The sequence below is a fragment of the Mytilus edulis genome, chromosome 2 (genome assembly GCF_963676685.1).
Source record: "Mytilus edulis chromosome 2, xbMytEdul2.2, whole genome shotgun sequence".
Classification (NCBI taxonomy): Eukaryota; Metazoa; Mollusca; class Bivalvia; order Mytilida; family Mytilidae; genus Mytilus; species Mytilus edulis.
The window spans coordinates 94,915,213-95,039,749 of NC_092345.1; the positions used below are offsets into that span (position 1 = coordinate 94,915,213).

At 32.1% G+C, this 124,537-nt stretch overlaps 6 protein-coding genes across 8 annotated transcripts; 2 read left to right on the top strand and 4 right to left on the bottom strand.

Moving 5' to 3' along the window:
• Positions 1-2,598: 2,598 nt before the first annotated feature.
• On the bottom strand, positions 2,599-26,452 carry LOC139513523 (E3 ubiquitin-protein ligase ZSWIM2-like). Of its 2 annotated transcripts, XM_071302121.1 has the most exons (15): positions 26,321-26,452; positions 24,230-24,380; positions 23,800-23,917; positions 23,336-23,567; positions 22,393-22,632; positions 20,703-20,787; positions 16,763-16,890; positions 16,331-16,496; positions 15,785-15,903; positions 15,143-15,382; positions 14,644-14,783; positions 14,044-14,187; positions 8,704-8,816; positions 8,073-8,099; positions 2,599-6,987 (listed from the first exon to the last, which is right to left on the bottom strand). In XM_071302121.1, exons 2-15 carry the CDS (start codon positions 24,377-24,379, stop codon positions 6,790-6,792), a joined length of 2,100 nt encoding a protein of 699 aa, XP_071158222.1. In that variant the 5' UTR covers position 24,380; positions 26,321-26,452; the 3' UTR covers positions 2,599-6,789. The 2 variants fall into 2 exon arrangements, with proteins under 2 accessions (XP_071158222.1, XP_071158223.1); XM_071302122.1 differs by lacking the exon at positions 8,073-8,099 and having other exon boundaries at positions 6,254-6,987.
• Positions 26,453-32,927: 6,475 nt separating this feature from the next.
• On the bottom strand, positions 32,928-35,502 carry LOC139513524 (ADP-ribosylhydrolase ARH3-like). The gene has a single exon (XM_071302123.1). The coding sequence runs from the start codon at positions 35,395-35,397 to the stop codon at positions 34,315-34,317; it is 1,083 nt and encodes a 360-aa protein (XP_071158224.1). The 5' UTR covers positions 35,398-35,502; the 3' UTR covers positions 32,928-34,314.
• Positions 35,503-35,575: 73 nt separating this feature from the next.
• Positions 35,576-41,508, top strand: LOC139513525 (uncharacterized). The gene is made up of 6 exons (XM_071302124.1): positions 35,576-35,768; positions 36,535-36,605; positions 37,497-37,566; positions 38,687-38,959; positions 40,673-40,756; positions 41,201-41,508. Exons 1-6 carry the CDS (start codon positions 35,667-35,669, stop codon positions 41,363-41,365), a joined length of 765 nt encoding a protein of 254 aa, XP_071158225.1. The 5' UTR covers positions 35,576-35,666; the 3' UTR covers positions 41,366-41,508.
• Positions 41,509-48,977: 7,469 nt separating this feature from the next.
• On the bottom strand, positions 48,978-55,041 carry LOC139513526 (enkurin-like). The gene is made up of 4 exons (XM_071302125.1): positions 54,874-55,041; positions 51,636-51,781; positions 50,818-51,047; positions 48,978-49,736 (listed from the first exon to the last, which is right to left on the bottom strand). Exons 1-4 carry the CDS (start codon positions 54,948-54,950, stop codon positions 49,419-49,421), a joined length of 771 nt encoding a protein of 256 aa, XP_071158226.1. The 5' UTR covers positions 54,951-55,041; the 3' UTR covers positions 48,978-49,418.
• Positions 55,042-55,052: 11 nt separating this feature from the next.
• Positions 55,053-73,351, top strand: LOC139513527 (homologous-pairing protein 2 homolog). The gene is made up of 9 exons (XM_071302126.1): positions 55,053-55,166; positions 59,366-59,460; positions 62,490-62,579; positions 63,199-63,310; positions 63,760-63,830; positions 69,432-69,506; positions 70,588-70,641; positions 71,242-71,301; positions 73,127-73,351. The coding sequence occupies exons 1-9, from the start codon at positions 55,142-55,144 to the stop codon at positions 73,181-73,183; spliced, it is 639 nt and encodes a 212-aa protein (XP_071158227.1). The 5' UTR covers positions 55,053-55,141; the 3' UTR covers positions 73,184-73,351.
• Positions 73,352-81,474: 8,123 nt separating this feature from the next.
• On the bottom strand, positions 81,475-112,698 carry LOC139513528 (uncharacterized). 2 transcript variants are annotated; one of them, XM_071302129.1, is made up of 18 exons: positions 112,511-112,698; positions 98,219-98,248; positions 97,778-97,864; positions 97,441-97,530; positions 96,845-96,973; positions 96,450-96,539; positions 94,490-94,609; positions 93,662-93,763; positions 92,119-92,223; positions 91,796-91,891; positions 89,662-89,817; positions 89,227-89,307; positions 88,061-88,379; positions 87,516-87,710; positions 86,039-86,331; positions 83,911-84,416; positions 83,046-83,123; positions 81,475-81,952 (listed from the first exon to the last, which is right to left on the bottom strand). In XM_071302129.1, exons 3-18 carry the CDS (start codon positions 97,858-97,860, stop codon positions 81,636-81,638), a joined length of 2,760 nt encoding a protein of 919 aa, XP_071158230.1. In that variant the 5' UTR covers positions 97,861-97,864; positions 98,219-98,248; positions 112,511-112,698; the 3' UTR covers positions 81,475-81,635. The 2 variants fall into 2 exon arrangements, with proteins under 2 accessions (XP_071158230.1, XP_071158228.1); XM_071302127.1 differs by lacking the exon at positions 112,511-112,698 and adding an exon at positions 104,434-104,718.
• Between the last annotated feature and the right edge of the window lie 11,839 nt (positions 112,699-124,537).

Consider the following 124,537-nt stretch of genomic DNA (forward strand, 5'->3'; position numbering starts at 1 on the left):
ATCAATTGACCTTGATCACAACGTTAGGTAACTTTTCTATGTCGTTTTAAATTTCGTTTAGTTTCATGTCGATGTCAGTTTGATTCGACTAATAAGTTTTGGCGCCCCATAGTATCTCCCTCTCACAAAACTAGTATACTCTACGTTTTATATACTTATCTTTATTATACCCAACTACAGAATTTTTACTGCTGATAGTAAATAATTAGTCCAAAGTCATTAATTTACTTTGTTCAGGATATAGTTTTATTTGAAATAACCTGAGGCCTAGTATCAACGATTCATTAAAATATTTCCTCAAATAATCAAACTTGACACATTTTATAAAACGAGTATTCATCATGATTAGAAATCATGGTCTTTGTTGAATTTAGATCGATATGACTATTATGTGTCATGAACTTGAGTCTTACAGTAAATCTGCACGGTTGACATCCCTAGTTCTTATACATCTTTTCCTTTCAGTCCTATTAAAGGTTTCCCCAGAAAAACGTTTCTTATGATACAGACTGTCAGGTATTTATTGTGGAAATTATCATCATCATTCTGAAACAGATTTTAGTTTTAGTATCTAGTTCTTATCAAAAACAATTTAGCGTATTTAATAAACCAGGTTTTATCCATCATTTTCTACATCATTTGAAAATGCCTGTACTAAGTCAGGAATATGACAGGTGTTGTCCATTCGTATGGTGTGTTTTATCATTTGAGTTTGCCATTTGATTAAAGAATTTTTCGTTTTAAATTTTCCTCGGAGTTCAGTATTTTTGTGATTTTACTTTTTTTTTAAACATAATTAACTTACCGTACACACAGTTAAGAGACACTAACATGAATATAAATATTGCCATCATATTTCCAGAATCTTTATTAACATGCACAGTATCTAGACGTATAGAATATAACTTTTGTTGTTGATGGTATATATATATATATATATATAAATCAGTCTCCTTATGTCATCATCTTCGTCATAATTGAAAAAGAAGGGAATTCACCGCCACAGTATTACAGTAGAATTTACAGTATTTCTTAAAAAAAGGGAGATGTGGTAAAATTTCCCAAATAGACAAATCTCTACATTATATTTCAAATGACGTGGATTTAAACATACTATGCTCATCAACAAACATGACAAAGATAAAAACACATACAATAAAGTAAGTTATAAAAAGTCGCCACATGACCATTGAGTTCAAGGTCAGATGAACCATGCCAGACAGACACTGTTGGTAGACGTTTCGTCCCGCGGGTATCACCAGCCCAGTAGTTAGCACTTCGGTGTTGACATAAATATCAATTGTATGGTCATTTTAATAAATTTCCAGTTTTCAAAACTATGAATTTTTCGAAAACTCAGTATTTTCTTATCCCAGGAATAGATTATCTTAGCCGTATTTGGCACTACTTTTTGGAATTTTGGGTTCTCAATGCTCTTTAATTGTTTGGCTATATAACTATTTTGATCTGAGCGTCACTGATGAGTCTTATGTAGACGAAACGCGTGTCTAGCGTATTAAATTATATTCCTGGTACCTTTGATAACTATGTACAGGTTATCATCAATTTATCTATTAAATATGCTTGATATTTTGCTTAAATCACGGATTTGGCTATACCTTTTGGACCTTTTGGATTATAGCTCTTCATCTTTTATAAAAGCTTTGGATTTCAAATATTTTGGCCACGAGCATCACTGAAGAGACATGTATTGTTGAAATGCGCATCTGGTGCAGGAAAATTGGTACCATTAATGTCATTAAAGTAACTAAGAAACATGCTTTGGTTTCAGATATATGAGTCAAAAAATGCATTTTACCCTATCTACTAAGAAGATTTTTGTAAAAAGTTAACGACGACGGACGACAAAAACGACGACGACGGCCGCCAAGTGATGAGAGAAGCTCACTTGGCCTTTGGGTCAGGTGAGCTAAAAAGTAATATGTGTAATTTTTCATTTATAATTGGAAATATACAAAATCTTTATTTCTATTCCAAAATTTTAGGAAACCAAACATTTCTTACAAAGCACAAGGGAAAGGGGATGACCAGTCAATTTTTATGGGGCTTGGGAGGGAGAGGTGTAACACGATTTTGAAAATACATTTCTAGCCTGATAAGAGCTGAAATAATTAACTTTGCCAAAGACAAAACAACTAAGCATGTGTAGTAACAGATGGATATGAATAGTGGAAATCACTAATAAACTGATTGCACCTCTAAGACTATCGAATTGTCCTCCATGTTTAATTGAACAACCATATGAGTTATATTAAAGAAGAGAAAATATTAAACAAATCAAGTCAATGTTGCTTCCTCTGCCAAATAAAAGTGAAACTTTTTTAACTTTTTGATTCAAGCATCACTTATGATTCCTTTGTAGACAAAATGCAAGTCTGGCATACAAAATAATAGCTTGGTATCTTTGATAAGTTTTTTTTCATTTGAGGGGGGAAAGCTGGAAACTTCAGTGTCAAACACTGATTGATTGGCTGAAAGTCTGATGGATAAACAAGTTCATAGCCTAACAGACTGACGTAGTAGAATAATCTTTTCACCTTTCACCTTCATAGAAAGGGTACTCATAAAATACAAAACTCCATTCCAACAGTTTATTTAAAATGATATAAAAAAATAGAATAAATGAATTATAAATTTTCAAAATTATATCACCCATAACATCTGCTTGTGTTATGTACATAATACTTAATGATTAATACTGTGCTGAAATAAAATGGTATCACAGACATTATAATAAAGGCAACAAATTGAAAAAGTGGATAACAAATACTATAAATAAACAACAACATCTGGTTCAGCATGATATAACAACTATAAAAGACAAGTTTTTATTTGGTCTTTTTGGTCATTAGTTATGTTTAAGCCTTTGCTATGCTTTTTAAAAATCACTGCATATCAATATGTTCAAAGGAAAGGGTGTAATCAGACAATTTATTGGTCTCTTGATTTTAAAATATGTATCAAAATATCAAGTAAAATTTGTTCGCAAGACATTCAATCGACAGGTTTTTTTTCCAAATTGAACCAAATGAAGATTATTGGAAGACAATATTTCATTTCATTTTTCCTGCCCCAAATTTAATAAAATAATTTAAACAACAAAATAAAAGAAATTGTCATTAGTTTTAAAATCAGTATTATATGTCACACCTTATAGATTTTTAATGATGTTCTACAAAAAAAACAATACCCTGAAGTTTGAAAACACTTCAACTTGTCTGTTCAGGGAAGAAAATGATTTAAAGTGCTTCATAAGAATCAAAGATTGCCTTTGGCAGCTATTTCTTTTTATCTAATATGAACTAATCCAGGATTATTTGTAAGAGACCTACCATACATAGTGAAAACAAAATTTCCAGCAGTTTAAGAGGCGAAAATAAAATGGATTCTCGAAATAATTTAATATGATTTAATGCTACAGTATTTGCCTACCAAATGCATTACTTTTATAAGTATTTCATAGAAGATGATACTGTGAAAATTTTATGAACAACTACAAAGGCTATGAGATAGCAAAGGCTTACATAGCCCTATGGGTCAAGTAAGTTAATAATTATCAATGGATGGCATATCAAACAAGAATGTGTCCATAGTACACAGATGCCTCACTTGCACTATCATTTACTATGTTCAGTGGACTGTGAAATTTGTGTCAAAACTCTAATTTGGCATTAAAATTGGATAGATCATATCATAGAAAAAAATGTGGACTAAGTTTCAAATTAACTGAACTATAACTTCATCAAAAGCTACCTTGACAAAAAACTTTAACCTGAAGGGGGGACTGGCATTGTCTATGTTCAGTGGACCGTGATATTGGGGTCAAAACTCTAATTTGTCATTAAATTTGAAAGATCATATTATAGGGTACATTTGTAAGTTTCCAGTTGATTGGACTTCAACTTCATCAAAAACTACCTTGACCAAATCTTTAACCTGAAGTGGGACAGACGGATGGACTAACAAATAGACGAACAAACAGAAGCACAGACCATATAACATAATGCCCCTAATTGGAGCATAAAAAATGAACAAAGCAAAAATAAGCATTGCACACGTACATGAAAAGTAAAAATCAATTAAACATATAAATAGACAAATGACAGTCAACATGCATTTTCTTCACAAATGAAGTAGAGTTGCTTTTTAAACAACATTGCACACTTTCAAATCAACCAAAAGCTTTAAATCTATTGTTCTCCTATCACTCAAATCTTGACTCTAAAATTAGTTAATCCCAACCCATCTTTCACACTGCTAGTCATACAAAATCAAATTTGCTTTTAATAATCAATTTTGTATCTGTTTTTTTCACAAAGCAAACATAAAATGTATAGTATCCTAAATGTTAGACCATAAAAAATGTCCAGTTTAAACTAAACAAGCATTGACTGAATTCAAAACATAAGCCGATATATTTCAATTTAAGGAAGCTGCCAGGAGAAGAGCAGTCACAACTTTTTTATAAAAATAGGTATTCATTCAAAAACATACACAAACACATTTAGTCTTTCTGAAGCATTTTTAAAACCTGGTCTTTATTAATATTTTGATTTTGGTTTAATATAAAATCTTTAAGTCAGATTATTTATTATCATTGGCTTTTGAAAATTTCTCCTCTTTGTAAAGTTCTCTTCCAGTAGGTCTTGATGACTTTATGTACATGTTGACAAATAACAACAAGAGTGCACACGCTGAAATGTCTCGCCTTCTTTACTAATCATTGATATTATGTTGATAGTCCTAAGTATAAAGCTTTATTACAACTGTCTTATAAACTTAACATTAACCAAGATAACTAAACATTGACCAATGAACCATGAAAATGAGGTCAAGGTTAGATGAACCATGCCAGGCACACATGTACAGCTAACAATGCTTCCATACAACAAATATAGTTGACCTAATACTTATAGTTTAAGAAAAAAAGACCAAAACACAAAAACTTAACACTGAGCAATGAACCGTGAAAATGAAGTTGAGGTCAAATAAAACCTACGCGACTGACATATAGATCATAAAATATTTCCATACACCAAATATAGTTGACCTATGGCATATAGTATTAGATAAAAAGACCAAAACTCAAAAACTTAACTTTGACCACTCAACCATGTAAATGAGGTCAAGGTCAGATGACATCTGCCCGCTAGACATGTACACCTTACAATTATTCCATACAACAAATATAGTAGATCTATTGCATAAAGTATGAGAAAAACCCACCAAAACACAAAAACTTAACTATAACCACTGAACCATGAAAATGAGGTCAAGGTCAGATGACACCTGCCAGTTGGACATGTACACCTTACAGGCCTTCCATACACCGAATATACTAGCCCTATTGCTTATAGTATCTGAGATATGGACTTGACCACCAAAACTTAACCTTGTTCACTGATCCATGAAATGAGGTCGAGGTCAAGTGAAAACTGTCTGACGGGCATGAGGACCTTGCAAGGTACGCACATACCAAATATAATTATCCTATTACTTATAATAAGAGAGATTTCAACATTACAAAAAATCTGAACTTTTTTTTCAAGTGGTCACTGAACCATGAAAATGAAATCAAGGACATTTGACATGTGACTGACGGAAACTTCGTAACATGAGGCATCTATATACAAAGTATGAAGCATCCAGGTCTTCCACCTTCTAAAATATAAAGCTTTAAAAAAGTTAGCTAACACCGCCGCCGCCGCCGCCAGATTACTATCCCTATGTCGAGCTTTCTGCAACAAAAGTTGCAGGCTCGACAAAAACAACCTTCAATCATTTAGGTATTCTGTAGAAAAAGTATAACTGGTTGATCATGGATATGTCTAACTAGTGAAACCTTATAGCTAATTTAACAATTGATGACAGACATTGCAGGTTCGACAAAAATAATTGAGTTACAAAACCTGATTAACATGTATCTAATCCACATATTTACTTTGACCTTTTGACAAAAATATAAAAATTTCAAAAAAACTTGAACCACACACTTTATCGGAAAATTTTCATTGGATATATAGCATTTTGACAAACACTTTTTTTGATAAATGAGAACTTAATATTTCCTTATCAATAGAATGTGATTAAAACATCCAGCTAATTTTTACAGTTGTTTCCCTATAGTGTTATGTGCCACCTTAAACTCGACCACTGATGTCTCAAAATTTACACTTCCTATTGTATTTTTCCCCAGTAAATTCTATATTGTGACTACTGTCAGACACAAAAAGATGTATAAATTTTTAATCAGCATTATCACAATCTGTCAAATGCAGATTTTTTTACTTTAAAACGTTTTTTCAATTACTTCACTTAAGAAACACATGCTCATGTATTATCAGTATGAAATAAAATCAATACTGTCTTATTTAAGTGTCGACATTTAAACTTTTGAAATATTATATTTATAATTATTTCAAATCAATAGCAATAATTTCAACAAAATTGAAAAGAGTATACATCTAGAAATGATAACAAGTTCAATTTTAAAGTTCATATAATTTTTCAAATCTGAATTACCTTTAGTGTGATAATGGTTTTTTTAAACTCTAATATGAAAATTAAATGCATACAGCTGAATGAAGCAATGATGTTTACCCAAACAGGTATTTCATTTTCTTAAAAAAGATTTAACAAATATGATCAGTTTAAGCAAATATTTGTTTATATGCATAACAACTTGTTATTTGAGCACTTATCAAGATTGTCATTTAACTGCTTTATTGAAGGCTCTCTCTCCAAATCTGTCTTAATTGCTTTAAATTTCTATATCATATCTCTTAAAGTAATGTTGGCAAGAGCACTGCCATCTAAGCTGAATTCATTGCTGCGTACGCGTCTGACGTTCTGCCGACGACGATTGCTTCCGCCTAGTGCCCGCCTCATTGGACGTGGTGGCAAGTTGACCACTCTGTTCACTGCTGGCTGGTCTCTGGGATCGTTGCCCAGGTACAAATCCAAAAGCTGAAGTAGAAAAAGTTATACCAGATTTTTGAAAATATATATGTTGTAATAGATATTTAAATACTTTTATTGTAAAGTCCCATGCAGGAAATAACAGAAGTTATTTCAATACTGCAATTAAGCAAGGTGCTCATGCTATCTTATATATAACTAAACTGTTTGTTCATTCCTGAAATAACATTTTGAAATATAACTGCTTTAATATTCATAGATTATAACTTGGAATTTCAGATATCAGCCCTAGTATCAGATAGCGACTTCTATATGGGACCAAGGGATTTAGCCCAAGGTTAGGATATGAATTGAGGGAAGAAACAACACCAAGCATAAAATGTCTTGATACTAAAATAATTAAAATACAAACAAAAATTGGTAAATTACATAGAAATAAAATAAAACTGACTTCAGTTTAGGTCCTTTTGTTATAAAAAAAATACCGGTATGTATTTACTGAAACAAAATTAATATTGAAATTAGCAGTACAGCTCGGCTACATTTACTGGTAGTGCAAAAGTTCTACAGTAAATCACATGCATAGTTTTATCAGTAGCAGGAAAATGAAGGCTGGAACCAAAAGATAGCTGGTGAAACAAATTTGGATGATTATTGCATATGAATGAATTAGATACCCAAAATGATGTAAGAAAGTGTTCCAGTAAAAACTAAATAATCCCTAACTACATATAAGATTGCATTTGTTTGTCATGATTTGGTATTCTGTAATAATATACAAATCACTTTTATTTGAGATAAAATAGCAAGTTAGGCAGAAAACTCTAACTTTGTCAATATAAGTTAACACCTATTTCATTGTTTTTAGAAAAATACTAAATTTAATAACCACAAATATACAAGGAGCAACTTATCTAAGTAATTTCAGAAAAAGTCATCTAAATAAAAGTTCTCTTTGTTATTTGACATAAATAATTGTAAGAGAAATGCAAGTAGAAATTTCACATAAATAATTGTAAGAGAAATGCAAGTAGAAATTTGAAGAACAGTGTGAAATTAAAGAAAAGACTGCTGTTAGTTACAGACATTGTTACAATAGTGCAAGCATGCAGGAATTGAGTATTCTCTCATACCTCATCTTTTTTAGGAGACTGAAATTCCTGAAATCACATTTAATTAACATTCAGAATATTTTATTCAAAGGTGTATTTTTGAATATATAGATACATCTTTATGGTATTTTGATAACTACTTAGCAGTTTAACAATGTTTTTAGAATTTTTTTGCTTAGAGAAATATCTGCCTTTGCTAATGTGTTTTGTAAGTTTATTTGAATTATTAAAAGTTATTTATTTTTTGTTAAAATTGAAGTAATCTAAGTACATTATAAGTTAAATAAGTAAGAATTATATTTTTAAACAAAACACTTTGCTAACGCTTGTTATTAAGATATAGACAAATTCAATGAATTAGTCTCTCAAGCAATAGATGTAATTCCTAGTGTTTCAAATATTTCTGACCTTTATTCTTATGAAATTTTCGTTGACATATCACCATGTTTCTGTAAACTTTGTTCAAAACTTTATAAACTCAGAAATATTTAAAGCTTGACATACTGTATGGAAGCCTGTTGACATCTATGGTTTTTTTTGGTTTTTTTTTGTTGGGTTGCTGTCTTATATCTCCTTTAAGTCATGTCAATGTGTGGATTAGATGTTCAAGCAATACCCGCCTAGCTGAAACATTGCAAATAAAGTTATTTACCTGTAATCTGTCTGACAATGCTTCACTGTGATGTAGTGGTTCACTCTGAATACCACCCATAGAACCTGGTGTAGATATTTCACTCTCAGCCTGTGACCAGCGTCCATTATCATCTGTAATACAGTGTAGTTGTGAAGGAAGGAAGTCATGTGATGTAAGTATAGGAACACATGTGACATGCGACACTGCACACTGTCAGTCTGACAGGCTAACAAGAAATACAACAAAAATCGAAAATTTTGAATTCATTCTACCTCAACCCTAACCCTTAACTTAGACTTCATTTGTAAAACAGTCTGAATCCAACATTGATTTCATTCAAACATTGTAAAAAAGGTTTTATTTACTTAATTCTTCTTTTAATTATTCCTCCAACTTTTTTTCCAGATAACTGAAATAGCTGAATTCTGATTTAATATATCAAATTAAAAAAGTAACTCTATATTTTCTGCAATAATTAGGTCAACTAATGAGATTTTCTCAATTAAAACTATATACAATATATCAATTTTACAAAACAGTTTAACAATATATAAAACTCATTACTGAAATTTGAAGCAATGCTTTCTTTCTAAGTGTTTTCTGTCTACTGGAGATATAGTTCAAAAACAATTCATGGGCTACATATGAACGGCTTCATTCAGAAATGTAATTCAAACAGTTTTTTTCTTAAATATCTATATATATCTTTGTATTCAAAATGCTCTAAGGGATTTGATTCCTAGTGAGGTTTGTATGGGATTTTTTCTTTAAAACTTGCATTTTTTATAAGGCATTTAAAATGATATATGATTTTAAATTAGTATATATTTCTATTTACTGTAAATTCAGAAATTATTGAGAGTTTTTTATTATTGCGAAAATTGCAACAGGGTTGCAATCACAATAATTCTAACTGGCATTTTAAATATATGAATTAAGAAGGATTTTTCCCAAAATCGTAATAATTAAAATCACATTTAAGTGTAAATTGACAAAATCGCAATAATAAATGCACACAATAATTTCTGAATTTACAGTATCTATTTTTATATCTATATATTTAATAGATATATTTGCACTTTTCCCCTGTTTACACTCACCTACAGTAACAACAAACAAATGGGCATTCTTTTGAAATAAAACTTTGACTATCAAATTTCATGGATAAACATATGGTGACAATTTTTTTATCTAAGAATGACACATCACTTTTGTTTATTAAAACCTTGTTGTTTAAAAATAATGCCATACAATATATAACATATAAACATATTAAATGCCCTTATCTAGTGGACATCTAGTGAACAAAAGGCATTTACAAAAAAGAAATTTCTAGTAGGTTAATCATGTTAATAGATAATAAAAAGAGAGAAAATTCCAGCAATATGAAAGGTGTACATGTGTTAGTTAAACGGATAGTAGCTACAATTTTCATTTAAATTATTTTTTTAATCTATATGCCGGATTTTGTAAAAAAAATTTAATAAGTATCATTAAAACAATTACTGGTTACTTTTCATTTAGCATTTAGAAGCTTTTTAATGTTTAACACCTGAATTTATTTCTTGTCTATAGACAATAATTCAATGTTAAGCCAACCCTTATTCATATAACCTATTATGTTGACCTTAACTCTTCAGTTCCCAATGCGCAATCGCACATAATGGCAGTGTTCCTTGAAGGAAAAATTGTCGAACAGGGGAATGTTATCGCTGAAATGGTACGTCAATTTACAGTTTCTGTGAGAAAGAAACAAAAAAGAGGAGCAGACAAGTTATTGGAAATCAAAAATAAAAAACGGCGATGAGATTGGTCATTAAAATCACTCAAAACACCTGTGATGCAGGCAAAGCCAAACAGAAGTAGCCGACGGTTTGTGTAATGTTTACATTTCTTAAATATTGCAGATCACATGAAAATAAATTGCAACGTGTTCATTATTGTCAAAAATATGTTTATTAATTATGGCATGGTTTGGTCTTACAAATGTTATAACAAGTGTATAAGATCGCCACTGTTGGAGAATCTTGGGTTGGAATAATATGCCGTTTTTTGTTATATTTTTTATTTACATTATTTGTAAATGGCTTCAAATATGTATGTTTAATATAAAGTAATTATCAAATATGTAAGAAAACTAAAAGCACATGTTCATATTTATCTATATCTTGGTTAGCTCACTCGTTGTGAAGGCAAAGTTCGGGAAGTAAACCTGATGCATAATTAATGAGATGAATAGACACGCAACACGATATGAATTATCAATTATTAACACTTCTGTAGTTTATGAAAACATTCTAGTGACCTTATTGCTTATTTTTAGTACATATCTTTGATTTTAGCAGCTTTAAAAATTCATAATTTTGTCAAAATCCTAGCTACTTTTCCTTTAAATGAGCTTTTCTCTTATAATTTGATTAACGCAAGGCTTTAGGGGATTTAATTCAGAGTTTTTTTCATTTGCAGATTTTACAAGGTTAAGTGAGATCTAGAAAGGTTAAAGGTGGAAAAATGGCATTTTACTTAATATCTCATATCTTTTTGATGGACCAACCTATTATGATTTTTTTTTCAATTTATAATTTTTTTAAACAAATCGTATTTATCATCATCAGAATTAGTGGGATTGGTGTAGCACAACATTTTTTTTAAGTGTGAAGCGGAGCCATTGAAAGAACGGTTTCCATGGGACAAACCTATTTGAGTATTGTTTTGTAATTCCAAATTAGCATTACATGTAGATAAATGCATAACTTCCATCTGTAGGGTCTACATTTGGCAAGTTCAAAGTTCCAATATACTTCTCTTTTAATTAGTTCATCCTTTGTTATTTAAAATAAGAGGATATAAGAAACAAGAATATGTCCATGGAACACAGATTGGCACTATAATTTTCTATGTTCAGTGGACTGTGAAATTGGGATCAAACTCTAATTTGGCATTTAAACTAGAAAGATCATATCATAGGAAACATATGTACTAAGTTTCAAGTTAATTGGACTTCAACTTCATCAAAAACTACCTTGACCAAAAACTTTAACCTGAAGGAGGACAGACAGACGAACAGATACACAAACCGAAAAAAAATAATGCCCTTCTACTATCATAGTTGGGGCATAAAAAGATCATCTCATCAAATATATTTATTGTGAGCTATAATTTCTTCATCATTTGAACTCCTGTGGATATTTTTCTAACAGGCAATCATACCACATTTCCTTGTTTTTCTATTACATCTTTTTTTGGTAGTTTTTTATTCAAAAGAAAAGCAAAAGATTAATTACTCACTCAACTGATACTGATATTTGACATATACAAATTCTGAATCAAAACATGCTGTTGCTTAATTAATACACAATTTATCTCAGGCATATTTTGAAATTTTTTCAGGCAGGTGGAGTACAAAAAAAATTTCATCCAACAAAACTGATCAGAACAAAAGAATGACTAATAGAATTTAATCTATTGTTTTACTCTGTAAATTTTTTATCAAAATAAAATCCTAACTATTCTGTAAGATCTAGATTGAATTAGACATGTCTAAACGTAATTAGAGACCCTGTTGTTTATCTCAACTGTTTGGAACATTGTTTAAACAATAAATGGTCAAATTGGTCTCAAATTACTACATTGAGATTAAATGCAGTGTTAAAAATCAAATCAAAGATATTATGTCTGTTCAGTGAAGCATATAAGCATTCTATACATTTAGTAAATTTAGATCAATAAAAGTAACTAACAGTGTAAACATATACCTGTAGTTGTAAAATTTACAAAGACTTGTAGCAATGTAATGTCTACCCACTCACAGATCTTTTATTCCAATTAAAAACCTACCAGTGTTTCAGTGTTCTCCCCAGGCCGTTTTAGCGTCGCGCTACCGCGACGCTATATTTTTTCACCGTGATGCTATAATAATTCCCGCGACGCTATAATTATTCCCACGACGCTATAATTATTTTGAAGATGCTATTTACTTGTCCTCAATTTTGAACTTTCATCTATTATCGATTATGATCATAAAAATTATAACACCTTTAATTGTACATGTAATCCCTTTAAGTCGGACACTAAAGGCAATTAAGAGATTAAATAGCCAGGTTTTAATTGACCTCAGGGTGATAACTGTTTGGATGCGAATATCCCAAGCTGACACTTGTGACATGACTAATACCACGTGTCTGCTATCACCAATTTCGACATGGAAAAATGCAATCACAAAAACAATTGAAATCAAAACTTGTATTACGAAATTTCGAAGATTAAAACAATTTTTTTTTAAAGGTCGTTTATTTGTACAACTCTCCAAAAAATACTTTCTTTCTCTTCCGGTAATACGAGAGCTAGAATTTTGGTTTTGAGCTAAAATAAATTTTATACTTCTTTAAATAGTTATCATAATTGGCTTAAGTTTATGTTTAATTCATTTAATACATTAAAAGCGTCTTATTCATTCACAATCTCTTGTCAAACAATGTTTATTCTCGGGCTCATTTTCATAAATTTTTCTACGGCAGCATTGCATATTTTTGTGTAAACTACAGATCGGAACCGGACCAGATATGACAAAAATCCGCATTTTCACGATAATGACAACAGACGGACGGTAGACAGAAAAAATATACCAATAGAGAAAACTACGCATTAATAGACTATTTGTTAGATGACTTTGTTGAAAATACGTATCATTTTGTTGTAAAGATAAGAAACAACTTTGACTAATTCATTCAGTGCAATGAAACAATGAATTTCATTAACATGATAAAAAAAGTTTTTAAATTGATATTTTTTTTGCTACTTTTGCTACTTTATCTTTACATAATATAATATAAAAAAAATAGTTAATTTTGTGTACTAGATATTTAGTTTTGTATACAGGTTGCACTATAATGAACCATTCATTCATTTGACTTATTGTTGGGTAACTGAAAGCACATATTTATTTTTATTTGGCACAAGAGGAAAAAAATAATTCTGTAACTATAAATGAATAAAGAAAACATAAACTGAAACAACTGTTTTTGTTGTTATAGTTTAATTGTATTCTCAGTTATGAATTGAACAATATAAACTAAAACATATAAAGGAAAAAGAGCATCAACGCGACGCGACAATTTTTTTTTTTTTTACGCAAAATGTGATGCTATCCAAAATTTCTGGGGAGAACACTGGTGTTTGGTTTTTCAGCAGTCAGTATTTAATAAATAATTTACCTCCCTAAGATTAATGTCACTCAATAAGTTAAGTTGAGTTAAGTTAAGTGACAGATGTTATTTTACACACAGGCAGTTACAAAGATAACAAAAAACAAAGTCATTCAAATAAAAAAATATGTACTGACAACAGCAAAATACCAACCTGGTCGTCTGGTTTTAGATGGTCTTCTAACAATTTCTGACTGTGCTGAGATATTCCGACGCTCATTTGTAGTGTCTGTCATAGCACTATTTCTGGGAGTGATGCGTAATCCCTGTAAACTTCTCTGTGACTGTGATCTGGAATCTGGAGTTGATCGTATAGATGTTAGTTCTATTGAATTTGATCGACTCGGTATATCATTATCTAAAGGCAATTGAAGTCTTGGCAGTTTTTGAAAGAATTGCTTATTTTGTGAATCATTATAAACTCCCTTTTTAGAATGCGCATTAGCGTCTGAATCTATTCCAGGCACATTTTCAAGATCTGATTCAATTAATGTCGGTAAATCCCTACCAAAAGGTGAACGCATTTCATTGCAACTTCTTATAGAATTACGACTCCTTTGCGGTGTCGATTGTGAACTCCTATTTGAATCAGGTCGATTTTCTTCATTTAACATTGACAAATGACCAAATATTGAAGAATGTTTTAAGTTTTTATGCCCTATTGGCAATTCACTGATAGTTTCAGTCTGCTCAGAATTATCAGTCCCTGATTGGGCTATTATTCCGCCATTTTGAGAATCAGAATTCTGCTGACCTGAATGATAAGATCCTGGCTGGCTACCAAAACTGGACACATGATTTTGTAAAATCTGTCTCTGTGATTGTGTACGGTTCAATAACCGGTTGCCTGGGAGATGATTACTAGATGTTGCCTCTGGTTCATTTTCATTTGTTCTGTAACAAAAATGACCGTGGGGATTTTGTGGTCTTTTTATATTTGTTGTTGTGCCAGTGCAAATAAACAGAAGTGCAGCATTTGTTTATAATACACCAATCTACTACATTTTTTCTTTTGATAGTAATTATATATATATATACGTATATATATCTCATAATAAGACTTTTTTTAAAACCCAGTATAATAGAATATACATTTCTGTTCAAATTAAGCGTATACAATTTGTTATGTCAATTTAAAAAAAAAAATACTATTGAGACTGTTATAAAAGCATTGTAATTCAACAAAATACATCATAAAAGGTAGTATGTTGATTTTGTATTATTAAATGTGGAATAATGAATATAATATTTACCTGGGTCCAACAGAACGCCCATCTAATGTAAAATTAGCCCTGATTTGGCTGTTTACATCAGCAGAATTACTACCGTCAGAAAGTCTTTGAGGTTTGACCATTGGTCTACGAGCACCTTTGGAGCTATCTGCTTTGGGTTCATTCTTTCTGTCCTGACGTATGATACCAACTCCTGGCAGTATTAATGATAGATCTTCCTGATTGCTGGCCCCTTCTTCCTCTTTCTTAGTTCTGAGTGATCTGTACAAATTGTTAAACAATGATTTACATTCAAAATTTAATGATTTACAACATGAGTTACAATGAAGTATTGTTGCTACATGAGGCATCAGATATTATGTCCCTACTCAAAGCAGACATTGCTGCATATTTATACAATCGGCACAGCCAGACAGACTTCTCACTTCAGCAAGTGTTTTACTGCTAGATCAAAGTAAGTCTAGGTGACCATATTTCTATACTCTGCTTGACCTTGGGATGAATTGAAATTAAAGATTGAGTCGATCCAAAGAATCGAGTGCACAGCTTTTTTTATGTTTACATGTAGTCTCCTTATTAACAAGATTGTATTTCACATATTTTTGGTACCCATTTAATATCACGATCTTGTTATCATAACGACAAAGATAAGTGTGTACTTACTTCGTTTTTTTATCTTCAGCCTCGGCTTGAGCAGTAACTGGATCCCAAACCACCTGGCCATCAGCAGGACAAGTAGCATGAGAATGTAATAACCAGTTGTCGATACAATCCTTGTGAAACTGCAAAGTTAACATTGTATAAAATTAAGCAAAACTTTATTTCAGTATTTCAAATCAATTCTCCAGAACTTGGTCTTTCTTACAGGAAAAAGTTATATTATGGTAGTTTATTATCAAAATTAGATTCAAAGTCTGTTAGATTTTCTTCATTTCTCTTTGTATAGAAAACATGCGAAACATTTATAACTGAATCAAAGGCAATCAATAGAACATATCTTTATAAATATATGAAATTTTTAAGAGAGCCATTTATATTTTCAGAGAGATAATGACATTTCTTATATCAAACAAAAATCTAGTCAATCTTTATTGATTCTTATGACCCTGATTACAATAATAATCTTAAAATTTAACATCAGGTCAAGTCAAAAGGCTATCAGCAAGTGGTGTAAAAACAAACAAAATATGTATCTCAGAAATGATTTACCTTGTGCTTGCATCTAGGCAACTTTCTTATAAACTGGCCTACTTCATAACCACGAAGACAAATTCTACATTGCATCCCTGGCTGTAGTAAGTTAGAACTATCTCTCACTTTCTCCAAAGGAAAGGAATTTATTACTTCTTCAGGGATATCACTACCTATATTGTTACTGTAAAAAAAAAATAACATGTTTATTTTTAAAAAGAAAAACTTATACATGTTTGTACTTTCTTCATTTGCTGAATACTGCTACATATGTTCCTCATGACTAAATTGATTATGATTATATTGTTGTTTAAATCAAAAAGTTTAAAATGTTGTAAAATTTCTTGTAAATAGCTGAAACACAATTCACTACTAAATTACAGGCATTGTTTGTTTTAATATAAAATCTTAATTGTAAGTTTATGAAAATAAAAGATAATGATTTTGTACTTTTCAAGTTGCATCAGTAATTCAAAATCTTCTTCTGTGATATCCCTATTGACTAGCTGGTCTGCTACTGCCTGTGGTAGCATGGCTCCATAGGTTCTCTGTGCTGGTCTCCATCGCTGATTTCTTTTCTGTCAAAAATTAAACAAATCATTATAAACATATTATTTTCAGCACAATGCAATGTCTGTAATAACACAAACCCACTATAAACACAAGGTAGCAGTGATTATACAAACCATTACAACTGTACATGTATATCTGTAAACACAATGTAATCTCTGTGATTACACAAACCATTACAAATGTATATCTGTAAACACAATGTAATCTCTGTGATTACACAAAATATAACAAATGTATATCTGTAAACACAAAGTATTCTCAATGATTACACAAGAGTGCACACACTGAAATGTCTTGCCTTCTTTACTAATCATTGATATTATGTTGATAGTCCTAAATATAAAGCTTTATTACAACTGTCACATAAACTTAACATAAACCAAGAAAAACTAAACATTGGCCTTTGAACCATGAAAATGAGGTCAAGTTCAGATGAACCATGCCAGGCAGGCATGTACAGCTAACAATTCTTCCATACAACAAATAGTTGACCTATTGCTTATAGTTTAAGAAAAACAGACCAAAACACAAACACTTAACACTGAGCAATGAACCATGAAAATGAGGTCAAGGTCAAATTAAACCTGCGCAAATGACATATAGATCGTGAAATGTTTCCATACACTAAATATAGTTAATCTATTGCATATATAGTATTAGAAAAAAAGACCGAAACTCAAAAACTTAACTTTGACCACTGAACCATGAAAATGAGGTCAAGGTCAGATGACATCTGCCAGCTAGACATGTACACCTTACAATCATTCCATACACCAAATATAGTAGACCTATTGCATACAGTATAAGAATAAAGGGCTGCGCTTAGGCGCATGATACGCCCGTTGCTCTTTTAACTTGTCTTTTATGCTTTAAATGAATTTATATGATCAACTAGAAATAGTGTGAGCCCTGTCAAATACAAATAATAAATAAAAATGCACAAAAAAATTGGCACTATTAAGGCTACCTCAAATTTTTCTTAATTTTTCATCCATACATAAAATTTTGTGAAAGTGTTAGTTATAGTCCCAAAATTGGAAAAATCCCCCCTTTTTTAAGCATAAAAATTCATAACATGGAAATGTAAAATCTGAAATTTATAAAAATTGAAAGGGAGCTTACATTAATAGATATAAACAATTCACCAAAGTTTCATGGACATTGGTGAAAGCCTTTTTGGGTTATTGTCCTCAGTGTTAAAAATCACCCTTTTTTTATGAATAAAGCCCCATAAATCCAAAACTTAAAATCTGAAATTTATAAAAATTGAAAGGGAGCTTACATCAATAGATATAAACAATTCACCAAAGTTACATGGACATTGGTGAAAGCCTTATTGAGTAATTGTCCGAAGTGTTAAAAATCCCCCTTTATTTATGTATAAAGCCCCATAAATCCAAAACTTAAAATCTGAAATTAAAAAAAAACGAAAGGGAGCTTACATCAATAGATATAAACAATTCACCAAAGTTTCATGGACATTAGTGAAAGCCTTTTTGAGTTATTGTCCGAAGTGTTGAAAATCCCCCCTTTTTTATGAATAAAGCCCCATAAATCCAAAACTTAAAATCTGAAATAAAAAAAAAACGAAAGGGAGCTTACGTCAATAGATATAAACAATTCACTTAAGTTTCATGGAAATTGATGAAGGTGTTTTTGAGTTATTGTCCGAAGTGTGGACGACGGACGGACGGACAGACGGACGGACAACGGTATACCATAATACGTCCCGTCCCGGGCGTATAAAAACAGACCAAAACACAACAAGAGTGCACACGCTGAAATGTCTCGCCTTCTTTACTAATTATTGATATTATGTTGATAGTCCTAAGTATAAAACTTTATTAAAAACTGTCACATAAACTTAGCATTAACCAAGATAACTAAACAAAGACCAATGAACCATGAAAATGAGTTCAAGGTCAGATGAACCATGCCAGGCAGACATGTACAGCTAACAATGCTTCCATACAACAAATATAGTTGACCTATTACTTATAGTTTAAGAAAAATAGACCAAAACACAAAAACTTAACACTGAGCAATGAATCGTGAAAATGAGGTCGAGGTCAAATAAAACCTGCGGGATATATAGATCATAAAATATTTCCATACACCAAATATAGTTGACCTATGGCATATAGTATTAGATAAAAAGACCAAAACTCAAAAACTTAACTTTGACCACTCAACCATTAAAATGAGCTCAAGGTCAGATGACATCTGCCCGCTAGACATGTACATCTTACAATCATTCCATACAACAAATATAGTAGATCTATTGCATAAAGTATGAGAAAAACAGACCAAAACACAAAAACTTAACTATAACCACTGAACCATGAAAATGAGGTCAAGGTCAGATGACACCTGTCAGTTGGACATGTACACCTTACAGTCCTTCCATACACCGAATATACTAGACCTATTGCTTATAGTATCTGAGATATGGACTTGACCACCAAAATTTAACCTTGTTCACTGATCCATGAAATGAGGTCGAGGTCAAGTGAAAATTGTCTGACGGGCATGAGGACCTTGCAAGGTACGCATATACCAAATATAATTATCCTATTACTTATGATAAGAGAGAATTCAACATTACAAAAAATCTGAACTTTTTTTTCAAGTGGTCACTGAACCATGAAAATGAGGTCAAGGACATTTGACATGTGACTGACAGAAACTTCGTAACATGAGGCATCTATATACAAAGTATGAAGCATCCAGGTCTTCCACCCTCTAAAATATAAAGCTTTTAAAAAGTTAGCTAACGCCGCCGCCGTAGCCGCCGTCGCCGGATCACTAAAGTTGCAGGCTCGACAAAAACTAAACTATAACCACTGAACCATGAAAATGAGGTCAAGGTCAGATGACACCTGCCAGTAGGACATGTATACCTTACAGTCCTTCCATACACCGAATATACTAGACCTATTGCTTATAGTATCTCAGATATGGACTTGACCACCAAAACTTAACCTTGTTCACGGATCCATGAAATGAGGTCGAGGTCAAGTGAAAACTGTCTGACAGACATGAGGACCTAGCAAGGTACGCACATACCAAATATAGTTATCCTTTTACTTATAATAAGAGAGAATTTAACATTACAAAAAATCTTAACTTTTTTTTTCAAGTAGTCATTGAACCATGAAAATGAGGTCAAGGACATTGGACATGTGACTGATGGAAACTTCGTAACATGAGGCATCTATATACAAAGTATGAAGCATCCAAGTCTTTTACCCTCTAAAATGTAAGGCTTTTAAGAAGTTAGCTAACGCTGCCGCCGTAGCCGCTGTAGACGCTGGATCACTATCCCTATGTCTAGCTTTCTGCAACTAAAGTCGTAGGCTCGACAATAAAACCATAACAAAACTTTATACTGTTAACAAAATGTCATCTGCAATTTGCATAATTTGTTTTTGTTATTTTGTTGAATTACAAGACAAAACTCTTATTGGAGTTAACAACTAGAATGCCACAATATAAACCACCTACCTCCCTAAGATTACTGAAACAAAAGGTGTTTAAATTTAGCCAAACATTGAAATCGTTTCTTTTTTCTCATTGCATGTTGGGTTGTTGTCTCCTTGAGGTACTCTTCTCATATCTTTTAATATTCATGTTATTAAACTGACAGATTATAACTATGGTACATTGTGAAGTACATTAAATTTTCAATTTTAAGGGTCATCTATTCAACTTAACAAGTTTTAAAATGTTTTGTTTTATTCTCACTGGAGAAGCAGTTTAAGATTGGGTCAAGGTCATTGAGATCTTTTTTTTTCAGTTCCAATAAACTGTTACTTACATGTCTATAATCAAAAGGATGTTGTGTATGTATCTGTGTATTGAAGCATGTCTGACAAAGATTGTATTCAGTACATATACTACATCTGAAAAAAACATAAATGCAAATTTTCATTTGATAATAAAAGTAACACAAATGTCAAGTGAGAGCCATAATCTACATCCTGATATATTAAAAATGAGTGAATTCATGATAGTCCTGATATGACTGAACATGTGTTTTAAACTGTATGCATAACAACTTTAATATTAGTAAATCTAAGACACAAATTTTAAGTATTGAAACAATGCCATTCTTAAAATAATTGCATTTGTTTTTGTTGTAAGTGTCTGTATTTCATTAATTGTTTGATCGACTAAAACACTTTATCAAATACATTTTTAAATATATGTATATATTAATCAATTTAAATTCCATTATTTTTTTTAATAGTGAATCAATGAGATAATTATCTAGATACATCTCAGGGATCTCAATGGATGAAAATTGAACGATGGAGGAACTTTCACCATCACAAACCGTGTCTACGCCGTACAGTGTAGCGTGATCGAAAGTATTTCATCCCTCCATATACAGAAAGGTGAACATGCTAATTCATTGCTTATTTAAATTATATTTATTTGAGTTTTCATTATAGAAGTATCAATATTTTCATTAATTGATTGCTGTTTGTAACCATTCAAATGCCAAGCCTTCATGCTCCCCCCTTAGTGGAGAATGACCAAAAGCTGTCATGAAGATCCCCATGTAATTTTCTTGCTAATTTTGGTGATTGTTATGGGGGTTAAAAATCATGTGGAGCTTCTTTTTCACGGACACTGTTAAATTCAGAAATCATGAACCCCTAGCCGGTATGACTGATTTGCAGCAACAACAAAACGATTCATAATCGTATGGGTTATGTAAAAGGTTGAAGAAATATGTTAAGTAAACGTTAACAAATGAAAAGGTTTTAATGATTTTATCTAGCAAATGGATGCTACGCAACATGCATCTTTCGAGTCTGATAATAAACCGGAAATGCGGATGTATCAATTTGATTGTAACTACGAAATGAATTCAGAATTTTGATACGGTATTTCTTCACATTTAATATTTAAGTTTATACTTTTTAACTTTAAAGTAATTCTATATTTTCGTTACAGCAGTACTCTAATGATTTGCGATGAAATAATATTAAGGTGTTACGTCTTATTTTGTACTTCCTAAAAAAGGTGGATGCTGATTGCGTAAGTCAAAATAAAAGCACAAAGCACGTGTTTGACTTGTTTAACTGTTTTCTTTGTAACTGGATTATTAATTTATTTATTTCATCTAAAATTATCATAAGAATTTGCTGAAACTTATTTGAGTAATTCGATAAATGAATCGTCTATCTTCAGATAGTATTCTCCTGTCTGGTTTGTTGATCCACCTGTACAAGCTCGGGTACAAGTGATTAGAGATCTTAGTCCGGATATCCCTCAGGCGTTAAAACTGTATTGGATTATAATACAAAAAGCCTAAAGGCTATGCAATTACATGCATTTGATTATAATTGCTATTAAAAATGGCGTCGGGCTATTAATAATGATAACAGTTTTGAACGATGGCGAAAGACAATTTAACGATGGCGCAGGTCATTTGGCATCTTTAAACAGGCCATGGAGATCCCTGCATCTATATTTCTTCCTTGTAGATTACAACCTACCTGTAACATTTTCCCTCTATTGGTGATGCACGACAACTTTGACAACTAGTACCAAGATGTCTGTCCATGCGACCACCTTGTTGGACTCCCATGGCGTTACGACCTTCTTGCTTCAGTAATTCTAATGGACCAAAATCTTCACGACAAAATGGACACTTAATAATAGAATCTCCAGTGGTCTTCTGATGTTCTGCATATACCTTCATACATTTTATGTGTATACTGTTTCCACATCCAAACCTATGAAAATGTAGAAAATAAAATTTAGAGATAAACACAAGATTACTGCTTTTAAAATAGATATATTATAGTTAATAGAAATTTTCAAAATACAGAAAAAAAGACATTTAACTTTATATTTTAGAATTGTCATCTGCAAAATTTAAGATTGAACTATGATATAAAACCACAATCTAGGAATTGTATCAGAAGGAATAAACTGGGTTTCTCTATTCTGAAGTGTTTTAGAAACAAAATCATAGAAGATCAGAAATTTGACACCTGATTCACTTCATTTTGCATCATAGACCGATTATTAGACAAAAGGCATATTAAGGAAGTGTAATTTACACTATGTAGATTTGCATGCTGGGTGATGCATGTACAAATGTATAGCAGGAGATACTTACTCTGTAGACGGTAAGACCAGTGGTCTCCCTCTTTTTGAAGTAAATACTATTGGTTAGTTTCGTTTTCAAATTTAATTTGTATGTTCTTAATGGTTTGAACATCTGTAAAGTATAAAGCTACAGCTGCCTTAGCTTTCATTTATGTTTTAAAGAAGATGTTTCATATTAACCTCAACAAGTTTTCAGGCATAACAATTCCATGAATACCTTCATCATACAATGATACATGTATATTATATGATAGGAATTAAAAGGGTTATATACTAATAAGATTAGGCACATGTGTATGCTATATATATAATATCAGCACATACTTGCAGTATGTTACAGGAATATGTTTATTGAGAAGTTCATCTTGACAGATTGGACAACAATCATCATCAGTGATGTCTTTCTGTCTGATGGTAGGTCGGCTTTCAGTGGCTGTGGCGGCAGAGGTTCCTGATGTGGACCAACGTCTTACTGGTGGTTTAGGAGGCTGTTTATTGGCATGTCCATGTAGAACCTCATTTAGTTCTCTGTCTACAAGGCCCAGTTGCCATGATACTGGAAATGTATAACATTAATAAACATAATTGTTTTGCCTGGCATACATGTACAAATGCAGTATTAAACTTAGATTGACATGTTGCTACCAAAAACTTAGGTTCCAACTTCCAATAAATAAAATAAATGACCATACAGGAATTGATCAAAATATCAGTTTCTTATCTTTGATCTTTAATTTTCATTATTCTAAAGTAAAGTAATTCAATGAGATTTAAAAAAAAAGTCATACTTGGATTATTCTGAGTCACTCTAAATTTCTTTAAGATAAGCCAGCACAAATGTCTGCATAAATCTCTATCCTTCTGAAATTGAGTACAGGTGCATTTGTGGGGATCTCCCAAGTATGCCTAGAAAAAAACAATGCACAATTTGTATAGTTAGTTTAAAATTAGTAAAATGTACATATTAATAAATGTAGCAAATTAATGGTTTTACTTTAACATGTGCTTTGTATTGTTTGATTTTCTAATAAAATAGATTATTTTCGAGGACAGTATTTGAATTACCACTGATTTTAAGTGGAGTTATCTGAGTATTGAATTGTAAATTGTGAAAATAATAATATCTGAGTATTGAATTGTAATTTGTGAAAATAATAACATCTCCATGCCATCTCAGACTCAGTTAATATTCAGTTTACGATAAAAAAATACAAGCACCTTAACTGGTTTTGTTTCTCCCTCTTCCTTTAATAAGAATCCAGTAGGGCCTGTTTCTCTCAAGATGTAGATGGTTGCATTGAGGGCTTGACATTGTCTCCAGAATACCAATTCATTGCAAGTCTTCCTCCATGCCACACTCCTAGACATTCTATATAAATATAAGAATGTATGTTAATGCCACACTCCTAGACATTCTATATAAATATAAGAATATATGTTAATGCCACACTCCTAGACATTCTATATAATATAAGAATATATGTTAATTTATTCATTCATTGCAAGTCTTCCTCCAGGCCACGCCCCTAGACATTTTATATAAATATAAGAATATATGCTTTTGAACTTGAAATCAGTTTTGTCGTAATAAACATTTTGTATAAGTTTCATTGGATAGACTAGAGGGAAACCAATATCGAGACGTAAGTATAGAGGGATAAGGGTAAACTGTTATGCCCTATTGCGATACAACAGAGGCATAAAAACAACTTGAATAGGTGTACATGCATACAAACTTTGGTTTTGTAAACTTTAAGTTATAAAAACTAATTTGATTGATGCTTGACTTGCCAAATTGAACAAATTTTTGACAACAAGATAGATATCGGACACCATAGAGAAAAGGGGATTTCCTGTCTGACGACAAGTTGAAGTTTTGCAGTTCTGAGGTCAAATGTCGCAGATTCACAAAGGTTAAAGCATTCCCATACAGCGATACCTTTAACTTTAAAGTGGTTCTTTAATAATCTATGGCTTCTACTGACCCCATGAGTTTCTAGTTTAGGCACGGGTCCATTGTCAAGATTGAGGCCCCTCATATATTGTGCACAATAAAAAAGTGATTGTTGTTTTACAAGTCAAAATTTCAAGCCGCAGGGTCACTTGGGAATAGCGATAAGGTGTATTACACATCCTGATTTATCCATATTAGAACTGATTTTCCCATATCATTTAATACACCTTATCGCTAATCCCGGCTGACCCGGCCGCTTGAACTTTTTACGCTTACAACAATCACTTTTCCATTGTGGCGTCAGATATTTTGTTTTATGACGTCAAAATTTTACAGGAACCTGTGTGATATCCAGTAATGGCGGACAAATAGCGATAAGGTGTATAATAATTTGTATATTAAAAAATTATTATAGAAATTTATTACTTTAACCCTTTCACCGATTGCTGCCCAGACAAAAGCTACTCTGAGACGATGGCTTCCCTGGCTACTATTACTCAAGTGGGAGATCTTCATAATAAATGTCAATAAAAACTTGTTTGTAGTTATTTGTGTATTTATTTCATTCACTAACACCATGTTCACAGTCTTGTTCATGTTTTAATAATTTTTTCTTCTTAAAATATTCAAATTTTCAAATTTTCTGCATTTTCTAGGTGAAATTCTCAAAATTCTGCTCTCTGACCCCAAATCGTAATTTTTTTTACCCAAAACGGCAAAATTTTGAAAAATTTTATGAGGCTGTACAAATTCCTCACACTGAACGATGTCCATTCCAAGTGTTTTGTACTTAAAAACGACATTTTATGTCAAAAAAGTATACTAGTTTGGCTTCAATTCTTCCATATTCTTTCAAAAAAAAAGTTCCCTCATTTCAAATTCTCGTAAATTCCGTAAATTTTCTCTGATTTTGACACGGTTTTCAACAAACGGAAGCGCCATGTTTACACTTTCATCCGGGTATTCATCAAAGAAAGATAACTCATGTGTGCACTGTTTTGAGCGGAAAACATAAAAGAGGTATTCCAATCCCGGTAAAACGGGACTCATCGTCAGCCGTCTGAAGCGTGAATCCCGGTAAACCGGGACTCATCGGCGAAAGGGTTAAAAAAAAAATCATGTTAGGGTAAGTTTTAGGGTAAGGGCTAGTGTTAGGTTTAGGTATGGGTTAGGGTACAGTTTGGGGTTAAGAAAAGTTAAGTATAGCTCTTTATGGGTTAGGACCCCTAAACTCACAGGGGCTCTCCCACTAAACAAGCCCCTGTGCTAAACTCGAGTAAAAGAAGGCCAAAAACTTAATTAAGCTTTTTTCCAAGGAATAGTGAAAAAATCCCAGTACTGTAATTTAAACTTACATTCTATTCTATGTACTCGAATAGCTTATGAATCTACGTTTTGTTGGGTTGCTGGACGGGCAAATTCAAACCCTTTTTGTACCGTCATCCCTACGGACATACCAATATGATCGCCATATTGTTTACAGCCTCGAGTTGAAATAACTAAGAGGGAAATCGTACTCGACAGTCAATTGCTTACCGCAATCACTTACACTGAACCATATGTATAACAGCTAAATACCCAAAATAAAAATACTAAAATAAAAATATTTCACAGAGACATAACACCTTATTTCTAGATTGCACCACATTGTACTTTGTATTGCAACGTATCGCAATGCAGTTTCATTGCATCAATTGTGTCATATTACCAATATTCCAATAGAACAGAAAAGAACATATTTTATTTCCAATTAAGGGCCCACAAGGGGCATACAGAGCATACATGAATAAGGCAAAAGAATATTGATTTGCATAGATACATAGATACAAACAATTTTTTTACATACAGTTACAATACAATTACTAACTCATATTCACTTTAATAAATTTACCAACAGCATTAAGGACCTGATTGTCTTCACAGTTTAATAAATAAATAAATTTATGCTGATTATCAAGTATAGAAAAATTCGGAATTTTTTGGCAAACAAAGTCAAAGAGCATCTCTATCCGATTTAAAATTTTCACAGTTAGCTAAAAAATGGATTTCATCTTCAACACAGCCAGAGGAGCATTTTTTGCAAATTCTTTCATTTCGTGGAATATTTGAAAAACGACCAACTTCAATTTGAAGCTTAATTATGAGCAGAAATACGTAATTTGCATATAGATCTTCTAAAATCAAAGTTCTTAATTAAAGAAAGATCATTTTCATAACCAAAATTCTGCTTAAATTTCACATAATTAAACAGTTTTCCATCAGAAGCTTTATTTTGGCTAGCATACCAATTGCTAATATATTTAGTGTGAATTAATTTACTAGATATGTTCAAAAATTTATATTGTCCGAAATGTTTTACTTCTTGTTTAATTTCAAAAACTTCTAATACTTTTTTAACAAATGAGAACCAAGAAGTTATGTTGATCTCCAATTATTTTATTCATAGATTTTTCGCCTATATCTAAAAAAAATTTTTTTTAGCATTCTGGGACTTTTATGTTAATACAGTATGTCCAAGGCTTATTGCTTCTCTTATTTTCATGAAATTTTCTCTATGATAATTTTCGACATATTTGCCCAGGCTTCAGTGCTACTGATGGATATAATTTTTCATGGCCACTATCAAAAAATCTTATTGAAAAGGGTTAATTCATGTTTTTTTTGCATATAGCTTTAATCCTGATGTCACAGTAACTTGATGATCAAGGAATTCAACAAATTGTACAATACATTGATATCCCTATATATATCATACAGTATAGTAATAGTAACTGAATAAAGTAAATGCATGTCCTACTGATGAATAAAGCTGGAAAACAAAGATTTTAACAAAACTCTGCGGGAAAATGTATTTTTAAAACTCCAAATATTTCTGAGTTGTTACCATACTATTGTACTCTTCGTGCAAATATTTATAAATATCAACAATTGGAGAGCTCTAATAATTTTATATTGTTTTTGAAAAACTTTGTAGAAAGTGTTTTTAAACCCGATTGTCATTATCATACGTAATAAACGGATTTGGGTTTTTTGTCTACTTTATTTTACTGTGTGTAACACTTTTAACGGATTTACTAGTAGTCGAAAGAACTAATATTCCATATTAAATCAAATCAATATATCTATATTTAGTTTTCATCATTCTCATCTTGTAAATATTTTTCGTCGTTATAGCATATTAAATGTTTTTGGTAATGCAATGTACAGTCATTAAATAACACTGTTGAAAATGGGTAAACGTAACCTACTTATTGTACGTTCTATATTTATCTATTTAATGAAATTAAATTTTGGTTAAACAATTATTTCATTACACATGTATTTTCTTCCGTTGAAATCATTTATGATATCCAAAACCATATTAGAATGAACAAAAATGGACACAAAGGTAAAATTAGATTAAAATTTTGGAGAAAAAATAGATGGAAATTAGACTAAATCAAGTTAATGGAAAAAATACTACTCTCAGAATACTTACTGTTAATTAACATAGCCTCCGTAAATGTAATGTATGGAAACTAATAATATTTATTTCTATTGTTTTAAAGACTGTATTGGAAACCAAACCGGATATGCGTTGTTAGATTTGGTAGTGTCGAATTTCATCGAACTTGTTTAAAATAAAGCGTAGTCTTTCAGGCATATATGTTCTGCTTTGTACAAATTCAAAAGTAGAAAATAGATAATAATTTTATAAGTACGTGTGCATTACTCGTGAATTCATTCTTGTAGTGTTTTAAATAGGTTCGCTGTTACATGTATAATTATGTATTTACATGTACAGTAATTGCAGTTGAGGGAACCGGAAAAAAAGGTTGTTATTAATGCTTAAATAAAAAAAAAGCTTTCATTTATATGGTACTATTTCAATAAAAATTAAAAAAAAAACGAAAAAAAAACAGTAAAATAACAATTGTTGAAATCGTTTTCTTCTTTTTCTCTCAGGCTCCTAACAATCTTGATTCATGCCTGACAGGCAGATAGGAACAGACACTTGTCAGATGGTAAATCTGATGGTGTTTTTTTTTTTTTTAAATTAATACAAAGAAATTAATACAAAAAAAAACACAAAAAAAACCGCTTGGTTGCACGTCAACTTGAAATGTTTCAATATCATTCAGATAGTTACGATTTCCGAGAGTTCATCCACTTTGATTGGTTATGTTTATTGTATTGTGCCAGAAATATTGAAAGTGATCATACTTCAGTTCCAAAATATTTAACAACTGTATATCTGTATCTGTATTGGTACGTGTAAAATCCCATATATACTGTTTTTACACGGTGGAGAAGAGCGCCGTTGTTATGGGCGGTGTTATTGTAAAACGGTATTGAATGCCGATACAGAATCAGCATGCAATACCTTATATGGCAGCTGGTTCCACTTGATGATTGTTTCCAAAAATAATATTGAGTGTTTATATCGTAACTTATTACTGTCTGGCACTTTAAGCCCTTTTGTTTGGTTTATTACGTGCCGTTCAATTATATTGTTTGTTTCACAATTAGCTTTGGTTGTTCTTCTTGGTCTTGCTTGAGTGACAAAAATTTCGGTTCGCAAAGCCGGAACCAAACCCTCAACCACCTTGTATATCAGGATCAGACGGAGGCTGTGTCTTATTTCCTCTAGTGTCTCCATTTCTAGATATCTAGATATCAAGTATATATTTCGGATAAAAGGGATTTAAAAATAAAAATAAAACCAAGTTCACGAAATGATAACTTAAATCTACGAAACGTGTCGATGCTTGAGGCAGTCGTTTTGAGATTTAATTTGTCTGTAAATTATACTGTCATCTGCGAAAGGTCTGATTTTGCTATGTGTGATGTATTTTGGAAGGTCGTTTATGAAGATACGGCAAAGTATAGGTCCTTGCACTGTACCATGTGTGACTGGTTTATTGAAGATGACATGTTTTCTATACTGAGTGCCAATGAAAACGCAACACTTTAGTTTTTCCCAAAAATCTTATCATTTTTATTTTATTTATATTAGAACTTTGTATAGTTAGTTGAAAATGACTTTTAAGACAATTTTCGACAACTTTACGGTTGAGTGATTTTTGGAACAAATGCGAAGTAAGGGTTATTTTGAACGAACAAAAACCGAGTTCACCGCCTTTCAACATACGCACCATTTTCACGATTTTGTCATTTAAAGCTTGGCTAATGTCATGAATTTTCCCGCCCTTATTGTTAGGAAACTGCAATAAACATCTGAGTAAACTCCAGGACTTTCCGACAACCAGCGACATGCAGTTTTGGGCATGATCCAATGAAATCTTTCACAGCATACAATTACGAGAAGACTGAAGTTGTAGCCTCTACAATAACTCAAATCATCCACAAATTCAACCAAAATGGATCATTTAATGATAAGCCACATCCCGGGGTACAAAAAGCAAGAAACGCTCAGCAAGACCGATACATTTGGTCTTTCACATCTCCGATATCGACTATGATGGCTGTCCAAATGTCAAAGAGTTCAATGGTGGTCACGATAGAACCTTTGGCCAATTTCAGTTGAAAGCACCATTTGCGCAGAAATTGTCTAAGAGCACCACAGTCTTTCCTTAGGGACATCTAAACGGCCGTCTGGCGTAAATATCGAATTCTGTAGACCAAAAATCATTCATTATGTACAAAAAACGTCAATGGTGGTTACATAGACATTTGGCACCCGCGTTTGCTAAAAGTCATGCTGTTCGCCGGATTTTGGTCCGATCGACCAAATTTTGCATCAGATTTGACATGTTTTAGACGATGAAAACCACCTCCAATATCATAAAGTCAGCTTGAGTTTGCTTTGCGGGACAAGTGGAATAACATTCCTCGGGATCACATTAAACGTCCGGGATGATCAATTCCACGGCGATGTCGAGATTGCGCTGCACCACGGGGTTGTAACATTTTTTTGTTAGGACTGTTAGTTGATGACTCGACATTGGATGTTTCGTTTACCTATTGCGACCGAAAGATGACAATAAAACATTTTTGTTTGATATCGATCTATTGTTAAAATTGTTAATTTTCAAGAACAATTTATTTTGAGAGATTATCATTTCTTATATAAATTTTATTTTTGAAAAACAAAGTGTTGCGTTTTCATTGGCACTCAGTATATAAGTACTATTTGAGTTCTGTTTGAAAGAAAGGATTCGACCCAGTCATGATTTGATCTGATATGATAAAGTATTTCATTTTATATAGTAATCTTTTGTGTGGTACCTTGTCAAAAGCTTTGGCAAAATCAATGATTATGAGATCTGTTTGTATGTTCTTGTAATTATTTTGTGATAATTCATGAATTAGGGAGGTAACTTGAGACTCAAATCATTGTTTTGTCCTTAATCCAGTTTGTTATTCATACAGTGTGTTATTGGTTTCGAGATGTTGCATCATGCTGCTTGCAAAGATATTTTTAAGTAATTTGCAAGTTATGCTCGTCAAGGATAAAGGTCTGTAGTTACCTGGGTTATGTTTATCCCCTTTTTTTGAATACAGGTGGGACATTTGCGTGGTTCCAGTCAGATGGTTACATGGCTTTGATCTGTAATTAATGATCTGGTGAATATTAATGTGAGGATGTATTATGTCTTAATGTTTTGTTTGAGTATTTTGCCTGCGATGGTATCAGGACCAGTAGCTTTATTAGGTTTTTTTTTTTTTTTTTTTTTTTTTTTAAAGTTTATAAACACCATCCCTAGATATTGTTATGGTTGTCATTTTGGGATGAATACTAGGACCGGGCTTTATCTGGAATGTCAGTATTTGCTTCAGATGTAAAAGATGACTGAAATTGTTTGTTCAGTATGTTCGCTTTCTCATATGGATTTGCATGCAACGTACCTTCACTTCTTAGAGGAGCTACGCCGATATTTTCATTTTTCTGGCTTTCAATATAAGAATATAGCTTGTTTGGTGTAATTTTGAAGCATGGTAAGTCTGGTTCCTTTATTTCGATATCAAAGATAATATTTTTCTATGTATATATTGACAGTAAGAGTTTCTCATTTCTTTTTGGAGCTTTGTTTTAATTTCATAAGACCTTTAAGCGTCTGTCCCGAGTCAGAAGTCTATAAACCCATGTTTAGGTGATTGGTGAATTGTTTTGTTATAAATAAGGTTGTTGGTTTACTCAACTGACTAATTTCCCCTTTTTCATGCCAGATACATCCACTTCATTGAACTAAATTTTGTATATAATTGTCTCATTGGCAATCATACCACATCTCCTTATTTTGATATTTTATGCTTTGAAAATTTAAATGTTGAGCATTTCACGAATGATTTGGCTCGTTTCATCAGTTATGGTGCGTTATCGTGTTACACTGCTTTTTTGACAGGTCCTAAATCATATCTCAGATGGTTCCCAGGCAGTAAGATCTGACTGGGACTTATGTTCAAATAATTGGGTATAAGACAATTCGTCCTAAGACAAGTCGGCCAAAAGTAAACTCGGACCGTCTATACAGTGAACTCGGATTGCCTATAAAATCAGATCAGAGGCAGACAAACTTCAATGCCAAAATCTTTTAAAAGTAAAGTTATGACTTTATAATTGAGTGAATTTTTTTAGGTGGGGTGGGGTGGGGTAGAACTGATTGCCATAGATGGGGCACCGCTGAAATCATGCTTCAGTGATTCCCTAAATAATTAACTTATTTTTTTCCACAAAGAGGGGGGGGGGCAGAGCACACTGCCCCTCCCCCTAAATCCGCCTCTGATGGAAAATACAACTCTGACTGTGTATGGAGACAAGTTGGCCTGTAATAGACAATTTAATATCATAACCTTTTTTGTGTAGACATGCATCTGTCCATAGTTAGAGATCAGAATAATTAAATTAACATTCTGATTGGTAATCTTATTATGACTTTATGTTATATACATTGTACAATGAGACTGTGATTACTATAACTATTTGTTATGGTAATCTCAAAATGATATTTTGATCAACAATTTTTATTTTTTTTTATTTTATTCAAAATATAGAATCACCATGGATGAAGTAGAAATTAAATTTTACATGTAAATTAAACCAATTACTTTGGGCTCAATACTTCATTTGCAAATGCAGCAAGGTACAATGTATAAAGAGTAATGTTATGTGAAATTATAACATTTAATTATTTAAAGAGCACAAACACTATGTTTATACATGTATATATATTTTGTCTGAGTTGACATTATTTTGTTTTTGATTTTTGGAAGAAGAATTTATGTAAAGTTATATTCCCCAAATAACAGTAGAAAAACCCATAAAAAAAATAAAAATAATTTTAATCTACTAATGAACTAGAAATCGTAAACTTTTTATCTCCTAAGTAACTATATTTATTTTCCTGCATTTGCACCAAAATTGCTTTCATCCTTTCTTGTTTATCTCAACACTTTGAGTAAGATACTGTATATCAGTCTAGTAAAATATATGAAGGAGCATGTACAATAACAATTTTCTGTGAAAGTTGCACATGTATGACAAAATGTATGAAAAGAAACGTAACCTGATGATAGTGTTTCTCTGTTTACATTGACTTTAATGTCACAACTAAAATTCCTAACAACAGGACCAACATCAGAAACATTTCCATATTTTCTGTTCTTTTTAAAACAGATACAATGTACATAATAACTCATACAGACTTAGCCTAGTCCCCTTTCATGGATAACACCTGCCTCAAACGTATTTAATATATTGTAATCAAAACAAAATTGAAAAACATGCCAGTGTCTTTTAGAAATGAAAAAAGTACCCTTCTTATATGTATGATGTATGTGTAACAGTGTCTATACTGTTTAAAGATCTTTAAAGTATTTTATAGCATATTTCACAAGTTTCTATGACATTTGTGACAATTTTAAAGTTTCTATGACAATTGTGACAATTTGTAAAGTTTCTGTGACATTTGTGACAATTGTTAAATTTCTATAACATTTGTGAGAATTTGTGAAGTTTCCATGACATTTGTGACAATTTGTTAAATTTCGATGACATTTGTGACAATTTGTAAAGTTTCTATGACATTTGTGATAATTTGTTAAATTTCTATGACATTTGTGACAATTTGTAAAGTTTCTATGACATTTGTGATAATTTGTTAAATTTATATGACATTTGTGACAATTTGTTAAATTTCTATGACATTTGTGACAATATGTTAAATTTCTCTGAAATTTGTGACAATTTGTAAAGATTCTATGACATTTGTGACAGTTTCTTAAATTTCTTTGACATTTGTGACAATTTGTAAAGTTTCTTTGACATTTGTGACAATTTGTAATGTTTCTATGACATTTGTGATAAATTGTAAAGTTTCTATGACATTTATGACAATATGTAAAGTTTCTATGACATTTGTGACAGTTTGTAAAGTCCTTCAGCAAACTTTTTGGCATCCTCTACTCCTTCACAACATTTCTGCCATGATATTGGAATAGATTCAACTCCATAGCAAGCCCCTGCTATAGCACCTGCCATTGTTGCTACAGTATCTGAATCTCCCCCTAATGATATAGCATAGACAATGGTCTTTTCAAATGAATTTCTGTCCTTTAAATCTGCAAAGTCTTTCTGTGAACGGAGGAATGAATACACTGCTGCAGGAACAGATTCAAATGCTGAGATATCAGCTCCTAATTCAGTGTGTACTGTCAGTTGAGTTGGTTGTTCTTCTTGTTTTAAATACGTCTTGATTAATTCTAATTTTTCAACATATGTTTTTAGTTTTTGCTCTGACTTGTCTTCCTTTTGAGGTCCTTCTGATGATTTATTTGTCTCATTTGGTTCCTCTTCTACCATTTTCATCAGTGTTATAAGAGCATCTACCATTTCATCAGGTGAAAATGTGCTTGAACTGTTTAATGCCATGTCTACAGCATAACTCTGGAGAACAGCACCAAGAATTGCCTGGTTATTACTGTGTGTTATACTTGTAATTTGTGTAACTAGATCCTTTGACTTTTCTGGGTCATCATCTTTGAATGTAAATAATGCTGCTGGAGCTATTCTCATGGCACCACCATTTCCATAAGACCCTGAACCACCAAATTGTTTCTTTGCTGGTCCAAACACATCCTTATAATCTAATTCTTTCAGTTGTGAAAAAACATTGATTACATTTCCACCATAACCCCTGTCTGGTTCATCGAAGTAATTCTCAGAAAATCTTTCAGCCATGTCACTTGCATCAAATCCCTCATTGATCACTAAAGACTTCGCTACTGATCTTGCCATTGCAGTGTCATCTGTAAACTTGTATATTCTGTGATTATCTTCTTCTTTACTGACTGTTTCCAAATTTTCTATCGCTCCAATCACTTTGTTAGGGTTGATTGTTTTAGCCCACAAACTTTCAAAAATTGCTCCAATACAGTCACCAACAACAGCCCCTACAAGCGTTCCTTGAAATTTTGAGAGGGTGGTAGACATAATTATTCAGAATTTCCAGTATTATAACATTCCGTCTTGTTTTGTTTACCTAACTTCCGGATAAACAATATAGACGGTCCGAGGTGAATTCAAAGAAGGGGCGAGTTGTTTCTGTGTCGAGTCAATCTATATTTACCGGAACTAACTAGTTAGTCTGGTTCACGGTACGTCAAATAGTTTTTTGCCCTGACAAGCCAAACAAGTACCAGTATAATAGATATCTTTGCTATTTTTTTGTGGGTGCCTAAGTTTCGTAGCTTACTATCATAATGTCAGAGGCCTTAGAAGCACAGTTAGATATTCTACAAAATGAAAATGCTTTTTTGAAGAAATATTTCGCTTTACGACAGAAATGCGAACAAATACAACAGGTAAAACTAAAAGAAATAAAAAAAAATATCAAGAAAATCAAGAAATCAGATTTTTTTAAAGTCGTCTTTTACAGAATTTCCATCATTAGTATAAAATTATACCAACTATTGTGTTTGGTATTTTCTCAAAAAAGTCAATACTTAAGATAAACCAAAAAAATGATGATTGGCTTTCGTAGGCTACATATGTACATACTACATGATATACATGTGCAAATACCCCCTCCGGTTTTATAATTTAATGTTGATACCTCGAATGACTGAATAGCACTGTTAATATGAGGCAGGTATTACCTGTTAATGGGGACGAAGTTTGTATGAATTATTTTTTTTTAATTCAAACATGTTAATAAAAGAAACAGGGATTTAGTTGTGACTTTATTTAAGTTATGACGTCATATTCAATGTAAATAAAGAAACGCTGTCATCAGGTAATGTTTTTTTCATATCAAACAATTATTTAAAAATGAATTGGTATTGAGTTTCTTCCTTATATTTTAGTAAACTGATAAATATATAAATTATTCAGTCTCATGCCAACAAGACCGGAAAAGGAAGAAGATTTCTGCGCAGATGCGGGGATTTAAAAAAGTCTGAAAAAAAAGTTAACGATTTTGAGTTCTGATTAATAAATGTGTTTAGTTCCAATGCAAAGACTCTATAAATGAATCAATATTAAAGCCAAAATATACATGTACATTTTTACATACAAATACTTTCAAGTTAGACTGAAAAGAAATTAAGATAAATATTTCCTCTTTTCTAGGCAAATGAAAAAGTTGTCAATAGAATCCAGCATGTAAAGAAAATGATAAAGAGGTACAAACGTGAAAGGAGGTAGGTTGGACAAAAAGAAATGATTTATGTTCACAGTTTCACATGTTGTATTTGCCATAGATTTACCCTTGAATTGCTCATTTGGGTACTTGGGTTCCTCCACCAATAAAAATAGACTGTCACAAAATAGTATAAAAGTGTTGAAAGTGGCATTAAACATCAATTAATCAATCAATCAATGTTTTTCCATTTATGAAATTTGTATATTTTTTCAAGATTTAGTTGAGATATATATATATCTTTATTACCAAAGTCTATATAAACAAAGGTACACATTTGAATTACATCAACATCAATATACCCAGTGAAATTAATTTATGCAGCTTTTGAATAAGTAAAAAAATATATTTATACGTAACATACATTGTACACCTTGTATATAAAATTTTATAGTTTTGTTCTCATTCCTCATGTTCTTTGAAGACTCAAACAAACATGAAAACAAGCTTTGCTGCACAATTGTAGAGCTATGAATAACCAGTATAAGTAAAAACATTTAACTAGAAGATGTTTTTTCCATGAAATTTAATATATTAACATGAAATTATATAACAATATTCTATCATTTTGAATATAGCTAATTGCTGTAATTCAAGCAATCAACAAAAACAGCTTAACCAGCCAATCAAAACATGAACATTCACACTGACATGTATAATCACATATAGTAAACAAAATCATGTGTTAAGCAACATTAAATTAATTTATTTTTGTGCAATTTGAAAGTTATTTTGGCTAGAAGTTCTCAGTGTTTACAAATATACATACACATGTAGAAATGTAGGTCAGAAGTGTTCTCATTTATTGGTGTAGTGAGTTGTATAATGTTGAAGTTTTAATTATTTATATTAGTATGATAAAACATGTATGTACAAGTAATATATTTTGTAGGTATTTAGCCAACAGATTAGATGATTATGGAGATAATTATAGAGATGTACAAGTACCAGTTATGTGGGAGGTAGGAGAAATAAAGAAACATGTTTGAAATCTGTTTGAATTATTAACCATGAAAGAATACACTGAATACTCCCACAAACATTTCAATCAGTATTAAACATTAAAAGGTGTGGCATGATTTTCAATAAGACAACTCTCCACCAGAGGCAAAATGACATAGAAGGTAATCAACTATAAGTCAATGTACAGCCTTCAAAAATCTATACCACATAGCTAAATTATAGGCTTCTGACTTTTGACAGCCACATACAGAATTTTGACTGCCACTCCAACCATCCTCCTGTCTGGGACAGTGGTGAAACATTTGCACAAAATAAGAACAAAGTATCAAAATCAGTTTAAAAGGTCTTGTGCTCATCAAACAGTTCAAATGTCAAAAACAACTAACAAGTACATGAAAGACACAAAGAACAGATCTAACAGAAGTCACAGTTACTTAAAGCTACATCAAAGGCAATTACAAGAGAATCTAAGACTTAAATATCGTTTAGAGTACACATCAAACTTGCAATGATTTGAGTGTAAAGACGTCATTAAAACAGTCAGAGAAAACCAACATGATTGTCTGCCATGCAAAAATATAGGCATGAACAGATTGTAGGTCTGTAAATGTACATATGTGTGAAATTATAATTAGTTGGGTTTTAATTTAGGGCTATTCCATTAAAATGTATGTAGGAGGGTAGGAAGGGAATTTCTAAATATCCTTACAAACAAGAATTATTTTTAGATAATTTTGCATTTATAATGGTAATACATGCATAACAGAACCAGGACCCACGTTAAATAATTAAACTTCCTTTCCCACTTTCATTTTAATGGAATAGCCCTTATTGATTGTTAACAAAATCAATCTTGCCCAGAAACCTTTCATACAGCTGCAATTTTTGTAGTCATGTAATGGTATAGCAGTAGTTAGGTGATATTTACCATTATCCTTGTCCAGCATTTCAGTAGACAAAGTGTTATCTGTGGGACAGTAAATTTATATTAAGGAAAGTTTAGAATGCATAGTTATTGTTTCAACATACACTAATCTTGTTTAAAATCAGTTTCTGTAGTATTTTGCAAAAAAAAAAATATTGTGAATAACCTGATATTGATAATGTTTTCTTTGACAGGAGGACAAATTATTAGGTGCAACAGAGCCATGTTCCTCTTTTGAAGATGTAGAAAAGGAAATCTCATCCCCAATGAGCAGCACTGATAGAACAGTATCTGAGATCTTGTCTAATATCAATCCTCTACTAAAGGCTCATGGGATAGATCATATTACCCCTGGTTCAAAGGCAAAGAAATCAAAAGCAGACACTAATGCTCCAAAGAAGCCTGCCAATGCATTTTTGTTGTTCTGTACCCAACAGAGGTCGTCAGTTCAGGAAGAATATTACAAGGTATTCTTTATATATGGATAATTGAATACAAAGTATTTGATTAACAGAACACTAGAGATTCTAGGCAAACCATTTGGCACCTCTCGGTTTTCCCCCATACTTTTAAATGCAGATCGGGAGAAACCAAAAAAATTGAAGTTTTTAAAATTTCATAGTTATGATAAATCATGTTCATCTAATTTGAATATACATGATCATATATGAATTCCTTTTTATATGAAACCGTGTTTGTTCAAAATGAACCAGTTGAGTTTTCTCATTGCTAATGTATCCTCTAGTTGGTTCAAGATGTAGTCCAAAGTTTTAATTTGATTGAACTATCAAAGACTGCAGTTTTTAAAGGAATCAGAATTTTAAAACCAATAGTAATCCTAATTATAGCGGGCTGATTTTCCTTCTTTAAGCTGTGGAACCAAAACCACCAAAACATAAATTTAGACCAATTTTAAAGCAAATATAGAATAAGAAGATGTGGTATGAGTGCCAATGAAATAACTTACCATCCAAGTCACATTGTGAAAGAAGTAAACCATAATTGGTCAAAAGTGCCTTCAACACAGAGCTTTGGCTCACACCGATAAGCAAGCTATAAAGGTAACCAAAATAACTAGTGATAAACAATTCAAACAGGAAATCCAACCGTCTATATAAAAATTAGAAACACGTATCAACCACATCAACAAACAACAATCACTGAACAACAGGTTCTTGACTAAGGACAGGTGCAAATAAACACAGCATATTTATACATGTTTGATATCTGATCATAGCTTAAATAAAACTTGGTACGTCCAAGATTAAGTGTTTCTGAAATATTTCTTTACTATCATGACTATATGGTTTGCAGATTAATTGAAGTTTCAAGCAAAAATAAATGCCAACAAGCACATCTTCAATTTGTAAATAGTTTTTTATACATTTAACTGTTTGTGCATCAGTGACAAATACCAAGTTTACCTATTATTATTATACACAGCCTACCTCTAAATCATACTCAAGTGATGTGAAAACAAATGTGTTGGTGCAGCATCCTGTCAGATATGATAAGTGGTATTAATTACATTTAAATAAAGTCATCTTTTAAAGTTATTACTATTGCGAATTTTCTTTCACTTGGTATCACCACAAGATTGTGAATTGTGGTATTTTTTTCTTGTATTTTTGTTCTGATGAATAAACATGTATCTGCACAAAATCTGTACATACATCTTATTCTCATATTTAAACTGAGAGGTTTAGGTGAAACTGTAAATAGAAAAAAAAATAGTTTTGTCTTTAAATATTCCAGGGGAGAATAGGGAGCAAATCTGACTGCTTGATTCTCTAGCTACCGTTTTAGAACACATATTCAATAGTATGATGAACTGTGAAGTTCTATATGGCATGTATAGACAGCCTGCAATACTTAATTAACTTTCAATTCTGAGTTAAAGGCTGAAGATACAAAACAAATAAGAAGCTTAATTAAGCTTCCCCGATTGTAATAAATGATTGATTGATTGTTGGTTGCTAAGCATCCAGTGAAATTGCAATAAATTTAAGCTTGTGATAAAGGATGGGTGCAATTGTTTTTTTTGAAAATCAAAGACATGTATTTGGATGTTTTAGTATTAGAATTGAAACAGCTGGTTACTCCTTTATGTTATGATATGGACTGATAAAAAGTACATTTACTATCTTATAAACAAACAAAAACTTTTATTTGTATCACAGGATAAACATGAAGAAATCTCTAATCATGAAATGACAAAACGATTAGCACAGAAATGGAATGGCTTAACTCCAGAGCAGAAAAAGGTATTTAAATCTAAAATAGAATTTAGAATGGTAATGGGGAATGTGTCAAAGAGACAACAACCCTACCAAAGAGTGGAAAACAGCCGAAGGCCACCAATGGGTCTTCAATACAGCAACAAAATTATAGATATCGTTACTCCAAATAAAGGGAGAGACATAATTCAATTACATAACATATTACAAAAAATGTACCAAAAAAATGTACTAGTAACATTTGAGTGATATCTTACACTGTACAGATCAGACTTATCCCCAAAATTTTTTGTTATAAAGTTTTAAATGTGTAACTATTTTAAGATAAATTGCTTTCTAAACCTTGTGATCATCGTTTTGCTATAATTTAAATTTAAAAAATTGTATGGGTTTTATATACGTTATTTAGTTATTTACAAGGACATTCAGACAGTTTAGTGATTATAGTGATTTATGTCAAAATATTTTCAGGTGTATTATGACATGTATGAGCATGAGAAAGAACGATATGACAAAGAAGTCAAAGAATACCATGAAAGGGAATCTAAGAGTCAAGGAAACGTAACACAAGAAGTACAAAGTATGATGGGAAAAGAAGCTCAAAGTGCTGTAGATGCTTTAATGATGGATACTTAAGCAAACTACCAACAGTTTTAATTTATTAGAAAATTTGGAAAATTGACATCAGAAAGCAAATATTTCACCATATATTAATAGTTTCTAATTTTATGTGTTCATATTTGGCTGGCACCAAGTGCATCCATCCACAGTTTATTATCTTTAGGCATGATCTCTGCATATTTTGCTGATTGTTTGCTTTGAGCATAATTTTTTTTGTACCTACCAGGTCCATTCTTCCTTTATAGCTTGATTTTGACTTTTCTGATGATTATGATCTTTTTTTTGTAATATATATTTTTATTATTTTCATATCATTTTCAAATCTCATCTACAAATAAAGATGCACAAACAAATTATTCTGCTATAAATCCTAAACATATAGTTAACCATACTTGTTACAAATTATAAAATACAAAGTCAGTAACAGAATACAGAGTACATCTGCATTGAGCTCTATTTCTTAATAATATTATCAATGCTTGACCATTTTTCTTTTAATCTTCTTGCTTTACTGGTAGAGCACAAGTTCATAGAGACCATGTCAACCCTATAATAATAGTTTAGCCATTCAATTGCTTCAGCAACAGATGGGACTGTAAATCTAACTCTACATAAATAAACATATCTCTTCAATATCAGAATACATGTATTAAGAATATCTTTAAATAGATGATGTTTAACACCCAAGATTATACTTGATAAGGTTGGGAGAAAGCTTACATTACATACATCTTCTAACTTTTGAAAAAAATTAAGCCAGAATGTTTGAACATAACTACATTCAAAAAAGAGGTGTATGTATGTTTCTTTAGTTTCGGTACAAAAAGTGCACAGTTCTGTTTCACTATATTTACACTTCATAAGTAAAGTATTTGTTCCTAGAATTCTATGGAGTAATCTGTATTGAAATGCCCTTAATGTGGGATCTTCAGTTATAATTAAAGGAAGACTAAAAAAATAATTCCATTCTTCGACCACAATATCTATTCCCAATTTCATTTTCCATTTCTCTTGTATGCGTGATGGGGTTTCCTTTATTTTATCTAGAAAAAATTTATACAAATGTTTTGATACTTTATCAACTGTTTTAATGGCGGTAACAATTTTGTGACTGACAGTATTTAGTTTGATAAATACTTGAGAATGAATAACATTCTTCCATTCCTTTGGCAGTGCCAAGATTAGTCCATAGAAATCTAAGAAAGTTGTTTTTATATTATAATTTCTAATAAATTCATCATAATTGTAAAATTCTCCATTTTCCTTAATGAGATCATTTATGAAAAATACATTATTCTGTATCCAATTTTTATAAAAAGCTGTTTTTCCATCAATCATAATATTTTCATTTAAAAACAATGGTTGAGACAAGATATCACTTGGGGCTGTGGTCAGAGGCTCACACAATGAGGCCCATGATGAAATTACATTTTGCCAAAAAGGGTTAAATTCTTTTTTAATTTCATTGAGTGCTGATTTTGATAAACGCCACATATTTTCACCACCATTCATTTCAAGGTGATCTGCCAATAGAACCGTCCATGAGGAATAATTTGTGGGGTCTAAAACTTTTTTAACCCAGGATAACTTAAGTGATTTTATAAATGATTCAATATGTGGCATTTTTACACCACCATCCTCGTAATTTGAGATAAGTATATTTCTTTTAATTTTGTCCCCTTTACCATCCCACACAAATCTGTATAGCATAGATTGTATCTGCTTTAATATATCTGGGGATGGATCTGGTAAAACAGTAAAACATTGAATTAGAATTGGTAGGGCGAGAGTTTTCACAACTACAATTTTCCCATATATAGTAATATTTCTGAATGACCAGTCACTTAAAAGATTTTTTACTTTTTGAATTTTTTCTAAATAATTATCAACACATATATCAGCTTTTGACAAACAATATTGAATGCCTAGGAGTTTGAAATTTCCTGAATGGTTCCATATTATTGTTTTATTTGTGTTTAGCTCTTCACCACAGCCCCTTTTTGCCCCAATCCATATAACTTGGGTTTTTTCAAAATTAGCCTTCAAACCAGAGCATGAGTAAAACAAGTCTATCTTATTTAGAGCACTGTTGAGATTATGATCTTGTTTATTTTATAAAAATTTCTGAATGATACATATACATTTCTGAAGAAGTTATTGCTTGCTTGCAGTTGACATACCTTTGAGTTTCGAAGAACTGCAGACTTTGAAAATGCAATTACAATCTTTCTTTTTTTTTGTAAACATTTTTGATGAACACAGAGACTAAATTGCAGGTTATTGGTGATGTGATCTATGTTTTGGACAGGGAATATATTACATTTAAATCAGAAACAATTTTACAAGCCCCTGAGTTGTTTAAAAATGATACTCTGTTGGATTTATTTTGTACAGATATGTAATGCAATACTTATTCTCAATTGTCCTTTTTTTCATGCAAAAATACATAAGTATCATTTGGCGAATGAATTCAACATGATATAGCAAAAATTGTTGTTTTCTACAACATCAATAATACTCGTATATAATCTGTATTTATTTCAAAAAGTTGTTAGATTGAAAAGCCTTAGTTTCCTTATTCTAACACTAGAATTAGCTGTCAGGAAATTAGTTATGTAATGTTTGTTTTCGTATTTTTGTATTGAATAGTTTGGAATATATCAGGAATGTTAGTGTAATAAATAATTAATAATAATATATTTTCTCTTTTTCATTGACATGAATTTAAAGATATTTTGTAAATAACAAAGAGACAACAACTCTAAAACACAAACCAGACAATGCATTCAATTTTAGTTCAACAGTAGACATGATTGATTCATTGTTGGTTGATAAACGCCCAGAGGCAAATGTGTCATGCATATTCAGAACGACTAAAATATGAAGAATATCACCAAATAAACAGATTCTGGGGTTGAGCTTGGTACATCTAAGTATTTATAAAATGATACTCAAGTTAAGTTTGGTCTCACCTGACATCCTAAGGTGTGTTATTTCCATAGAAGGTAGCAACAAGGCTAAAAGTTTGTAACTTGGTCATTTTAATGATACCCTTATTATTTTGTATCAATTGATTGGATGACAGTTAGCGTAAAATTCTCTATCTCCTTGTCTGTAACTAAGGAAGCCGACATTTTGAATTGCTGAATGTATTGACATGTAATTTCTACAATAATTAGCAAAAAAACTCACATGTTGCACCTAAAAATCTTCTTTTTATCAAACTCTATTACATTCTGAAACGGCACAGAAGCCAGAAAACACCTGGTGTTCATGTTTGACGCTGGGAGCATACCTATGACGTCACCTAGTGTAGGGACCAAAGAAGATAACATCTTTTTGCAGAATTTTCTTTAATGAAGATTTTACACTGAAATAATGATTGAAATTTAATTATGAACTTGTTTTGCGTTAGAATAGAGATAACTGTATTGCATTTGAAGCTTTGCGGACGCCCATCGGTAGTTTTAATGTCGCAAATACCTGTTTACCTGTCTCTGCTCCCGTCGCCAGGTAAACTAAATTTGCGACTGTAAAACTACCGATGGATGTCCATAAAGCTTCCAATACAATACAGTTATCTCTTAAGAGGAAGGTCAGTTGTATGAGCATTTCCACATCTCATTTGCCATTGAGATAATCTGCCCCTTCCCCTCCAGTCATTGTCTGTGGACTTTGAAACTGTTAAAAAATTGTCAGTTGGTAAGCTTAAGGGAAAACAGCAACAGAGTAATTGCCCTTAAATGATGGTTATTGTTATTTTTTTTGTCATTTTGCTCTGGAAATTCTGGATAAAAATTTCACAAGCAAAAATGATCTCGAGACCAGATCTACAACCAAGTCAACATGAACAAAATCTATGATGTACTCCTTTAAAATGACTAATACATATATTAGTTTTTTAGAAGTTTTTATTAACCAAAACTAATGTAGAAAAAGAAAAATTATGAGAAGGATGACAAAATCTACAAATATATAAAAATAACCATCATTGTCAATGAAACAACTGTCCACCAGGAATTAAAAGAAAAGACTGTCTGTTTCAAATTCTTTGACAACAAAACAAAAGTTTAATATGAAGTTAAAGGTTTTTGTCCAGCCTGCGACTAATGTCACATAAGTGTCATACTTTATTTATAGATGCCTTATGCTGTGAAGTTTGCATGTCTTATATCTATTGCCCTTGACCTAATTTTAATTATTCAGTGAAAACTTGAATAAAAAAAAAATTGAAATGTTTATTTCTATTTTATGAGTTAAAGGATAAATATATTTGGTATAATTACCACGAAAGGTCCTCATGTCTGTCAGACAGTTTTCACTTTACTTCAACCTTATTTCATTGATCAGTGAACTAAGTAAAGTTTTCATGTTTTGGTCTGTTTATTTCTAATATTATATGCAATAGATCACCTACGATATATTTCATGTATTGAATTATTTTAGGATGTACATGTCAGTCTAACATGTTTTATTTTACCTTGACCTCATTTTCAATGTTCGTTGCTCAATGGTTAGGTTTTATACGCCCTTCTCAATTTTGACGCGACGTATTATGGTATACAAATGTTGTCTGTCCGGTGTAAACATGTCGCACTGTAACATGAGAACGACTTATCCAAATTTCATGAAACTTAATATAGTTGTTTCTTATGATGGTCAAACGATCTGTAACCTTTTTGGTGAAAATGAGATTAAAACTTTTTGAGTAACGGGACTTTGTAACTAAAAAGGTGTGGGTTTTTTTCACATGTCCATATGTCAGAAACTATCTATGTTATAATATAAAAATTCTCACACAAGACAATGGTCGTATGATCATGCGCTCAAGACGCAGCTTTGGTGAATGGAATGATTGTGTAGGTATCATCTGAACTTCACGGCTTCACCTCATATCATGGTTTATTTGTTAATTTTAATTTTTTATTCCCAATACATACTATAAGCAATGGTTCAACAAAATTTGATGCATTCAATTATTTTAAGGTGTATATGTCTGTCTGGCAGAGTTCAGCTTACCTTGACCTCATTTTCAGGGTTCATTGTTTAATGTTATGTTTTGCTTGTTGATTAAGTTTGTTTCTTTGATACTATAAGCAATAGGTAAACTATATTTGATGCATGCAATGATTTTGAGGTAACCACATCTGTCTAGAAGGGTTCATCTGACCTTGTGTACATGGTCAATATAAAGTGTTCATGCTTTAGACTGTTTCTGAAAGATTGTACGGTTAATGTGTATTTCTTGCTTAGTTATCAGATATTGATTTCATTTTCTTGGATCGTGTCTATGACATCTATGTGATACTTTTAAAAAGTAAAAACACAAAAATACCGAACTCCGAGGAAAATTCAAAAGGAAAATCCAAAATCAAAAGGCAAAATCAAAAGTCCAAACACATCAAACGAATGGATAACAACTGTCATATTCCTGACTTGGTACAGGCATTTTCTAATGTAGAAAATGGTGGATTGAACCTGGTTTTATAGCTAGCTAAACCTCTCACTTGTATGACAGTCGCATCAAATTAATATAAGTTATCTACGTTCATATCCGAAGATACCGATATTTTACCCCAGTACACTGTGAGGGGTAGCCGAAGGGTGTACAAGCTACTGAAGGGCGTTAAAATATCCATATCTACGGATATGAATGTAGATAACGAATTTATCCCCGGTCTTAGTCCGAATCGGGCAACTTTTATGGAAATTCAGGTACAAAGTGTAACGTGAAAACAACGTTTATTTCATTAACTAAAAATGTTTTATTGAAATTTGGAAATCTTACATATTTTTTTCAGGGTGTAGGGTACTACCTTTGATAGAACCCTACAGGTAGTCAGAAATAAGACGTTTTTAATACAGAGACAGAGAAACTGGATTGAGTCAAATTTGGATGTCAATGTTGTGAGAGTTACGTCATAGATGGTGTGACGTCAACGTGGGTCATTTGCATAGCTAGGTCAGTAGTACTATTCCTTGAAAATGTGGCAGTCAAGTGTTGCATTTAATGAAATGAGTGTAAATGATCGGCATAATAGGAAAAATCGTTAATGAATTAAATATTTAAATACAAACATCATGGATAATCTACAGAATTCAATATTTCACAACCAGCAATCATGGAACTAAGGAAAACTTGTGTGAAGTTCCCCGAGATAATGGTTAACAACGTCCAGGGATATGGGTTTTGTAACGATTGTGTTAACCAATCAAAATCTTAGATATATACTTAGCCGGGGATAAAACTTTATATTTAGGACTATCAACACACAAGAGTGCACACGCTGAAATGTCTTGCCTTCTTTACTAATCATTGATATTATGTTGATAGACCTAAATATAAAACCTTATTAAAACTGTCACATAAACTCAACATTAACCAAGAAAACAAAACATTGATCAATGAACCATGAAAATGAGGTCAAGGTCAGATGAACCATGCCAGGCAGACATGTACAGCTAACAATTCTTCCATACAACAAAATGGTTGACTTATTGCTGATAAATTAAGAAAAACAGACCAAAACACAAACACTTAACACTTAGCAATGGACCGTGAAAATGAGGTCAAGGTCAAATAAAACCTGTGTAACAGACATAAAGATCATAAAATATTTCCATACACCAAATATAATTGACCTAATGCATAAAGTATTAGAAAAATAGACCAAAACTCAAAAACTTAACTTTGACCACTGAACCATGAAAATGAGGTCAAGGTCAGATGACACCTGTCAGCTAGACATGTACACCTTACAATCATTCAATACACAAATATAGTAGACCAATTGCATATAATATAAGAAAAACAGACCAAAACACAAAAACTTAACTGTAACCACTGAATCATGAAAATGAGGTCAAGGTCAGATGACACCTGCCAGTTGGACATGTACACCTTACAGTCCTTCCATACACCGAATATACTAGACCTATTGCTTATAATTTCTGAGATATGGACTTGACCACCAAAACTTAACCTTGTTCACTGATCCATGAAATGAGGTTGAGGTCAAGTGAAAACTGTCTGACTGGCATGAGGACCTTGCAAGGTACGCACAAACCAAATACAGTTATCCAATTACTTATAAGAGAGAATTCAATATTACAAAAAAATCTTAACTTTTTTAGTCACTGAATGAAAATGAAAATGAAGTCAAGGACATTGGACATGTGACTGATGGAAAGTTCGTAACATGAGGCATCTATATACAAAGTATGCAGCATCCAGGTCTTCTCCCTTCTAAAATATGAAGCTTTTAAGAAGTTAGCTAACGCTGCCGTTGGATCACTATCCCTATATCGAGCTTTCTGCAACAAAAGTTGCAGGCTCGACAATAAAATCAATGGTTATTAAAGCAGGTGAAACGGCCCCAAAATGACTACCAGGTAGTGTAAAACAATTTAAACAGGAAAAACAACAGTCTAATCTATGTAAAAAACAAGAAATGAGAAACACTTATGAATCACATCAATAAACAACAACTACTCAACATCAGGTGCATGACAGGATACACCTACATGGGATTTTAGGGTTTTGAGAAAATGGAAAAGAAAAAAAACACCATGTCATCACTCTGATCTATAGTTTTTATGACATTAATTAAAGTTGATAAGTCTATGCTATATATTTCATAGTTTATTTCAATAATATAATATATCATTTGGTTAAATAGATAAACCCATCCCAATTTATCTATATAAACAAATGAAAATATATTTTTTTTACATAATCTGTACAGTATATATTACAGAACAAATTTCTTCATAGAGTTACTAAAAAGGATGGAATGACAATTTAAAAAGTGATAAAATAATTATATAAAATGGAAACTTGAAAATCCTAACAAATTGATTGTTTTCTTCTATATCTTATGTCTATCCTTGCATTTTTACTTTTGTAATGCTTATTTGTTGTATACATGCATATTGTCTGTTCTTCAGATTGACTTAATTGGTTTTAAATATTGTATAACTGATGTAAAACTTTTGAAGCACTGATATCTATCAACATTTAGGAAATTTTCTTATTATCTTTACATGATGTTTAGTTTATTAAGCATTGTTAGTTTCCGATGTATATAACATTGTGTCTTTCAATTGTTTCAATGTCTCTTTCTAGTTGTTTCATTTCAGCTTCCATTCTTTCTTTCCTGTTTTTCTTTGGAGCGGTATCAGTAACAACTGACAGGCCCTGGTACTGGTCATGAATTTCCTCCCAGTTTGTTTTAAGACCTTGTAAAATTGCCTGTCGTTCGTCTCCTGATAGAGATCGCATTGCTCCTCGTCTGAAATGTTCTGCTATATATGCATCATATTCTTCCTGAGCTCTTTTCATCTCATCCTTCCTCTTTTCTAAATATTTTGGTGTTTCACCATAATCCTGCAATCAAGTAAAATATGTTGTGTAAATATTTAACAGAACAATTACTTCTAAATTTCTCCAAAGATCTACATAACAAGGAATTTTAAAATATCTAGTACATGTATATAAGTGTCAACAATTTACATCACCAGATTAAATTTAAACAAGAGGCTGTCACAACGACAGCAAACCGGATTTATTAACATTTATTTGTGTCCTGGAAATATCACAAGAACCATTACTGATGAATGGTGAAAGTGAAAATCGTGACCTCTATTTTGTCATCAGTAACAACATATAAAAATTTTAAAAGCTTTGGATGAATAGTTCGTGAGAAAATGCACGGACACGACTGGAAACACCATTTTTCAATCTTTCAAGAACCATAACTCCTGAACGGTAAAAGTCAAAATCGTCATTATTGAATTTGACCTCTATTTTGTCATCAGTAACAACATATTAAAATTTGTGAAGCTTTGGTAGAACAGTTCATGTGTAAATGCACGGACACGACTGGAAACTCCATTTTTCAATCTTTCAAGAACCATAACTCCTGAACGGTAACAGTCAAAATCGTCATTATTAAACTTGACCTCCATTTTGTCATCAGTAACAACAAATTAAAATTTGGGAAGCTTTGGTAGAACAGTTCATGCGTAAATGCACGGGCACGACTGGAAACTCCATTTTTCAATCTTTCAAGAACCATAACTCCTGAACGGTAAAAGTCAAAATCACCATTATTGAACTTGACCTTCATTTAGTTGTTAGTAACAACATATTAAACTTTTAAAAGCTTTGGTTGAATGGTTCATGAGTTAATGCACGGACAACATTTGATTGCCGCCTGCCCGTCGTACATCTCCAATTCAATAACCGACATTTTTGTCACAAAAATCAGGTTAAAAATTGTCACAGAACCTACTTGAAGAATTAAGTTTTCTTCAATATTTAATGTCTTTTTTTAGTCAAAGTAACTATCATCAGTTTTAAAAGAATCAAATTTGATTACTTAAAAAAAATATTTACTGTTATAGATATAAAAAGGTTTAGCACACAATGTGTGAACAAACAATGAGTTTCAGGTGATAAATGTTACCTTTCTATGAACATAAACTGGTTCCAGTCCTGATGGCTCCAGCAAGTTTTTGTGTCCTCCCCTTGTGTCAACATATACTTTTTGTGGCATTCTAGGTACAGATGTGATGTTTTGGACAGCATTATTAGTGATGAAATTCTTTGATGTTTTGAGACCCATTAAAGGTTGCTCTTTAGTTGTAGGTACAGGTGGTCTTTTTCTTTCCTCGTCTGGATATTTAAAAGTTCTCCCTGTAAACAAAATGGGAAACACATAAACTAAGACAAAGTAATATAAATGGACAGAATTTTTTTGTAGAACAGTTTTTCATACATGTACACATTTGAAATACAAGAACTTCAACTGAATCTGATTATATAAAGAATTGAATATTTATAAAAAAAATTTATGAAATAGATCAGATCTATAAATATACTGATTAACTCAAAAATTGAAGTTTTCATGGGTTTTTATTTCTTTAAGAAAAAAATTTGGACATTAAAACAAGACGTATTACCATTTATATTGAAATGGAAATGTTCACAGTAATTTAAATCACATTTTATTTATAAATAAAATTCTTCTGAGGTATTTTCCAAAATTTAAGGTTTACAAATTTAACTACTACATTGAGTGATCTTGATTTGAGACCTTGTAGAAACTTAGTCTTTCATTATGATAGACATTAAAATGAAGCACACTTTCAAAATTTTATAATTTTTTGGGGGAAGTAATTAACATTTAATTATGCTTTCTTGTAAGTTTTTAGTCCCATGTTCCACAACTGATATAAAATGTTATAACCAAATGGTCACCTGACTAAAGAAACAATAACTTACTGTCTGGAAGGACAGGTTCTTTTTCATGTTTCTTCATAAAACTTTCTGGTTGTCTAACAGGAACTTTGGCTTGGCCCATTGTCTTGTGATCATCTTTAAGTTTGACATAATCACCCTTTGCATCATCTCTGAACTTTGAAACATGTCTTTAAAAAAAATAATACAAGAATTATTAAAATATTTGTATACATCCATAAATTAGAAATGATATTTTTTTCAATTATTATAAAAAGTGAAAGATTTTCCTTTATGTTTTTCATGTTATTGCTGCATACATACATTTGTACATGTATCTTTCATTTTCTTAATTCTTTCAAAAGGCTCATGCATGCATATGCAGTTGTTTGGTTTAAAGTCATATGAAACTTCAGATTAAGCTAAGTTTTACTATTACTTTTTAAAGTAAACTTTCTTGAAACAGAAAATCCTTTGCATTATCAAATAATGACCTGTAGTTGTTAATTTCTCTTGCGGAGAGTTGTCGGATTGGCAATAATACAAAAATGTACCTCATCTTCCTCTTTTTAAATTTATATCCTATCTGTTTATTATTCATGGTTTTGTACACAAATCAGACTTAGTTTTCATGTTTGATTTACATTTGCCATTTTGTGGCCTTTTTAGCTGACAAGGTTTTGATCAATGTTGATGGACGTACAGTCATGACCTGTAGTTGTTAATGAAGGCAGAACAGTTTCTGGTTTTTTTTTCCTTAATACTTTGACTGGGACTCTTTTAAGAATGGGGGCTAAACTAGTCAACAAGGTAGTTTTCATTTATCTTGGTTAAAAAATTTTGAAACAGTCTTCTTCTTCTTCTTCTTTACTAAAGAAGAAGAAGAAGAAGACTGTTTCATGACATTTTATTTATGATGGTCTAGAAAAGAAAACAATCGTTATGAAGAAATCTATTCAAAAGGTTGGCATGAAAGTAACCCTTCAATGTAATGACTACACCTTCTACAAGGGATCAATTTCTAGTGATAAAATGTTTTGTTTTGTTGTAAAAACCACTCTTATTTAGGGGGTGGGGGCTGGAAAAAAGGAAAATTTTAAAAGAAAAATACATTTGTGTTACTTGGCGAAAAAAATAATAAAGTGGCGAAAAATATATTGTTTCGGTGAAACAGGTGGCGAAAAAAATAATTGACCCAGGGGAAAGAAACCCTGTCTTTAGGTACAGAAAGGTTCAAAGCCATCAACATTTTTTCAAACAAGATTACTTTCGGGCGAATTGTGATGATGACATTACAAAGTATAATATTGTCATTCTTTTATAATTAAATTAAGGATCCTGATGAATTATATGTTATAAGTATTAAAGTATTCAAAAAATATAAGATCAGGGCCGTAACTACATTGAGGCAAATGAGGCAAATGCCTCATGTTGGAAATTTTCAAAAAAAAAAAAAAAAACTGAAACAGGATTGTCTTCATATCAACCTGAATTATTTTCACGAAGTGTCTTGCAAGTCTCTCTGTTGTCTCCCGGGCATGTTTTTCGAGATCCATGTTTCTATTTTACTTTTAGTTTTCAGAGTTGATAGTCTATTGTTTGCACTTCTGTGTCCCGGGTTTGTCTTTTGTTCATTTATTGTCCTACTTTATAACTATAGTCTGCAGAGTGTTGATTTTCATTCGTAAACTGTGGTTTTGCCATGTTGCATGTCCACCGATGTCCAGACATTGTACGAGAAACTATTTTAAGAATATACGATGCTACTGGACATAAAAAAAATGTCGTTTCTGCATGGAGAATTGAACTTGATATCAAAGAATACAAAACTGGCTCTTTTTTGTATATGAAAATAGATAGCTGACATGGTTTAAATTAAAGTAAGACCACAAATTTCCCGGTATCAAATCATCTTTAAAAAAAGTCAATTTATTGCTATATGACCTTTTACATTGAAGGATTAAACTTGCATGAAGTTGTGTTTAGACTCTTAAACAGAAAAAAAGAATATGGAGTAAACGTGCACAGGACCTTATCTCACACGAAGTCAATGCATAGAAAAAATACAAATGATCAATGGCCAAAGTTTTTTCCCCTATTCTTCATCTTGATAGATGAGGGAGGGTCTTCAACAATAAAAGAATCATTAATACCATAAAACAAGGTCAAGATGGTCCTTAGTGTCGACATTAGCAGTACTAGTACTTAAAATATAATACTGCACTGTCACTCTATTTCAATCTAGCCATAAAAAAATCACCAAAGTCTGAATTAAGCACAATACAAGACAAGACAAGAACAGACAGACATAATGATTATGAGAATTTCGTTTTTTGCTTTATTCTACATATCGGTCTACTTTTAATGTTGTCCCGTAAAACCTAAAAGTCTTAAATTACAATGAGTTTTTGCTTTGAGACAAGAATATTGTCAAAAGAAATAGCTTAAAATTAATTGCGTTTCAATGTAAGTAAGAGTCCGGGAAACGCTCAGAATGCACGATCTTGCGTTATTTTTCTCAGAGCTTCTGGGGGCCTTGAGCGGCCCGGAGACCCCACGCAAATTTTTTTTCACCTGGCTACGCTCGGCGAATATATTTTGCCTCAATATTATAAGAGGCTAGTTACGGCCCTGAAGATGTTTGGAATTAATCTATTACAATGTAGCTTGATTAGTTATCTGTTCTTTGTCTTTTTGGAGTTTTAAAGTAATTTGAATGAGAGACAATTATATCCCAGCACTTTCTTCAGAGATACTGTTAAAGCAGGGCTGCCAAGTCTCACACAGTTAGCGTGAAACTCACACATGTTCATGCTTTTTGGGAGGCATTTTCCTTTGATCTATTGTTTTTTCTCTTTGATCTTCTCAATTTTGGCCAAATTTCACGCATTTGCTTCATGAAAAGTTGGCAGAACTGTTAAAGATAATGTTCTTGTGGCATCTTTTCTGTAGTCAAGTGTGAATTTCAAATATAAATATAAGATGTGGTATGATTGTCAATGAGAAAACTCTCCACCAGAGACTAAACGTCATAAAAGTTTACAAATTTATAAGTTACTGTTTAACCATCAACAATGAGCAAAACCAATAGTGCACAGTCTGCTGTAAAAACTAAAAGGGGTCCAGTTTATGATAAAATATAAAGAGACAATTACTTAAAATGCAAAAGACCAAGCAAAATATCCTATGTTGATATTAAATACTAACGTTCTTGACTTCAGTTCTAATATTTCTTTCTATTATTAATTTATTTGCAAGACAATCTCAATTATTTGATCATTACCTTGGTGCTTTCTCTCTTTTTATCTCTGCTTCAGGGATCAACCCATAAATTGTTGGTTCATCGTCTCTTGTATACATCTTTATATCTCTGATGTTGTCCTATGCACTGTACAAACAAGAAGAAAATTTCAGATAAATAAACTAAGGCCGTTTCCAGGAAGTACGTCATCAAAGGCCGATAACTCCAATTATAATATTATGTCCCCTGAAAATTATTTCCCGCCAATACTTCAAACGTAAACATTGACCAGATTAGTCTGTATTTTAACATGAGTAAATCAAAAGAAGCACAAGGTTGTTGATAACAAAATAACAATAATATGTTCATTTATTTATGTAGGAACAAACTTTACCTGTAAAACCGGTTTTAAAATGACAACACAAGAAAGAAATGCACGAAACAATGTCAATGAAAATAAATATTTATTATTTTATGACTAACCAAAACATGCGAAAGATTTATTTAAATGAAACCAAGTACAAATCCTTGACAAAACAAATGTTTTCAGAATGTCAATTTATTATGAAACTTTCAAAAAAATATGTAGCAATACACATTCTCGATTACCAAATTATTGAACACAAAACCAACAATATGGGTGCAAAAGTGTTTTTGGACAACATACACCCAATTCATAGCAATTTGTATTATATGTCTCTGCTGCCTCTAACTTCTGAGATTAACCCTTGCAAGCCATGCTGAAATAATAGGCTGGGGAGGGGGACCATTTGATAATTTTGAAAAAGGGTTTGGGGTGGAAATGAATATATGGCCTTGTAAGAGCTGAAAATGAATAACCTTGCAAGCTTTAATAGGGGATGACTATTTAATAATAAAGACAAAATGGACTAATTTGAAAGTATCCTTGGACCACTTATAACTTGGATGTGAAATGAAAAGACAAAAATAAATCTGTTTTATATTTTACATGTAAATATTATTTTGTTGGCCAATTAAGTGTCTTGAGTTTACCTTTCAGGTTGGTGCTTTTTAAATTTATCTTTTTGATAATCTTGTTGTTTTTTTAACACCTACAAATGTACATGACATATGTCATTATGTAAAAAGGTTAATAAAACATTACATTTAGATATTTTACTCCAAACACATGATACAACCATCAAAGTCTTGACACATAATTATGTCAATATAAATTAAATTAACCTTTTATTGTCAATGAATTAGAGATATGCCTAATTTATCTAATGCATTATGAATCATATTGACAAGTGGTAACAGCTATATACATGTATGTAAAAATTATCAAAAACACACAAAAAAACAGACCAATACAAAAAATCAAAGAAGATGTTATTAATAAGTACTCTAGTCACCAAAATGGACTTTGCCCAATTTATTTAAACACATGCAGAATTATAAGCAGCGTACTCAACTGATCCAAGTGGTTTAAGAATTATATTTGTATTCTCCTGTTTGGATTCCTATGATAATCCCAAATGAAATAAATTTCCTTTGCAAAAGAAAAATACTTTTGGGGACTTTTATATAATCAAAAAGAAACTACAAAATTTTATACATTGTACAAATGTTGTACATCTAGAGTTTTAAAAAAAAATTAATGAAATCAAAAAGAAAAGATACTGTTTCTTTCCAATGTACAAATGTATTGCATGTATTGAAAGGATTTAAAACTAAAAATGTGAAAAACGGTATGTTTTAAACTGCAAATGTATGATATTTTTCAGGGAGATTCCTAATTCATGATCTGTAACATCAATCTAGAACAAAAGAGTCTTGTTCTAGAGTAAATGATATTTAATCCCATGCCTGGCATGTTTGTACATGTCATATTTAACTTGCTTTATTTATGATTAATTAATGTATTTTTTATAAAGGACTTACAAATTGAATTAGATATCAAATGAGATTTTTGTCGAGCCTGCAACTTTTGTTGCAGAAAGCTCGACATAGGGATAGTGATCCGGCGGCGGCAACGGCGGCGGCTACGGCGGCGGCTACGGCGGCGGCGTTAGCTAACTTCTTAAAAGGTTTATAATTTAGAAGGTGAAAGACCTGGATGCTTCATACTTTGTATATAGATGCCTCATGATACGAAGTTTCCGTCAGTCACATGTCCAATGTCCTTGACCTCATTTTCATGGTTCAGTGACCACTTGAAAAAAAAGTTCAGAATTTTTGTAATGTTGAATTCTCTCTTATTATAAGTAATAGGGTAACTATATTTGGTATGTGCGTACCTTGCAAGGTCCTCATGCCCGTCAGACAGTTTTCACTTGACCTCGACCTCATTTCATGGATCAGTGAACAAGGTTAAGTTTTGGTGGTCAAGTCCATATCTCAGATACTATAAGCAATAAGGCTAGTATATTTGGTGTATGGAAGGACTGGAAGGTGTACATGTCCAACTGGCAGGTGTCATCTGACCTTGACCTCATTTTCATGGTTCAGTGGTTATAGTTAAGTTTTTGTGTTTTGGTCGGTTTTTCTCATACTTTATGCAATAGGTCTACTATATTTGTTGTATGGAATGATTGTAAGGTGTACATGTCTAGCGGGCAGTTGTCATCTGAACTTGACCCCATTTTCATGGTTCAGTGGTCAAAGTTAAGTTTTTAAGTTTTGGTCTTTTTATCTAATATTATATGCCAAAGGTCAACTATATTTGGTGTATGGAAATATATTATGATCTATATGTCAGTCCCGCAGGTTTATTTGACCATGACCTCAATTGCACGGTTCATTGCACAATGTTAAGTTTTTGTGTTTTGGTCTATTTTTCTTACTAAAACTATAAGTAATAGGTCAACTATATTTGTTGTATGGAAGCTTTGTTAGCTGTACATGTCTGCCTGGCATGGTTTATCTGACCTTGACCTTATTTTCATGGTTCATTGGTCTTTGTTTAGCTATCTTGGTTAATGTTAAGTTTATGTGACAGTTGTAATAAAGCTTTATACTTAGGACTATCAACATAATTTCAATGATTAGTAAAGAAGGCGAGACATTTCAGTGTGTGCACTCTTGTTACAAACATGAATAATTGTAATTGAAGGAGTATTAGTTATTTGTAGAATACATTTATGTCACTACTTAAACTGAAATGAATTTTTGTTCATTTGATGTCACCAGTCTTCCCAGTGTTAATGGTGTAATTTATGAACTATAGAATTATACATGACGGCACAATTTTATTGTATGGTATAATTAGACTAAAAGAAAGAAAAAAACATTTGAAGAAAGAAAATGATTGATTTTCAAAACATTCAGAAATATGTATACTTCTCTATAAAAACAAGAATTTGTGGTATGGTTGTCAATGAGACAAGCTTAGATCCATCAAAGTTCAAATGAATGAATGAGGTGAATGTAAGCAATTACAGGCAATCCTACAGCCATCCACCATTTGTGTCCACCATGAGAAAAGCTCATACCGTATGATTGATTATAAAAGGCACAAATGTGTAAAATATAAAACAATTCAGTTGAGAAAATTACTGGCCTAATTTATAACAAAAGATTTTATGAAAAACCAATAAGACAGAAATGAACCAACAACAAACAACCACTGAACTACAGGCTCAGGTATCTATACTGTTAATGCCCCTTTAAAACCAAAGAAAAATATATGTGTGGTAAAAGTTACTGTTCAGATTCTAGACTAAACCCCAACTCTTAAAATATTTTTTTGCATTTAAAAAAGATTAAAAAATAATAACTGTCATTCTGAGGTAGAGTTGTCCATGTGATGAGAAAGTTACTTGTTAAAAGAATAGATGAGAATTACTAGTACTGTCATGTATAGAATGATGGTTGTATGTTCTTGACATTTTGGTTATTTTAATTAAGTGATGTCATTCCAGTGACATTTAAGAAACTACGGGCTTCAGAATGCTGGTATTGCTCATGTTATTATGCCTTGTTGCCTTTTGTATTTCTTTTTTTCCCTGGTGGCAGACTGTTTGGTATTTAACCATGATTCTTTATCAGCACTACCAATAGTATTGACCAACACATGAATTGTTATGTATGGATTTCTCTTATTTCATGATCATTTATAGTACCCAGTACCTCATCTGAAATTATTCAACTTTTGTACTAAAATTAAACTCCATGTGGTGAACCAACGCCTGTGTGAATCATTTCGTTAGAGTCCCTGAAGTGAATACCTTGGTATGCAGGGTTGTCAAATTATGCAAATAAATTCAACATTAAAATAATACCCAAAATTGACAACACTTCGAATGGTCTGCACTTTTGTACTAAAAGATATAATTAGCAGAAATCATTCAGACTATCTGTTTTTTTTAAATTTTTAAATTTTTTTTTTATAATGACAAAACTGAAATTTTCACTGTATACAGTATATGTCATGTATGTATCCTCAAAGCAACTATCAGTAGTACAAGTGACCTAAACTTCAACACGTTGAACGCTGTCACTATAAAGTAGAAGTAGAAGTGAACTAGTTTGAATACAATCTAATGAAAATAAGTATGTTTTGTATTTACAGCTTCCAAGGCAGTGTTTGATTACTTGAATAAACAGAACAGACCTTACAGTGCCATTGATATTTGTAATAATTTACATAAAGAACATGGTAAAACAGTAAGTTCGATACAGTTTGTGGGTAACTGGGCTTGTAAGACTAATAGCTGGAAGCAATTAATATCATATGATACAGTAGATTACTCTGTATATATATCTGAGTTTGTTTGTTTTAGTCTCTGCGAATAAGAAGTAAAGACTGTCAAATTTTATGTTATATTAAATCATGTATATAGATATAGGAAGATGTGGTGTGAGTGCCAATGAGACAACTCTCCATCCAAATAACAATATATAAAAGTAAACCATTATAAGTCAATGTACGGCCTCCAACACGGAGCCTTGGCTCACACCGAAAAAAAAGCTATAAAGGGCTCCAAAATTACTAGTGTAAAACCATTCAAACTGGAAAACCAACGTTCTAATCTATAAAAAAAAAAAACGAGAAACGAGAAACACGTATAAATTACATTAACAAATGACAACTACTGTACATCAGATTCCTGACTTAGGACAGGTGCAAACATTTGCAGCGGGATTAAACATTTTAATGGTACCAAACCTTCTCCCTTTTTCTGAAACAATAGCATAACATCACAACATAGAAAACCACACGATAAAATATCAATTGGAAGGCTTAACTCAATCAAAAACCGTAAATTAACACACTAGCACAAAGTGGGAGCTGGCTATATTAATGCATTTAATTTATCCCTCTATTTGTCAACTACTCTTTTCAGTCAGATTTTTCTCTCAGCTTCTACTTACTTGAATGATTAATTATTTGGTAAGCATCTTGATAGAACTTTATCATTTATAATCTGATCTGTCAGAAATCTAATGTCCTGTTTGCCCATACTTTTGATTTTTTTCTGTGTTTTTGAAGTTTTAATTTTTTCATCATATACATATCAAATACATTTATTCATTACTGAATAATTTAATTTTGGATGTAACACGTCTTCTAATTGGCTGACGTCATTTTGTTTATCAGCTCAGTCATAATTTTGTTATGTGATCGTGACATCATCAACGTTTTTCATGATTTACTCCAGTTTAAAATGGAATTAAGAATTAAATTATAAGAAATGACTAATATTTGTTCTGCCTATTCCGAATAGGCTACATGGGTTATTCAGTGTGCACCACATTTTTATGTTATTTCTTCACAAACAGAAAAAATATTACAGTCATTTCTTAAATATAATGATCGACCCAAGGGTCCGGAAACGGTCATATATGCCAGTCTTGACCTAAACTGAAAGTAGTTTGTCCTAAATGAGTAATTGGGATTTAGGACAAATTTTATTTTTTTACAGAAATAATTTCGGTCATTCAATGTCATTTCGTTGAGATCGAGTTTCTAACATTGTCTAAATCGCCATTTTGAACTTATTTTTTGTTGTTATCCTTTTCCTGTAATAAAACTGCCACTCCAGTAAAGTGTTATAATCCTGAGGGCCCTCCTAATAACTATAGTAATGCCTCAGGGAAATATTGGCTAATGATCGCTAATATCTTTACCTGTGTTTTTAATTAAATTTTTTATTGATCACGAGCTCAGAACTAATATTTTAAAGAAATTAAAAGTTCATAACAACTGTCTGCATTATTTAATTACTTTTCTCAGCTTAGACAATTGCCAATTCTGATTTAAAATTAAATTAATTTACGTAGAACAAAATATTGTTTCACTACAAACACACGTGCTTTGTTTACTAATACGCATGCTTGAAATTCTCTTCCGCAAATTAGACACTAAATCGTAAATTAAAAATGATTTCATGCTCAATTAAACAAGTCCAACTATTACAATTAATATTCAAACACTAGTAAAGGTAAAACAGTTCAAAAGCTGACGATTTCCTGTGAATTTGATAAACAAAACTAATCCCGGAAATGAGTCCGGAATTGGTCGTTTTACTATTGTCGTAAAACATCCGGTTATAATTTTGTTTTTAAAATTGAAAGAAACGTAAGCGAAGTTTGAGAAATTTATCGTTTTGAGTCATTAAAATCATTTCATTTTTAAACTGGTGCCTTCCTTTTATTGCTCAAGATCGATTTTAAGGAACATGGTAGGGAAATTTCTGAAGTAAATGCGATGCAACAGTTAAACAAGTTCGTTGATGCTACGAGTATGACTGTATGAGCATACACACAATCTTTGTTTAAAAAGGGCACCAACTTTTAAGTTATCCCAAAATGACCGAAATTAGGTGAAAAAATTTCCGGATCCTTGGATCGACCCCATATTTGATAATCAGCTCAACTGAGTTGTAACATGTTAGAACTTTTTGTATCTGTCAGACAGCTACTACCTGTTTTTGAGTTGGGGTTTGCTTAGCATGATAATATATGCATTCTTCTCATTGTCTTAAGGTAGCAATACACAGTTAGAAGTTTAGTTTCGCATTATGGCCCCTGTGAATTTTTTAAATATGAAAGTTTTTGTACAATAAAATTGATTTTTAGATAATTGAAGAATAATATAGCCTTCTTAGTGGGTTTATATGAACATTAAGATTGTTTTTAACATGTTTTATAGGCCATTTATATGACTGACAGTCCGTATTTTCCTATCCGTACCGTTCATAGGTCCATACATTATTGTGGTGTCTATCAACAAAGATTTTGGGCTCGATCTTTTCAATTCAATTTTATGGAAAAACGAGCAGATAAGCATATGATTTTTTTGGGACCACTTGATAGATATAAACCTATGGATTCAGGAAAGGTATCACTGTAATTGATTGAAATTTTCCTTTAGACCAAATTTTGGAGACTTTTGTGACATGTTCACCCCCCTTTTTTGCTATATTTTGTATCTAAGAAATGCAGATTGTTGCCATGGTTACACCCAAGAGGGATTATATTTCACCCTTATGACCATTAGAAATCAAATCTATGAAAGATTCTCTTTCTATAAGTATATACATGCATAACACACATATAAAGCCTTCTTTGTTAGACAGGAGGGGAAAGAGGGTGTTTAAAAGTTTTGAGTGTCAATTTTAAGTTTTTTTCCTAACTGTGTATTGCTACCTAAAGTTTAAAACATTTTACATAATAGACCACTCCTTTTTCAGGCCATAGTTAAAGCGTGTGAAGTTCTGACAGAAGATGGTAAAATTAAGGAAAAAATCAATGGAAAACAGAAATGTTATTTTGCAGACCAGGTGAGGTTATCAAAGCTTTGTCAAAAACTGTCTGAAAAAATCAGTAAAAATGTATACACAAAGATTGGATGTTGAAAGTTTTAACTTATTAGATGATAAAAAAAATATGACCAAATCATGCTGTATCAGCATGAAGCACAAAAACAATTAACAAAAAAACAAAACTTTAAGACAGAAAGTGCAGATCTAAGAATATTCACAGTCACTGGTAGCTAAAGGTCAGTGTATGACCTTTGACAATGATCAAAACTATAAGACAGTCCCCACATTACAAAATGAGAAACAATTGAAAGGAGAAAACCATGTCATGTACAATATGAAATAACTCAGGTTTTCACTTTCTGAAATATCAAGCAGTACACTTCCAACAGACCTAAAGATGTCATTAACAATCGAAGAAAAGTATGACCTTTATATGCAATGCCATAAACAAGATTTCCAAATTGTTTATATGGGTTGCAAAAGTTGTATTGGTTATAGAACTGTAAAACAATCATTCATATTTTTCTGTGCAGATAAGGTTAAGACATTAAAAAAATATTACCTATCACTTAAGAGGAGTTAAATAATTTTATGGTTGACATTTTCACATTTTGATTTTGTGATCTTTGTGACATAGTCACAGTTTCCAGATGTGGATGACAATGAGATAAAAGAAATGGATGTTGAAATTGTCAAATTATCTGAACTTGTACAGAGTAAACAAGAAGAAAACAAGAAACTTGAGACAGGTAAGAACAATGGATTTATTCATAAAGATTTAAAGCTAGGAATATTCATAAAGATTTAAAGCTAGGAATCAATTTTATCAAAAAAGCACAATTAAAAGAAGTGTTAAAACAATTTTGATGCTCACATGTAACAGAAAACATCAGTAAACTAACATTTCATACATGAAGCAACCCAGTTATAATTTGTTATTTGTAAAATGTAAAAATTTTATTTTTGAAAAATCCAATAATCAGATTAATCTGAAATGCAGTACCAATATTTTGTGAAACAGGGACTTTTAAAATATTAAAATTAAATATTTTAGGGTGGGGAGAATGAGCTTGATCACTAAAAGTTTTTTCATTTTGTTACCATTTAAAGATAACATGGATAAGTTGCTAGAGTAAGCAATACATTGTACACTCAATACACTTTTGAATATATGATAAAATGTTCATCTACTTGACAGAGCTAAGAAGTTTGAATAGTTCTATTTCTACAGAAGATGCAGAGAAAGAAGTAAATTCCCTTAATGAAGATGTAAGATATTTGTACTTAAGTAGATCAATATTAGTTATGTTTTAAGCTTGCAAAGAAAACATTTGCAATATAAAAAAAAGATAAGAGTTTGAAAACTGCATGCAGACAAAAGTTTGTCCATAAGGGAAAACAGTGTAGAACACCATATGAGTGGTGTTGGGTGTTGGCTAAGTTTGACATGGGATGGTGGCTTTGATGCAAAGATAAAACAGTTTTCTATATATTTTTATGCAGTTAAGCTGCATTATGCGAGCACCCTAGATTTGTGTTCTACCCAATAAATCCTGAAATACTTGCCATTGTTATTATCTAGCTTGTTACTATATTATATATAACTAATTGAACACTTTTTTAATACTTTTTATTCTGGATTACAAAATAAATGACCAGAAAAACCTTAAATGATCGTCGATTTATCCAAAAGTTTTAAAGTTACACATAGGAAGTAGTGCTTATTAAAAATCCTTGTGTAGTTCATTATGACTTGTGCTTTTAGCTAAGATGTCAAAGAACAATTGTATGAAATATTTAATCGCCGAAAATCTCTGAAGACAAGCAGTTTAGATTTCCCAAATGACAAAAGTCGTAGGAATATTGTTTGTCATCAATACGTAGTACAACTACGTCAGTAGTCTATTATATAATTCAACTGTTCATGCTGTTGGCGGCAATTTCAAATTAGAAAAAGAAATTTTTGTAGCTTTTCAATTTGGAGGCAGGTGTGCAAATTAGCGGTGGTCCGAGACCTTCCACTTTTGCAAGCGGAATTTTGACTAGGATAGTTGGTTTCTAGCTACGCCCGACGTAGTCGCCTTACATTTGAAAGAAAATAAGAAATTACTTTGCAAACCTTTTCACCATGTTCACCAAAGTCTCCAATTAAACGAGCTAAAAACATAATTTTATTATTATTATTCATGACGGCGATGTTCATTTTGATCAACCGCTAGCTTTATACAGAAAATCGCCGACAAATATTGTATAAATTCGAGTAAAATCATATCTGATTGACAAAAACAACATTGTAAACACATAACAATGGCGGCCGTGAAGACAAAATTTTACAAAATCGGATCCGATTCCGGAAGCGGATAAGGGTAATTCCGGGTTTGACGATCATTTACAAAATAAATCCAAGCAGGTGAAAAAATACATCTATGCATGGTAAATGAATATAAACACTAGTATTGTAAACCAAAAGATATATGTAAAAGAAAGAAAAAGCAGAAAAATATTTTATTCAGAAACTAAAAATTACTTTTTGATAAATTTTAATTTAAAAATCCAATACAACGTGACAGCTAGGAACAGTATATCTAACAATATACATGTTCATGGTCACAGTCTAAATTTTCTTTATAAATGATGAATGATGATAATGCATGTGAGATGCTTTTAAAGTGTAAACATATTACTGCAATTTCGAGGGGTTATTTGTTTTTTCTCAATTTTGAAGGGTCAATTAAAGTAGCCGAAAGTTTCATTCTTTATTTTCACAAATAATGCAACTATATTATATATACCTTAATGTAAGTAAATCATATGATATATAGGTGGCATTCTTTGGGCCACTCTACCCCCTCCTGTTTGACAACTTGGAAACGGTCGAGCTCCCCACCCCTAAACCATATGAGGGGCAGATCCAGGATTTTAGGTTAGGAGGCGCGCAAACTTAAATTTTGGCCGAGCAGAGCGAGGCTAAAACAAAATTGAGGTAGAATTATCGGAATTCTTTATTAAGCTGAGAACAACCCATGCTTTGCAAATTTAAGGGGGGTGCAAGCCCACAACCCCCCCCCCCCGTCTGAATCCGCCCCTGAATATATTCAAGTACATGTATAGGACAATATAATAAATAAAAAATGAAATATAGGGGGAGTCCCTGGAGTTACCCCACCCCTTCCTGTTTGAGAACTTGGAAACGGTCGAGATCCACACCCCTTAACCATATATATTCATGTTTGTGACAATATGAAAAATCAAATGAAAGATAGGAAGAGTCGCTAGGGGTCACCCCTACCCTCCAGTTTTAGAATTTAAAAATGGTCAAGATCCCCATCCCTAAACCATATATATTCATGTATGGGACAATATAACAAATTAGATGAAAGATAGGGGGAGTCCCTGAGGTCACTGTTCACCCTCCTGTTTGAGAACTTGGAAATGGTCAAGATCCTTACCCCTAAACCATATATACTCATGTATGGGACAATATAACAAATCAAATGAAATATAAGGGAAGTCCCTGTGGTCATCCCAACCCTCCTGTTTGAGAACTTGGAAACGGTCGAGATCCCCACACGAAAACAATATATATTCATGTATGGATCAATATAACTAATTAAATGAAATATAGGGGGAGTCCCTTGGGTCTCCCTACCCTTCCTGTTTGAGAACTTGGAAACCAATGAGATCCCCACTCCTAAACCATATATATTCATGTATGGGACAATATAACAAATAAAATGAAATGTAGGGGAAGTCCCTAGGGTCACCCTACCCCCAGTGGCGGATCCAAAAATTTTCATAAGTGGGGCCAACTGTCTCAACTAAGAGGGGCCCGCTCCAGTGATTCCCTATATGGCTCAATATCTTTAATTGTTTTTACATAGGCGGTAATGGTAACGTTTTTTTCTGTAGCTCAGTCTATATCGTAAACTTGGATATGTATGATAGCTCGTTTCGAAGCTGTGACATTTTCACATATGTGGTTAAATTTTCGGGGTACGAAGTGAGATTACTTTTTCCGTAAATTAGCAAACCCCGAACATCCTTTTGTGATGCGGCTCCTTGTGGTAAAATATCCCCTTTTTAACACAATAAGTTCTTTGAAAATTTAATACTTTGAACACATTCAATAGCTCCATAGTTTTTACACATTTATTCTATGTTCCTCTACTTTCCTAATCACCACAAATAATTAAGTTCAGTCATTTGTTAAAAATAGAAACATGTCCAATATCACTACACAGAGATTTTTTCTTTACACGTGACTTTTGAGTTCCTCATTTCGAGGCACATTAGGGATGTTGTCCCATATAAGCAACCAATTTTTTTCCCAAAAAGGGGGGGCCGGGCCCCCTGCCCCCTAAATCCTCTGCCTACCCCTACCTGTTTGAGAACTTGAAAACCGTTGAGATCCCCACCCCATAGTTATATATATTCATATGTATGGGACAAAATAACAAATCATTTACATTTACTATGGGCAAGTCAGTCAGACCTCATCAGTTTGATCTCTGTTGTAGTGAACATTTGTCTGATTCGTGTCTCATAACTTTTGTACTATAGAACACAAACTCAGTTTTCTTTCCAGGGAAACCAGTCCATTCATACTATTACATGTTCATACTACGTCACATTGAACTTCTAGCAGTCAAATAAAACTAAGGTTAACTACCAAGTAGAACAACTGCAATCATTGGGAACTTGTACCACTGCAGACTCACCATAAAAAATATACATTGATATATGCATTGCTTTTGAAACCTTGATAACATATAAATTATTTGCCTTAATAAATAAATCATTAGATAAACATGAATGTACAGTAGACTCCACCTAATCGGATATCGGTTAATCGAATATATCGGCTATTGTAATATTATTTCAAAACACCGAACCATTCCCTATACATTTCATTCAAAATACATCGGATAATCAAATATCGGTTATTAGAATATATCGGCTAATTGGATAGGAATATTCATGGAAAATGTGTGAAAACCATGTACAATCGAATATTTTGAAATAATTTCATATTTTTTTTGACAGGAAATGAAGCCGGAAGTTACGCCATTACGAAGTTTAAGAAAACTTCAGTACAGAAATGTTTCATTTTATTAATAAAAACGATCTTTCATAGTCAAAATAAAACATATTTTTTCTTATTGTCTTGTTTATTTTATGAATTTGATATTATATTCTGCCCAAGATGTGTTTGTTATGTGTTTATCCAAATGTGATCGTTGTCATTTACTTCACAAACAATGACACGACAAAATGATAAACTGTGCGTGATGTTCATCAATGTTTATCAAATATGAATGAAATGTACCTCTTTCTCAACAATTTATTAAAATATATATAGAAGTCCCGTGTAAAAACAAGGAATCGTGTGTCAATAGCATGTCCCAGGTGAAATAGAATTATGTAACTTGTACACACGTACGCCATTTTCCTAATTTACATAATATTCAGCCTTTTATTTTGAACCACGACAGATAAGATAGAAAAGCAAAATTAATTTTACAATTTTATAATCATAAACATAGTTGTATTACTTGAAATTGGAAATGGATTTCATAAATAAAAAAATGTAGAAAATTAGATCCGAGTACGATTACAGGTAGAAGTTTATAGTCGGCATGAATTCGTAGCTATTAATAGAATTTACCTGTGGCCTACTTCCGAGAATTCATAGCTATTTTTAGCTTTTACCTGTTTTAACACACAAATGAAACAAATCACGCAAAAACAACAAGTCACATTATTTAAATGGTACATATTTTATTCAGATAATCAACACATAATTAATAATTAATAATCAATAGACTGACAGATAAACAAAATACATTATTATCAACTGATTGATCTGTTACTCAATCAACCGAATTATCCGAACTTGTACCTGAAAAAACAATGAGATTAGTTACAAATTTCCATTAATAAAGCAGCTATAATAGCTATTGGTAACTTAGGGTTGTGTCTGTCAATTTTGAAAAAAAACTTGGAGGAATATACGTTCATCGGCTAATTGAATATATCGGACAATCGGATATTTTTAGCTGACATTTTGGGTATCCGATTGGCCGGAGTCTACTGTACTATATATGAATGTTTAATGTTGAGGCAACATTGCCACAGTTTTCATAATTACGGTTGCCTTGGTTTTTGGTTAACTGCCTTCAGCGCTTACAGCGCTTTGATTTTAGATTTGTTATAGAACCCAACCCTTTATTTCATGAAGTTAATAACCAAATATCAATCTTCCGGAATTAAAAGCAGACATACTCAATTTTCTTTTTCTTCAAACACTTCTCATATTTTTATTGAAATGAATTCATGTTATATTATAAGAGATTTTGTAAGTTTCCCAGTTAAAATTTCTCTTCTTTATTGGCTTTAAAGTTACTTTTGCCTTGAAATGGAATGTGTTGTATGAAAGGTCAGTTTCAAAATATCATAAGAATAAGGCATTTATTAGAAATCAGATAATCACATCAGAGTTAAGGCCATGTAAGATAAGTTTTGTTTTTCTCAGAAAATGACCTAAAAAGTGGTGAGGGTGGAATGAAATTTATTTTATGTATTTATTATTTTGTTAATATTCACAGTATTTTTTATATGCAATGTTAGTATTTATATCATAGGACGATACAGTTTCACAGAGGCAGATTTAGGGGGCCCAGGGGACTGGAACTTCCCCTTTTCTGGGAAAAATTTGGTTGATTATATAGTGATTCACTGAAGCATGACCAGAGCCGCCCCCTCTTAAGCAGTCAGTGGGCCCCTACTTATGAAAATTCCTGGATCCCCTACTGTTTCAATCCGCTTAAATAAATGACAAATATAGAAATTGTGTCGTTGTATTTATTGCAGTGTAGAAAGTGTAAAGAAAAGTTATCTAGCCTCAAAGGAGGAGCTGTACAGATATCTCCTGCAGAAAAAGACAGGGTAATACATAATAAGATTATTCAAATCATCAGAATTATTAAAAAACAAATTGGCACCAACCACCATAAAGAGTGCAAATACAGACAGGGTAATACATAAAAAGATTATTCAAATCATCAGAATTATTAAAAAAAACAAATTGGCACCAACCACCATAAAGAGTGCAAATATAGACAGGGTAATACATAATAAGATTGTTCAAATCATCAGAATTATTAAAAAACAAATTGGCACCAACCACCATAAAGAGTGCAAATACAGACAGGGTAATACATAATAAGATTATTCAAATCATCAGAATTATTAAACAAACAAATTGACACCAACCACCATAAAGAGTGCAAATATAGACAGGGTAATACATAATAAGATTGTTCAAATCATCAGAATTATTAAAAAACAAATTGGCACCAACCACCATAAAGAGTGCAAATACAGACAGGGTAAAACATAATAAGATTATTCAAATCATCAGAATTATTAAAAAACAAATTGGCACCAACCACCATAAAGAGTGCAAATATAGACAGGGTAATACATAATAAGATTATTCAAATCATCAGAATTATTAAAAAACAAATTGGCACCAACCACCATAAAGAGTGCAACTACAGACAGGGTAATACATAATAAGATTATTCAAATCATCAGAATTATTAAAAAACAAATTGGCACCAACCATCATAAAGAGTGCAAATACAGACAGGGTAATACATAATAAGATTATTCAAATCATCAGAATTATTAAAAAACAAATTGGCACCAACCATCATAAAGAGTGCAAATACAATGAAACCAACAGGATTCATTGCTGAACTTGACACTAAATATTGCCATGTTATAACTCATAGTATGAAGTTTGGTCGAGTTCATATGACCTTGACCTTATTTTCTTGGTTTGTTGATTCATTGGTCATTTTAAGCTTTCATCATGTATCCTCCAAAATAAACCAATAATAAAGACAACAACACATTACATATATTATACAAAAGTTTAACAAGCAATGCCAATAAAACAGCACCATAGAACTTTTAATTTCTGATGTATATATTGAATGAAAAAAATCTTTTTACATTGTAGATATATAAAATGAGAGAGAAGTTTGTTAAAGAATGGAGGAAGAGGAAAAGACTGGTAAAATTACTTTATTTGTGCCAAAAAATTACAGTAAAATATTGTTCCTATTGTAAATCTTTTTATAGAGTAAATTTTTGTCATTTGATCACATACATTTGCAATCACCCATTAACCTGTACAAAATTTTTCTTTCATGATAATATGCAAACAATCCTTTACCTTAGCACTGATCCACTGACTAGAATGATCCAATTGCGATTATAGAATTTGGAATATTTGAAATTGTTTTTGTTAACCTTGGATATTCTCTATTGTTCACTGCCTTGTCTTTAAGATAGTGAAAAAAAATTCTAAGCAATTTATGAACATTAACAAATTAGAGTATGTAGTTTCTTCATCCTAGTCCTGACCCAACGCCTTATAAAATGAATATAACTTTTAATAAATTTAGTGTACTTGAACACTTTAACTTTGTAACTTGGAATTTTGAAAACAAAATAACTTTTAATGATTTAGCGTACTAGAACACTTTAACTTTCTAATTTGTAATTTTTACAACAAAATAACTTTTAATAAATTTAGCTTACTCAAACACTTTTACTTTGTAACTTGGAATATGGACAACTTTGTTTTTATAATCTTGACTTTCTTTTACAGACAAATGATGTATTAGGTGCAATCCTGGAAGGATATCCCAAAACAAAGAAACAGTTATATGTAAGTATTAAATACCTGAAAAAAGGGGGGCAATAGATATAAACAACAATCTGCCAAAAACTGCAAAGAAAACAACAGATTGACCTATGCATATCCTACCAAAAACTAGGGGTGAACTCATGTTCTTAGGAAGTGTACACAATATTTACTCCACTAGTGGCACCACTTTTGATGATTTCATGAACCAATAGGAAATAATAGTGGCTAAGACAAGTGGAATATATTTGTGTTTATGTTCAATAACTGTCAACCAATCATGTGTGTGTCTCTAAAACTTTAGAAGAGATCACTGAACATACTGAAAAATTCATCGGCATGATTTTTTTGATTAATTATTTCCCATGAATTCTGCAACCTTCTACTAAAAATCTTGATAGGAATATTGTATCAAATTGGTCATACATATACCACTTGTTGCTACAAAATTGAATTGAAGAGTTGTATTTACTTGTATTTTTACAACTGTTTTATAGTAACTAGTCCTCATGTCATTTTTATAACAGGAAAAGTTTGTCTGTGATATGGAAACGTCAAGGAAAAAAGTCTTAATCTTGATTTTTTTTATACGCCCGTCAAAATTTTGACGGGACGTATTATGGTATACAAATGTCCGGTGTCCGTCCGTCTGTCCGGCCTAAACATGTTGCACCGTATTTTGAGAACGACTTATCTAAATTTCATGAAACTTAATATAGTTGTTTTTTATGATGGTCAAATGATCTGTATACTTTTTGGTGAAAATAAGATTTAAAACTTTTTAAGTTACGGCACTTTGTAACTAAAACAGGGGTGTGTTTTATTTTCACATGTCGCACCGTATCTCAAAAACGATTCTTGATTATTGCTTAAAACTTTACACACTTTTTAGTTATATTAATCTTAATATCTGTATACCTTTTGGTGATGATTCAAAATTTCATTTTTGAGCTATTGAGTATTTTGTAAAAAAAAAGGGGGAGGGTTTTTTTACATGTCGCACCGTATCTCAAAAACGATTTATGATTATTGCTTAAAACTTTACACACTTTTTTGTTATATTAATCTAAAGATCTGTATACTTTTTGGTGATGATTCAAAATTTTATTATTGAGTTATTGAGTATTTTGTAAAAAAAAGGGAGAGGGGGTTTTCACATGTCGTGCCGTATCACAAAAACGATTTATGATTATTGTTTAAAACTTTACACACTTCTTTGTTATATTAATCTAAAGATCTGTATACTTTTTGGTGATGACTCAAAATTTTATTTTTGAGTTATTGAGTATTTTGTAAAAAAGGGGAGGATTTGTTTTACATGTCGCGCCATATCTCAAAAACCATTTATGATTATTGCTTGAAACTACACACTTCTTTCTTATATTAATCTTAAGATCTGTATACTTTTCGGTTTGATTCAAAATTTTATTTTAGTGATATTTGTAAAAAAAAAACTGTGTGGGGGGGGGGGTTTCACATGTCACGCCCTGCCTCAAAAACAATAAATTTATTGCTTAAAACTTTCTCAGAAACTATTTATGATTATTGCATAAAACTTCCACACAAGACGTCAGGCGTATCATGCGCTCATGGCGCAGCTGTTTATTATTTGTGAATTATTGTCAAATCTACATTTGATGTCTGTTTACCAGCCTGTAACCTGAATTCATGACTGAAAAAATATGACTTTTTTGAAAGCGATGTTATAGATCTTGCATGCTGCAGTAAAAAAATATATATTACAATTGTGACAACCTTAAAATTATATAACTTTTATGTATATGTTAGCAAATGGTAGAATCCTAAAATTAAAGATATATGTTATGCTTAATTTTTAAAACTTTTTTAGGAGGATGTTGGAATAGAGACGGATGAAGATTTACATGTGACAGTGCCAGAAATTTGATATTATTTGAACTTCTTTTATTGTTAAATTATTAAAAAAGATTCCTTGACAGAATTGAGTGCAAAGGAGCAGGTATTGCAAGACCTCTATATAGCCCTACATATTTAGTACCATTATTTCAGAAGGATGCATGAACATGTGAGAAAATGAAATGTAAAAAATTGAAAAGATTTTTTTTATAAAACATGAACATTTACATCATAAACCTAGGCCAAATAGAGATTTTGATGCAGATTGACAAAATCTGACTTTTCAAACCACAAATAAGCAAAGAAAAGAATTTGGAGTAGAATTTAATTGATTGATTGTTGGGTTTAACAACACTTTTAGCACTCTTGGCTTTTCCATTGCTACCAGTTTTATTTGTTTTTATTTAATCGACGATGTTTCAAACTGCCTGCCTTATTGGACCCTGTCAATGTTTTGATTATTATATATTGTGTCGAAGGCCATTCAATTATAATTTAAAAATTAAGGTTTAAGACTGCTTCAAGGTTACTCCTTTCATAGATTTAAAAACAACTAGGGTATTGCAAATAAATAGCAAAGCAAGTAGGTGTTTTTGTCTCGCCTTGACGGAGGCAAAAAGCAAATAGGTATGCTGTTTTCAGCGACAGTTTTTTTATTAGGACTAGTTTATGGTGAACCACAAGTGGTAGGTCAATCATATTTGGTATGCAGTTGTATAAGCATTGGCATAGCTCATTAACATGGAGAATATTTGGTCCCACCCCCTCAGTCATAGTCTATCAACTTAGAATCTTTTGCTTACTTTACATGTATTTGTTTGTGATGAGATCAGTTTAAGATGAACTGCTAATGTTAAGTGAATGATATTTGGTATGCAATTTATTGGCAATCGCAAGGATCATTTCCATAGAGATTATATACCCCCCCAATCATGGTTCATTGTCTTTGAAACTTTTACATAGTCTACAAGTTAATGGTTGTGTTTAGATTTGCTTAATGCCCGCGTCACACTGTCCCTATTTTTATATACGATGGACACCCGAATGCGAAAATTGTAAGTTCGTACGAAGTTGGTCCCGATCTCGTTAAAATACCAAAAAGTGACCGAAGCAAGTACGATGAATAACGAAGTCTATACGATGGTGCCGAAATTATATACGATAGCAAAAGATGAACATACGAAGGTTAACCGAAGACGGGTATTTAAGCTTCATATCTCAGCCGAAGCCTACACAATGGATCACGAAGGCTACACGATGGATAACTATGATGGTGCGATGGCCATACGATGTCTAAAAGACGTCGTGTACAGCTTACGATGCATTTAAATTATATGCCGAAGGCATCACACGTTTTAAATTGTTTGATCAATATTGAAAATAGATTATATTGTACATTTAATTTCTGGTTTAATCATAAGACGGTGGACCGTGGGCTTGAAGGGTAAAACTTGACTCTGAGTCTCTGCATGTAATGCCACCAAAATCAGAGAGGAAGAGGTAGAGGGAGGGGTATGAGTCTAGCAGGAAAGTACAAGACCAAAAGAAAAATAGAATAAAGAAGTGGAAAGTTCGGAATCGGATACCCATAGCACAGAGAAAAAGAGACAAAGAACATAGGTAGTCTGAATAATCACCCATAATTATGCCCATGTTTACTGATCTACCTTAAAGGTAAGGTAATGGGTTCGTTGATCCCTTTTATGTACTTTTATTACTTACTTTTATGGCAACACGACATGATTCCAAGGTCTTTACGAAGTCGTGTTGCCATCGTAAGACCTTCGGGTAGCTTCGTGATTCATTCGTGTAGACATCTTAATGTCAAAACTGCCCGATGGAAACGATGGAAACACGAATGCAATACGATGTTCAAAGATGCATTCCCGGTGACATTACGATGGTGAGGATGGTGATCCGAACTCAATACGAACCCTCAACATCGGACGCACCTTCGGGGATTTTTTAACATGTTAAAAAAATTAGAACCCTTCCCGAAGTTGTACCCGAAGGCTAGAAAAAGTGGACGATGGCTCTACGATGGCTCTACGATGGTTAAAGATGGCACTACGAATAGCCCGATCTGGATACGATCAGTCCCGATTTTGAAAATTTTCATAATCGTGTTGCCATCGGCGTAAAAATCGGGACAGTGTGACGCGGGCATATAAATGAAATGACTTATAAGAAGTCAACCGTATTTGGTATGCAGTTGTATTAGCTTTTACACATTTATATGGCGATTGTTTAGCCATATACCTCAGTCATGGTTCATGAAAAATACAATGATTATTTCTACAGTATATTATGTAATTTCTTTTGTAAATCAAATTTTCCATGGATGAATATGGCATACAATTTTAATTACCCTTATATACTTCATCTTACTTGCAGCACTTTAGAAAGGAGTAGGTCTGGTAAGGACCGATTTTGGCCTCAAATTTCAGGTTCATCTAACCAAAGATTTTGGACACTTTTTAAACACTTAAGTGTCTTTTTTAAATAAATCAATTAGTTTATATGAAAGATTTTTACTTATTAAGTCATTAAAAACGCTCCGATTAAAGCTTAAATATGAAAAATCTATCAAATATGCCATAAAACGTCAATTTTCAGATGGTTTCTGTCAAAAATGAAAGTGGCCGCATCCGTGTTCATCCTCAACCTTTATATATGTTATGTACTATCATCAAATACAACTAACATTTCAATATTATGAATGAACACGAATGCAGTCACTTACATTTTAAGACGGACACCGTCTAAAATTTAACTAAAATGCTAAAATTGTGAAGATTTCAGTAATTTAGCATGACCTTATGATGCTAGTACCTTGTATTGTAAAAAACAGCCCATATTTATGAAGCAGAATCATTCTACTTTCCAGCAAATAGCTAAAAGATTACATTTTCAAAATTTTGTAAAACTGCTATATTTTGGGGCCAAAACGGGGTCTTACTGAAATAAGGAAATGTATGATTTCCAATGAGACAACTATCAACCAAAGTTCTTTGTTTTCTTGTTAACTTTGTGTTCTGTCTGCTTTTGAAAGATTGGAACATCAAAATATGAATTGGAGTATTAAGAGTTGTTGCATCATCTTTCGGTTTTACTTAGTTTATTTATAATTTCTTTGGTCATTGTGTCCTGTGGAAAATTCAGAAACATTGGATTACTATTTTGGAGTTATTGCCCCTTAAAAGTAAGGTTTTAGTTAATTTCCCTAATAAGTTTAAAGGCGAGCAGTTAGAACAAATCAATCATGTGGATTTAGTCAGCAGGGCAATGTCTTTCTCCAAATTCACTGTAATTCCTTCAACACATTTTGGAGTTGCTGACCCTGAAATGTCAATTGTTTGTCACGCCTGTGACGAGTGGCAGATTGAAAAAACATAGATTACAATCCAAACTATTTGTATTAAGCTCATATTTGAGTGTAGAAGCCATGGATGCTTTAGACCTTGTATATAGATTCCTGTGTTACAAAACATATGTTCGTTGTCCTTGACCTCATTTTTGTCAAGCCTGCGAATTTAGTTGCAGAAAGCTCGACAGGGATTATGATCCGGTGGCGGCGTCGGCATTAGCTAACTTCTTAAAAGCTTTATATTTTAGAAGGTGGAAGTCCTGGATGCTTCATACTTTGTATATGGATGCCTCATGTTACGAAGTTTCCGTCAGTCACATGTCCAATGTACTTGACCTCTTTTTCATGGTTCAGTGATTACTTGGTAAAAAAGATTTTTTGTAATGTTAAATTCTCTCTTATTATAAGTAATAGGATTACTATATTTGGTATGTGCGTACCTTGCAAGGTCCTCGTACCTGTCAGACAGTTTTAACTTGACCTCGACCTCATTTCATGGGTCAGTAAACAAGGTTAAGTTTTGGTGGTCAAGTCCCATATCTCAGATACTATAAGCAATAGGTCTAGTCTATTCGGTGTATGGAAGGTCTAACCTTGACCTCATTTTCATGGTTCAGTGGTTAAGAATTTGTGTTTTGGTCTGTTTTTCTTATACTGTATGCAATAGGTCTACTATATTTGGTGTATGGAATGATTGTAAGGTGTACGTGTCTAGCTGGCAGGTGTCATCTGAGATTGGCCTCATTTTCATGGTTCATTGCTCAGTGTTAAGTTTTTGTGTTTTGGTATGTTTTTTTTAAACTAATCATTTTAAGACATTTTGATATGAGCGTCACTGATGAGTCTTATGTAGACGAAACGCGCGTCTGGCGTACTAAATTATAATCCTGGTACCTTTGATAACTATTAAGTTTATGTGACAGTTGTAATAAAGCTTTATATTTAGGACTATCAACATAATATATAGGGTTAGTAAAGAAGGCGAGACATTTCAGCGTGTGCACTCTTGTGAATAAAAGGATTAGTTTTTTGTTAAGCATTCTTACTAAATAAGAGTATTAAGATAACTATATTTGGTAAATAGGTTCCTTGCAAGGCCTAGATGTTCTTCCCACATTGACCTGATTTCATTGATCAGAAGTCTTAAGTTGAAGTTGCATGATTGAGTCTGTTTCTTCGATATATAAGACATGAGGTGAAATATGTGTGGTGTATGGATGATGGTATGGTGTACATGTAAGTTTGACAAGTTTAGTCTCGAATTGACCTAGTTTTCATGATACTTTAGTCTGAAAAGTTTTTGAGTTTTGGTTTGTATTGTAGATACATCAACCAAATCAACAAATAACATATTTGCGTATGGTATGATTATAAAGTGTACATATATGTATGTGGGTATCTTCTATCCTTGGCCTTATGTTTATGTTTCATTGATGATTGTTAGGTTTATGTAGTTTGATAAATAAAGGCAACAGTAGTATACCGCTGTTCGAAATTCATAAATCGATATAGAAAAAAACAAATCCGGGTTACAAACTAAAACTGAAGGAAACGTATCAAATATAAGAGAACTACGACACAACATTTAAATGTAACACACACAGAAACGAACTATAATAAACTCATCATAGATATCAGGACTTAATTTTGTATATACGCCAGACGCGCCAATTGTCTGCAAAAGACTCATCAGTGACGCTCGTGTCCAAAAAGTTAAAAAGGCCAAATAAACTACGAAGTTGAAGAGCATTGAGGACCAAAAACTAAGGATTTTCTTATCCCAGGCATACATAAATATTTTGATTTGAGCGTCACTGATGAGTCGTATGTAGACGAAACTATCAAGTTTATGTGACAGTGACTATCAACATAATATCTAGGATTAGTAAAGAAGGCGAGACATTTCAGCGTGTGCACTCTTGTGAATAAAATGTTTAGATTTTTGTCGATCATTCTTACTAAATTTGAGTATTAAGATAAGAGTATAAATAATATAACAATGGCCATTTTCCTGACTTGGTACAGGCATTTTAAGAATAGAATGGTGGGTTGAACCTGGTTTTGTGGCATGCCAAACCTCCAACTTTAATGACAATGTTAATTATAACATTAAAATGACAGAACTACAATATAAATAAATGAGAGAAACAAACGAATAATAGCCAACAAAAGGTACCAAGCGCACCACGTCCACACAAGACAAACCAGCGACGCTCAGATGAAAAAAGTTTGAAAGCCAAAAAAAGAAAAAAAGTTGAAGATTACCGAAGACCAAAAGTTCAAAAAAGTTGTGACCAATACGGCCAGAGTTATCCGCCTGAGACAAGAACATTTTTATTATTTAGAATATTTCATACTTTTGCATCAGTAAATTTGATAAAATCACTATATAATAGATATACATGATTAAACTGAAGTGGTGACTAGCTACAGAATAAAAACGGACATTACAAAAATACACAGCCGTGTTAGCCAAAGCCAGTGCAACGCACAAAATACAAAGTGATGTCACATTTGAATTTCTAAAACGATTTCCCCAAATTAAGAAAGAATTTGGATAAAATTTAAGATTAGATTTGTATGACTTATCTAACATATATTAATAACAGTGAAAATTACAATACTAATTTATATCAAATAAGCTTTGTCATACTGTAAGCAATATTTCAACTATTATTGGTGTATGGAATGATTGAAATATACATGGATAGTCAATGGTTAGTTATCCTACTTCTGTCTTTCCTATATATCAAAAGCAACAGGTCATATATATTTGGTGCATGGCATGATTGTAATGTGCATATTTATGTTTGACTTGTATTACATGACATTGACCTCGTTTTCATGGTTCATTTGTCATGTTAAGGTTTTATGGTTTGGTCTGTTTCTTGGATACCAGAAGCAATAGAAATGTATCTAAAAAAAATGGAAAACTGGAATCATCTCTGGTGAAGTTTAGTTATCAACCGAACCTCATTGTCAAATTCCGGATGCATGTCAAGATATAAAAGTTGGGCGAAAGATACCAGAGGGACAGTCAAACTCATAGATCGAAAATAAACTAAAAACGAAAAAGACAAACAGACAAATAAAAGTACACAAGAAACAACATGGCAAACAAGTGAAACTGCGAGCTACTGCTCACAGATGATACCCCCGCCGCAAGTGGATAATATTAATAGTGTAAAAATATGCAAGTGTTTGGTAAACAGGAAGTTGTCAAGTGATGAATCTGAAAACGCATCAAACGGTATAGCTGACTTATATAAATCCTGAAACCAAATTTCAGAAATCCTTGCATTGTAGTTCCTGAGAAAAATGTGACGAACATTTTCAACTTGGCTATCATGTGTACAATCATACAAGTGTTCGGTAAACAGGAAGTTGTCCAGTGACCAATCTGAAAATGCATCACACGGTATAGCTGACTTAGATAAACCCTGAAACCAAATTTCAGAAATCCTTGTATTGTAGTTCCTGAGAAAAATGCGACGAAAAATATTCATGGGACGGACGGACTGACTGACGGACTGACGGAAGGACAGACAGAGGTAAAACATTATACCCCCCCTTTTTTTTTAAAGCGGGGGTATAACTATCGACTAAGCAACACAAACACAACCAAAAGCTTTGGGTGATCTCAAATGCTCCGGAAGAGTAAGCAGATCCTGCTCAACATGTGGCACCCGTAAATAGTCTAATTCGGTAGGTCACATTCGTGAAAAGGAAACGGAATTATAATTACGTCATAAAGGACATTTCGAATATCATCTGTGAAATGTATATTCCATAACGGTAAACTAACTGGTGATGGCGTCCTTAAAATATACGAAGGGGTGATTTCAACTGCACCATCTGGAACTCTTGGTTTAATAGCTTCCTTGTGAGGAGAAACCCTCTATCAAGGGAATCATGATAGGTAATACAAGCCCGGAAATATCGTATTAACTGGGAGATATATACTCCTCGTGTTGATACAAAGACATAGAAAGTTCACAATTGAGAAGCTGGAGTCATCTCTTTTGTCGTAAGGTTTGTTTTCAATCGACCCTCATTGGTAATTTCTAGCTGTAAAGAGATGAGCCAGACTTAACTGTATCTGCTGTATCTTTTATCTCTTGTTCGCTGGTATAGATGCGTTCACCATATTCACAAGATTTTGTATTATTTAGTGAGAACACATCTATAAAGTGGAAAGTAAAGTTAAAGGAAATTGCTAACTTCTTTTCCTTCTTCCGACGAAATTCATGTATGAAGTCAGTCTCATAAGAATAAAGGAAAAGTTGGCAAGAAGAGGGGCACACTTGGTTCCCATGAGAATACCGATAGTTTGTTAAAATTCACGTCCCCCAAACATAAACAATATGTTGTCAATGAAGAAATCAACCATCTTGTTATTTCAGTTTCAAAAATTATTTGTTTGAATTCGAGTTTGTTGTCAATCAAGATCGTTTTAATAATTGACTATGCCCCATTGATGGGACATATTCTTGTAGAAACAACCAGGTCTGGATTCCCACTTCTGGTTGTTTTAAATTTGTTTATTCTAGTTCTCAAACAATTCCTACACTTCTTTCGATATTTTTCCAAACTGTTCGAGACCTTAACGTTAGCATAGACGCAATCTATGAAACCCTTGTCTTTTCATTTAAGCTCCTGACGTTTTTTGTTTTCACGTTGTAAAAAGAATGGATAAATCCTCTTGGAAATTGTGACCTATCTAGTGGTTCATTTAAATCGTGATAGCGAGTTTAATGTTTCTTAACTTATACTGCAGAGACTGGGTTCTTTTGACAGTATTGCTTAAATTATTTTCTTGTCTGAATTTAATTTGTATAACAGTGCAACATTTATCGGAAGTTTTTAAAATTTAAACTGTAAGACACAGTTGAACAAAAATGCTTGAAATACTTTGTTGCCTTTCACCAATATTGATAGAGTTGACAATTAATAAATTTGTTTAACAAAGTCATTTATTAAAAAAAGATGGCGATGTATCTTACGAGCTCACAATATAACAATTGCTTCTTTAACTATATTTGTGCAGAAATAAACATCAAAATACATAATTTTAAACAAAATGCTTATGTCAAATGCAAAATGTGTACCAATGGTCTTAACGGTGGAAATCTTCTCTTGTCAGACCTCGTTGTCTGCTTCTTACTTGACCTATTATATTTGCACAATCACTTCTTCCGCATGTGCGCAGTGATGATATCAGAAAATCTACCATAGTTGCACGTCCTGTTTTCCCACGCCATTCACAAAGTGTCTGAAAGTTTGTTCTGACGATATCGCCGTCCATCTGATCTTTGAATTTGTCTATTAAATCCTCACTGACACCTAGCTGATGAGATAATTTTCTGACGTCACGTTCAGAAAGCTCTCTTGAAAGCTCCATCAGACTGTTGTGTGCAAGAACACATTTAGCAGCTGAAACAAATAAATTGAGAATATACTAATACATAGCATAATATTTATAGAATAAACATGAATATTTACGTAATGTGTGTAGCATGTTCGCCTCCGAATATTGTTGTTTTAATTTTTTAAAACTTTGTTCTTATCACTATCTCTAGTTATGGAATACTACATAAGCTGTCAGTCTCCCAAAAAGAGTGTTTAGTGTAGTATAACCATTAATGATCAAAGACAAAGTGAGATAATATGACATATATCTTTTAACTACTATTCAGCTACCATCTTTATGTTGTTTGTTCCCCCCCCCCCCCCCCCCCCCAAAAAAAAAAATGATATCTTTATTGCACTTTTCATTGCTGTTTTGACAAACATCTTTATGTTACGAAAACATGAGTGCTGATTGTATTAAACTATTATCGACTTCATCATCACTTATCCACATATGTATTGTTCCAAATATTCAAATAAGGATTTGTTGATATAAATGTTAACAACTACAGATTACAATTAGAAGAAAAAGCCACCACTGGGTCGATGCCACTCCTGGTGGACGTTTCGTCCTCGAGGGTATCACCAGCCCAGTAGTCAACACTTCGGTGTTGACATGCATATCAATAATGTGGTCATTTTTATAAATTTCCTATTTACAAAACTTTGAATTATAATTATAATTAGAGACATATTTTAAACAATACTATTGTCATTTCGGTGACTTTTATAGCTAACTATGCGGTTTGGGTTTTCATCATTTTTGACGGCCGTACTGTGACCTATAGTTTTAATTTCTGTGTCTTTTTGGTCTCTTGTGGAGAGTTGTCTCATTGGCAATCATCCACATCTTTTTTTTTATATTAGTGAATGTAGATGGTACCACTTCTAGAGATTTTGTGTAAAGCCTCTATACGAATCTGAAAAAAAGCATTGACTTGTTTAATGCCAAAGTATCAACAGGATGTAGAACTATCAGTGTCTTTTACTTTATGACAATAACCAGTAAAGACAATTTTCTAAGATATTTCTCCAACATTAGATTGAAAACCTTCAAGAATAAACATATAACAATCTTAACCTAAATGTATTCAAATCATATAATGTTTTTTTTTACCCTCTTCCTTTAGTTTCAATTCATCCCTTGCATTGTTGTTTTCATTTAGTTTTATCATGGGTCTTGATGCAATATCATCTGTAAAAAATGAAAAGATGTAAATAAATAGTAAGTCAAAACTAAGTAAAAAATTAACACATTAATGGTGATAGACACCGATTTTCACTTAATATTGCACTGGATTTTTCAAAATAAATAAAGCATGAGCCCTTACTTCAGTATATAGTTTTTATCGCTTTGATCTTTTTCCTACTGAAATTGGTTCCAGTTATAAAACCTGTGCAAAACTGAGCTATTTAGAGATTCATAAAATTCAGAATGGAAATGGGGAATGTGTCAAAGAGACAATAACCCGACAACAGCCGAAGGCCACCTATGAATCTTCAAAGCAGCGAGAAACTCTCGCACCCTTAAGCGTCCTTCAGCTGGCCCCTGAACAAATATGTTTACTAGTTTAGTGATAATAGACGTCATACTAAACTCCGAATTATACACAATATTAAAAATTAGCAGCATGGTTAAGGACTGTAAGTTCTTTACATTTTACGCACTTTAAGGGTTGTCTGATTGAAATTTGTAGTTCCAGTTTTTTCCAGTGAAGTACGCTTTAACGATGGAGTGTATGATCGTTTTATGAAGCATCAACACAAAAAGGACTACATTAGTCCAAAACGAGATAAGTAATTCCAGGACCAATTTTAAACAAATAAACAAATATGGACGGACAGGGATAAGATTATTATAGCAGAGTTTATTAATCTGTATAAAGTAAATTTGTCAAAACGAGAAATCATTAACAATAAATAATTTATTTGGTAGCATCTCCGTTGAATAGTTGTCCGTTGAAATGTCTAAATGTACCTACCAGAAGACAATTCAGAGAGGTCTCTTACTGGTATTGCAACAACGTGTATTGGTGTATCCGATCCGTCTTCGCTCAGTTTGAATGTTGCGAATGGCTCCTTCTCCTGGTCACGCTTGACTTCAATTGGAATCGTAACGTGGTTATCAGCACCTTTTAAATATGTCATTTTAAAATTTTGACCGTTCCCATTAGAAAGTGTCAATTTAATTTGACCCTCAATTGCAAGGTCAAATGTCTGATTTTGTTTTACAGCCAAATCTTTAGATCTGCTGTTTTTTACTTCTATAAATCCCATTTGCAATTTCATTTCAATATCTTCTTTAAGCATATTCTTTTCTACGAAGTCCAACCAAAACATTGCACCGCCCTTCGACATATCACGTGACGAATCGTCGATGTATGTCATAAGATTACACATTTGCACTTTTCCAGACATAACTAAGAATTCTTTTTTTAAAGAATCTCTCATGTTTAGGAATATTTTCTTTACTCTGGCTACTGCAATACTGAAACAAATTGAAATGCATTGAATGTGGGACCAATGATTAAATATTTTAACTAGAAATTAAGATTTTACTATCATCAGTGATGCTAAAGAACATATGACAGGTTTGATTAATATTCCAGAAAATATGACTAGAAAACAAATGTGTATACGTATTTGTTTTCATTAACTGAAATGAGGGTTCAAAAGCAAAAATTAAAATCTTTGTAGGTACAAAAATAAGGATATTCCTACTAGTCTAGCTTATAAAAACTTTGTAATTTCGAGGATAATCCTAGTTCATGGTTTAGGTTAACGCAATGTTTCTTATCTGTTCTGAACCGACTGAACAAAGAAATGAGATTTCTGCTTTAGGATATTTATGACAATTTGTTTTGATTTGCAAGTGTTTTACGTTTTTGTTTTTTCGTAAAATTGAAAATAAATTGCGCCTATTTATTTTTTAAACTCGACTTTTGGTCATGTTAATTTACCGGATAGAAATAAGGAGGTTATAAATAATCTGATCTCTCAACCAATAATAATCATAATCTAAACCTTTAATATCACCTATACCAAGTTAAATAAAATAAAACACGAAAAACCAAACGACGCAGAATACAGTAGTGCAGACGTGCCTATTCCATGTGCAGTAATATGCTTTTATAATACCAAACCTTGCCTTTACAAAAACAGAAAAAACAAGACTTGAATACTTAACACAATGTGAATAAAATACTGATCATATCTTCACACTTAGCTCACAAAGAAAACAGACAGATGTCAGAAAATCCATCATTGTAAGCAAAGCATGGACACATGATTTGTATTTCAATCAGATTTTAATTACCAACAAGTTGATCGCTCCCTAAAACAAATATGAAATGAGAGGTTACATAAGTTTTTAATCTAAAAATGAGACTTTTTCGTAGCCACGTTTCCATATACATTAATGGATTGTGGTAGTAAGTCACGCGATCAAAAAATTGATGACACTGCTACGATCAAATAACTCCTGATGGTGAACAAATATTCTGGGAAAGGATAATTTTAGTCGGGTCTCTCTCTTCATAACCTATAACTGTGCTTAAAGCTTGTTTCTTGGGTTCAGGAATATACCATACTTAGTCAGTGAAATCATCATAATGAGAACAAATACTAGCATATGTTATCAATTGAATTGAGAGGATTAAACGTCAAGTCTTAGACAGATGGTATATTTACCTTTCGCATTCAAGAACGGCATGCCAACAATGGGAAAATTGAAATAATCGCTTTTCTATTGCACTCTTCTTAATTCAAAATTTGAAATTATAAAAGAAAAAGAAGGAAATTTTATTGTAGTAACATGGCGCGCATTTTTTCATTATATTGGAAAACAATTATTGAATTCATGAACAATATGTAACATAATTGTAAGATCAACGCTTCCAGTCCCAAACTATAAATAAGAGCTATTTAACAGTCCAGGTTCATTACCGAATACATATTATTATCCGGTAGGTAATATGCAATTGAAATTAAATCTTTACCAAATAATATACATCTTAAGTTTGTACATGTATTTTGTCTCCAAAAGACTGAATATAACCATTTTCCATTATGATTTCTTATTTTTTTGACAAGATACTATTTCATTCTCACCTCCAAAGTCCTTTACATTCTACTTTAAAGTTCGTTCCATCTTTTGTGATACGACATTGTGATTTATCCAGGACTTGTACTTGTGTGTCGTTGTATCGAATAACGACAAGCTGGCTGTCTTTCTCTGTGTTAGGGTTGTCTTCCATACGAACAGTGACTACCATGTTCTTTTTCACTTCTACTTCTTCGTCGGTTCTGATTTCAACAGCATCAGATAAGCAGATTATACCCATTATAGAATCCAAACATTTCTCCCTATATGATGTCACTTCCTTTGAGTCATGTTGAACAACCTAATTCAAATATCGTAAGAATTAACACTACATATACAGATGCTCTTTTACAGAGGCTATTATACTGATGAGAACAAATATGTAAGAAACATATGATATCTTTTTAGTTTTTTATCTTTTGGTACAATTTTACAAAATATAAAACTATATTAAATATATATTTATATATGTAGGAGTCGGAGGTATGATGGGGACGCTGAAATGAGATGGTCCTTTCGCCGTAAATAAGAATTGTTTATTGGTTAGTAAATTTGCATATACATTGTATTATTGTCCATGGAATATTGATGGTCTTTCGGTATCGCTGATTTGTTTGTGTATGATTGAACTAAAATAATCGTTAAAAAATAAGCATCCTACAATAAACCTGTTTACCATGTGATAATTGTATAGTGTTTGATAATCCTCTTTAGGCACCCAGCTAATAGTATAGTTTCATCTATACCTTCTATGTATATCTCTTTAAACGGAGCTTGCACATTTGAAATATGAAAATGTACGACAGGATTCAGTTTCATAGTATATGAGAGATTGTTCTTCTGCATATTCGATGATTTACTTCAGAATTGAAGGCTTCTTTTTGTAACTTTATTGGGTTGTAAAAGCGTTGACCGAAGTTCATTTTGTATCAAGCGCGGAAGTGCTTCATTCTAAAAATGTGCCCACGGTCAACGCTTTTACCCTATGAAGTTACAAAAAGAAGCATTCAATACTTATAATTACATTTTTTACCAAGGATCATGAAAACACGATTTTTATCAAGTTTTTATTTAATTTACCTGTGCACTTTATTATGGGACCTCGTGTCATCATGAATGATAAAATTCATTGTTTAATGAAGTTGATTAAGGAATAACGCGAGATTGCAGTTAGCCAATCAGAATAACGTACTATAATGAAACATACATATAATGTAATTATTTAAATGAAAACCCCCAAATTGACTTTTTTTTACATGTGAACATGAAAAGACATAAAAAAAAACCACATAGTTTATGTAGTCCATTTAAATTCAGTGTCACCACCAACATCGGGACCTCGGTTGTATTTAAAATGCACTTCAGCGTCAAACCATCGCATTTCAGCATGACCATCGCGGTTCAGTCATTAATATATGAAGACGACTCAAGTAAAACAATTGTCTACAATAATATTGAAACATTTATCATATCATTTTCACTTACTTTAATATGGGCCTTTACGGGTGAATCGACGATGTCTGGAAGGAATTTGACTTGAATTTCTTCATTATCTGCATTAGTATATGTAGATCCCTGAGGCAGAATTTCATGTGACTCTGATGGATTGTCAATGTAAGCTATAAATGCGTCCATACTAGATACTTTGAATGATAAATGAGTCTTAGCCTCTGAAACTTCCTGAAAGAAAAAAAAAACCAATGTGTTATTAATTTATGTTAACGATTTCCCCAAAACAGAGGTCTGGCGTTTTCTTTCTTTCTGTTATACTGTTTTTAATGTTCTATATCCTGGTAGATATTATGTTTTAATCTGATTCTGATGAAAAGACTGTCGTTGAGATCTATAAAAAAATGTATACATTTAAGGTCCAAATAGGGAACCTCGTGTTTAGCTGATTTTTGTTGATGAATGTTAAATCAGAGACATATAATACAATTGTGTTTATATAACATGGCATTATATGTCTCTGGTTTATAGAATTCGTTTCATTCACAATTTCAAATTAACAAATAAGACAAAATGTGTACCTGTTGGACATTATCCATATCGTTCCAACTGCCACCATTGTTGACCTTAACCTGAATTTGTCTCTCTGCAGAATTAGCAACAGGAAGAACGATAAAATCTATTTCGACATCGGTGCTTGTTTTAAGTGGTCCGTTACGAACAATATAAATATCAGAAACAAGTGTCTGATCTTCCGTCAAAGGGAGATCTTTTATCCAATCATTTCTATCTTTCATATCACATGATCCCACTGTACAGTCAGCGATTTCCCGATATTGCTCTGGTCTATAGAAAAGTGAGACATCACTTCCATTTGGATCTTCCTGACAAATGCTCACCCTGAACAAAAGGATATACTTATCACACAAAGTCATATACTTTATATTTTACATAAGGCAATACGTTACAGCTAATTTTGAGAGGTCTTAGATGTTAAGATTCAAGAAAAAGTTGTCTGATCTGTAATTTTACTGTTTGTATCCTATTTCCGATTTTTAATTTCCACTTAGTGATGATTCGGGTTGTGTGTGATGCATGCATATCAATAGACACATACTATATCTACACATCCGGTCTCGCTCCTTTTGGTTTTATTTTACCCTCTTTTTTATCTAGATTTGTATCTAGCGATTTTTGAGATTTGAACATCAGTTTTCTACTGTTATCTTTAAGGTCCTTTCAATGCTAATGAAGCCGTGGTTATTGGTTGCTTTCAGTGTGCATGTTTTGACACTTAAAATCAGCAACCATGAAACAACCGTTGTATTCATCACTTGAAACAAGCATTTATTTTATAAAATGGATGATTAAACCTGGCTAGCATAGCATTTCAATTGTTCAACAGTTGAGCGACCCGAAAACAGATGTTATTATTAATTGTGAAAACGAAAGGGATACAACAGCCAAAGTTGTGTACACATGCATTATAGATATAAAAACTACTACATACAATAATAAAAAAAAAATGTCAAGAAATGCAAAAAAAAATGTATGCATGGTTCTATCTTTCACACTTCAAACAATCATTTTTCAACCAATATGCTAGCTATATAATTCATTTGAAAAACATCGTATCATGAGGTAAATAGTTATATTATTATAAAATTTTACATATATATAACAAAGTTAATCTGAACAATCGTGTACAGATACATTATTTGATTTTATATTCAAGAAAAATACTTACTTTCCACTTCCAAGAAATTCTTTTGTAAAAATCTCATACTCTTTTTCTAGTGTTTTTAGAAGATCTTCTATAGATGGTTGGCTATTTAAAATACAATAAATATCAAAATTATTTAAAAAATAGAAATGCTGTGTACTCTTGCTTCAAACTAAATATGTGTTTGCATCGCACAAACATATTATAAGGAAGTCTGTTATTGGAAAGATATCGTTGCATACCTATTTAAATGTTGCTTAAGTTTGAATAAAATGTTTATTTCAGTTATATGGAAAAAGAATAATGTTGTCACTCATGGTAAATAGCAATTGACTTTTGACAGTTATTGAAACGTTTTATAACACTCAAAAATAAAACTTGTGAATCGAAACATAAGTAGTAGCCCTATGAGCAAATGGATGTCTCTCAAACCACTTAGATTGTCTGTAGCATGCTTACCTTGGTTCAACTTTTTCTTCATCAGTTTTTTCTACACTTTGATCTTCTTTAGCTTTGTTCTTGTCTTTGCTTTTGCTTGTTTGTTTGTTTTTATTATCGTTCTCCTCTTTATTCTGGGAATCCTCCTCCTGTTTGCTGTCAATGTCATCTGAAGGTCTAAATAAACAAAGATAAAATTTACTTTACTGATAAGAAGCATTTAATACATGTTGTACTATATTTAAACATGATCTGTACACATTGTACTTTATGTTATACATTCTTCTGTATACATTGCATTTTATGTAAATATATGAGATGTACATATTGTACTTTGTGTTAAACATACCTCATGTACATGATGTACTTTATGTAAATATATGATATGTTCCCTTGTCACCATCTTACGGTGTTTATATATCTCAACTTGTACGATTCGCTCGTGTATGTAACAACGTATTAGATTTTAACGAGAGAAATTTCTACATTTGAAAATGCCTGTACCAAGTCAGGAATATGACAGTTCTTGTCCATTCGTTTTTGATGCGTTTTGTTATATGATTTTGCCATGTGATTATGGACTTTCCGAATTGATTTTCCTCTGAGTTCAGTATTTTTGTGATTTTACTTTTTATGTATTACTGAAAAATTATTACACCAGGGTTTTCGATATCACAAACTAGTTAAAAATTTACTAAATTTTATCATCGGTACAAGGACATCATTCGTAAATATAACTCAACAATCAGACTTCTTTTACGTTTAGGTATTTCACATCCAATCTTTAATGGTAATATTCTTTACAAAGCACAAAAATGTCATTATTCACCTCAAAAGCTAACAAAACCTGTAAACAGACTTATTAAGAAGGGATATAGTTACGATACTGTTGACAGGTCATCAAAGATTGCATATTTTGGCTTTAATATTGATTCACTTATAGGGTCTGTGCATCGGAATTAAACACATATGATGAAGACATAATCTTTCAATCAGTTTAATTGAGGACTTGGGCTGGTATGTCCGTAACTGCTAGTGGTCTGTTGTCCTTTTGTTTATTTCCTTTTGTTACCTCTAATGACATCGGACTCAGACTTCTCTTGAACTGAATTTTACTGCGCGTATTGTTATGTGTTTACTTTTCTACATTGGCTAGAGGTATAGGAGAAGGTTGAGATCTAAAAAAAAAAGTTTAACCCCACCACATTTTTGCGCATGTCCCAAGTCAGGAGCCTCTGGCCTTTGTTAGTCTTGTATGATTTTTAATTTTAGTTTCTTGTGTATAATTTGGAGTTAAGTATGACGTCCATTATCACTGAACTAGTATGTATATTTGTTTAGGGCCAGTTGAAGGACGCCTCCGAGTGCGGGAGTTTCTCGCTGCATTGAAGACCTATTGGTGACCTTCTGTTGTTGTCTGTTATATGGTCGGGTTGTTGTTTCTTTGAAACATTCCCCATTTCCATTCTCAATTTTACATTGTACTAAATGTTAAACATATAATCTGTATACATTGAATTTTATATTAACATAACTATACCAAAAAGACTGTATCTGCATCGTATAACATGAGTTAATATATGTACCTGACATATACTAAATATCTTTACTTCCGATAATTTTTTTAGATGGGTTTGAAATTTATTTTCTTCAGATAAATTCACAAAATACTTTAGATAAAACACACATTTCTTGAAAGCGAACCTGATGACAATTATTTCAAGGGGGTCAGGGGAAATTGGTGAGACCTTGTTTCATTCATTTTCGTGAACAAAGTTATTTATACGTTCATCTCTTTGTATCCAATATTTTTGTCCATTTATATCAGCAAACTTTAGAAAAATAATAACACAGCCTTATAAAAAAACCGCTTTTGAGAAAACCCTCGGGGTTGCAGTCAATTTTTGATATATAAAAAAAGGTCCAACAGAAAACCATGGTAAAAAACATAAAGGAATTTTATAACACTAATTAGTAAGACATAATTGCACCTTCATATAAGAGTAAACAGATAAATATGTTCCTGTTATTGTCATGAATGGTTATAAGTTTGGATTGGTTTTAAAGTTCAAATATATACTTTTAAGTACAGAATACAATGTGGTTATTATCCATACTCTACTTATTATATGATATGTATATTATTTCTATTTACTCCAGTTTATGTTGTTTCAGTAGTTGTCGTAGTAAAGGAAACAGGGATTCCAATGATTTGGAATATTTCTTCAGATCATCCTCCACGTCCTCTGAACTGAAAATACATACAAAAGTTTTAAATAAAACAAAAATCTAAAAACGAAGATTACCAAGTAGTTGTATATCAGTTAGTTTATTAATGTCAACTTAATAGCGAACTTTATAACCATAAATTAAAAAAAAAAAAAAAAAATTTGCTGTTAACTTCATTTGAGGAAAACATTTTGTTTAAAATCTGTAGTTAGATTTAAAATGATAAATAGGCTATACATGTGTACTTACTTTCCAACAAGAATTGGCTTCAATACATTCACCGAGATGTAATTGAGTCCATACAAAGACCATGTGATCATATTTAAAATAGCATCCTCTGCGGAATGATCTTCTCTGAAAATATATGAAATAGATAATATGAATATATACACAATGATCCGAAGATATTTAACGCACTGTGTTATGCTCTTCGTTTTTGATTTGGCCTTCCTAACTGCTTTGCTTAGAAGGTCAATGTTGACTCTGATGTAGGCGAAACGCACGTCTGGCGTAACAAATCATAAACATGGCATCTTTAGAAGTTTTACTTTATTACGAAAACATATTTCTCGTCAATGCTTGAGACACGCGACTCTTTACTAAAAAAAATATATGATCTAGATAAATTATAAAAGATATACTGAAATGTTCATGACTTAGTATTTTCGCTTGTTAGATATTTGTGATAATAACCGATCAGATTGGAAGTCGTAAAATATCAATATATGAAGAACAATAAATCAATGCTCTTCAACTTCGTACTTTATTTTGCCTTTTTATGTTTTTTTTTAATCTAGCGTCACTGATGAGTGTTTTGTAGACGAAAAGCGCGTCTGGCCAATATACAAAATATAACCCTGGTATCTTTGATGTGTTTACATAACATATAACGTAACGGCAGCAAAATCCGGCAGTGCTGTGGTCATTTTTTTTTATTTTTGTTCTTCATTTGTGCTTATGTGCTTTGTCTATATGTCATTTTGTTTTTCTTTGATAACATTTTTTTTATAGTGATTGAATTATGACACAATTAATGTTGACTTCTGTATCTCTATGTTTGACTAGTATTATGCCTGTTTGTTTCGATCACGCATTGTTTTCAATATGATGGAATTTAAGCGACTGGTATAGAAGTGAAAGGTTTAGCTAGCTGCAAAACCAGGTTTAATCCACCAGTCTCTACACACAAATGTCTCTATCATATCATAAAATGACAGTTGTTTGCCATTTGTGTTATGTATTTAAGTTTTTGATTTTACCATTTGATAAAGGACTTTATTTTGAATAAGCATTGGAGTTCGGTATTTTTCTTATTTTACTTTTGTTCACTTGAATTCGATTTAAAATGACATTTCAGATCCAGCAATAATTTTCGAGTGCAGTGAAATCATTATCATACATTTACATCAGAGGCGGATTAGAGAGGTTGAGGGCTGCATTTATGGTTTATGCATAGCCGTTTTACAAGTCCCAATTCAAACATTGATTTGTTTCCCCTTTTCAAATCTTGAATCCGCATTTGTGTTTCTCCACCACTGGTTTCGGTTACGTAGCTTGTGCTAAGTCAGTCTTCTAGGGTACTTTTCATCAAGAAGCCTGTTATCGGAATATTTGCCCTCAGAGTATTTGCCTTTTCTTATATCATTCTTTTTTGGGTGCGTGGTAGAATACCCCAGGTTTATTTTCAGTATTTTCTCTTGGTTCAATAAGTTATTTTAACCTTGTATGTCAGTCTTTTACTTTAGTTTGTGTTACAATGAGTTCAATGTCTGAATGCCTTCTATCAACTTACTCCATACAGGACGCACACTTCACAATTTTTACTAATGAATCACAGGCACTTGTTAGATGTTCAATCACTGTAAATACTGTGCTTTTCGTACTGTCTTTAATGCTGATTAAATACAAAAATAAATAATATTTAATTACACACATGGACCAATGAGAATTATAAAATATTTTATTCAAGTTAGGTAAGTCTTAAAGTTCTTGAACCCAAGATTTTCGTGTGCCATCAACTTCTGCTAGTCAGATTATTCGATCACTAATCTAGTTTGCAAATTTCAATATCGATAAGTTTGGATTGCTTCTTTAAATAAAGACGAAATAAGTTACACGTTAATCACTATTGCATAATGCTGAAATGTCAACTTTATCATTCAAAATCATATTATGTAATAATCTTTACATTTTCATCCAAATGCCAGTGAAACTACAGGTTATAGGAATGAGAAATTAATTTGAATGCCATTAAGTGTTTAAATTTGCTATAACTATATTTCAATAAGATCTTATAAAATATGTGTACCAACTTGAACTAGAGAAAACTGTGAACGTCATATATTGTAAACACCAAATTTTGCAGAAAAAAATGTTTCTCTTTGCAGTGTGGTCGTTATTTCAAAAGTGAGGAATTTGTCTCATTTGTAATCATAACGATACGAATTTATGCTGTTCTCCGGAAGATTATTTGTGGCATAGGTATATTTACTGCTGATAAAGCACTTTTATAGTTTACGGAAAGATAAGATGTTTAAAAACATTGTGAATACATTAAAATTCAGAGATCGAAACTGCATCGAAAAAAAGACTTCTCACTAACTTCGTTTTTAAAACGTACTTATCTGGAATAGGATGTTGAACAAGATCACAGCTGAGGACAACTTGTTTAACACAGGACGTAGAACAAACTGTCAGTGATTTAGCCAGATCATCATGGTCATCTGTGGAGTTCCAATTACTATAAATGAACCAGAAGAAACAGTTCACTTTATTTCATTAAAAATTATTTTTATTTTTCACATTCGTGCACGCTTTTCCCCGTCTTTAAGTTTAGTCAAATTAAAACGTCAATTGATTTGTATGAGGATTTCGGATCCTATTTGTTATCATTTTACATACATGTATGTTAATTGTTGTTCGTTTTGGTAAAGAAAAATGATTATTGATATGTTCAGCAGAATAATCAATTAAAACAGAAAAATTCTAACATGCATAATGATAAAAAAGGATATTCATCTCTTTATAGGCATAAATTGGACACAATTTAAGAAGTTAATAGCATAAATTGTTCTTCAGAATAAGGATGTTCTTATCACAAGCAGAAAACCCTAGCCGTATTTGGCACAACCGTTTTCAACTTTTGATCCCAAGTGCTGTACAACATTGTACTTTTTTTAATACGAACTTTTATATCTGGGCGTCACTGGTAAGTCTTGTGTGGACGAGGCGCGTTTTTGGCGTATTGAATTTTAAACCTGGTGCCTTTTGTTATCTATTATTCATGTGTTTCTTTGCATAATACGTTCTCCTATTTATTTGTATTGTAGTCCTGTAATATTATGTTGTCATTTTAATGTTATATTTAACATTGCCATTTAAGTGCGAGGTTTGGCAAAACCAGGTTCATTCCACCATTTTTTCCTTTAAAAATGTCCTGTACCAAGTCAGGAATATGATCATTGTTATATTATAGTTCGTTTCTGTGTGTGTTACATTTTAACTTTGTGTTTCCGTTATGTCGTTTGTTTTCTCTTATTTTTTTAGTGTGAATTCACATTACTATAAGACGTGTCATGGTACTTATCTATCCCAAATTCATGTATTTGGTTTTGAGATTATATTTGTTATTCGCATAGGATTTTGTCTAATGCTTAGTCCGTTTCTGTGTGTGTTACATTTTACATGTGTTAATGTTGTGTCGTTGTTCTCCTCTTATATTAAATGCGTTTCCCTCAGTTTTAGTTTGTTATCCCGATTTTGTTTTTGTCCATGGATTTATGAGTTTTGAACAGCGGTATACTACTGTTGCCTTTATTTATGGATCTTTCCTATACATCCTGTTGGTAATAAAGTATGTCATACTTATGTTCCTTTACTTCATTCGGACAATTGTTTTCACAATACTGTCAATTAATTATTTATAAACCCATTACAAATTCCTCATGAAATATACATATTTAAAGACTTGTCAATCAGCTAATTTGTTGTGTCCCGGCAACGGTCCACATAAAAAAGGTTCTGAGAAGATGTCAATCGTTTATTATTTATAATGCACAATCAATGGATGTAATACTCGTTAATTCTCATGATTGCCATTATAACAAAATATCAACTTATCTACTTATTCTTAAATGAAGTTGGTGAAAAGAACTATTTTATCGTATGTTTTTCTTTGTTGTGATGTTATGCTATTGTTTCAGAAAAAGGGAGAAGGTTTGGATCCATTAAAACGTTTAATCCCGCTGCAAATGTTTGCACCTGTCCTAAGTCAGGAATCTGATGTACAGTAGTTGTCGTTTGTTTATGTAATATATACGTGTTTCTCGTTTCTCGTTTTGTTTATATAGATTAGACCGTTGGTTTTCCCGTTTGAATGGTTTTACACTAGTAATTTTGGGGCCCTTTATAGCTTGTTGTTCGGTGTGAGCTAAGGCTCCGTGTTGAAGGCCGTACTTTAACCTATAATGGTTTACTTTTTAAATTGTTATTTGTATGGAGAGTTGTCTCATTGGCACTCACACCACATCTTCCTATATCTATATATAGAGTATATATATAAACTATAAAACTTAACTTACTCTATCAGTAGGGCCACCATCAAATCTGCAGAAATAAGTGAGCAACTTCCCCAAAGCTCTAATAGTGCTGGTATGTCTTTTTCATAAAACCTTGAAGAATATTGAAATAAAGAATGTAAAAAATTTCCTAATGACTAACCCTAATGACATATTTTACAGAGTCGAATTGTAATTTTACATAAGTTTAAATTCAAATCTTCAATAATTTCTTCATTTTTTCCAACTTGTGAAAAAGGTGTTGTTACTTTTTGATAAACTTAGACAGAATAAAAACCAAAACTAATTCAACAAGAATTTGGTTCTGCAAACAGCAACTTGTATTGTGATCATCTATAAGAAAATAAATAAAACTAAGCCGTTTACACATCATATAATATGCGACCTATATAGCATACCTTTGCGATAATTCCTCGTCGCTAAATATTTCGGATTCTACTTCACCATAAGCCAGTCGGATCGTATACAGCAATCTTGAAAATTCGTCATAGACAAGTCCGAACTTGAATGCATCGTCTTGTTCAAGTCTGAAGAGAAAATTATAAAACTATTTTAAAAATAAAAGAAAACCGAGATAAGACAACACTTGTTTATATATTGTTTTCAGAAGAAAAGTACAGACCACAATTTTTGGCAAGTCATATGTACAATCTGTAGCCAAAAACCATGATGTTCACCCTTAACTATCATGACAACAACTTACTCATACTAACAAAAAGCACTATATCTTTCCTTTCCTTTTTAACCATGGTGTTGTCATTTTATGTAAGACTTATGAGTTTGAATGTGCCTCTTGTATCTTTCGCCTATCTTTTGCCTAGATCTATAATATCAAGCTATAACCTATTTGATAAAAACTCAAAGGAAAATTCAAAGGGGAAAGTTCCTAATCAAATGGCAAAATTAAATGATAAAACACATCAAACGAATGGACAACAATTTCCATTATGAAATCATTTTTTTCCAACATTGACAACAACTAATTCAAACATACTTCGTAAGATAACACTGTTTCCCTTTTAACTTCATACATATTCTAATGGCAGTTGTTATTGTTGAATCTTCGACTCGCCTCCATTTGTCTCTGAAATATAAATGTTTTTTTTCTTTCTCAGATGCACTAAGTTGTACATTTCTAAACGAAATAAAGTGGTTGAGGGTCACAATACAAATGGTAAGTAAGTTATTATCAACAATCATTTAAAATAAACAAATTTCTGGAGTACTTAATTGAAAATTCTATAATTAATTGGCATCTTATCTTGTGTCACCAAATGAGAGAGAGAGACGGAAAGAAAGAAAGGCAAAGGAAAAAAGAGAAATGTACGTACTGTATATTTGATATATCGCTAACATTCATCCAACATTTCTTTATGTCCTCTGACATGTGAATCAGAACATCATTCTCATCCATTTGTCTGTAACAATAAAATATTAAAGGTAGTAACATATAGCATACAGACAATATAGCACATGAGTACTGTAAACACCGGGGAAAAACCAAGCGACATAGTAACATTGATTTCTCATGTAAAATAGATCATTCAAACCAAACAATAGTTATCAAAGGTACCAGGATTATAATTTAGTACGCCAGACGCGCGTTACAAATCACTATAACGTCTACATTAACTCATGCCTTGAAAAGGAAAGAATGAAACTTAAACTCTAATTTTTAAGTCAAATCTAATTTTCCATTGTTGTCCTAATTTGTGAATAATGAAGTTGTTGAGATTTGAACTCTTCTGCGACATAATAAATGATAGGCTTACCCTTTTGCCTGTCTTGTCCTTGTCTGTTTTCTGAAATGATGATAGCAAACCTTGTAGCATACATATATTCCAAAAAGTCAATAACTTGGATCAATACATGTGGAATAATTGTTTTACATAATACAATTTTATTATGTATACTTTGTAAATAGATAAAATCTAAGAGACGAAGTTTTTAACACAACATGATATGAAACGATTTTTAAAATTAGTATTACAAAAGCAAATAGAATTTAAACCAAGACAAATATTTGGTGAGTTCTGCAAATTAATAGTATGCGAAATGACAGTTATTATTTACAATAAATAAAGACCCCTATACATATACTGTTTGTTTAAACTATTATGTCAGAATGTCTTATCTAGATGTATAAAATTAAGAAATAACTTACACATTATAGTTAATATTTAATTTTCTCTAAGTCAACAATGAATGGATAAGTAATTATTTTTGCACTTTTCTTCTAAATAAATATGGTATAGAAAATTGATTACAAGAAAACTGTTTACTATTGAGATAAAATACCAGAATATAAAAAAAATGAGATGAATTGCCAAAAACACAGAAGAAAATTTACATTTTTCAACTTGTACAAGAAATAAAAACACAGACGAGTGTGTTTAATGTACATTGTACGAGATTATATATAGAATCACCAATCATTACTTTCAAACTTCGATAATGTTTGCTGTTACTAGAATAATATGTATCGCCAAATAATATTAGAATACAATAACTTAAATTAATCTTAATTTATGCAAGTTTGATTACAATATTATGATGGTGGAACGATATAAAAATACGAAGCTGTGCTATATATATTTAGTTTTCTCCAATGAGACGATTTTTTTTTAGGATTTTTTTTATATACTTTTTACTATTTTTCTATCATCAAATGATTTGTCTTAATTATATTGCCTCCGAATTAAGGAACCAACATATTTTTTTTAGAAAAGGGTGTACCCTTAAACAATATACTGTAGTAATACATAATAAAGATAACTGGACTTTAAACTATTCAATAGACAACACCACCCACCAACAATTGACTATTTATGCATGTTTACACTACTACGCTAGTCTAACCGCGGTGATCTCTTCATTTATGAAACATACAACGATCATGTCATAATTCATCTCCAAATAGGCGAAACCGTTTGAACTGCAACGGTTATTGAAATATAATGCAATAGAATAGGTGCTGTAGATGTAAAGTGAAATTAAAGTCACCTCTACTAAATTTTATTAAGCATGAGAGAGATAGACAAAAACATCGCATAGATATTGACGGTAAATAAACAAGTTCAGAGTTTCAGTATTTGTTTTGTTTGAATAAACAATATTTCAAACCAATAGATATATACAACTGTACCATTAAGTACTTATGAAAACATAATATAAACTCGACAAATCTAAAGCTTCTTAGTAGAAATTAAAAGAAAAGTTACCAAATAGATTTTACTAAAACTAGATCTGGCTCCTATGCTTACGACTCTCTTATTCTATTTTCAAGTTCTCTTTGTTTTTATTCTTTTACACCAGCTTGGTTACGTGAAGTAACGGTTTCTATGTAGCACTTCACAGTGCTGATGTGATGTATGGACCTTTTTAAAATCACAAAGTATAAACAAAAACACCGAACAAGAAAGTGAAGTCCATATATATTTAGGCATCAAAAGTATACCGATGTTCAAAACTCATAAAATATGACAAAATTAAACGTTAGACTATATAAACCTACATAACTTATGGAAACAACTGACATATTTCTGACTTGGTACCTGCAGTTTACAATGAAAATGATGGGCTAAACCTAAACATCCTAATAATTAAAAACTAAAAAATAATTAAAATCTTACGTGAATATATTGCTATATATCTTATTATGCATTAACTTTGAAGTATACATTTTGGTTGAAAAGTAAATAATATGGTAAATAACGAAGACTGCAGCAAAATATTTGTAAACGAAAGATGACACCACAGTAAATCTTTCAGAAAACTGTCATAGAAATGGCCAAATTATGTACAAATTCACGTTTTAATACAATTCTCCTACATATATGATGTCACAAATACATCACTAATGACAGAATTGGTGAAAATTTCTTTCAACTGAAACAATTGGGCATACTAACATATGATTTCAAGACAGTTGCATAATATTATATTATCACAATTATTTTTTTTCAGAAATAAAGGCCAAAATTATGAGTGTGTACAAGCTATGACAATTGAGCATACTTTCATTATATTGACAACGGTTTTTGTGAAAGTAGAAGGATTCGAAAAATAGATTAAGGTGTGAAAATGTAAATAAACTCATCATAGATACCAGGATTGAAATTTTGTATTTGCACCAGACGCGCGTTTCGTCTCCAAAAGACTCATCAGTGATGCTCAAATAATAAAAAAAGGTTATGAAGGCCAAATAAATTTTTTCAATAAAATATCACGTAAAATAAGAATAGGCCATGGAGCACTTTTTACATAAAACATCGGTTAAGGGGTACCGAATAGTACAATTCTTAACATGACACATGATTTTAGTCCTATTCAGGAGAGTCTGTGCTTCCCCAACTTCAGTTTAATGTGTAGTGCTTTGTGGACTATTTTATATATGTATGAAGGCTGGATAAATGAGTAAGCCTAACGTTTATTTTCAGCATGGTACTGCTTTGCAAGAAAAGTGAACATTTTTTAATGTATAGCATCTACGACAAAAAACAATGAATAAAACATCAGGAAACTAACACTAAAAACATGTCATAGTATGTAAATTGGCAAGTATAAAACAAGTTCATCAGTCGAAGCATAATTCCAATATATTCTATGTTTTGTAATGATAAAGAATTACCACACAACAATAACTCACAGGCTTTGGTTATAAAATAAAGATGTTATCTAATGTATAAACAGTTGGAAACTATTGAAGTCTTACAAGAAAATCAATGTCAAACTTAATATAAATATTGAGGTAAACATCCATCATATGTCTTGTTAATAAAATTGGCCTATAGAAATTGCTCAAGTTAAACTCCCTGTATCGTTAAGAACGGATGAGAGGTGTTGTTATTAAGAAGAAAAAAAACTTAAATCGATTTTGAGATTACTAAATAATAACTTTTACGATATAGGCAAAAGAATTAAATGACATAGATACAATAGTAATACAGTTTATCGAGAAATTTGCTTGTGATGAACTGGTATAGAAGTAAAAATTCGCAATATATCTCTAGTAGTTATAATAGAAAATGCAATACAATAGCTGTCCTTATCTACCAGAGGAAACATTCATGTAAAGTTTCATAATTGATCATATTTTTAACCGTTTTTTTAAAACTAAAGACCTAGATTTTGGTAATGCTCTTTCTTTTTTATGTTTTTAAAAGACCTATATTTCACTGATTTTGTCAGAAAGATAAGATAACATGCTTGACGAGTCAGGAGACATCTGTATTGAGAAATAAATGTTTTCTCAAATCATAAAGAAAAAAGGAAGAAAAGAATAGACTAAAGTTTAAAAATTAGATAACATGTTATATTTGTTATTCTCGTGGGATTTTGTCTATGTGTGTTACATTTTAGTGTTATGTCGTTGTTCTCCTCTTATATTTAATGTGTTTCCCTCGGTTTTAGTTTGTTATCCCGATTTTGTTTTTTGTCCATGGATTTATGAGTTTTGAACAGCGGTATACTACTGTTGCCTTTATTGCTCAAATAACTCCCGAAAGATTTTTTCTATATTTCATATTTAAAACGATCAAACACCAACATTACAGTGACTATTTCATGACATCTGTAAATGTTCCCTGAGATGAAAAACGACTTAAGGCATCGCCAAGAATATCATCGACATTTCAGTTTAATCTGTAGGCAGCCACTTTTGAGTTGCTGTTTGGTTTCTTACGTGAAACGCTGTATTCAGCTTGCCACAGGCAAATATCTCGACAAACCAAATGCCGGTTGTGATATAGAGATAAAGGTAATGTTATTGAGTGCTATGAAGTAGGTTACGACACTGCGGATAATATGGTCTCAAATAGGAATTATTTCACTTTATATTATACAGAAAGAGACCCCCTTAAGGAATCAATGTATTCATTCTTTGAACAATTGAATAAACGTAAGGATGTAACCGTGCAAGCATGTCGATGCTAGGTATTTCAATAGCTTGTTGTTGAGATTACATAATGTTGAATTAAATTATACTTGATACCATTAAAGTAAATATTTTCACATCAATAGTTTTGTCAAAATGATAGCATATTTTATGTAAAGTTCAATTTCCTTAATGACGAGGATCGGATTTCTTTGTTTTGAAAAACTCATCGGATACAGATGAACATAGACTGCATGTCTTCATAGTACCCCTCTTTTTTTTAGTTTAAGAATTTAAATATCTTAATCATTTATAAACAATCTTAAATGGTCACACTAGCAGCTCAACGGGTTAGATTTAAAAATAATAAGATATTTTTATTTGAGAATTTTATTTTTGTGAAAATAGAGGATTGTGTAACCAGTGTGTTCATCAGAATGAAAACTAGCATTGCCATCCGTAATTTGGTCCGTTAAGGGTAGCAGTTTCGATATTGTTGAGGAAGTGCTTGTTGTACTTTATGGAACTATTGCTGAAAAATTTCTCTCTGAACTTAATCATGCAATAATTAATAAAATATTCAGACAGAAGTACTTGTTCAAATAGCTCTATTGAATGTGATACAAGTATTTATGTGCAAATTTTGTATTCTTTAATTTTAATTGCATTGATTATGTATAAATAACAATTACATTGATCTTCACCTAAAGTATTGTCTGTCGGCATGGTAAATTAGGAGCATAGATTTAAAATCAATAGTTACATCCAATCACGTTTTATTTGAGGATGCGACAGTTAAAATATTTTCATAAGATTAAAAACCGGAGTAAAAACAGTCCAGAGTTTACTTGCTTGCTCCTCTTTTGAAAAATTATCCGCTAAAAATGCAACATAATCATTCAGCCCTGCAATTGGTGATTCTGCATTGACAAGATTTCTAAAGGATATTTGACGTAACAACTGGCGAACGCAAGGCCAGAAGAGAATATCGTGCTCTTTTACTAACGTTGAAGGGCCATAACATATGAGCCTGCTGTACTTGCTACCGGTATTTGAAAGCGTACACAAGTAAATGAACATACAAATCAATATTTCAGATTGAACAAAACTTGGAGCAAGAGGCATTCGATATGACAAGTAATTTGAAAAAACAACAACATTTATTTCCATATTTAAGTTTTCAATAATGGTAATTTTCTGGTATGATTATGTAAAGGACAGCCTACACGCAGACACTACTAATTGTAATCACAAGAAGGCATCACCTCTTGAACATAAAATTATATGGTAGTTAATTTAGTTTTTAATTGCTTGTTTCTAGCAAAACGACCAGTGACAAATATTTCATGCTTATTCAAATTGTAAATACAATAAATGGAAAAAACAAGCGAGCCAACACTTTACAACTTCGTACTCTTCAGAAATTTTTGGCAATGATTCTTTGAAATGCAAAGAGTGTTGCTACCAGCGAACACAGTGGAACGGACATACGTGATTACGTATTCATACAATCCGAAAAGTAAATCAGACGCCCCCAATATGTGTTATTGTATGACTGGGGTAGACCAGGATTATATCATTTTTTTTATAACCCGTCAACCCTTGGGTACCTGTTAAATACTGTGGCATTATGTTGATCTAAATAGATTTCTAGTTGATAGTGGTGATAAAGTATAAAACCATACAAACGTGGATCAACACATATGGCTGATTTCATATCTGTAAGGATAAAAATGGTAACATTGGTGTAACACTAGCAATATGTGCGATACTGAGTAACCTGTCTCCCACCAAATATGTTTGGTGGATAGTTGGCATATTCCAATCATACCACATCTTCTTACTTTTTTTTTAAAAAATCTGATAATTAACGGTCTATGAGAACATGATTTATGTATTAGTTATGGCATGTATGGCAGTGAATTATCTTTCAGTAAATGCCAGTCCTTTTATGTCGGTACTTTTATTTAAAAAAGATAATTTTAGGACCTATTCTTGCAGTTGCTTCTAATTTTGAAAAAGTTTAAAGTTTAAGAAAACGTTTTGTTAAAAAAAAAAGATTTTGTTATCAAATATAAAAATTATAGAAAACGTAAATATAGTATGTATTACCTGTAATATTTTGTACTTTTCGTTTTCCCCATTTTCGGTGCAAATCATAAATTTCCAATACAGAATAATTAAACAATGATCACCTAAGCTACGTTAATTAAAATCAATAACACTATTGTGCATTAAATTCACATTCAGTTCATTATAGGCATTTATAAACACATTTCAATACACAAATTCAGTTTCAAAACCATTGGAGCCTGACTGTATCGAGGTGGTATCCAGTATGCAAGACACTCTATTAAAACTCATGCAAAATCAATTTTAGTGTTTTGACTACATATTGAACGTTACAGATAGATTAAATGTGTATTGGGTGTAATAAACTTCACTCTGATCGTTGAATTATTAAAAGTCAATAATAATATTATTACCCTTATCATTTCAAATTTCTATTTGACACCTATACTAATATTTGGTGATTATAACTTTAAAATGATTTAATCTGTCAGTTTTCGCAAACTATTTGTAAACATATTTCAGCATATTGTGTGGTACTGTAAACCTCCTTTATTTTTTAAATTTATTTCTGCAATATAGGATTATATTAATAAAATTATATGTTTATGACCAAGATTTTGAGTTTATGAGATGTGAATGGTGGTGTAATCCTTTTTGTGAATGGGTTTGTTATAACATAGACAGCTGGTTTTCTCGTATGATTTTTTTCTGATTTTTCAAGTCGGGGGGCTTTTATAGACGAATGTACACTATATAAAGTTCATTTTAGCTCTGATATATATAGTTTTCGCAATGCCATTCATACCACATCTCTTCCTTTCATATTCTGTAAAGCAACGTCATTACTGTTCAGGATACATACTAAGAAATATGTGATACCGTCCGGATGAACAATCTTTTTCTAACTCAACTTTAAATTAGTAATCCTCTTTCCACGATACTTACAAGGATATTGTTACATAAAAAAACATGAAAAATATACTAGATTTTACGCTTTTTGATTTAGTGTATAAGTATTTAAATCGGTTCCTCTGAATAGTGAAGTCATGGTATTTGTTTAAGGTTAAAATCGATGAAGGTATTAAATTAGATTTCCTCGTTAACTACTTTACAATTTAAATGGGTTAAATTTGGACGATTTTAAATCATAAGCTAACTTTACATTATTTTCCAATTATCATTCGATGTACTGTAACTAGTTTAAGCATATTATTGTTGATTATTACTTCGTCTGGTAATAGTTTTATGGTAAACATCCGTTTGCTTATTACCAGTCTGAGCCAATACACCAAGATTTATCTGTACATTGCACAAGATTGCGTCTATCTGTGCTATTTATGATGTGATTGAATGAAATCTTCTTTCAAGTACAGACCGATATTAGAGTAAAGGATAGTAGGATTTGATATCAGTAGGTTTAATATTTTGAGCTTGTTTTCATTAGATGTAGACAGTCTGGATGTAGGGTTTAACACTGTATTATTTTTTTTATTGTACATATTGACCTTTCCATAAATTAATATTAACAAATCGTGGTATTAGTATTGTGAACAATACAAATAATTTTCCAGAAATCAATTCAAAGAATAATTAACAGGGAAAAAACTTTGCTGATCATTCACTTTTCCTTATGATCATCTGACTTTAGCTCGCCAATAGGATTTTTTCTAAATATACATTAGTCAAGCACGAAGTCCAATATCACCGTGTAGAACGCATCATGCAGGGTGTAGGCTATGTTTGACACGGGTGGCAATTTTGAAGCAAAAAAAAAACTATCAAAGTAAGTTCAAGTATCAAAATTTCTTTTTTTAGAATTCTTAGTACCATAAATTGTATTGCACGGAAGAAACTGAAACCTAGTCTATTTCCTGCAAGCAACTTTCTAAGCAGTCGTTTTGAGTGCTCTGTTTTCTCAAACACCTCTCCCTAGTTTTCCGTGTTGCAGATTTTGAGGCTTCATATGCAAATTTCTGGAGAAAAAACTACTTTAGACGACTTCTCCGTATCATTTATATATAATTGAATTCATATCTTGGAATTTAACTATATGCCAGCTTCTTGCTTAAAATAAGTTGGTTTTAATACTAGTTTTTCATCAAAATATAAAGTGTCGCTCGGGGTGTAAGATTTTGCGTCTCAAGGGGTAGAGGCTTATGATAAAAAAAAGAAAAGATTTGCATCTAAATCGGTCTTTATCTAATACTTTTTAATTAAAAGACATCTACTATATCATGATAACACATTACAAACCAAAGGTACTTCATTTTGCCTGTTTTTAGTCTTATAAAACATGTGCTTTTGATTTCATAAAAAGTAAAAAATGACTCAAAATATTTTGTTTTAAAGCTGTTTTTTTCCTTTTCAGTTACTAGTTATAACCATTATCAGAAAAGGTCATGGCTGTTGCTGAATGCACGTAACATGGAGGAAAATCACAGAGCAAACCTCCATATAAAACTTTCTTGAAGCCACCAACATCAAACTCCATCAAAGTTCATCACCAGGTTCCTCTCAATAGCACTCGTACACACCGCATAAAACACTCACTCCCAAATGAATTCGATTTCTCTATCCAATAACACACTCACCGGAATCTTTATCAACAAATGATAATACAGCTTCAAAGATACCTGACGATATTCTTAACGATTTCAAAACAGCGATTCAAAATCTTAAAAAAATAAATTCTGGATGCTGATTTTTTTTTCAAATGGTATATAATAATATCTTTTGGCTTCAAACTGCAAATCAATTCCTAAGTATTGGATATCGGCCATTCTGCGCGCACGAAAATTTTTGTTATGTGTCCAAAACGTTTTGGTCCACCCACAAACTATAAAAAAAAAAATACCGTGAAAAAGTTTGTAGCCAGTTTTCCAAAACCTCTTTGTTATTTCCCCGATACCACATTTCCGATGTTATTCTTTTTGACATAATAGTTATCAAAGTTACTAGGATTATAATTTAGTACGCCAGACGCGCGTTTTGTCTACATAAGACTCATCAGTGACGCTCATATCAAAATATTTATAAAGCCAAACAAGTACAAAGTTGAAGAGCATTGAGGATCCAAAATTCCAAAAAGTTGTGCCAAATACTGCTAAGGTAATCTATGCCTGGGATAAGAATAAATCTGACCGTCTCCAGGAAAGGAAGAAAAGAAATATTGTCTTAAGGAAATTTATTTTCTTTTGGCAATTGGATAAAAGATAAAAAATCAACCGCCAGATTAAGTTTTTTAAGATTTTGTATCACTGTTTCGAAATCGTTAAGAATACAAGTGTCATCGGGTCCAGGTGTCTTTGAAGCTGCATTGTCATTTGATGATAAAGATGCCGGTGAGTGTTTCATTGGAGAGAGAAATCGAAATCATTTTGGAGTGAGTGTTTTTGCGGCGTGTACGAGTGCTATTGAGAGGAACATGGTGATGAACTTTGATGGAGTTTGACTGTTGGTTGCTTCAAGGAAATCTTATATTGAGTTCTGCTCTGTGATTTTCCTCCATGTTTCGTGCATTGAGCCACAGTCATGACTTTTCTGACCATCATAATAACTAGTAACTGAAAAGGAAAAGAAATTTTCGCTTTGAAACAAAATATTTTGAGTCATTTTTTACTTTTTATGAAACAAAAAGCAGATGTATTATAAGACTAAAAAACAGGCAAAATGAAGTACCTTTAGTTTGTAATGTGTTATCATGATATAGTAGATGTGTTTGAATTAAAAAGTATCAGATAAAAACAGATTTATATGCAAATCTTTTCCTTTTTTATCATAAACCTCTACCCCTTGAGACGCAAAATCTGACTCCCCGAGCGACACTTTATATTTTGATGAAAAACTAGAATTAAAATCAATTAATTTTAAGTAAGAAGCTGGTATTTAGTTTAATTTTAAAATAGGAATTCAATTCTATATGAATGATACGGGGGAGTCGTCTAAAGTAGGCTTTTTTCTCCAGAAATTTGCATATGAAGCCTCAAAATCTGCAACACGGAAAACTAGGGAGATGTGTTTGAGAAAACAGAGCACTCAAAACGACTGCTTAAAAAGTTGCTTGCAGGAAATAGATTATGTTTTAGTTTCTTCCGTGCAATACATTATATGGTACTAAGAATTCTAAAAAAAGAAATTTTGATACTTCAACCTTACTTTGATAGTTTTTTCTTCGCTTCGAAATTGCCTCCCCGTGTCAAACATAGCCGACACCCCGTATGTTGCGTTCTACAAGGTGAATTTGGTTAGTTGAAATAATACAATAAGAAAGTTCAGGATTCACTAAAAAGAAAATGAATATAAAACGCAATCTGGTTAGGGTAAGATTCAATTTAAATGTTGGATAATGTTAAATCATTCAAAAGAGTATAATTTATTACATAGATTGTGATCTCAATACCCACGAAGGCGTTTCATATATATATTTTACTGATCTTAAATTCAATTTAAAAATTTACAGTTCATTAAACAGAAGGAAATCGAAATATTACGTCAACGAACTAACATCTTATATAACACCTGTATAATAGTTCAAGAAACAATAGTCTTGCGAGGTTGTTCAAATTTTAAATATTTAATGACTCAGTTTGTCACTGGGAGTAGTATTTGTCATTCAATATAAGTCCCCATTGATTTTTTTGTGACTTGTTCATTGCTAAATAAACTAATCATAGATACCAGGATTCAAAGAGTGTTCGCCAGAAACGCGTTTTGTCTACAAAAGACTCGAATCATCAGTGTTGCTCGAACCAAAAAAAGTTTAAAAGGCCACTTAAACGGTACGAAGTTAAAAAACAATTGGGACCCAAAATTCCGATAGCTATTGACAAAAACAGATATGGTAGTATATTTTTGAGGTAGATCGTCCTTGGTATTTAAAAAAAATCAAGTCTTGTTATAACAGTTCACCATATCAATGATTATTATTCATAACACGGGATCGCTGATTACTATGATGGTGATATTCTCGGCAAGGAAACCAGGGGCGTAGCTAGAAAGAAACGAAGTGCAAGCAACTACCGTCGAGCGGAGCGAGGCGAAAAAATTTTGGGACCCTTTTATTGAGGAAAATGTTTTTTTTCGGTTTTCGGTCAAAGGACAGTTGATAGAGGAGCTTCATGTAGATAGGACTTATAAACAATTTATGAATGTAAAACTATTTATAAAGCTTCTGAATAGAGTAAATCATGGTTAATTGAAAACATAAACTACACATTTTTCTGATACAGAATTTACTCGAAATTGTCAAAAATCTGCTCTTCGGGTCTAGGCAGAAACGAACTTCTCTATTTATTTGTCGGCAATATTCACACTATTCCGATGAATATGCAGTTATGCTAGCGATGATAACCTGTCATTGTTCATTGGTGATCGTACATTTGATTTCAACAGACGTAGTACATAGATCTCCACGGTAGCACTCGCGAGATGTTATAAATCAGTGTACGTGTTCGCCTTTGAGCGACCTCCCAATTGAATTCGTCAAAATTACATACCAGGTCAGTTTCCGTATGTCTCTGACAATGTTGAGATTTGTTCGTTTGTTATATTTCCTAAAACAGGAGGAAGAAGATACGACACAGAGAAGCGATTTTCTAATAATACCAGACGCGACTCCACTCTCCAGTTCCATTATCATAGGCATTCGATTTTCATATGGTCTATAAACGCAAAATATAATGAAACTTTCCAATACTGTTTTGGCGTGTTTGCAGGATGAGTGGCTCTGGTAGTCCGTCGAACACATCGCCATGGCATAATTTCAACGATATCGAAGGGTTCTGATAAATCTCATGCCGATTTATACATCTCATTCCAAACAGATAAACCGTACTCTGTAAACTGTGCTCCGAAACTACATGTGTTAGACTGAGTATAACTAATTCATATCTTGTAAAAGATACAAGTTACACTGTCCGATTTTGTCATGTAGCAGCATGATCTTCAATAAAACTTCTATTCTGAAACCAAATGCCGTTATTTAATGACATTTCATAAATTAAAAAAGTGACAACATATGTGTTTCCTTTAAAATTTAATTTGTAATTTTTTAATTTTGCAATATTTTTTTTTGCATGCCGAACCGATGTGCACGCAACTGCGTGTTGGCGTATAGGGAGCTACGCGCCTGGAAACCACCACTAGCAAGTGCATCGCCTGAACTAGTGGTTTTGAATAAACTCACTATAGACACCAGAATAAAATGTTATACGGCAGATGTGCGTCTCGTCTCTAAAAGATTATTCAGTGAGGATCGAATCAAATAAGTTTAAAAGGCCTAATAAAGAACAAAGTTGAAGAGCATTGAGGACCACTTATTCTGAATGCTTTTTCCAAATACAGCTGAGGTAGTCTTTTCCTTGGGTAGAAAGTCCTGAGTATTTCGAAATAATCATATAGTTTGTAAACAGTTAATTTATGATCAATTGTAATTTATGTCAACACAGACGTGTTGACTTCTGATATGGTTATATTGTCGGGTAGAAAATTTCCACATGCAGTATCGTTGATCCAGTGGTCGTAAGAAAACTCATCATAGGGATACCAGGATTTACCATTTGTACTCAGAACGCGCCTTTCGTCTACAAAGGACAATCAGTAAGGATCGAATCGAACAAGTTTAAAGTCCAAAGAGGGTGGTAAAGGGTTATTTTCGTGCAACGTGATCGCCGTTTTTTATTTCACGTTCAACGTGTTTTTACTTTTTTATTTGACGTACAGTCGTGCAAGACGGGTGCCTCGTTCAACGTGTTCTGCTTATTTAATTTTACGTGCATCGTGATTTTCAAAGTCTTATTTTGCGTGCTTGGTATTTTTCAAATAAAATTCAAACACTTGGCAGGGATCGTCAAGAAATACTTTTTTAAAAGCCGTAAACCAATTATATAATAAATGTGTATACTAAATCGGGAATATCAAGTAAAACAAAGAGTTAATATATACAAGAAGGTCACAAAAGGTTCAAATAAAAGTATTTATTTTTCGTGCAACGTTCATTACAGAAATTATTTCACGTTCAACGTGAAATTATGTCTTATTTCACGTTTTTTTTCGTGCAAGCACCCCCCCCCCCCCTTTACCACCCTCTCCAAATAAGGTACGATGTTGAAGAGCATTGACGACTTCAAACTGAAAATCTAAATCCTTAGTATTTCGAAAAAATAAAAGTTTTGTTAACAGTGAATTTGTAATTATGACCATATCAATGATAATCTTCTATGTCGGAAGTGCTAACTACTGGGCATGTGATAACCTTTGAGAGGATATCTCCACCAGTAGTGGCACCGACCCAGTGGTTGTAAATAAACTCATCATAGATACAAGACATATACCATGGGCGAAAATAAAAGTACACTCCTCGTTAATAATGTTTCTTGGGGTCTGTTTCTCAGTGATTTAACGTGAAATGGATTAAAATCAGTTACGTCGGGAAAAAATTAATAAAAATGAATATTAAAACATAAAAGTTAGGGTATCAACGCTAGATTATCAATATTATTTATATTTCCCAATAACGAATTAGAAAGAACAAAATCAAACCTGGTCTCTGTAAAAATTTCTAAACAGACTAATAGGCTGCTTATTCACTCTTCAGTTCTAGAAAGAAATCAAGGGCAATAATACATGTATGTCAACCAATTGAAATGTACACTTTCAATGGCAGTCCAAAATTTCGGACGTTTATCACTGTCGACCAAGTTTGCTGAGCTGACAGCCTATAAGCCGCTAATGCCAGAAGATGTGTTTTCAAGATAGATCGACTTGTGAAACAGAAGAAGGGATCACATATTATAACATTTCACGTAGTTTAATCTACATTGAGTGCATTTGCTTTCTGCGTCCTATATAAACAGTATTAACCATGTACTCCGTTGTATTCCCTTGTACTGGAATTGATTTGATTTTTTCAAACACAATCAGTTCTTGATGACTTCAATCCATCGCCAATGATACTTTCATTATATCCATTTAACTATATACGTGTATAAGATTGGAATATATTTGAAAAAAGATTATGTTGTTATTCTGATATTTGGTAATAATATTAAGATTTCATATTATTTTATACCACTGTATACACATGAAATAAAACAAAATAGTAAAAACATCCACTCACCTTCTGGTAACTAAGAACTTTCTCCAAATAGATGAAAACGTCAGAGAAAAACTAAGACCATGGATTAAGCTTTCGGTTATAAAATAATGTTTTGATTTTTTGCCGTTAAGTGACGAGCGATTAAAATTATTAAATGGATTTGAAGGTTTCGCTTTAGTATTTAAATGTGTATTCCATTTCTTTTCTTTAAACCTTTTGTTTGCACATAGACTAATTTTAAAGAAGGTCACAGATTTTAATGCTTGTTAAATATATAGTTCAAGCATGAAAATGAAGTTTAAAAAGTTGTCAAACAAATTATTTTAGTTTATGTATACAACAAGGTGACCGTTTATGATTTTTTTCTCTCCAAGATTTGGATAGAACCAGAAGTTCTGATTAGAACATATTAGGCGAGTGTAATATTTGAAAAAGACGTCTAGTTAAGGACTTTAATGCACCCACCTAACACACGGCTAATTTTTTTTTTTAAATGAAAGAATAATGATTAAACTTTGATTTTTGCCCGGTCGTCACAAAATCGTACGGTGCAGTTTTTGTAAAATTGACGTTTATTTCAGAAATTAGTTGAAAATTATAAAATTACGACATGTTTTTCAAGCAAAGGAAATTAGTCGTATCTCTTCTTTTAGACAGAATAATTAAGTGAATTAGATTCTTAAAATAATGAAAAACAATATTTACAACTGTAAGTACGCATGTTTTTGCATTCCTTCTAAATATTTGACATTTTGTACGAAAATTTTCATAATCCCGACCTTTTCGGATCTACAATTAAATTGTTATTAAATGTTTTTGCACTCTATCCGTTTTAGATCACACCAAATTACTCATCAGTTATCGTTTTTTCATTCAAGATCAAGACTTTATCTCAACATTTCTTAAAATCACAAATTTCTGTAATTTTATGATGTTGGGTAAAATCACTATAATTTCCGGAATCCCTTATCTATTTCGTTATCGTTTTTTACTGAATATATTAGTCGATTTCCGTGTACTTAATAGTGCTTTTAGAGTACGATAAATCATATTTAAACGGTTCTATTTCTAACTTTAACTTCAGTGTAGCTTAAATAGATATAAATTCGTCCGAAATAAAGATCAAATCAAAGTAAAACATAGTTTTTGAGTTCTGTAGAATTCACCCGTTTCTAAATAAGGAATCGTATCGGGAAATTGTAGAAAATCTTCCGAGTCGTGTCAAATTTTCACAGTCCAGTTCACAATGAAACCCTTCCTTTGCTAAAAAGCAAAAAAAAAAACTATACATTAATTGACACAGATGCATAGTCTGTCATATATTTACTACATAGAAACTATGTAGTTAAACACTTAAATGAAGATACAGTTGTATTGCCGCAGTGGGAAAACGAAAAGATGAAGTTTACAGAAGACTGGTCGATGAATATGAAAAACATGAAAACATCCCTTTGAAAATACAAAATATCATAAGAGTTGCTATAAATATTTCAAAAGTAAGCACAACCTATCATCTTCTGTTTTGTCTGTACAAAGACTTTGTACTACATGTACCAATTCTGCCGACCAGTTGATCTTCTCATATATCAACGAGGACAGTAGATCTACAACTCATTCTGATTTGTCTGTTTGTATATTTTGCAAATGAATAAAGCCTATAAGCAAGTTACACAACTTCATAAGGTATCCTCTGAGGAGCAAACTCAAGCTGTATTGAGTGTTACTACATATATCTCCTACAATGATCTGATTTACAAAATAACTCATGATACTTTTACTATTATTTTTTTATACCACCGAGCTTGCATCGCTAAATATTTGCTACACAATTTGAAATCAGAAATTAAAGAGCTATTTAGTTCTGAACATAAAACAGCTTTTACTAACATTTCGACGATTAAAGATGACGTGCCTATACACAAGGAAGTATTCTGGTTAACAATTTTTTAATTACTTGATCAGTTAACCGGGTTTAATTTCTGCCCGAGGATCGCCGGCGAGAAAACTACACAACATATTATCAGCTTCAACAAAAACTAAAAAACATGGTCAATTTATAGCTACATGTATACAGTTTCAACAAGGCGAAGGTGCATCCAATATTGTATACAGTAGCTCTATAATTTTGTCTTATGCCGTAATGACGGAAAATTACCCGTTTAAAATGACTGTGATATTCGGTCTGTGAAATTTAAAGATCTGAGCAGTGACTGCGAAACTGGTTGCAAGCACTTAGTGCAGCTACTTTACGGAAGCAGATATAGGGTAAAGTTGTAATCCAATCAGATGAATATCCATTGTCTAAAAACATTTCACTGGATTATTCAATTGAAATTATGCCACTTGCTTTAAAAACAGTTCTGTGTTGTCTTTTGGATGATGGCACATCTGCGGCAGTTAATAAAGCGTACGATATTCCTATTGACAAAGTTCTTAGATGTATGGCTTTAGTAGAATGTATATTATCTATAAATATTTTTTTAACTCTTTTTCATTTAGGTTTATCACTACAAATGCACCGTATTTATGGACACACCTTTGTTAACTATTAACAAGTTTGACTGATCAGGAGATTCGAAACAATGAAAATGGGGCATACATTCTACATGGCATTATTTTTTTTCTGGGGGTTAAAATTTTATCCAAGACAATGTCTACCTAACTACAGAAACAATAAAAGATCTCCGTATGACTTTGGATGGCTAAAAGGCAACATCGGTCCGGTATGATGTCATCCAACTTTCTACAAGATTTGATCTGTTCACGCATTGGTATAGGTATAGGGGGAGGGTTGAGATGTCCAAAAACATGTTTAACCCCGCCGCAATTTTGCGCATGTCCCGAGTCAGGAGCATCGTGCCTTTCTTAGTTTTGTATGATTTTTTATTTTAACTTCTTGAGTATATTTCGAAGCTTAGTATGACGTCCATTCTCATTTCAAAGTAGTACATTTTTGTTTAGGGGCCAGCTGAAGAACGCCTCCGGGTTTGGGAGTTTCTTGCTGCATTGACGACCCATTGGTGGTTTATGGCCGTTGCCTGCTTTTTAGCGGGTTGGTGACTCTTTGACAAATCCCTCATGTCCATTCCAAATTTTTAATTCAATCTGTATATAGTAGATCTTGTGTCCGCTTTGAGCAAAACCTCTGCTGTACTGATAAATGCCCATGCCAAGGAAGTTGTCTTTGTATGGATATGTTGACCGATAAGAATGATGAGATTACAAGTTAAAATGAAGCTATAATATTCCGATATCGCAATATTCCGACACCTAAATGGTCCAACATCCCATTGGTCCGACGTTTCGATCACGGGATTTTAACATTAGAAAGCCAAATATAAGGTTCAATATTAGGATAGCCTTGTCCTCCGTTTGAAGCGGTGAAACAAGATTAAAAAAAAAATAATACTTAGTGCCAAAGTAGCCGAACGTCATCACTAGCGTAATTTAAAAAGAGTACAAACTACTTTGTCAAGTGTTGTTTGATTAATTATATATCTCAAGATACACGGCGGCCGACTGAAGTAAAATCAAACACATTTTAACGTACAATGAGTGATCATATTTTCCTTGTGATGTTTTAAATTAAAATTGTCAATTTGTTGATATAAATATACCAGTAGCACTTTACTCATTTTAGTTATGTTTGTTAGTACTCTTATCATATCTGATTTAGTGATGTATGAGTTGTTAATGTCTGTGTCATTTTGGTCTTTTGTGGATATTTGTCTCATTGGCAATCATACCACATCTTCTTTTTTATATATCAACATATTGCACTACAATAATAAAAGAAAATATGCCCTATGGTTGTCTGATCTTGAAGCGGTTGGCAGGTTTTCAAACTAACAGGAGACCATACGCTTCCTCAATTTTAATAAACAGCTCATCGTGGAACTTTTCTAAACATTTAAAAATACGTCATATGGTATATTTTCCCCTTGCTTCAAATATTTTGTTTCGGATTATTTATATCAAATTTGCAGATATATATGTTTGTAAATACGTGCAATCAAATGATATGGAGGTATTATATGATTTAGATAATGCAAGGGCGACTACAGATACATTTGTGTGACTTAAAGGTTGATTTTCAAAGACTCCGAGAGAAAACGTTATGTATCATGCGTTACCGTTAAAATCAACTAAAATTAATTTATTTATGATAGAAATATATTTTCCCAACAGTAATACAGCATTCCTATAAAATTGTTTCGTTTTTGCATTTGTTTTGACTCGATTGGAAATCTGAGACACAGTTTTGGAGGTCAAACTGTGTTGTGTGCAAGAATCTATAAAACATTTTGGGATGCTATGAATTACAAAGAAGCTAAATTCATTCAAGTATGGACATCACAATATAGCAACTAATTACAAAACAATTAATTATGTAATAATTATGTCATAATGAAATTATCACAATTTGAAAGATTAATCATTCTTCTTTCTTTTGGTACCTCATTTATAAAATTTGAAGAAGGATGAGGGGAATTACATCAGTTTAAAGATGTCTGATTGGGGATGAAAAATCTTTGTATTGTGCTACCTTAAATATGTTTCGCAGTTCAGTAAGAAATCAAATTAAACATCTACTTGGATATTATCATAGATAAATAAAAAAGCAAATCTTTATATAAAAATATTAATCTCATCTTTGTTCTACATTATATCTACATGAACACATACACATTTTTTTTAATTATGCAATAGTATTACCGCCCCCCCCTTTTCCCTCCAAAAAAAAAGAAAGAAAAGAAGTAAAATCACAAAAATACTGAACTCCAAGGAAAATTCAAAACGGAAAGTTCTTAATAAAATGGCAAAATCAAATGATAAAACACATCAAACGAATGCACAAAAACTGTCATTTATTTTTATTTTGACAGTTTTTTAACCTTCGTTTATATTTGAGAAACGGGCAAAATTATCCATCCCGTGATAATTTTGTAGATGTATAATTATCTACTATATTTAATTTTAAAATTCACACTGAATCATAGAAAAATGGGTTTAATGTCTGTGTCATTTTGTCTCATTGGCAATCATACCACATCTTCCTTTTTTTTTTTTTTTTTTTTATATTAAACTGACCCAGATTCAAGATTCCGATGAGAGGAGAAATTATATTGCATCCATGCTCAACATCACATCAATAAAAATCGAAATGCTGATGTTTTGTTTTATTTCTTCACATTTTGTAGACTTTTTGTAACGTTTCTGTACATTTCACTAGTTGTTTTAAGGATGTACTTAGGTGAGGTAAGGTGAAAATTAATAAATCAAGAATTTAAATTTGATACTATAAGCAGGTAGAGCATTCATTAAGGATAACAATAAGCTAAAAATATTGATAGGTCATGGCCCTCCTTTTCGAGATATTTGAGATTTAAAATATGGCGGGAAAAGGCTGACTCGGACTTTAACCTTATATTTGCATTGGTATTACTAGGTCTCAAAACAAAAGGAAAGAAAATTAAGAATCTTCTAAAATTTTGGTAAATGACCTTTCATGAGCTATAAAGATTTATATGAAAAAATAAATGGGTGTTATGGGGCAAAATATTTTGCATTGTATTATATTGAAAAAAACCAAGGAGTCCGAACATTTGACACAATTCCAAAACCTCACCTAAGTACATCCTTAACACACACTTAATCGGTTGGTATGATTAGAATGAAATTCAAAACAGTGTGGCTGTGGCCATTGATTGACACATTAAATTCATCCATTGACTGGGACAATTTACGTGAACGTTTGTCTGTAACGACCACTGTTCACGACGTACCTACGATAGACATTTAAACTGTGGGGTCACCAAAGGTTTCTTAACGCCTTAATAAAAAAATTCGAAAAAATAATCAGGAATAACCTTTATGTTTTGATTTATATAATTGATATAAAATAAAACATCGTGTTATTTCTGATTATTTTTTTCGAATTACTTTATTAAGGTGTTGAGAACCTTTGGTGACCCCATAGTTTAAGTGTCTTTAAAAAGTACATAGTGAGCAGTGGTCGTTACATACAAACGTTCACCTAAAATGTCCGAGTCAATGGACTGAATACTCATCACATTTAAGAAAACTCACCAAAAAATAGAATATTTTTTCACGAGTCAAGATGTCTAGAAAAGAAAAGCAATCGATATGTTGTTTGAGCGACCTTCAAAAATGATAAATTCAGAGCTCTTCAAAATTGAAGATAAAAATTTAGAAAAGAAAGATTTAGAATATGTGCGTCAGTCAATGTATATAGAGAGAAGAAAACTGCATCCGGCTCAACTTAAAAATCAAGCAGAATTTCACAGAACATTTGATGTTGGTGTTGTTACATACAAAGATGATGACTATAAATGTATTGTGTAACGATCCAGAAAGCGAGCTAATTTTATTAGGATGCGAGGTTCATTTAAAATTTCTGTGTAAAATATCAGAGGAATTTTTGCTGATGGTACCTATAAATGTTTTCCAAAATATTTCAAACAATTTTATACTATACATGGCTTTAAGAATGGACATAATATTCCCTTAGTACTTTTTCTCTTACCGTCAAATTCAGAAGCTTGTTACAAGAAAATGTTTTCCTGACTTGGTGAAAGTTGCAAGAACTGCCGGTCCCAAGCCCCGATACAGAAATAGGGAAGTCAATCATTTAGTTGTCAGTATATATAAATAAAAATAAATAAAATTGGCGCAATAAGTTGATTATTTTATTGGTGCAAATGATACCTATAGTTTAGAAAATTAGGTGGCGTAAAAGAAGTATTGGCGCAATTAAGTTGTGGCGCAAATGAGTTACTTTTTGGCGCAAAAAGATATTGCCCTTTTTTTTCTCTATCTTATTGTGTGTTTATTTCTCAATTCGTTCGCTTATACCGGTGTCAATGAAAAGTAAAATCACAAAAATAATGAACGACGAAGTAAATTCAAAACGTAAAGTCCCTAATCAAATGGAAAAATCAAATGATAAAACACATCAAACGAATGGACAACATCTGTCATATTCCTGACTTGGTACAGGCATTTGAAAATGTTGAAAATGGTGGACTGAAACCGGTTTTATAGCGCTAAACCTCTCACTTTTATGACAGTCGCATCAAATTCCATTATATTTACAACGATGCGTGAAAAAAACAGGCATACTAGGTAAAATTGTCAAAATAGGGTTACAGCAGTCATCACCGTGTCACAATCTCAATCAGAACAAAAACTAATAAATATTTAACAAAGAAGCATAGTGACGTCTTGGATTTCAATGAACGTAATATATGAATAACCAATAAATCATAATCAGTTATGAAGTTAAAAGTCAAGATATACCAAATATTATTCAAAACCTTGTTAATTTTATTTGGTATTTACAAAAACTTGGTCCTGAAATTTGACAGTACTTTAGGAATATTATTACAAAAAAGGATATCAAATTATAATTCTAGAGTAGTTTTGTGCATAATGCAGATATATTATATTAAAAGATACGATCCGTGTAAAATAAATGGTCTTTTGACTTAATTTATTTTCAACATCGTCTTTAGAGATTTGAATTCTGTCTTTATCAGTTTTCAATGGTTTAATACACTACTACGTTTTAAACATGTATATTCTATCAATGTTTTAACACTTCTGGTCCTGTATCCTGTCAATACAGTATTTTGATACTGTACAATGTTACGCTTTTCTGTACCAAGTCAGGAATATGACAGTTGTTATTCATTCGTTTCATGTGTTTGAGCTTTTGATTTAGCCATTTGATTAGGACTTATATCTAGAAATTGACTATGCGGGTCGGTTGAAAACAAAACTTTACGACAATAGAGATGATTTCAGCTTCCAAATTGTGACCTTTTCATTCTAAACCTAATGGTGAAGTTGAAATTATCACTTCGGAAATTTTACGGACGCCATCACGAGTTGGTTGACCGTTAAGGAATATCCGTTATACAAATGATATCGGATATGTTTCTTATGTCGTAACTACAATCCCGTTTCCTTTTCACGAATGTGACCTACCGACTTATACTATTTACCGGCTTTGTAATAACATGAGCAACATGACTGGTGCCACATGAGGAGCAGGATCTGCTTACCCTTCCGAATAACTTGAAATTACCCCAGTTTTTGGTGGGGTTAATGTTGCTGTTGCACCCTATTTCCCTATTGTGTCTGTTTTGTTGGTTGGTTAAAACATTTTCCCTTTTTTGAATATTGGCCATTAGTTTGTTGCTTTCCATAATGTTGGTACTAATCCTGTGTCGTAAATAAAGGCAACAGTAGTATACCGCTGTTCAAAAGTAATAAATCGATAGAAAGAAAACAAATCGGGGACGGAGGTTACAAACTAAAACTGAGGGAAACACATCAACTATAAGAGGAAAACTACAGAACACTGAAGTGCAACAAAATCAAACGACAATGCAACATACATAGAAACGAACTATAAGATAACAACTGCCATATTCCTGACTTAGTACAGGACATTTTAAGAAAAATGGTGGGATGAACATGGTTGTATGGCTAGTAAGACCTTATAAAGAGCATTTGTACACAAAGGCTGTTTCGTCTACCATTCCTTTTTATAACGTGTTATATTATTCTTTTGTTTGTCTTTTTAAATATAACTTTTACTGTGTAGTCTGTTTTTGGTAGTATCCATTTGACGTGGCTCTGTACTTATGCATCCCGTCATTGCGTTATTGATAATTTTTGAATATTTTTGTATTGTTATATTTCATTTTTGCTAATATGCTAAGTCTATATGCCTTTTTGTGTTTTTTTTTTGCATATGCCGTGGCTCTGTACTTATACATCCCGTCATTGTCGTATTGTGTCAATGTTTGGTTCCATATTTGTTTGTTTAATAGTGATTAAGATAATAACACAATCTTTGACTGCTGTACCCCTATTTTTGACACTTTTACCTATTGTGTCTGTCTATTTTGTATACACATCGCTGTCAATGCGACTGTCACACAAGTGAGTGGTTTAGCTAGCTATAAAACCATTTTTACTTAAGATAATGCCTGTACCAAATCAGGAATATGACATTAATTTTGTTGTCTATTCGTTTGATGTGTTTGTTCTTTTTAAAAAATATTCATTTGATTAGGAACTTTCCGATTTGAATTTTTCTCTCGGAGTTTAGTATTTTGGTGATTTTTACTTTTTTGTATTTCTTCTAGTGTGTTGGAATCATCAGGTGGTGTGTTTTTTTACCAGCCCATGTTACAACTTGTCTGGAATTCTGTCTCATTGAGGTATTTTTTTTACCTGAAAATGCTTGTTGGTCTTGTGCAATTAGAATGTTAGCTTTGTCAGTTGTATAACAAGATGGAATTTGTTATCGTTTATTAGCCTGCCTGAGCCGGTGTAATTCATACAATAAAATCCACAAGTATGTATACAAAATATAAGGTGTCAAGGTTTCTATTAATTTGACCATTATAGTCTTAAATCAAAAGATACAGGGATGAATATCTATTAAGTTGTCTCTAATTGACATGTTTTGACATGCTTTGACCAACCTGGAGATTGATGGTCAAAGAATGCACGTATGTCCATTGTTTTAACTAATTGCTACATGTCACCATTTGGTCTGAATGTAAACATGTTATATATATATATAACCTAGAGGTCAATTGAACAACCTTTTACAAGGTCATGTTTTTCTTAATAGATATTCCCCTGAATTTTATTCAATTTAATAAAACATTTTTAAGAATATATAATCCTAAATATAAATATAAATATATATAATATATATTTATATATACATTTTAAGCCATCATATTGTCACATTCCTCCCTTTCTTAAGAAATATAATTTTATATTTTAGTTAAAATCGGTGACAATATGAATGCTCGCAATTTCCCTAAAAACAACAAAAAGTATTCATAAACAAAATCATTTCAAAAGTTCAACAACATCTAAATGTTCAGCAATGTATAGTTCATACAATTCTTGTGTGAATAACTAAGTTTGTAACATCAAATATCGGAACTTCTTATTTCCAGAAAAAGGCGCAACCATTAACTGCGGACCGTCTTCATAACCCCGACTCCAGTGAACTGCTCCTCTGATCGTCGTTGTCAACTCCAACAATCCCTTTGTTTATCTGCAACGCCAATTCCCATCATTTAGAAGTACTGCAATTACTCCGACCTGCATGTGATCCACCATCCATCGTCGAAAATCCAACTTGCATGTGATCCACCATTCATCGTCGAAGATCCAACTTGCATGTGATCCACCATCCATCGGCGAAAATCCAACCTGCATGTGATCCACCATCCATCGGCGAAAATCCAACCTGCATGTGATCCACCATCCATCGGCGAAAATCCAACTTGCATATGATCCACCATCTGTCGTTGATTTACTCCTAACTGACCTAGCTTACCTACTCTGTTAATTCAGAGTCCCTGACTAGGTTGCTCAGTTATCACCGGCTGAAACATTACAGGCAAATCTACCTGTGATGCTGTAGAACGATTCCCTTTACCAATATAAGTTATGTGATCGTATAGTTTTATGTACATCTAATCGTCTGCGTTGTGTCCAATGATCAAAGCCAATATCCAATACTGGATAATGGTTCTTAGTGGCTGGTTCTTGTAATGGTGCAGAAGCTATTTTAACATCTCTGGAGGCAGTACCATCGCCCTCAACATTAGTTGACACCATTTGATCGCCACCAAGGTATCGTGTGACTATTTGAACCTCTCTATTACTAAATTCTCTTGGCTAAACACCTATTATTAAACTTAAGAATATTTTAATAACAAAATACCTATAAATATAGCAACAAAATGAATTAATACATTTACTAAATTTGATAGTTCAAAGTCGTCCTCAAGTTCTAACTGCTTTAATTTGAAAAAATTAAATTATCGATATGTTATCTATTTTAAATAAGAACAAAAAATAAAAATAAACTCAAATACAAAAACAATAAACTAATAAGATAAACTTTTCTCTAGTTAGGACTGAAAAATTATTTAAATAAGGTTTGACATCCAACCAACACTTTCCTTCCTTTTTCATAAACAAAGCTGTGATTCAGAGATTACTGATATTTATAGGATTTCTAAACAATCAATTTTTCAGCGATCAATCTGAAGCGAGAATTAGAATGATTAATCAAAACAAAATTATTTTATATACACATATATTTATTTAAAAACAATCATCACGAAGCCTACTTTTACGACATGTTAGTCGTTCATTTTATTAAGATAACAAGAAACGGTTGAGAGAAAACTTAAAATTAATTCGTCTTTCTTTTCAGACTTTTTAACAGTTCGTTTAGTTTTCTTTGGTATTCTAACTTCATCAACAGACATTTTTTGACTGCGGTCTGAATTATACCCATCAGAATTATTATTATCCGACATTTTGCTTGAACCGGAAGTGACAGAAGATTTGTCTTTTTCGTTTTCACGTCGGTTTCTATTTGCTATTTTTTGTTTAAGTTCAGCGAGCGGAATATCATCCTCATCGGAAGATGTTTCTCGTTCTTGTCGGTAACGATTTATGAGTCTTTCTCGAGGATTAGCGACTGGAAGTTCACTATCACTTTCGTCACTATCTTCGGGAGGTACAACATAATTTGTTTTCCTTAATTGCCTACCTTCTAGATTGGTTGGAATAACCCATTCATCAATCTTAGCTTTTTTAAGGTGTTCTAAATGGACTTTCTTAGCGACAGACCCATCTAATTGGTTTTTAAGGACAAAGGTTACCGGAGAAGTTTTTTCAATTATTCGGTAATAAGGTTTCCACTTAGTGTCTAATTTACTTTTTCTTAAATGATTTTTGAAATAAACTGGATCCCCAATTTCTAAATTAATTTCTTGTCTATTTTTATCTGCGTTTTGTTTTTGTTTTTCTTTTGACTTTTTCAAATTTCTGTGAACTAAAATGAACGATTTGTGCTGTTGTTCTAACAAAATCTTGTGCGGATCTTCACCTACATATTTCCTTCTAGGTTTCAATAAGTTATCAATTGGAAGAACAGGGTCTCTATTGTACAAAAGAAAAAATGGAGAAAAT

Coding starts and splice junctions, on each gene's coding strand:
- LOC139513523 (XM_071302121.1), bottom strand. CDS start 24,379: ATGTCTAGGAGTGTGGCATGGAGGAAGACTTGCAATGAATTGGTATTC. Junction 22,633..23,335: donor ATTCCTGTAACATACTGCAA/GTATGTGCTGAT, acceptor ACATTTTCATAG/GTTTGGATGTGGAAACAGTA. Junction 15,383..15,784: donor GCTGAAGATAAAAAAACGAA/GTAAGTACACAC, acceptor CAATTTGTACAG/ATCACTCAGAACTAAGAAAG.
- LOC139513524 (XM_071302123.1), bottom strand. CDS start 35,397: ATGTCTACCACCCTCTCAAAATTTCAAGGAACGCTTGTAGGGGCTGTT.
- LOC139513525 (XM_071302124.1), top strand. CDS start 35,667: ATGTCAGAGGCCTTAGAAGCACAGTTAGATATTCTACAAAATGAAAAT. Junction 36,606..37,496: donor AGGTACAAACGTGAAAGGAG/GTAGGTTGGACA, acceptor TATATTTTGTAG/GTATTTAGCCAACAGATTAG. Junction 40,757..41,200: donor TAACTCCAGAGCAGAAAAAG/GTATTTAAATCT, acceptor AAATATTTTCAG/GTGTATTATGACATGTATGA.
- LOC139513526 (XM_071302125.1), bottom strand. CDS start 54,950: ATGTATACAAGAGACGATGAACCAACAATTTATGGGTTGATCCCTGAA. Junction 51,782..54,873: donor AAAAGAGAGAAAGCACCAAG/GTAATGATCAAA, acceptor TTTTTTTTAAAG/ACATGTTTCAAAGTTCAGAG. Junction 49,737..50,817: donor CAGTTTATGTTCATAGAAAG/GTAACATTTATC, acceptor ACTTGATTGCAG/GATTATGGTGAAACACCAAA.
- LOC139513527 (XM_071302126.1), top strand. CDS start 55,142: ATGAGTAAATCAAAAGAAGCACAAG. Junction 63,831..69,431: donor TAAATTCCCTTAATGAAGAT/GTAAGATATTTG, acceptor TATTTATTGCAG/TGTAGAAAGTGTAAAGAAAA. Junction 69,507..70,587: donor CTCCTGCAGAAAAAGACAGG/GTAATACATAAT, acceptor TTTACATTGTAG/ATATATAAAATGAGAGAGAA.
- LOC139513528 (XM_071302127.1), bottom strand. CDS start 104,465: ATGGGGAAAACGAAAAGTACAAAATATTACAG. Junction 98,249..104,433: donor AAAAGTACAAAATATTACAG/GTAATACATACT, acceptor TCATCATTTCAG/AAAACAGACAAGGACAAGAC. Junction 84,417..86,038: donor GAATGTAAAGGACTTTGGAG/GTGAGAATGAAA, acceptor AATTTGTTTCAG/TATTGCAGTAGCCAGAGTAA.